This window comes from Scardinius erythrophthalmus (assembly GCF_964197995.2).
Source record: "Scardinius erythrophthalmus genome assembly, chromosome: 8".
Lineage (NCBI taxonomy): Eukaryota > Metazoa > Chordata > Actinopteri > Cypriniformes > Leuciscidae > Scardinius > Scardinius erythrophthalmus.
The window spans coordinates 21,743,133-21,887,311 of NC_138228.1; the positions used below are offsets into that span (position 1 = coordinate 21,743,133).

A 144,179-nucleotide genomic window follows, 5' to 3' on the forward strand; every position below is an offset into this window, starting at 1 on the left:
TAATGTGATGTGACTAGTAAACCCACTAACAGTAAGACCAAAGACAACAACATGACCAAATGACAAAAAGGTCATTTCACTTAGGTAATTTGTTAGAGCATTCATATTCTAGAAATATTTACACAAATATTGTTTTATATTTGTGAAAATAATTCACAAACTGAATTATTCATTCAGTTGAATACTGAATGAATAATTCAGTATTCAAAATACTGACTATTCAGTATTTTGAAAAGTCAAAATACTGACTTTACCAACTTTTCGTATGACAGGGAAATGCTATGTCTTGCAATATTTATGCTGAAATCCACTAAAACATAAATGCAACTTCATTGAAATTAAGTATCTACAACATTCCTCAAATGTAGAACAAGCAATCAGAGCAGACATAACGTGATATTGAAACTATAATAAGGAGATAATGCATTGAGAAAGCATATGCTTGTTTACCAGACGCATTCCAAAATCTGCAATTATTGTGCATTTATGTTTTTAAAAGACCTGCGAGGATCAACAGCATTGCTGGTAGACAGAAAATGGTAAAAATGTAATTGGAACGTCCCCATAATAAGCTACTCCAGCTGTCTCGCATCAGATAAAATGTTGGAGAAAATTACGAGGCAGATGGCAAAGCTGAATTTGAAGAATGCAGAATTTAATTTGCATAATGCTCTTTTTAGAGAAAATTACAAAAACAATTCTCTGTAGTTGACCTTGATAGGTTTTTTTTTTCTCCCCATTTTCATCTTACATAGCTCTAAACATCAGGGAATAAAAATCAGGACAGATTCAGTAACCTGTACCAGCACTTAAAAGTAAAAGTGACTACAAAGACTTTATATTGAAACTCTGAAGTCATTATAACTGTAAGTGCCATTGGCATTAGTAAAACGAATTTCTGTCAACTTGAATTTCAAGCCATACTAAAGATGCCAGATTATAGAACCATCTGAAAAGTGAAAGCTAATTACATTATTAATAAATATGCTAAAGTGGTGTGACCCTAACTTGAACTGAATGTTAGAATAAGAGGCTGATACAAAACCCAGCATCACTGGGCAAATTTAACTTCCCAGACCTTGATATGTGCTATGGTTTCTGCAGCCTGCTTTGTGTGCCTTGTACAATGCCTTTGGGCAACCAGCACACAGAACAGTCAGCTATCTGAGGGAAAGCCTGAAGATGGTTCCAAAGCAGATGTTCTGACAGTGGAAAGACATTACAGCTCTGTGCATGAGCGTGTGTGTTTGTGAGTGTGTGGCCAAGTGGTGTTGATTTGCTTGCTGTTTGGTGTCCTATGACTTTAAGCATTTTGTGTGTGTGTGTGTGTGTGTGTGTGTGTGTGTGTGTGTGTGTGTGTGTGTGTGATAACTATTAGATATTATTATAATTTTAAGTTAACCTACCATGGAAAGTAGATGGTTTCAATTTCATCAGATGAGTTTAAAACAATTAAAATGAATTGCATTGAAACCTCACTCAATTTCCCCAGTTTTTACACAGATTTATCAAGCTCAAACCATTCAACACTTTTATTCAAGTTAATTTAAGAAATAAATCCTTAAAAGGTTAGTTCACCCAAAAATGAAAATTCTGTCAGTAATTACTCACCCTCGTGTTGTTCCAACCGCGTAAGACCTTCGTTCATCTTCGGAACACAAATTAAGATATTTTTGATGAAATCAGAGCTATGTCTCACTCCTCCATAGGCTGCTATGTGACCGAAACTTGCTGGCCCAGAAAAGTTATTAAAGAGATCATTAATATAGTCCAAGTGACTCCAGTGGCTCAATCTTAAGTATATCAAGCGACGAGAATACTTTTTGTGCGCAAAAACAAACAAAAATAACGACTTTATTCCACTTTTCATTTCCTTCTCTCTGGGCCTCGTAGTGTTTTTGCGCTGCGCGTCTGTGTTGCACGTCATCACGCATCACACACATGACCGGCGTCGACCAATAGTGAGCCTACGTGGTGACGTGTAACACAGACGCGCTGCGCAAAAAGACTACGCAAACCAACTAGAGGCCCAGAGAGAAGGAAATGAAAAGTGGAATAAAGTCGTTATTTTTGTTTGTTTTTGCGCACAAAAAGTATTCTCGTCGCTTGATATACTTAAGATTGAGCCACTGGAGTCACTTGGACTATATTAACGATCTCTTTAATGACTTTTCTGGGCCAGCAAGTTTCGGTCACATAGCAGCCTATGGAGGAGTGAGACATAGCTCAGATTTCATCAAAAATATCTTAATTTGTGTTCCGAAGATGAACGAAGGTCTTACGCGGTTGGAACAACATGAGAGTGAGTAATTACTGACAGAATTTTCATTTTTGGGTGAACTAACCCTTTAACACAAATTATTCATTCGATTCACATGACGTCACTGTAGCTTTGCGCCGCCATCTTTGCGACCACGGCGGTCTCAGTAATGCAATATGTTGTGCAGTTGGCTACAACAACAGCCGAAAGAGGAACCCTGAACTGGTATTTTATTCTATATCAAAAGAAGAGAGAAGAGAGAATCATTTATTTAAAAGACTTGAAGTCTCATGTTGGTTTGTGGTTAATTATATTTCCATCCTATACAGCAGTGGCCAACATTATAGACAGATATCGACAGATAATGTTTTGTCTTCATTTTATTGTTGGATCTGTTTAAATGCACTTTATCGTGGTAAGTTAGTAAGATTTGGGGTTGTTTTGGATATAACTGTCTGTCTGTCTGTTAGTTAATACCTACCTAAATCTAATAAATATTTTTCTGAAGTTCATAAAGATATTATCTTCGTCACATGCACTTTATATGTTATTTTGTGTAAGTAACGTATAGCTCTGCAGACGATGCATAATCTCAGCCTTGAAATGCATATTAAAGGACTAGTTCTTCCAAAAATGATAATCATTTACTCACCTTCATGTGCAAATCCTTAAGTTTACTTTCCGTGGAAGACAAAGGGAAATGTTAGAATATGTAGCCTAATGGAGACTCTTCTTGTCGATGTAATGGAAGTGAATGAGTAGCATTAGCCTACTGGGGGCTGTCACGCAAAAAATAATAATAATAAAAGACAAAAAAAAGAAAAAAAAAAAAAACATCACAAAAGTATCATAAAAGTGATCTAATACGACTCGTCCGTTATATTAATATCGTTATTTATTCATATGATAGCATTATGTGACGAACAAACTGCAATTTAAGTCGTTATATTATAATCACTGAGCTTACCTCTTGATAGCTTTTAATCGCAGCCGAATCATTCAAAAAGATTCGACTCGAAAGATTCTTTCATTTCGATATTTGTGTATTAAACCTTCTCTCTGTAATTGAACATCTGTTCTTTCGGACAGATATGGCAGTCTTTTATGATATTCGGCTGATGTCTCTGGCTGTGCTGATGGACGGATTAGATAGATTCATTCATGCCAGCCGAACAGCTGCAGATTCATAGATTCATTCATGACATCGCCTCGACGCTCATGAACGCGCGCCATGAAGCTCTATGACTTAAGTATTTCTATATCATGAAAGACCAATTGGGGCAAGCCTGGGGCAGATAATAATGGACTAAAGAAAACTGGGGGTAAAAAATAAGGATCGGAGCCTAAAATAGAAATTTTCTCCAGGTATCTCTGTTTCTCTCTCTCATTCAAATGGGCAGTTTGGGCGGCCATACCGGGCGAGTCGGTCGCAAATATGGAGGCGTTTCTACTGTAGTGACGTAGGTGGCATCTATGAATACTGCAAAAAAAGATTTTCTTCCTTATTATTTCTGTCTTGTTTTCCAGTACAAATATAACATTCCTAAATCAAGATACAGAGGCAAAATGTTTTTTTGCTTAAAACAAGAAAAACAAATATCTACCAAAGGGGTAAGAAAAATCATTTTCCTTTTGAGTTGTTATTTTTTCATTAATAATGATAACATTATTTTTTGAGCCAATGTTCATGGAAAATGCCTTGCAGCTAATGTGGTGGATGGTGTCAATACATCTTTAACATGTTTTTATCATTTTTGCTACCATGAATTAGCACATTGCTAGCATGATTTAACACATACGCATGTTGTTAGCATGATTAGCATGTTTCTCACATTATTTAGCATTTTGTTAGCATGTTTTAACATGTTGCTAGCATTTGTTAACATGATAAGCATGTTTCTTATATTATTTATCATTTGCTAACATTGTTTAACATGTTGCTATCATGATTTAGCATATTGCTAGCATGTTTTAACACATTGCTAGCATGATTTACCAGATTGCTAGCATGTTTCTTGCATGCTTAACATGTTGCTATCATGATTAACACATTGATAGCATGAATTGGCATTTTGTTAGCATGATTAGCATGTTGTTAACATGCTTTGTCATGTTTGTCCTAGTGCTTTGCTAGTGCGAAACCAAAACCGCTCCCTATCCGATATAAATAATTAATAATAATAAAAATAATTTGAATTTTACACCAATTATTAGGAAAATTAAACAAAAATGTAATTCATGGTTAATGAGAGATCTATCATTGAAAGGAAGAATATCATTATCAAAAACTTAAGGGTTGTATACAGCTCTTGCATTAGATTGGGGGGTTTAGAATTTAGAGAGGTGTAATTTTGATGTGAACAATGTTCCGATAAAACTTTCTCCTTTTCATAAACAGTTTTTTTTTATTTTTTTTTATTTTTTTTATGGATGCTCATTTTTAAGCATATCTTTTCTCCACACAAATCTGTGATTTGGAAAAACAAATATATTACCTTTAAAAATAAATCTTTGTTTTACAGAAACTGGTACAATAACGGTATAATTTTGGTCAGACAGTTATGTAAGGGATAATGTAGAGCGAGATGGTTATTATAGCGAATACAACCCCGACAGGCTGATCGGGACCCCAATGTGAAGCGGAGGCATTACATGGCTACCCACCAAATAAATCAATAATTTGACACAAAATATTGATTTAAAAAGGAGTTTATTGATTTAAAAACGATTGTATTGCTTCCGCTAAAGAAAATAGCAGTCCGTCTCTATGGTTAGAATCCTGCGTCCATAGCAACGCTCTGTTTTTCATGGCAACTGTGTGTTATACTTCGCAGCGGTCTGTTATCAAGAAATAACAGACTGCATTCTACATTGGAATTAAACCAAGCCATGTAATATTTAAAGGGGGGGTGAAATGCTCATTTTCACTCAATCTCCTGTTAATCTTGAGTACCTATAGAGTAATATTGCATCCTTCATATCTCCAAAAAGTCTTTTGTTGTATTATATTTTTAATTGAAAGATTGGCTGTACCGAGTCTTTCCGGAAAAAAACGAGCGGCTGGGGGCGGGCCGTGTGGGCGAAGCTAAAGCTGTGCTAACGCGCCGAGCTAACAACACACAGAGACATTTGTTCAACAGTTTTACTCACCGTTCCAACGCACGACCGCGAACCTTTATCATTGTGACTGCTCGATCCTTAAGCATTAGACGATCTGGGCTTTGTTTATAAAACAATCATCGTCGAAATGCAGGGAACAATTGTCTTACACAACTCTGTTTATGCTCAGGAAAACAAACTCCATCCACGGGTGCCTTAACGCCGGGTTCTTTGGGAATCTGTGCAGGGTTGTCTTGCCCTGGCAACCAAAAACACACTTCTTTGGTGACACTGACTTCCCAAAAGCCGGGCAGGGCGCTTTGATGGCGAACTGCTTTCACTCTCTTGCTCTGTTTTACGAGTGTGCGCGCGCCCGCGATCTTACCGGAGAAGTGCCCTTAGGACCCATATAAGGAAATTCCGCCCTCTCTTACGTAAGACAGAGCCATACTCGAAAAAAACTTTCCGAAACTTGTGACAAACCGGAAGGACAATTTTTGGAACAAAAATACTCCTTCAAACGTACAACTTAACTTTTGAAACTTTGACCATGTTTAGCATGGGAATCCAACTCTTTAACAGTGTAAAAAACTCAGTATGCATGAAACAGTAATTCACCCCCCCTTTAAGAATAATGGACATCTCTTTAAGTACTGTGAATTCCTTAGTCATTTTAAGATCCCTGTAACTACTAAAGAGTTTGCAGTAGTATTTGATGTCATTCCTCGTGGCCTTATTCAACTTTTATCAGGCAATATATCTTCTGAGTCTATCCCATTATATAATCATTTAAGTATTAATGGTGTGTGAAAATTAAAGATAGAAAATTTGATCACTTTTATATAAAAAAATTATGTGGAACTACATTATTGCCAAAATGCAAACCTTTTTGGAACTCGATATATAACAAGATTGATTGGAAAGAGGTCACCCAGTAAATACTGTCTAACCAATAAAGTTAAAGAAGTTACATATAAAGTTATTCATTTGATTTAACAAAAGCCGCGTTTCCACCGCAATTACCAGGAACTATTTGTCCCAGGAACTTTTTTCATAGGAACTTTTTTTGCCCCAGACCGGTTGCTTACTGCGTTTACACCGCGGTCTAAAGTACAGGGAAGATTATGTAAATTAGTCTGGTGACGTTGAACTGCGTGCGACTGCTCCTCCCAGTCTGCGACGGACAGGAAGCGCGTTTGTTTTGAGTTTTGAGCGCGTTTTAAGTATGGAGGAGATTCAAGCTGTGCTGCTTTTGTGTGTGATCTATTGGTTTACTAACGAGGTAATGAACAAAACGGCAGAAAAGAGACGAGCACTAATACTAAAGCGTATTCAGAAAGCTCGTAATGCTAGATATAAAAGTAGACAACGTTTGTTATCAGCTATAGCGGACATTGACCGTGAGATGGATGGGACGAACGCGCGCCATCGGGCAGAAAGAACAAGATTGGTAAGAAATTAATCCATCAAAATGAACAAGAGTTGTGAATAATGTTATTATCGATTACATCAACTTATATTTTATCAACTTATATAAAGTCAGAATTCTGAGATATAAAGTCAGAATGCTGAGATATAAAGTCAGAATGCTGAGATATAAAGTCAGAATTGCGTGATATAAAGTCGCAATTGCGAGAAAAAAAGTCAGAATTCTGACTTTATAACACGCAATTCTGACTTTATATCTCAGAATTCTGACTTTATAACACGCAATTGCGACTTTAAAACACGCAATTCTGACTTTATATCTCGCAATTCTGAGAAATAAAGTCAGAATTGCGAGATGTAAACTCGCAATTGTGAGATAAAAAGTCGCAATTATCTTTTAAAATGTTTTATTCAGTGGCGGAAACAAGCTTCCATAGGAAACTCCTACAAATGCATCCAGCTGCAAAAATAACCCTGTCCACACCCTAATCTTTAGTAAAGTAGTTTTTTCAATGCCAAAAGGCCCAGGGGGTGTGTCCCCTGCTATAGTGAAATATTATTTTTATATTATATATTATTCACTATTTTTTTTATATACTGAAATAGTGAATCATTTGTATTATATACCCATATATTGTGGAAAATAGGAATTATGTTGTTACAATGCTATCCTTTATGTGAATTTAATCATATGCATGTATTATATATAATACATGCAGTCATACAAACACAAAGTAAATATTAAATATTTGAAATTACACAAAATTTAGTAAATATGCTACATAAATAGTAAATTTGCTCTAAGCGACCTGGATCCGACTGTTGGTCCTTGACTTTGATTGACATATCGTGAGCTTAGAATTATAAGGTTCTATCTCCACTTTTGGTCGAAATTGAGTTTTTGACATAATCTGATCCATTAGGTGTTTATTAATGCCTGTGTGGTGTTATTTTTGTAAAAAAAAAAAAATTGTTAGTAGTTATTAATAAAATAAAAAGGTTCCATCTCACAAAACATAAACCGAGTTGGGATTATAAGGTTCTATCTCCAGTAGATTCAATATCCAATCAAAACCCTGAATGAACACGGACGGACCAATCAAAACCCACCTCTTAGCTCTGTAGCCTGGACACAGAGCTAAGGGCTGGACATTAGCCTGGACATTTGAAGCCGGCGAAAGATGGCATTTCCATCTTTCTATCTTTTTTTTATAACGAATCAATCGTTCTTTCTCTCTCTCTTACTAATCTATCTATCTATCTATCTATCTATCTATCTATCTATCTTCAAACTGTTTCTATCTGTCTTCAAACTTTATCTATCTATATCTATCCTTAATAACTAATCAATCTTTCTTTCTTTTTTACTAATCTTTCTTTCTTTCTTTCTTATCTTTATTTCTAACTAATCCATCTTTCTTTCTGTCTTTCTAACTAATCTATTTTTCTTTCTACTAATCTATATTTCTTTCTTTCTTTCTTTCTTTCTTTCTTTCTAACTAATCCTTCTTTCTTTCTAACTAATCTATCTTTCTTTCTAACTAATCCATCTTTCTTTCTTTCTTTCTTTCTTTCTTTCTTTCTTACTAATCCATCTTTCTATCTTTCTAACTAATCTATCTTTCTTTCTTTCTAATATATCTTTCTTTCTAACTAATCCATCTTTCTTTCTTTCTTTCTTTCTTTCTTTCTTTCTAACTAATCCATCTTTCTTTCTTTCTAATCTATCTTTCTTTCTTTCTTTCTTTCTAACTAATCCATCTTTCTTTCTTTCTAATCTATCTATCTTTCTTTCTTTCTTTCTTTCTAACTAATCCATCTTTCTTTCTTTCTAATCTTTCTTTCTTTCTTTCTAACTAATCCATCTTTCTTTCTTTCTAACTAATCCATCTTTCTTTCTTTCTTTCTTTCTTTCTTTCGTTCTTTCTTTCTTTCTTTCTTTCTTTCTTTCTTTCTAACTAATCCATCTTTCTATCTTTCTAACTAATCTATCTTTCTTTCTTTCTAATATATCTTTCTTTCTAACTAATCCATCTTTCTTTCTTTCTTTCTTTCTTTCTAACTAATCCATCTTTCTTTCTTTCTAATCTATCTTTCTTTCTTTCTTTCTTTCTAACTAATCCATCTTTCTTTCTTTCTAATCTATCTTTCTTTCTTTCTTTCTTTCTTTCTTTCTAACTAATCCATCTTTCTTTCTTTCTAATCTTTCTTTCTTTCTTTCTTTCTTTCTTTCTTTCTAACTAATCCATCTTTCTTTCTTTCTTTCTAACTAATCCATCTTTCTTTCTTTCGTTCTTTCTTTCTTTCTTTCTTTCTTTCTTTCTTTCTTTCTTTCTTTCTTTCTAACTAATCCATCTTTCTTTCTTTCTAATCTATCTTTCTTTCTTTCTTTCTAACTAATCCATCTTTCTTTCTTTCTAATCTATCTTTCTTTCTTTCTTTCTTTCTTTCTTTCTAACTAATCCTTCTTTCTTTCTAATCTTTCTTTCTTTCTTTCTTTCTTTCTAACTAATCCATCTTTCTTTCTTTCTTTCTAACTAATCCATCTTTCTTTCTTTCGTTCTTTCGTTCTTTCGTTCGTTCGTTCGTTCGTTCTTTCTTTCTTTCTTTCTTTCTTTCTTTCTTTCTTACTAATCCATCTTTCTATCTTTCTAAATAATCTCTTTCTTTCTTTCTAATATATCTTTCTTTCTAACTAATCCATCTTTCTTTCTTTCTTTCTTTCTTTCTTTCTAACTAATCCATCTTTCTTTCTTTCTAATCTATCTTTCTTTCTTTCTTTCTTTCTAACTAATCCATCTTTCTTTCTTTCTAATCTATCTTTCTTTCTTTCTTTCTTTCTAACTAATCCATCTTTCTTTCTTTCTAATCTTTCTTTCTTTCTTTCTTTCTAACTAATCCATCTTTCTTTCTTTTATTTCTTTCGTTCTTTCGTTCTTTCTAACTAATCCATCTTTCTTTCTTTCTTTCTAAATAATCCATCTTTCTTTCTTTCGTTCTTTCGTTCTTTCTTTCTTTCTTTCTTTCTTTCTTTCTAACTAATCCATCTTTCTTTCTTTCTTTCTAATCTATCTATCTTTCTTTCTTTCTTTTTCTTTCTAACTAATCCATCTTTCTTTCTTTCTAACTAATCCATCTTTCTTTCTTTCTAATCTATCTTTCTTTCTTTCTTTCTTTCTTTCTTTCTAACTAATCCATCTTTCTTTCTTTCTTTCTAACTAATCCATCTTTCTTTCTTTCTTTCTTTCTTTCTTTCTTTCTTTCTAACTTAACCATCTTTCTTTCTTTCTAATATGTCTTTCTTTCTAACTAATCCATCTTTCTTTCTTTCTTTCTAATCTATCTATCTTTCTTTCTTTCTTTCTTTCTTTCTTTCTTTCTAACTAATCCATCTTTCTTTCTAACTAATCCATCTTTCTTTCTTTCTTATCTATCTTTCTTTCTTTCTTTCTTTCTTTCTTTCTTACTAATCCATCTTTCTATCTTTCTAACTAATCCATCTGTCTTTCTTTCTAATCTATCTTTCTTTCTTTCTTTCTTTTTCTTTCTTTCTAACTAATCCATCTTTTTTTCTTTCTAACTAATCCATCTTTCTTTCTTTCTAATCTATCTTTCTTTCTTTCTTTCTAACTAATCCATCTTTCTTTCTTTCTTTCTAACTAATCCATCTTTCTTTCTTTCTTTCTAACTTAACCATCTTTCTTTCTTTCTAATATGTCTTTCTTTCTAACTAATCCATCTTTCTTTCTTTCTTTCTTTCTAATCTATCTATCTTTCTTTCTTTCTTTCTTTCTAACTAATCCATCTTTCTTTCTAACTAATCCATCTTTCTTTCTTTCTAATCTTTCTTTCTTTCTTTCTTTCTTTCTTACTAATCCATCTTTCTTTCTTTCTTTCTTTCTTTCTTTCTTTCTTTCTACCTAATCTATCTTTCTTTCTTTCTTTCTTTCTTTCTTTCTTTCTTTCTAACTAATCCATCTTTCTTTCTTTCTTTCTAACTAATCCCTCTTTTTATCTTTCTAACTAATCTATCTTTCTTTCTAAATAATCCATCTTTCATTTTTTTAAATGTTTCAGAGCACAGAGGGGGTGGGGTGGAAAGGGATGAAAACATAATTTTCATGATGTTACACAATATTTTGTATGTTTTAATCTACTAAATGAACCGTTTTTAATGTATGTAAGATGCTTCCTCAATGTTTTTACAGTACAGAGGAGTGGGGTGTAGTATGTGAAGAAAACATTTTTTGTTTAGCTGTAATTTTTCCATGTCCATGTTCTTTGAAAATGAAAATATTTTTTTTTCTTACAAACTTGCTTGGCTTTGATGTATACTATACTATTATATATTATATTATATACTACAAGCTGTGTGCTTGTATTATAAATATATAAATTGATTAAAATCAATGGTTATATACATTTATTCTTTGAAATGTGGGGGTTTATTTGTAAAAGTGGAGATAGAACCTTATAATTCCAAACAGAATCAGAGTTCTCAGAATTATAAGGTTCTATCTCCATTTGGGCCATCTTAAAAAATCCCATTTCCAAATGTGCCAGGATTTTGATATTCTATCCTCAAAGTACCTGTAGGGTGATGGTCTTGTTGAGCTATAATAGTAGATTATACTACATAACAGTTTTGCCAGCTGGGATGTAAAAACTTTGATGCTCAATATCTCAGAACTACCCTAAACGGAGATAGAACCTTATAATTCTAAGCTCACGATATGCTGCTTATTTTGTGGGGGTGACTTGTCCACACCTGCATTGTCCTGTGGAAGGAACAGACATAATCATGTAATGCTGACCAGATTTAATGAGTGATTCTTAAAGAAAATCTAAAGCCAAACTTCTTTGACCATTTCAATATGAGGGGTCCAAATTGAAAATGATATGATTATTGTCCCAGATTAAATTATTAAAGTGTTTAATCATTTCTAAATCTAAATAAAATTGAGAGATAGGAGGGTCTAACCAATGCTCTTTTCCGGGTCAAACCTGGGCTGAAGGCTGCTCTGAGTTCTCTGGTTCAGCTGTGAAGTGGTTATCCGAGGGGCTTGATGGCTGTAGCTCCTCAGTTTAAGATTCTGCTGCATCTTGTTGTCAATTTCCACACATAGTTTTTGTGGAGGCGTCTGACATAAACCTACATTGTCCTGTTGAGGGAACAGATACATGTATAATCGTACAATGCAGGGCAGGTTTAATGAGTGCCTCTTAGACTAAATCTAAAGGTGTATTTTTTATCATTTTGAAATATAAAACGATTTTAAATAAAGGACCTTGAAGCATAGTAGCATAGTTAAAGGCAATGTTTTCTTTTTTGAATAAATCTTAAAATGAGTAAAAACAAAAGATAGAAGGGACTTACAGAAGCTTCAGTGCTCCTTAGGCACACCCTCTCACTCCAACTGGGCATGGGTGCTCCCTGGGGAGACCCGGGAGGTTGCTGTGGGGAACGCGGTGGAACAAGTGTTCTGGAGGGCAAACGTGCATCCTGTGTGGATCTGGAGAACACATGTGCACCCTGTGTGGATCTGGAGAACACATGTGCACCCTGTGTGGATCTGGAGAACACATGTGCACCCTGTGTGGATCTGGAGAACACATGTGCATCCTGTGTGGATCTGGAGGTATTTTATTTACCGGACTTTTACACTATTGCTGAATAGGCTAATAATAAAATGTGTTTTTTACAACGATGTGACCCGCGCGTGTGTTTCTCTCTCACAGAGGTCGACAGTAACAAAGTACATTTACTTGAGTACTGTACTTGAGTATTATTTTTTCTGGAAACTTTTTACTTTAAATTCTCTACATTTGAAAGACAAATATCATACTTTTTTACTCCACTACATTTCTGTCAAGGTCCTTGAGTAGAAAGTAGTAACGTCAGTCAGGGGATGAAAGTCGTATTGACGTAAGAAGTCGGGTTCTGTTGTCAAGCCGAGGTCAAACCGATTTTCATTTTCAACAACAATACGTCTGTCCGACATTGGAGATTAACCTCAATCTGACGTTGGATTATGACATCAACCTGATTTTTATTTTCAACGTTGGGTTTGGTCTTCTAAATGAGAATTTCGTCATTGTTTTTGAGCACACTAGCTTATAGATAACAGTAAGGCTAACATATTCATTCTAAAAGCCAAAAAACTTTAAATGGGGCACTATTTGAGGGAACCATTGTGGACATTATTGAGTGCACTTATTCAATCTCACATTCAATCCCACTACTGGAACTGTGTTCTAGAAATAAATGTGATATTAATATGAGGGTAGGCAGGCATAGATTCAGAGACATAAGGTACTGTAGTATTACATTACTAAGTATTACATACAACAACAATAATAAAACAATGCATTGACATTTACTTTTTACTTTAGATACTAAAGTACTTTTAAAAATTAATACTTCTGTACTTTTACTTAAGTAAAAATCGGTTCTTACAACTTATTAATATTTTACAAAAATATTTGACCAGTAGTATCTGTACTTTCACTCAAGTAAGAAAGTTGTGTACTTTGTCCACCTCTGCCTCATCATGACCCAGTGTGACTTATACACTCAGGTGCATGCGATATTATTCTCAATATTAATGAAATAAATACATTTAATGTCAGAGAATGCACAAACGCAGTATTTTAATATCCCTGATAGTCAGTCTGATGACAGTTCATGCGTGAACGTTAGGCCTATTATATAGCCTATACCCAACCGAGTCAATGCATTATTCTTTCCTTTTTGTAGCCCATTGTTTAAAATATTTAATTTACTACTAATTATATTGATTTATATCTTATTTATTATTATTTTTTAACTTAATTATCATTTCATAATTCATGGTCATTTAGGCTACCCTGCAGACCCTACCCTGCAACCCCCACAAAATGAATGTGAATTTATTTCAATCGATGAAACTACAAAGCTGGCATGGAGGTATAAATAATTACAAAAAAAAAAAAAAAGTCATTCTGATTGTTATTGTTGTTAATATTATTTTATAAAGTAAGTAACATGTAAGATAAAAGGAGTTTTATCACTATGTGTGACTAAGCCGTTTCTGCGACAGCTCCAGCTCTCCGACGCACAGTGTATACATCAGCGTCCGAATTCCCTCACTCCATTTCGTTCACTCCTTGCAGATATAGTGCACTCAAATGCCATAGCCTACACTTTATAGGGATTAGTGAACGAGTAAACGGAACGAGTTTCGGACACAGCTTATAAGTCTTATTGAACAAGAGTTTTGACCCCTTCATTGAAAGTCTGAGACTTTGATTAGTTTTGATTGTAGCCTATGTTTAACGAAAATCGTAAATCGGATCAGTTAGAAAGCTATAGCACACCGCAGAGTCAGAACAGGTCTGAGGTCTGACTTGAGTTTGGTGGTTGTAGATAGAAAGCCTTAGAAGGAGATACTGTTTAAACTGTTGTTTTTTTTTTTTGTTGTTGTTTTTATAATAATAATCAAGCCAACGTAAGCAAACGGAAGAGTGAGGTGAACATCAGCATTTAATTTTGAGCTGACATTGTTGTGACATTTCAGCTGGGCTGTGAATCACAAAATCATCCACTAAGCTTTATGAATTTATTGAATCAGTTCCATGTTTGACAGTACGAGATGCTAAATTTGACCTTGAAGGAATATTCTGGTTTTGACATTCTGACTTGATTCATGCAATTGATTTTTCCACAGAATATTTCAACATGTCATTCGACTTGAAGTTTGTGGAACTCAACTCCATGTAAATAGTGCTTTAAGGATAGTTACATCATGCCTCTTACTGGTATTCTTGCACGATACCAGTCAATGATACCCTGGCTAAGCATTTTGCTTCGTGTGGGATCAAGTGAACCACACTTCTCTCTCTGAAGATGATGTTATTCACTAGCTGGCAAATAATAGAATACCTCCCCTGAGTATTGGGCAAGTTAATACTAGACTTCAAACAGCCAAAACACATAAAAAGTTTTCTGTTTTTAGTTGTAAACGGTGACGTGTGTACAGCCCCTCAGAAATGTTGTTGTTATGTATTCCCTGGTTTTGGGTTTCTTGTGTTTTTCGTATGTGGTCTCTAGTTTGCATTTTGCCCTAGTTCTGTTCCTGTTCCTGGCCTTGTGTGCCAGTTTTGTAGTACTTTGTAGTTTTATTATTTGATTACAGATGGTGGACAACCAGAATGCCTATTACCGCCGCGCCAGCCGCCGCGGCGAAATTACCGCGGCGAAAATAAACCAGCCGCATTTCAAAGTCGTTCCCGAAATGACCGCCAGGTGGCGCAAAGGGACATTGTGCAAAACAGCAGCATTTGCCGTATTTTAAAATGTAAGTGGGTTAAATATAAAACCCTAAGCCTAATAGGCATATTTTTCATATATATAAATAGGCCTATTAGGCTACAACAGAATAGAACCAAAGATAGAATCAATTTTACAGCTGAAAAAATAGAATCAAAAGTTAAAAATAGAGACGATATTAGGAGCAATGACGCTGAATGTTTTTACTATTCTATTGAGGAATTAGATAAACGAAGAGCTCTCGTGAGCGATACAATTGCATAGTAATTTATAGTGATTTCAAAAGCAGTCCTTAAAAAAAAATACATGGAGTAGTGTGGCATAATTTGAGAGATTACGCGGAACACGTTTTAGTTAAGATCCTGGTTTCAATGCCCTTATTTGTATATAGGCTAGACTACTGCTTTAAAAACGCGTTTTGAGATTGTTTTAAATTAAACATTGAAGTTTAAAATGTAGTGTTTTGGCACACCAGGCCGAGTGGCGTTACGCATTGTTCAAAAATCAGGTTTTATTCTGGCATGTTGAATTGGCATTAATATTATTATTATTTTTTATTAGATTTAGATTTTAGGTTTCGTTAGATTTATTTTTCTCATAACAGCTAAAATAACTTAATATCCTTGTCTTCATATGATTTTTATCAATAAAGTGTTTTCTGACAGTGTCGACTGCAAAGATGAAGTTGACGATCGCCATATTTGTAGTGAACGCACCTAGAGAGAAATGCACAAAGACATAAGAGTAGCCTTTTTCTTTTTCGTTTTGAATTATTTCGTTTGAAGACATTTCAAGCTTTGTGTATTTGATGTATTTATCATGTCTGTGTGAGGCATACGCTGAGTTTCGTTAAGTTAGGAGGATGAGATGCGCTCCAGCTGACGTGCAATGCAAGTGACCTCGCGGGCGCCTCTATGATTAGTGTCTGTTTGCTTCTCTTACTTATTGAATCCAGACAATTGGGTGATGAAAAAATAATTAAAATTAAGATACAATTTATAGAAAACGAAATTCACTTTAAAAAAAGGTTTTCTACTAAACAAAACTTAATGAAGTGGTCAAAATCATGTCTGACCCACTCCATATCCATCTCTCGATATAATGCATCTTATCTTACTCGTGCTGTTCACTTTTCATATTCAACATAGATTGAAAAAACAACATTATAATATTTTAACAAATATGATACTAAATGAGATTATTTAATGGCTACAACAGTATAGTAGGCCTATAGACTCTATTTGTACAAATTGCTGCACGTTAATGTAATTAAATGAAACCTTGTAACGAATTCACACTGTTATAGACTGTGTAAAGTTGAGACACCTTAAATAACTTGCGTTCGCAGCAAGCACAAGTTGTGATTTTTGCTGTGCACTTGCATATTAGTGTCAGCTGGGAAGGAAATATAGAGACCAGACCTCTTGGAACTTTAATTGAATACATAGCGTTGGTAAAGCATACTGAAATTACATCCCTACAAATGTATTGGGCCCTACTGAAAATAAATGTATCGAATTTAAGCAAAGTAGCCTAAATGTTAAGACTGTAAGCCCTTTGCTTTTTACGTAGCCTAAAGGACTATTATAGCCGACTTTGGGTTAATTTAATTTGTAGAGGATTTTTTTAACTCAAACATTAACACTGAAATAAATTAAACTAAATTATTGTAATCTTTTGGCACACCACGACGAGTGGCGCTATGCATTGTTCTAAAGCAGGTTTTATTCTGGCATGTTGAATTAGTGTTCGACAAACGCGTGTGTTTTTGTTATGTGGTCTCTTAGTTTGCATTTTGCCCTAGTCCTGTTCCTGTTCCTGGCCTTGTGTGCCAGTTTTGTAGTACTTTGTAGTTTTATTATTTGATTAGTTCCCTGGTCTTGTTAGTCTGTTACCCTGTGTGTATATAAGCTCTTGTGTTCCTGTGTTCATTGTCTGGTCTTTTCCTCTGGTGGATGTTATTATTATTATTTTATTTTTTTGCCTTTTATTTAAAAACTTTAAATAAAACTATAAAACTTTCTGAGATTAAAAAATCTCTTTTACAGAAGTGACATGGCCAAGACGAGCAGCACAACTGTAACGCAGGAGTTTCCTACATCACCTCCATTACATCCACGCAGGGAACCGTCTCCTGAGTATTAACAACTACAATTCCCATCATGCAGCCTATCTGGATTAAACACACACACCTGTTAACCACTGATTGCCCTCACACCTGTATCCCATTTGCTCTTGTATATAACCAGCTCTCTACCCTCATTCAGTGCGAAGTATTGTCTTGCCCTGGCGTTCTTACTGAGCATTATCAACGTGTTTTCTCTTGCTGGTTTAGATCTCGGACTGTTTGTGGATATCCCGATCACTCTCTGGCTACCTTGACCTTGGACTGTCTCCCGGCTTTCGATTATACTCTGGCTCCCTCGATCCTGGACTGTTTACCGTGTTTGATGAATCTCTGCCTGGCCTGGACTTCTACGCCTGTGTATTTGAGTACTCTTTGCCTAGCCCCTTTTACTATTGTCTACTTAAATCAAATAAAAGCTGCAAATGGATCTTACCGACTCTGAGCAATCCTTACAGAATACTTCGCCTGACCCAGGTCCAGCAGCCGTCTCACAGCTGACCACTGAAGTAACTGCGCAGGCTGCCGCGCTAGTACAGCACAAGCGTCAGTTGGAGCACCTTACAACGCTCACCGATGAGCTCGTGCACGCCATACGAGGTCTGCAAGTATCAGCGAGCAGCGCCACCACCGATCAGCCCTCAGGGGCTTCCCCGTCAACTGCGAGCGCCACTGTCAATCCTCGTCTCGCTCTTCCAGAGAAGTTTGACGGTGCGTCGGCGAGATGTAAGGGTTTCCTACTCCAATGCCATCTCTACTTTGATCAACAACCAACACTACATCCCACAGACTCCGGGAAAATAGCGTTTGTGTGTTCGCTCCTCACCGGGAAGGCACTGGAATGGGTGACTGCCATCTGGAGGACGGAGGGATTCCCCTTTACCACGTTTGCGTCATTCACCCGGGAATTCCGCAGCGTTTTTGAACACCCCGCAGAACAGGGTGATCCCGGGGAACGTCTCCTCAGTCACACACAGGGGAGAAGAACCACCGCTGATTATGCCCTCACGTTTCGTACCCTCGCTGCACAGACCAATTGGGTTGAGGACACTCTAAAGACTCTGTTCAGGAAGGGCCTTACCAATGAACTACAATCTGAGCTGGCATGTCGCGACGAGGGGAGGTCGTTGAACGAATACATCAATCTGGCCATCGAAATCGACAACCTGATTCGCTCTCGACGCACTCCTCGAGCCTCCTACCGTGCACGTTCTGACGACACGCTCGGATCAGAGCCCATGCAGCTGGGATTCACTAGTCTCACTCCCGAGGAACGTGAGCGACGCATGCAGCAGCACCTTTGTCTCTACTGTGGTCAGTCTGGTCATCGTAGACTCACCTGCCCAGTTCGTCCGCCTTCTCAGGTTCAACCGGTGAGTGCATCGGGTATTTCAAACCATCGGTGGCCCGGTTTCATTCTACCTGTTCGTCTCTCCCTTCGTGGCAGGGAGATTGACACTACAGCATTGCTAGATTCAGGAGCTGCAGGAAATTTTATGTCTCATGAATTCATTGTTCAGCACAAACTCCGAACTAATCCTTGTGACTTTCCCCTCACAGTGGAGGCGCTAGACGGTCGGCCCTTAGGAGAGGGGAGGATTCACCGTCTCACAGAAGAGGTAATTCTACACATCGGAACACTTCACTCCGAGTCTATCAGGTTTTATGTTATCCAGGGCTCCAAACACCACATAGTCCTGGGTCTTACATGGCTGCGCACACACAATCCTCAAATCTCCTGGCGCGAGAACCAGATTGTCCAATGGGATCTTTCATGTCACAGAACATGCCTGACCAAGGTCAACCGCACTCTTAACCACACCCTCCAGGTTTCCACGCTCGGGTTCAGTGATCCTAATCTGCCTGCCGAATACTCCGATCTGGCCGACGCCTTCAGCAAACACAGGGCTGCACAGCTTCCGGAGCACCGTTCAAGTGATTGTGCCATCGAGCTGTTACCCGGTGCCACACCGCCTAAGGGCATAGTCTTTCCCCTGTCACAGCCTGAGTCCGAAGCCATGAGGAAGTACATCGAGGAGGAATTAGCCAAGGGGTTCATTCGACCTTCGACTTCACCCGCCTCTGCCGGTTTCTTCTTTGTTAAGAAGGATGGCACTCTGCCCCCTTGCATCGACTACCGTGGGTTGAATGAAGTTACAGTCAAGTTCAGGTATCCACTGCCGTTGGTACCAGCCGCCCTCGAACAGCTTCGTCAGGCCAAGTATTATACCAAGTTGGATCTCCGTAATGCCTACAACCTGGTTCGAATACGCAAAGGAGACGAGTGGAAGACGGCCTTCTCCACCACAAGTGGCCACTATGAGTATCTCGTCATGCCGTTCGGTTTGTCCAACAGTCCTTCGGTCTTCCAAGCGTTCATGAACGACGTCTTTCGGGATATGCTGGAGAAGTGGGTGATCGTCTACATCGACGACATTTTGATCTATTCCTCAACCATGGAGGAGCACGTAAAGCACGTCAGATCCGTTCTCCAACGACTTCTCCACTACCAGCTCTTTGCCAAAGCCGAGAAATGCGAATTCCATCGCACAAGCACGTCTTTCCTGGGATACGTCATCAGTTCAGAGGGTGTGGCAATGGACGAGAAGAAGGTTCAGGCAGTCCTGAATTGGCCAGTTCCTCAAACTGTCAAGCAATTGCAGCGGTTCCTGGGATTTGCAAACTTCTATCGTCGATTTATCAGGAATTACAGCACAGTTGCCACTCCATTGACTGCCATGACGAAACGCCACAACCATCGCCTGAGCTGGTCACCCGAGTCCTCCAAAGCCTTTGATGATCTCCGAGCTCGCTTCACCTCTGCTCCCATCCTGCGGCACCCTGACCCCACGCGCCAGTTCATCGTCGAAGTGGATGCTTCCAACACTGGAGTAGGAGCAGTTCTGTCCCAGCGCCAGGGCTTGCCTGAGAAAATGTATCCTTGTGCCTTTTTCTCCCGTAAGCTCACCTCCGCGGAGCGCAACTATGATGTGGGGAACCGTGAGTTATTGGCCATGAAATTGGCTTTAGAGGAGTGGCGGCACTGGCTAGAAGGAGCGCAGGAACCATTCATCATCCTCACAGACCATAGAAACCTTGAGTTCCTCCGTTCGGCCAAACGCTTGAATCCTCGTCAGGCTCGGTGGGCTCTATTCTTTACCAGGTTCCAGTTCACCATCACATATCGACCAGGTTCCAAGAACACTAAGGCCGACGCTCTTTCTCGACAGACCGAGGAGGCAACCCAAACAACGAGTACCGAGAACATCCTTCCCGAGAGTCTACTAATCGCCCCGGTGCAATGGGACATCACCACAGAAATCGAACTATTTAATCAGCAGGAACCTTCACCTACAAATTGCCCCCCGAATCGCCTGTTCGTGCCTGCTTCCCTACGCACTCGCCTCATAGACCAGGTTCACACGGCGCCCAGTTCCGGTCATCCTGGTATCACCGCAACCGTTCACCTGCACCGCAACCGGTTCTGGTGGCCCACTTTACTCGCAGACACCACCAATCATATCCAAAGCTGTATCAGTTGCAACACTTCCAAGACACCTCGTCAACTACCCGCTGGCCTCCTGACTCCATTGCCCATTCCCCAATGACCATGGTCCCATATCGCCATAGATTTCATCACCGACCTCCCGGAATCCCAGGGTAACGCCACCATGCTGACCATCGTCGATCGCTTCTCCAAGGCATGCAGACTGGTGGCACTACCCAAACTGCCCACAGCACTCGCCACGGCCGAGATCCTGTGCAACCAGGTATTCCGATTCTACGGTCTGCCTGATGACATCGTGTCAGACCGAGGGCCGCAATTCACCTCTAGAGTTTGGGGAGCTTTTTTCAAACACCTCAATGTAAACGTCAGCCTGTCCTCCGGATATCATCCTCAATCCAATGGGCAGACAGAACGTCTGAACCAGGATATCATTCGGTTCCTACGCACATACTGCCAGCGACAACAAACCGAGTGGAGTCGATATCTGTTCTGGGCAGAGTATGCGCAGAACTCCCTGGTGAAACCCGCCACTGGTTTAACTCCATTTCGGTGCATTCTGGGCTTCCAGCCACCGCTTTTCCCTTGGTCTGGGGAACCCACTGAACTCCCCTCCGTAACCGAATGGCTCCAAAGGAGTGAAGAGGTCTGGGATCAGGCGCATACCCACCTGTTACATGTGGTTCGGCGTCAGGAACGCCACGCCAACCGGCATCGTCGACCAGCCCCTCAGTACCGTCCAGGCCAATGAGTATGGTTGTCCACGAAGGATCTCAAGCTTCGGCTCCCCTGCCGCAAGCTCAGCCCCAGATATGTCGGTCCATTCCAGATCCTGAAACAAGTTACTCCAGTTTCGTTTCGCCTGAAACTTCCCGCTAACTATCGCATCGCTTCCACATTCCATGTTTCCCTGCTGAAACCTGCTGTCCATCCCGAGAGAGAGTCAAGAAATGAACCCACAACACAAAACCCTCCTCCAGTCCTGGTAGACGGCGAGGAAGCGTATCGGGTAAAGGAACTGCTTGATTCCAGGCGCAGAGGTAACGTCCTACAGTACCTAGTCGACTGGGAGGGGTTCGGTCCAGAGGAGCAGTACTGGATCAAGGCTAAGGACATCTTGGACCCCACGCTCACCGAGGAATTCCACCAAGCACACCCCAGCAAACCTGCTCCCCGACCTCGTGGAAGACCCCGTCGCCGATTACCTTCTCGCGCCAGGAGTCGCTCGCAGGGAGGGGGCTCTGTAACGCAGGAGTTTCCTACATCACCTCCATTACATCCACGCAGGGAACCGTCTCCTGAGTATTAACAACTACAATTCCCATCATGCAGCCTATCTGGATTAAACACACACACCTGTTAACCACTGATTGCCCTCACACCTGTATCCCATTTGCTCTTGTATATAACCAGCTCTCTACCCTCATTCAGTGCGAAGTATTGTATTGCCCTGGCGTTCTTACTGAGCATTATCAACGTGTTTTCTCTTGCTGGTTTAGATCTCGGACTGTTTGTGGATATCCCGATCACTCTCTGGCTACCTTGACCTTGGACTGTCTCCCGGCTTTCGATTATACTCTGGCTCCCTCGATCCTGGACTGTTTACCGTGTTTGATGAATCTCTGCCTGGCCTGGACTTCTACGCCTGTGTATTTGAGTACTCTTTGCCTAGCCCCTTTTACTATTGTCTACTTAAATCAAATAAAAGCTGCAAATGGATCTTACCGACTCTGAGCAATCCTTACAACAACATTATCAAAAAAAAGAAAAGAAAAAAGAAATAAAAGAAAATCACCATGACATTAAAACATATCATCAAAACAATTAAAAACATTTACACATTTTTTCTTCCTTTAACAGCTCACTAAGCAATTTTTAAAAAATATTCATTGACACCAGGCAGGGTCTGCAATTTCAGGTCATTTTGTAAAAAGTTCCAATCACTGTGCCCGCATACCGAAAAGCTTGTTTTCCAAATTCAGTTTGGATGAGTCGAACTGAGAGGGTATACAAATCCTGTGAGCGCAAAGAATAAATTCCAACAGGTTTGTGTTGGGTAAGAGAGCAAAGATATGGAGGCAATAGATCCAAAATTGATTTATAAATAAACAGGTACCAACGTTTACATATGCATATTGATAATGACGACCAACTTTCTCAGTCCTGCTCCCTGGTTTTCCTGATTTTCTTGTGTTTGGTTTATTTTGTTTGTTTGTTAATATCCTAATAAATTCCTCTGCACGTGGATCCTGCCTTTACTCGTCTCTGAGAGCTCATTGTAACAATCGTGCTGGAATTGCTTCTGTTAACAGCAAGTCCCACTGCCGTTGATTTTTTTGACCATTTCATTCACTTTGACATTGAGCACTGAAGCAGATAATCCAAAAAAAAAAAAAAAAAAGACTTTTAAAACTTTTTGTCATACTAACAACAAATTTTACAATTTTTATCAATTTAGCCACCAACTTCGTAAAGCTGGGTCAGTCTCACTTATCGTTAATGATTTAAATGTGGACTTTCAAACAAAATTAAAGAATTTGGGGGTGATTTTTGATGCAAATCTAACATTTGAGCCTCATGTCCAAAATTCTGTTAAAATACTGTCTTTCTTCCATCTTATAAATATTGCCAGATTACGCCCAATGCTGCCTTTCCTTGTTGCTGAGAGGTTGATTAACTTTTTTGTATTTTCCCGTATTTATTATTGTAATGCCTTGTTAGCTGGAGTGTCAAAAGCTACCAAAAACAAATTGCAGGTATAGTGCAAAACTCGGCTGCTGGAATCCTTACTAGAACTAGGATAAGAGATCACATTACTCCCATTTTAGAGTCTAACTCATTTTTAGGGTAGCTTTTAGTTGAAAATTTGTATAAATCTTTAATTGTGCATTATTTTCTAAGGTTATTTTGTTGCTTTAATTTTACATTGTGGATTATTTTATATGGTGTATTCTTGTTGTTTTATTTGTTTCTGTAAAGTGCTTTGAGAGGTGCTATAGAAAATAAAAAAAAAATAAAGGTATTATCTTATTATTGGGCTCTGTGCAGTAAACAGTAGCTAGCCTCTGCTAGTGTTGTGTTCTAAATGCAGAAAACAGCTGACTGCTGAGTGTCAAAATCAGACAGATAGATTTACTCTTTGGATATGATAAAGACTACATACTAGTGCAATGAAGAAATTTGCTTGTGTAGCATCATTTTCCCAGGTGGTGAGTGCATGAAACTGCTGTTTTCTGAACTCTGTTGGTCTCTCGCTCTCTCACCCACCGGCTCCATTCATCCTCACTCCAGCAGAGAAGTGCAGACTTAGCAGGACACTCCATCTGAAAGTTCTCTCCTTAATAAACAGAAAGCTGAGACTCGGTTTACCCAATTCCCCATTTGTAACAGAAATGGCAGTGCACACTGAGAGGAACAATACTTTGATATCATGACTAGAACATCAGCTGAAAGGTCCTTCTCATCAATCTCCAAAAAAAGAGCAACTAAAGTTGCAGTGTTTTCTTCCAGGTACTCATGAGACCACCACCTCCATGTTTTCTCTCTGTGTAATGACTTCTCTCAGGACAATGAAGATACTGCGGCTAAATTTGGCTTCTCTTATGAGAGCTTAATCTCATTCTATACACACAGCGTTCAGTCATTTACGGGAGTGACCTTTATTGTACAACACAGTTCATTCCCCAAAAATGTTGGTAGTGTTTATTCACTGAAAAACCCTCTGCTGTAGCTCTCAAATCAAACATGGAAATTTAATTCAAAGTGTAAACATTGTTATTGAAAGAATGTAAATGCAGACTGAAAGCAGAGGGGGAAGTCTGCATATTAAAAATGCAAAACATTAAGATACATTGAAAGTTGAGGAAAGTAAAATGAATCTACAGGAAGTTCTCTGTATTATAGCTGTGACTGTGGTTGCAGTCTTCTATGAATACAAATGGAAACAGTTGGAAAGCTCAGGGGAAGACATATCCACCGAGCTTTGCTTCAAAGTCACATCAAACTAAGTGTGTGTGTGAGTGTGTGTGTGGCCTGGTAAACCTTGCATTATGAGGACAAGATGTTCCCACAACGATGGCAATATCCGAATTCCTTGTCCTTGTGGGGACATTTTTGGTTCCCATGAGAAAAACAGCTTATAATCATAAAATTATATCTATCTATCTATCTATCTATCTATCTATCTATCTATCTATCTATCTATCTATCTGTCTGTCTGTCTGTCTGTCTGTCTGTCTGTCTGTCTGTCTGTCTGTCTGTCTGTCTATTAACCATCAAACTTCAAAGGCTTTTTGAGCTTTTTTTTTTCAAATCTGTCAAACATGTTTGTCAAGCCGTCATTCTAATGTGCCTTTAGTTAAAAATGAGTTATATATGAATGCATTAAATTCATTTTCAACTATTTCAAATCCAATTTGCAATTGTACATTCTGTTTGCTGCCTAAAATGAAACTCAGCAACGGTAGGCTATTTTCAGTTCAATTCTGAACAGTGCAGAACCCATGCGTATTTTAGACACCCCAACCGTAAATCTTCCTGTGAGATAAACAGCAGGTTTCAGTGTTATTTTTTTGACTTAGTCAAGAACTTTTGCTCTGAAATTATTATTTTTTCCTCTTTGATTTCCTCCATTCTTCTCTTCTCTGTGGCCCTTTGATGAGAGGTCAGTGGCGAGGTGTTCGTAGAGATGTGCTTAAGAGCTCTGGTGCTGAACATAATAGGCTGTTAATGGATAGACAGACGCAAGTCCAAGACACGGCGGCTTTATGCAAAACCCCTTGTATCAATCAGCGGATGTTTGTGTTTTCTGTTTTATCTTTAATGAAGCCAAACTGGAAGCCCTCATCGCTGCCGCCTCTTTAGCGCCGGTGCTTTTGTGAGACCCCAGAGGTCACCGTGGCGGTATAATGAGAGAGCGTCTGCATTTAGAAGTCAGAGTAAAAGTACCTTATTCACTTTAATTTAACTGATCTGTCTTCACCAGACAATACACTTTGACTGACGTCTGGAGGTTCAGCGGCGGTACTGCAGGGGATCTGCTGATGTTTTTTTGAAAAAATTAGTTATGGTAAGTTAAGATAAGAAGCTAAAGTTCAGCTAAGTTTTATTGTCACTCTCACATTAAAATGCATTAAGTAAAATTAAAATGTAATGCCCAGGTATATGAATCTATACACATTATTAACATTTGGAAGGGTATAACATCAGAGAAAATCACTAGTTAACCATTTGTCAGGCAAAAACGCCCCAACAAACCAATTAAGTTAATAAAACAAAGATTAGTGGAGTACTTTTTACAAGAAGATACTATTTCAGTTTTTCTACTTAAAAATGTCCTATGTAATTTAATGTGTTACTTGCCATTTCTTTGTATTTGCAAAATTGACTAGTAGACGAGACAAACGAAGTAAAACATTCTAACAAATTGTTTAGGAAATTTTGAAATAATCATGAAAATTAATAAAATATTAAAATAATAGACTTTTGTTGTGTTATTTTAATTTATTTTTTTCTATTTCAATTTTATTACTTAAACTTATTTCAGATTCAAGTTCTAGTACAATTTTAAGTTTTTTTTTTTATCTAGTAGCTATTTATTTCAGCTTTATTTCAAAACTATTTTTAATATATTTAGTTTTAGTTTACTAACAATGCTGGTTCTAATACCTGTATCAGTTAATAGATATTGCTCTTGTTTAGAGTAAAACTTGCTCACAAGCCATAATGATGCCGAACTTGTAAGTGAATTGTTTTTTGTTTTTTTTCAGTGAATTGTTCTCCTACACATGCATCTGCAATAAGGTCAGCAAAAATAACAGTGCCTGCGCCTTTTCAGTGCTAATATTTCACTGCCTTTAGTCAATTTAATGCCAAAAGAGGGTTTGTGCCGGTGAAAGCTTTAAGTAAATCTGGCCCTTAGTTGGTAAGGATGGTTGAACAAAGACATCTTGCTGGTTTATGTCTTGCTCAACATTCGCTGGTCACCTTCTTTTTGGAGGGTAACAGCAGGTCTCATCGAGTTAAAACACTCACCACTATCAGTAATGATGCAGTAATAATACAACATTCACTTTTCAGCTGTTTGAATTTTTTGCCTCAAGGCATTTGTATACTTTATTTGATGTAAAACACTCAGATGGTAAATGTTTGCTTGTCCTTGGCAAAACAATCGATGACCGGAGTTACCTCTCCATGGTGCAATTTGGAACCACGAACACGGCTCTGACAACAAACAGACAACTCAACTATTTTCTGACAAGAGTCTCTCTGAAATATGTTCTTGTCTTCTTGATGGCTGTCATGTGTTGTCCTTGTTCCTGCCAAACGTACATCTCAAGACTGTTGCTCTCTCTCTCTGTCTGTCTCGCTCTCTGTCCCGTTTTAACTCGGCGGTATTCGACTGCTACAGAATCAAGGCTCTCCGGGCTTGTTGTAGGACTTTTTAGAAGTCATACGAGATTGTAGCGTCTCTTGAGGCCTACCAACATCAACGCTAAGCCCTCAGGTTCTTCATTCAAAGTCACATCAGTATCTCTGTGGGACCTGGAAGGGAAAAAAAGCACAAGTCAGTCCCTGATTTTTTTTTTCTCACTCTATGCAGAATTACAAACAAAATAAGATCAAACACTCTGCAATATCTGAGGGTTTGAAACCAGACGTGTAGAGATGCAACAATGAGCTGGACTACACATATCAGGATGCCTTCATGATGTTTATGAGAATAGAAGTTGATCTATGCATGAAGTTTTACTCACTTTGTTGACTTCAGGTTACCTCAAAAGACTAGTGTGTATGAATGAGTATGTGATGTCTAAGATAGAAAGATGTAACTGCTCTAGAATAGAGTGCTGCTGGATTGAGTCCTAAAACTTGGAAATTGCACTTCCGGGTCCGTTGTCCTGAGGTCAATTGGCTTTTGGTTATACAAGCATCCTAATGGCTTTTTGTCAAGGCTGATGCTGGCTTACAAAAATACAATATCCCTGCAGCTCTCTATTATATCTCTCATATAGTTTCCACAAGGTGGAAGGTCCAAGATCCACAAGGTCGCCTTCGGAATGACTAGATGGAATATGCACTGATTCTCTGGTGGAAAATCTGTGTAATGGTGATATGACAAGTTGAAAGAAATATACTGCAAAAAATGTATTTCTCCCTTAGCATTTTTGTCTTGTTTTCCAATGATCAAAATATCCATAGCAGATTGTTCTTGTTTTAAGCATAAACTCCCTTTTTCTTTTTCTTTTTTCTTTTTAGAAGAGTTAAATACAAAGTTCTGTCATGAAACTCTAGATGGTGCAGGCTTCAAGGTTCTTAACTCAATATGTTTACCAATCACACTATTCTCTATAGGACACACCTGATTGTTTCCTGCTGCATCAGTAACCAATGAGCTCGCTGCTCAACTTTCAAATACCTGGTCAGCATTTGCTGTACAATCTGCTATGAACAATCTGCTATGGATATTTTGATCATTGGAAAACAAGACAAAAATGCTAAGGGAGAAATACATTTTTTGCAGTATATTTCTTTCAACTTGTCATATCACCATTACACAGATTTTCCACCAGAGAATCAGTGCATATTCCATCTAGTTCCAGTGTGCTTTCATAATTCTATGAAGGTTTTAGCGTTTCAGTTAGCGTTTCAGAGCGTCCCCGAGGATGCGGGTTTCGTGACATCATCGCATATAATAGAAGTCCCATTTCATTGGCTAGGCACCAACCAATAAAATGGCTCCTTTGAACACCCCCGCTCCCGCCCCCCTTTTTCTCCCGCCGCCACTGAGTTTCAAGTGCAAGTTAGTTTTGCACCTAATATATCGCGAAAAGAGTAGCAAAAGTCAAGGCGCGAAATTTTAATTTGCAGTGACAGATTTGAGAAGTGCCTAATTGAGGCTGTACTGCGAATGTGAATGTCAGATTAAATGCAAATATATATTACAAGTTTGTGTCTGTCATTGTATTTCTGTGAATGGCATTTGACACATTTGTGACTACTTGTCTGCAGCTTCAAATTCAGAATACAGGTTTGTGAATATTGTCTGCAAGTGCAAATTTCAACATTCAACTTCAGATTTTTATTTTATAGGTTTTCACAATGGAGCTGTGAGTGTAAATGTTCACATACAAGTACGAATATTTATTGTACAAGTTCTCAAATTCACATCTACGTGCTCTCGAGGTTTGCTACTCTTTTACCTTCATACAAATCCTCCACGTTCCCCAGCTCCGCCTGTATAGATCTGCTACGGGTAATTTGTGTATGCTATTTCCATTAACATTTACATTTAGTCATTTAGCAGACGCTTTTGTCCAAAGCGACTTACAAATTAGGACTAAATTAAGCGAGTCATCGTAAAGAGGCAAGAAACAACGCAAGAAGTGCTCAAAATACGAAGTTCAGGCATTGTTCAGAGTAGCATAAGCCCGATAAGCGAGGGTTTAAAGGAAAAAGGAATTGTTTTTTTGTTTTTTTAGATTAAGTGCTCACGGAAAAGATGGGTTTTCAGCTGTCTTTTGAATGTTGCCAGGGATTCTGCATTCCGGATGAGGGTGGAGAGAGCATTCCACCAGCATGGAACTGTGAATGAGAATGTTCTGGAAAGTGATTTTGTGACTTTCTGTGATGGAACCACGAGACGTCGCTCGTTGACCGATCGTAGACTTCTGGTAGGGATGTAGACTCGTAGGAGTGAGTGAAAGTAGGAGGGAGCTGAGCCTGTGATAGATCTGTAAGCAAGCGTCAATGCCTTGAACTTGATGCGAGCAGCGAGTGGCAGCCAGTGCAGAGAGATGAACAGAGGAGTGACGTGGGCCATTTTGGGCTCGTTGAAGACAAGACAAGCTGCAGCGTTCTGAATCATTTGTAGAGGTTTAGTTGCACATGATGGAAGTCCAGCCAGAAAAGCATTGCAGTAGTCAAGCCTAGAAATGACCAGGGTCTGGACGAGAAGTTGTGTTGCATGCTCAGTTAGGAAAGGCCTGATCTTCCTGATGTTGTGCAGTGCAAACCTGTATGATCGGGCTGTCTTTGAAATGTGATTTGTGAAGGTCAGCTGGTCATCAAATGTTACTCCAAGATTTCTGACCGACCTTGATGGGGTGATTGATTATGATTCTAGCTGGATAGTGAAGTCGAGCTGTAGAGACGGATTGGCAGGGAGGACGAGAAGCTCAGTCTTTGCCAGGTTGAGCTGCAGGTGATGTTCCTTCATTCATGCCGAGATGTCCGCCAGACAGCTTGAGATCCGTGGAGCTACTGTGGAATCATCTGGTTGAAATGAGAGGAAGAGCTGTGTGTCATCAGCATAGCAGTGGTAAGAGAAATCATGTGCCTGTATGATGTGTCCTAGTGATGTGGTGTAGATGGAGAAGAGCAAGGGTCCAAGAACTGAACCCTGAGGAACCCCTGTGGTCAGTTGATGAGCTTTGGATACCTCGCCTCTCCATGCGACCCTGAAGGACCTACCTGTGAGATAGGACTCGAACCAGTGGAGGGAAGTTCCTGTGATGCCCAGTGCTATATTGTACAGCAGCAGCATGTCTTACTTGCTCACAGCAGTGTGTTGTGTATGTATTGGCAGTAGCAAGTCCCGTATTTGCTCTGCTGCAGCAGCAGCAGCAATAAAAGCAGCAGCAGCAGCGTAGCAGATCTATTCCGCCAAGACCAAACATATCAACATTGTCATATCCATTACCGTGCCAAACACAGGTTTGTCATGACAGAAATATCTTAATTCATTTTCCTTCTGCAAGTAAATGCATGCTGATTTAAGAATTTGTAAATATTTGCAATCGAAAACAGGGCAAAAATTCTAAGTAAGAAAATCTTTACATTTTTTAAGCCAAATCAGTCTTGTGGATCCATGAGCCGGCCTGAAACAAACCGATCTGATTATAACTTGCAAAATGAAAGTGCAGACAGTCAGTTGTAAAGATTGTGTCAAACTAATTTCTGGACACTTTTGTGAGGAGCATGTCATCTTAGTAGGAATGAAAATGATATTGTTCACCGGCTGCTTCAACTAGTTCTTTTGATGAGGTTTGATGCATTAACACTTTTGATTAGCATACTGCAGTGTCCTCTGCACTCCACACCTGTTTTGCATTCATTCACCTGTTACACACGGTTCTGCTCAGTGTTGTTTGTGTAGGATGATGAGTGAGGAGGGTTTTGGCACCTTGTCATGTCTGACTTCACCAGACCTTGTTATGAAAACATCAGAAAACTTCAGGGGTGCACACTTCTGCAAGAGAATCGTGTTCTTTCTGTTTTCAGGGAGAGAAGAGGTGGACCACTTGAACATAATAACTTATATCGTTATTAGTGCTTATCTTAAAGGCATAGTTCACCCAAAAATGGAAATTCTGTCATCATTTATTCACCCTCAAGTTGTTCCAAACCTGTAGGAATTTCTTTCTTCTGCTGAACACAAGATATTTTAAAGAAAATGGGTAACCAAACTGCTGATGGGCCACATTGATTTGTATGGAAAAAATTGCTATGGAATTCAATGGGGCCCATCAACTGTTTGGTTACCGACATTTTTCAGAATATATTATTTTGTCACATAATTTTAATTTTTGGCTTAACTATCTCTTTAATTACAGGTTGAACAGGTCATACCAGCTTACCATTTTCAGTACCATGGTTTTGGATCAGGGACATGCACAGGGGGGTTGCTCAGGTTGCCCAGGCAACTGCCCATATGCCCTTCTCGACTCACGTTGCCCTTCCGAGGGGGAAAATAAATAAATAAATAAATCGTACAATGGATGCAGAATCTCACGTAGGCCTAGAAAAAAAAAAAAAAAAAAAAAAAAAAAAATCGCAAAGCCTCATTCTCTTCCATTCGGGCACCGAAAGTGAAAGTCAGTAGGGGAAGGGCAAACTCTGTTTACGTGGCTGCAGCGCTGCACGCGACCGGTGTAGCAGTCGATTCTGTTCCCTACCGGAATTCCTGTTCCCTTTACGCAATCATACTACAAATCATGTGTAGTTGCCCAGTTACCATACGTACCATCTACTACTAGATTATTTATAAATCAATTTTGGATCTATTGCCTCCATATCTTTGCTCTCTTACCCAACACAAACCTGTTGGAATTTATTCTTTGCGCTCACAGGATTTGTATACCCTCTCAGTTCCACTCATCCAAACTGAATTTGGTAAAACAAGCTTTTCGATATGCGGGCCCAGTGATTGGAACTTTTTACAAAATGACCTGAAATTGCAGACCCTGCCTGGTGTCAATGAATATTTTAAAAATAATTGCTTAGTGAGCTGTTAAAGGAAGAAAAAATTTGTAAATGTTTTTAATTGTTTTGATGATATGTTTTAATGTCATGGGGATTTTCTTTCTTTACTTTTTTTTTTTTTTTTTTTTGTTTCATCTGGTTAAATAAAGGGATATATATATATATATATATATATATATATATATATATATATATATATATATATATATATATATATATATATATATATATATATATAATAACATCCAACAACGGAAAAGACCAGACAATGAACCCAGGAACACAAGAGCTTATATACACACAGGGTAATAGACTAACAAGACCAGGAAACTAATCAAATAATAAAACTACAAAGTACTACAAAACTGGCACACAAGGCCAGGAACAGGAACAGAACTAGGGCAAAATGCAAACTAAGAGACCACATAACAAAAACACAAGAAACACAAAACCAGGGAAAACATAACAACAACATTTCTGAGGGGCTGTACACACGTCACCGTTTACAACTAAAAACAGAAAACTTTTTATGCGTTTTGGCCGTTTGAAGTCTAGCATTAACTTGCCCAATACTCAGGGGAGGTATTCTATTATTTGCCAGCTAGTGAATAACATCTTCAGAGAGAAAAGTGTGGTTCACTTGATCCCACACGGAAGCAAAATGCTTAGCCAGGGTATCATTGACTGCAAGGGCGTAGATTTGGTTTGAACATTGGGGGGGTTGAAAAATTATTCTGCATATTTTTCATGTGATCATGGTATAAATATTGGGGGGGTTGTAATACAAAGATTTAAATATTGGGGGGGTTATCTCCCCCCTAACCCCCCCACAAACTACGCCCCTGATTGACTGGTATCCGTGCAAGAATACCAGTAAGAGGCATGATGTAACTATCCTTAAAGCACTATTTACATGGAGTTGAGTTCCACAAACTTCAAGTCGAAGGACATGCTGAAATATTCTGTGGAAAAATCAATTGCATGATCAAGTCAGAATGTCAAAACCAGAATATTCCTTCAAGGTCAAATTTAAGGGGTACATTTTTAATGTCAGTTTTAGCATCTCGTACTGTCAAACATGGAACTGATTAAAAAAATCCATGAAGCTTAGTGGATGATTTTGTGATTCACAGCCCAGCTGAAATTTCACAACAATGTCAGCTCAAACTGAAATGCTGATGTTCACCTCACTCTTCCGTTGGCTTGATTATTATTATTCTAAGAAAAAATTTAAACAGTATCTCCTCCTTAAGGCCTTCTATCTACAACCACCAAACTCAAGTCAGACCTCAGACCTGTTCTGACTCTGCGGTGTGCTATAGCTTTTCTAACTGATCCGATTTATGATTTTCGTTAAACATACAATCAAAACTATACGCAAAGTCTCAGACTTTCAATGAAGGGGTCAAAACTCTTGTACAATAAGACTTATAAGCTGTGTTTGAAACTCGTTCCATTCACTAATCCCTATATAGTGTAGGCTATGGCATTTGAGTGCACTATATCTGCAAGGAGTGAACGAAATGAAGTGAGTGAATTAGGACTCTGATGTATACACTGTGCGTCGGAGAGCTGGAGCTGTCGCAGAAACAGCTTAGTCACACGTAGTGATAAAACTCCTTTTATCTTACATGTTACTTACTTTATAAAATAATATTAACAACAACAATAACAATCATAATGACTTTTTTTTGTAATTATATATACCTCCGTTTCATTGATTGAAATAAATTCACATTCACTTTCATCAGCTGTAGGGTAGCCTAAATGACTATGAATTATGAAATGATAATTAAGTTAAAGGAACACGCCGACTTTTTGGGACTTTAGGTTATTCACCACATCCCCCAGATTTAGATAAGTCCATACCCTTTTCATCTCATCATTCAATTCATTATGCTAAGCTATGCTAAAAATGGTACCGCCAGACCCGGAGATCGGCTGAATGGATTCCAAAATGATAAAACTCAACTGTTTAACTCTGGGGGAGTTGTAAAATGAGCCTATTTCCAAAAAAAGTGGAGTATCCCTTTAAAGGATAATGACGCCCTCTTCTAGCTCTCTCTTCAAGTTCTCTCTTCAAGCTTTTCATTTTTCTTCAAGTTTGTCCTCTCTAAGTTCGTTTTGTGTTTTTGTTTTCTTAGCTTTTTGTTTTAGCCGTATCTGTGTCTTCTCTTGTCTTAGTCTCGTGCTCATTCATTTCTACCTACAAGTGAAATGGACTTAGCCTAAATCTCGGACAAATCTGCATACAAGTAAACTGTTTGAACTTCCCGTGAACGACACACTGTCACGGTTCATGAGTGCGCTGCTTCCTGCTTGTCTCGTGCATTTGTTATTGTTGTCTGTGTGCCATGTGCGTGTGTGTGTGGGTGTCACCGTATCAATTATCAGTCAATCATCTCATCTGTAATCAGCTCGGCGCCAGCTGCCACTCATCTCCAGTTCCTTTAAAGACTCACTGAATTCTTCTCTCATTGTCAGATCGTTGGTCGATGTTTGTGCTGTGTTTCCTGTTTCCCGTGAGTTGGTTTCTTCCTGGAGTCCTGTGCTGTGTGTTCTTCGTGTCTGGATCCTGTCTTCACCTTCACGCCGTTTCACCGCCGGATTCATCGCGACCATCTAGTCCCTGCGCCACCCTGCTTCAGCCGTCTGACCCTCACCATCTGCCTGCGTCTGAACTTCTGTGTTTAAGTGTTTAATAAACATACATTCTTGAGATCGCCTGCATTTGCTTCCTTTTTCCAGTGCGTCATGACAGAACGATCTGACCAATCGATGGGAGCAGCAGGCGAGACCCAGATATCGATGGAAGCTTTCATCGGCACGAGCATTCAACGAATGGACGCTCAAGAGGAGGGGCTTAACAACAACGGACGTGCCATACAGGCACTGGTGGCGCAGGTGTCCGAGCTAACCCAGCAAATTCAACATCTGCGCATGCCCACTGCGCCACCCACGCCGTTCGTGCCCCCCGTTCCTGCTGATCCGCTCTCCCAGTCCGAGCCTCGTATGCCAGTTCCTGAGAGGTATGCTGGAGAACCTGATTATTGTCGTGCTTTCATTACCCGTTGTGAGATGCATTTCGCCCTACAGCCACGCACGTTTGCCACGGAAACTTCTAAGGTGGCATTTTTCCTCACTCTCCTGACTGGGAGGGCGGCCCTTTGGGGCACGGCGGTGTGGGCGAATAGAGACCCTTGCTGCACGTCGTTCCAGGCACTCGCGGAAGCCATGAAGAGCGTCTTCGACCGCGCGGCAGCCGGGAAGGAGGCTGCTAGGAGGCTGGCGGAACTCAGACAGGGTAATCGCTCTGTATCAGACTACGCCATTGAGTTCCGCACCCTGGCCGCCGAGTGCCAATCGAACGACACGGCGCAGTGGGACATGTTCCTGCATGGGCTGGCTGACCGCGTACATCAGGAGATCTACGCCCTGGACCTCCCGACGACCCTCCATGGTCTGATAGAGCTGGCGTTGCGGGTGGACTCCAGGCTCCTGCCGAACGTCCAGTCCACTTCCTCGACTTCCCGAGGTCCAGCGGCACCGACGCGGTCAGCCCCATCCACGACACCGAACCCATGCAGGTGGGAAGAGCTCGGCTTTCCCGGGAGGAGAAGGAGAGGCGGAGATCCCTGGGCCTTTGTTTGTACTGTGGAGGATCTGGACATTTTCTGAACACGTGTCCGTTAAAAGGCCCAGCCCGGCAGTAACTATGAGGCTACTGTCGGGTGGGATCTCCGCTGCTAAGACCTCAGGAATGCCATCAGCGACATCTACTCTCCTCCCGGTTAGACTTAGATGGTCGCGTCACCAACACCACTGTCATGCACTCTTGGACTCAGGGGCCGAAGGTAATTTTCTGGATCATCACTTCGCCATCAAACACCACATTCCTCTACAACCACTCACACAACGCATCTCTGTCCACGCACTCAACAGCCAAGACCTCCCTGTTATCACCCTGTCCACTGCTCCTCTCACACTCACCACCTCCGGAAACCACACTGAAACCATCACCTTCTACATCATGGACTCCCCCCTGGCCCCCATAGTACTTGGACACCCCTGGCTCACTCAACACAATCCCAAAATAGACTGGCAACACAGAACTATCAATGAGTGGAGCACTGAATGTCATAAGTCTTGTCTTTTGTCTGCCTGTTCGTCTGTTTCCTTGTCTGTCTTACAGGAGAAAGCAGCGGACTTGTCAACCGTGCCCGAGGAGTACCACGACCTGAAGGAGGTGTTTAGTAAGTCTCGAGCTGCTTCTCTTCCTCCTCATCGTCCCTACGACTGTGCTATAGATCTACTGCCAGGTAAATCTCCGCCTAAGGGCAAGTTGTATTCACTTTCTGCTCCAGAAAGGGAGGCCATGGAGAAATATATTTCTGATTCTCTGGCAACCAAGTTCATTCGCCCTTCCTCTTCTCCTGCAGGGGCGGGGTTCTTTTTCGTGGGGAAGAAGGACGGATCCCTGCGACCTTGCATTGATTACCGGGGACTGAACAACATCACGGTAAAGAATACTTATCCTTTGCCGTTGATGTCTTCAGCCTTCGAGAGGTTGCAGGGAGCGACTCTCTTCACGAAACTGGATTTACGCAATGCTTATCATTTGGTCCGCATCAGGGAGGGTGATGAATGGAAGACCGCCTTTAATACCCCCCGGGGACACTTTGAATATTTGGCTATGCCCTTCGGGCTTTCCAACAGTCCAGCGGTCTTCCAGGCACTCGTCAACGACGTGCTGCGAGATATGGTAGATCAGTTCATATATGTTTACCTGGATGACATATTGATTTTTTCTTCATCTCTCCAGGAACACGTGCAGCACGTCCGACAAGTGCTTCAGCGGTTGCTAGAGAATGGGCTTTTTGTCAAGGCGGAGAAATGCGAATTCCACGCACAGTCGGTTCAATTTTTGGGGTACGTTATCTCGTCCGAGGGGATTCGCATGGACCCTGACAAGGTTAAGGCTGTGGTAGAGTGGCCAATTCCAGATTCCCGCAAGGCCCTGCAGAGGTTTCTGGGATTTGCCAACTTCTACAGACGTTTCATCCGTAATTTCAGCCAACTAGCCGCACCTCTGACCGCCTTGACCTCCTCCCGAACTACGTTCAGGTGGACAGACGCGGCTGGCTCCGCGTTTGCCAAACTCAAGGACCGCTTTGTTTCGGCCCCAATTCTCATCGCCCCTGATTCCTCACGTCAGTTCGTGGTGGAGGTCGACGCGTCAGAGGTGGGGGTAGGAGCAGTGTTGTCCCAGCGTTCCCCCACGGACGAGAGGATGCATCCTTGCGCGTATTTTTCACACCGTCTGTCTCCTACCGAACGTAATTATGACATTGGTAACAGAGAGTTGTTGGCCGTCAAACTAGCGTTGGAGGAGTGGCGCCACTGGTTGGAAGGGTCGGGGGTACCTTTTATTGTCTGGACCGATCATAAGAATCTGGAATACATTCGTACTGCTAAAAGGTTAAACTCCAGGCAGGCTCGGTGGGCACTTTTTTTCGGTCGTTTTGATTTTACTCTCTCGTACCGCCCGGGTTCCAAGAATATTAAACCCGATTCTTTATCGCGTCTTTTTGATCATTCCGAACGCCTGGTTACTCCCGAGTGCATTTTACCGGAGAGTCTATTTGTCTCCACACTCGTATGGGAGGTCGAATCGAAGGTCAAGAATACCTTAGAAGGGGTAACGTAGGAGGGGGGGTACTGTCACGGTTCATGAGTGCGCTGCTTCCTGCTTGTCTCGTGCATTTGTTATTGTTGTCTGTGTGCCATGTGCGTGTGTGTGTGGGTGTCACCGTATCAATTATCAGTCAATCATCTCATCTGTAATCAGCTCGGCGCCAGCTGCCACTCATCTCCAGTTCCTTTAAAGACTCACTGAATTCTTCTCTCATTGTCAGATCGTTGGTCGATGTTTGTGCTGTGTTTCCTGTTTCCCGTGAGTTGGTTTCTTCCTGGAGTCCTGTGCTGTGTGTTCTTCGTGTCTGGATCCTGTCTTCACCTTCACGCCGTTTCACCGCCGGATTCATCGCGACCATCTAGTCCCTGCGCCACCCTGCTTCAGCCGTCTGACCCTCACCATCTGCCTGCGTCTGAACTTCTGTGTTTAAGTGTTTAATAAACATACATTCTTGAGATCGCCTGCATTTGCTTCCTTTTTCCTGTGCGTCATGACACAAGCGCTCGGAAGAACCGAAAGAACGCTTCAAACTAACAGACACACCAAGGACTGACACTCACACACACACATTCTTGCTCAGCAACAAAGATCCATGCAAGTATTATTTTTATCGAGATTTAAATGCATTTAAGGTTGTCTGCCCCTGCTTTCAGGTGATTTGATTCTTTGCTGGCTCTCATTGGTTAACTGTTTGTGATATTTTGCCATTCTGTGATCTTCTCTTTCTTCCTTTATTTACTTTCGTTTTCTGTTTTTATATTCTTTGTTAAATGTAGTTGTATGTTTTATAGTTTTCATTTATTAAAAACCCATTATACGATGGATTGTCTCTGTCTGCTGCTCATCGAGCAAAGCCTCTTAAATGTGTGATCTTAAGCTACAAGCTTTATATTGTTGATTTGCCTACATGTTAGTAATCTTATGGAACAGGAAAGTTATTCTTCATGACCAGAAGAATAGCCTTTCTTGAGAGTTGATAAGCAGTGGACGAAGGATTATTTGATGTGAAATTAGCCTAATTCTGTAGGTTATTCTGAAATTTGATCTATAGTCTATCTGTATATTTATAATTGATTATAATGGTTAATTGTCTATATATAGAGACACAAATATACAGGCTATGTATTCCCTTTTGGTGCGATTTAAAATGTGTAGGTAATAATTGTACCAGTATGATTAATTATTAATTACTAATTATTAATTATATTCCCCTCATTTGAGTTGATTAGCTACAACTGAGATACGTTTTTCGGTGGGCGCGCATCGGATGATTGTAATGAGTAGGCTACTTAATTTCAGTAGCCTAGGCTACAGAGCGCTAAAAGAGTAGGTACTGGGTGCTTCTCAATATCCCTCCTCGTCTCCTCGCTCCTCCGTCCTCCATCCTGTGACCCGGAAACCAATCGAGCTCAGCCATCTTGAAGAACATCTCAGTTCTCTAATTGCACCGCGAGGAGTCGAGGATCGAGGAGTGAGAAGACTTGCTGAGGAGTCATGAGCGAGGGTACACCATAGACAGTATAAGAAGTGGACAGAGCCATCTCATTGGAACTCAATTGAGACAAGTGAAGCCCATTTTTAGCGATTTTTTAGGACTTCCGTTCCTGACGCGCAGACTCAAACCGACTCAAACTGAGCTTGACGACGTAGATGTGACGTGAGCAACCCGTCTGTCTTCTAGTGGCTGTGGCATGTGAAATCTGAATCATTCCCTTCCGAATCTTGCAGAGACGGAGAGCGTGAGTAGGAGCTTTCCATGAGCTAGGAGCAGGAGAAACTTTTGCTAGGTATTCTGATTAATTATTTTGGCATTTTGCCTCCACGTCTCCCCGACTGCCGCGAGTTTCTCCTCCCGTCCATATGGTAATCTCTCTACTGTGCGACAGAGAGTCGCGTGGTTATGACGCAATCGTTAGCCTACTTTTACAAAAACTGCTTCTACGGGGCCATAACATGAGCTACAAGGTAATGGAGCATTTTATACATTGTCGTGTTTCTTTAGAAATAAATAATGGACAAATGGAGTCTTCAAACGCCTCCGATGTAAAGTTATTCGCTGTCAAAGTGACGCCAAAATGAATGGGAGTCAATGGGATGCTAACAGCAGGTGAATTTCTGCTACAAGATGGTGGCACACGGCCGGCTTTTCAATTTCCAGTCGACTTCCTTCCCGCTTGGGGTACACAGGTGTATCCTATGCGGAAGAGTTTTATCGACCAACTAAATACACTAAGTACTAAGTACTAAGTACGTAATGACGCACGTAAATTCTCCTCCCCCTTCACATCGGTCACAATAATTTGAATTTATACTTTACCTTTGCAGTTATATAAACCACACATCTCACATATTTCAACAGGGTATCTTGCTTTATTATTTATTATTATGAATTTCTTAAATAAACAAACATCAACAACATAAGGGCAGATCCTTTGAGCGCTGCTGATGACGTGGTGAAGTGATGCGATTGAAGTATTCCAATGTATGAAAAAAGCTTTCATTCGATTCCTCCGTCCTCATTTTCTTTCCTTGCAGCCTTCCCTCACATCCTACAGGGGTAGGGTGAGTCCCGAAATTTGCAGTGTCCCGCATTTTAATTTTGTCTGCATCATTTTATTTCATCGTCCTTTAAATTTCAATTCTACAATAAAAAATGTTAATAAGAAAAAACTGAACATCCGCAGCGCAGCCGTTATTATTGGTTCTAGCCAGAGCGGGAAAACAAACACTGAGAAACACACACACAAAAAAAAAAAAAAAAAAAAAAAAAAAAACCTGCAATAGAAAAATTGATCTATCCGGAGCTCCCGAGAAGAAAAAGCACCTTTGTTCGTAAGCTATAAGGCACATAATGAATGAGAAGGCCCTACTCGAAGCTGCCAGATCAGACAAAAAATATAAATTCAAGATGCACTGAATCCGATAAAAACGCATTTAATCTTTCTAGTTTTTTCTAATGGAATTTATGTGCTTATTTGAAAATGTGCTTTTTAGCGATTGGATTATTATTTTCACTTAATTATTTAGATTGAATAGACACGTGCTGTTAAAATGAGTTTTATTTTATTAGTGATGTTCACAAAGCCGGTCAGCGCCGTCATTAACATTTTTATAAAGCATATTACAGTAGCAATTTAAAAAATGTTGACATCACTGCAAAAAGACATCTAATATAAAATCAATATTTATTCACCTAGTATAATAATAGTAAGTTCTCTCCCTCGGACAGCATTGTCCCGCAAAATCAGGTCTGCTGACCTGCAACAGAGCAATATCCATGTGGTCACCCACAGGGGGTGGAGCTGAGACGCGAGGAAAAGAAAACGAGGATAAGAAATGAGAAGCACCCACTATCTCGTTCAGTATGAATGTGATCCGACATCAGCCATGTTGACGTTATCATCTGACCTACGACGCGTTATCACAAGCGCAACAAGATATGAACGACACGTTTAATTCATCTATCTGTAAATATCTTGATATTGATGAAACTTTCTCATTTTGTGGTCTTGTTGAAGAAACAGCTGCCCATTTATTTTGTGAATACATTTAGGGTTATATTTGAAACCCTACTAATGTGACCCACAGTTTTATCCTTATAACGATATAATTTTTAAGAAACCCCAAAATCAACATAGCCTATCTTGAATATGTTGTTAATTTCTTTATTTTATATCCAAAAAATTTCACCCACAAGCAAAAGTGGCTTAAATCTCTTTTGTTTTCCTTTTTCTTGTTGAATTTACCTCTCGTTTCATCAAATAACAAAAAATGACATTTTGAATGTATTATGAAGAACTATTTAAAGATATTTAGCCTTGTCATTGTTTTTCCTGTGTATAAAATCTCATATTATGATGTAGCCTAGTACACAAACCAATGATCTTTATGTTTTCTCTTTTTGCCATTATGATTGTTCATTGTTAAAGATACAACTATGGTATATTTCCCTGATCTTGTAACTATAAGTTCTGCAATAAAAATTTACATGAGCGACAAGTGCACTAACACTTCATGGGCCCTATCTTGCACCCAGCGCAATTGACTTTGTACACCGACGCATTTATCATTCCTATTTTGCACCCGCGCAAAGCGGACTTTTCCCTCCACAGACGCACGTTGGTTAACTAAGAAATACACTTGCGGCGGTTCAGCGCAAAGAGGAGGCGTGTTCCGGCGCAAACATCCCCTCATGCTATTTTGCAGGTTTAGAAAACAATTCCGCCACTGGCCGAAAAAAAAAAAACAGTTTAAAGTCAGTGGCGCGTTGCGCATGTTATTCATATGCTATCACACACATACTCATGGAACCACGAATGTATTCATTCGTACTTATGTGCTAAACCTTTATTGAAGCTTTATGGGATTGTTGTGGAGAAAATAAAGCTACAAAGAACCTTTATGCTGCTTCTTCATGTCTCTAATCGGACATCTGTGGTGAACTAGTCCCCCACTGGCAACCCCAAACTGATTGAAAGTCAACAGTTTTCTTTATGGTCCTTCGAGCCAGAGCCAGAGTTTTCCACAGTTAATGGAGAAGCAGCTATCAGCTGAAGTCCCTGTTGTGTGGCCCAGGAGACTATTATCTTTTCCAGCACATTTGCAGGATTATGATTTGACTGGTTATAACCTACATAGATCCTTATCACCACCCAACTATTCTCACAAATCTTCTTGTGCTGCATCTGTCGACGAGGATGTCAGGATGGACACCCCACAGGCAGCAGCACATCATAGTGATTATCACAGTCCACAACGGTGGTATATAACGGATCAGTGGGACCAGCAAATGGAAGCCCTGCGGGATGAGAATGCTGATTTAAGGAAACTCCACCGAGACCTGATTGTCACGGTTCAGCAGCTGAATGAGGAAAGAGATGATCTTAAGCAGGCCAACCCTAAGTCCACGTCACAGATGTCTCAATTGGAAGAAGAGGTGAAAGAATTGCTAAATTGGCGAAATTTCCTCAGATATTATCTCCACTTCCTGTATCTGGTCCGTCAAAGACCCAAGACCGCTCTAGACCAGTACCAGCCCCACGAAGGCCCAGAGTAATTGAACCAGTATCAAATGCAAAAAAAATGCCCAGGCATCTCATGAAGCATTACAAGATCATAGAATAGCGGAAAGTTCGGAAAGCTCAGAGGATTCAAGCAGTCAAGAAAGTCATTCCTCTTCTGTTGATGATAGCATGAGAAACCTATGCCTGCGCTCATCCAGGCACCAAAAGGTTAACACCAGTCCACCGATTGACAGACAGATCAATAGGAGTCAAGATGGAAGACCTGAGGTCAACATGGTTCCAAGAAGTCATATCCGATCACCATCTCCACAATCTTCCATCAGGCCACGGCACAAGTTATCATCTAGGAGTAGAAGGCACCACCACTCTGCAAGTTTATCGGTTGAACAAGAAAGAGTATATCGTGGACCTACTCCTACGATTCCTGACCTGATTCACCCAAACCCCAGAGAGTTTGCACGACTTAAGATTGCTTTGGAAAACATTCTGCCAGTTGATTCCACAGAGCACTTCAAATTCCATATTCTGCTAGAACATCTCAAGCTTGAAGAAGCTCAGCTAATTGCTGAATCTTACAGCAGTTCACGTCATCCTTATACCAAAACCATGAGTGCCCTCAATAAGCAGTATGGCCAGCTACATCAGTTGGCGTTGCAGTGCATAGTGGAATTGATTGAGGGACCAAGCATCAACACTGCATATATCAGAACCTTCCGAATGTATGCTCGGAGGGTGAGATCCTTGGTGGGAAAGTTGCGACAACTAGGTAAGCCTGGTAAAATAGAATTAAAATGTGGATCTCATGTGTCCAGACTTCTGGGTAAATTGCCACATGATCTGCAAAGCAGTTTCAGAAGATTCATCTATCCATTAGATGTAAAGATTCCTACCCTCCTTGACTTCTCAGATTGGTTAGAATATGAAATCCAAGTGCAAGAAGATTCCACAAGATATGCAAGCCACTCTGGTAGAGGGTACTTGACCAGGTCATCTTGGGACGACCCACCAAGGAAGGTAAAATCATTCCACAAAGGGACAGAAGTTCTACTTGGCACTGAGAAATACCCAGCATCTCCATCACCTGTCACAGTTAAGACCGCCATGGCAACTGCCCTTACTGTGATAAAAACAAACACTCTGAATAACTGCGCCAATTTCTCTCAACTCTCCAAATTTCAGAGGCAAAATTGGATTAAGGGCCACAACAGATGCTGGCGCTGTGGACAGGGCCATAGATCAGCAGAGTGTAATCTTAAGATGCGCTGCAAGGCATGTAATGGGCGTCACTTATTTGTTCTTCATGAAGTTAATGCACAGAGCAGGGAGAGAACAGTAGAAAGAGAGGACCCATCTGCTAGCCTATCAGGGGGGAGGCCACCAATGATGTATTATTCAGTGACAAGCCCCCAGGGAGTCGGAAGGTACTGTTGAAAATATGTAAAGTCATTCTGAGAAATGGAGATCGATCCATGAAAGCTTACGTCATTCTTGATGATGGCTCTGAAAGGAGCATTTTACTACACACTGCGGCTAGCCAGCTGAAATTGAAAGGTAAGCCGGAGGACCTGCCCCTGCGCACAGTCAGACAAGAGTTAAAGGTCCTGCATGGGGCGGCTGTATCCTTCAACCTTTCACCAGCCTGTCAGCCAGACAAGGTATATCCAATCAGCGGAGCTTTCACTGCGCCAGAGCTGGGGCTTGGAGTGCACTGTCATCCTGTTAAGGCTTTACGGAAAAGGTACCGTCACCTTAAAGGACTTCCCCTCCAAGAGATTAAAACTGCTCATCCAGTTTTGCTCATTGGATCAGACTACCCTCATTTAATAACTCCAGTCAAACCAGTTCACTTGGGCCCACCAGGAGGTCCTGCAGCGATTAGAACTCCCCTTGTGTGGACTTTGCAAGGACCAGTTCAGGCTCTGCAACACAGCCTCACAGAGCAACAATGTCTGTTCACAAGTTTGACACCTTCTGCTACTCTGCACGAACAAGTTGAATGACTCTGGCAAATGGATGTCCTTCCTTGGAGGGATGAGAAGACAAGTACTAGATCAGTACATGCCCAGCAGTCATTAAAACTACTGGAACAAAAAACTGTCAGAGTTCAAGTCGATGGGATTCAGCGATATGCTACCCCACTGCTCAGAGTTCAAAATATGCCCTCTCTTCATGCACCCAAAGCAGCAGTTATGCCTTATCTAAGAAGCCTAGAGCGTCGCCTCAGTAAGTCTCCTGATCAAGCAGCTATCTACCCGGCTGAGATTTAACGACTGAAGATCGAACCCTTCTCCGTTTCTTATAGAGAGACCAAGAAAGAGAAGTTCAGCCCAGAGTTTGAATGGCAAGTTCTCCCCTTTGGGACCACTAGTAGCCCATGTTGCGACGTCTTTACCTTGCAGAAGCATAACCTGGAAAATAGTCAGCCTGGTGAAAAGGTACATGATGCTGTACTGAAGGCATTTTATGTAGACAATTACCTGCAAAGTCTGCCCTCTGTAGATGAAGCAAAGCTCATGGTAGGCCAGTTGCAGAGTAACTTGGCAGACGGAGGATTCAAACTCAGGCAATGGGCCAGTAATGCGCCTTCCACCATCAGTCACTTACCAGCAGCATCCAGATCGGACAGTGCTGAGCAATTGATTGTCAAGGGTAATGCCTCAAACCATGAATCAGTGCTTGGATTGCAGTGGAACTGTCAAACTGATACTTTGTCCTATAAGCTCCGTGCTGTAAAGTGCCAAGTTACTATGCGCAATATATATAAGGTGCTTGCCAGTCAATATGATCCTCTTGGCTACATCATCCCATACACCAGTGGTTCCCAACCTTTTATTGTCTGAGACCCCCTTTTTCCCAAGAAAATATTTTAGGGCCCCCCCCTTCATATTAATGATATTATCGCTCTTGTTGGCTACAGCAAGGATGACAAAATATGTTGTTTTCAAGCAAACGGTAGGCTATGTTTATTATAACCAGATATGTTTATGCACAAATAATAGCCTATAGCCTAATATTGAAAATACAATAACAAAAACATCAGTGGGCCATTTGTAATTTAAAAACGTAAGCCTAAGAGTAGCCTATAAATTGGCCCTATTTGAATCGCAATAAAAAAATATCAGTATTCACTCTGGTGTGTAGGTAAAAAAAAAAAGAATGAATAGCCTATATATAGGCTATTACAAAATTACTGCTGTCTGGGACCCCAATACTTGCATGTTATTTGTGAGGCTTTATCAATAAGTGTGAGGATCTGCTGGTCGTGAGTAATTTGGTCAATGGTGGAGAGATCTTTAACAGGGTAAGACATCTTTATCATCCTCAAGGGTCAGTCTGGCCCATTTGTATTTGTTTTTTAAGGCTGTCATGGTTAAAATCCCATTTTTGGTCAGCCAGGCCAGGGAATGGATCAAATTAGCTAATGTAATATGATCGTTCTCCTTAAAGCATGCATTCCTTTTTTTTTTGCGCTATAGCGATCGTTAATAAACATGCGTTTGTTAACAGAATAATGCGTCTTTTAGAGCCGGAATTACTTCTCTGTGTTTGGCTATGACGAGTCACGCAGGTCAAGTACCACTACTCCGCAGCGGCGGCGATCCGAACCAGTGTTAAATAGTCCCAATATAAACACTTATTATAGGTGTACCATAGTGATTCAGAATAAGACAAAAACACGGTTTGGAAGATGGATTCATAATGAACTCGCTCATTATATACATTTTGTAAATTTTTAACATAGAAGAAGTTACGGACGACTTGAATGCTCATTACTCAAAACTTTTCAAAATATGACGACCCCCCAGAGAGCTCGCCGAGACCCCCTTGTGGGCCGCGACCCCCCTGTTGGGAACCACTGCCATACACCATACATGCCAAGGTGATTGTGCAGCGACTATAGGACAAAAGGAGAGATTGGGATGATCCCAGGTTACCAGAAGATTTGATGAATGCTTGGAACAGATGGGCAGAGGAGCTTAATGACTTACAAAAGATAGTCTTAACCAGATGCTATTGTACTGCACCGAAGGATGATCTTTTCAGCTAGCGAGATATCCATATCTTCTGTGACGCGTCTGAGTCAGCTTATGGGTCGGTCGCCTATCATCGAACAGAAGACCAGCAGGGAGAAGTGGAGATCACATTCATAGTGACCTGGGGCCGTATTCACAAAGCATTTTATCTTACCACTAGGAGTACTCCTAAATCACACTAAAAGATTTTAGCTAGGAGTTTTCTCTTAAAAGTTATTCATAACGCCTTTCAGACCTACTCTTAGTAAAGAAAAATGACAACTCCTAAACTAAGAGTGAGTCTTCGTTGCTATGGATGACATCATTACTCATGCACGAGCTTGACTGAAGTGACCACCTTGATTGGCTGATGATTGTAACGCGGGAATGATTCCAAACTCCTCCCCTATGATGAGTGACAGGTGACAGGTCTGAGAATGCGTGCGCTACACAAGTAGTGTGAAGGACGGAAGATGATGAATAACTGAATAAATAGCCTAAATGAATAAAGAGTAAGGCAAAACAAATAGCCTAATGAAACATATGGATTGATGCAATATCTTTGCAACATTATTGAATTAATCTGTCACTATATGCCTCTGCCTACGTTTGCAAAGAGAAGAACATTTTAATTTGATTCACAATGATACGTTACAATTAATTTACATGCAATGAGTAGCCTAGTTTTGGTTGTTGTTGGTGGCGTTATTGCATACCTAGTTATGCCTACAATGCAAAATTGTTCCCTCGCGATGGGAAGCTCCTGTAGCCGCTGCATACGTGTTTCAAAACATCGCAACGTGAAATGCCACAAAAAGCGGTTTGTGAATAGGTCTTAGTGAGTTAGGAGTCCTCTCGACTTCTTTTAAGCTGTCCCAGACTTAAGTGCTACTTTTAGGGCTAAAATGCTTCGTGAATTACTCTTAGTGAAAAAAATTAGGAGTCCTAAAGTTAGGAGAGACACGCCCATTATTTTTAGGAGTTGCTCCTAAATTCGCCAGTTAGGAGCTACTTTTAGCCTTAAAATTCTTTGTGAATACGGCCCCAGATCAAGAGTGGCTCCTAAGAAACGGCTGTCAATACCTCGTCTAGAACTATGTGCAGCCCTGACAGGTGCGCAGTTGGCTAAGACCCTTCAGAAGGAATTGACTTTGCCTATTCGATAAGTTTTCATTTGGACTGATGCCACCACTGTTTTGACCTGGATTAGATCCGAATCCTGTCGATTCAAGGTTTTCGTTGGTACAAGGGTGACAGAGATTCAGGACTTTACCAGCCAGCTTTTCCTCCGATATGGCACAACTTACAGCGGGGAAACAGTTTAATAGCAACAGTCGGCTCTTTAGCCTCGCTCCCGAACTTGACTGTGTAAGTCACCTCCTTAGGGTAGGAGGTCGTCTTCGCTGCTATGAAGAGATTGAGCCTGAGTTGATGCATTCTATTGTGCTGGATTCCCATCATCCTGTCACTAACCTTCTCATTAAGGACTATGATACAAAGCTGCTTCACCCAGGACCTGAGAGAGTACTGGCAGAAATGCGTAGAAAATACTGGATCCTTCGTGGTTGGGAACGTTTCTCAGATTGGTTAGAATAATCATCCGACGTTATCAGCGCAAAGATTGTTTAGTGTGTCAGAAGCTTCGTAAAACCCCACAGATACCCAGAATGGCAGATCTGCCTCCAGCCAGACTATGTCTCTTCAAACCCGCATTTTATTCTACTTGGATTGACTGTTTCGGGCCATACATAGTAAAAATTGGACGGAGAAATGAGAAGCGCTGGGGTATTTTGTTCAAGTGCATGATTACTCGTGCGGTGTACATTGCCCTCCTTCCAAGACTTGATACAGACTCCTTCCTTATGGCCCTCAGGCGTTTTATAGCCCAACGTGGGAAGCCTTTGGAAGTTTTATGTGATTAAGGTACGAATTTTAAAGGAGGGGAAAGGGAGCTGCGACAGAATTTTTAGCAAACTAGTTCCCGAGCTTCAGGAGCAGCTTGCCAGTCAGCAGATCATCTTCCGTTTTAACCCACCTCATGCTCCACACTTTGGTGGGTGTTGGGAAAGGGAGATACGTTCCCTGAAACAAGCACTACAGGTCACTCTGGGAACTCAGCCTATACCCAAAGAAACTCTTCTCACTACACTCATTGAGATTGAAGGGATCTTAAATTCTAAACCCCTGGGGTATACCTCCTCGAATGCCTCTGATCCAATTCCTTTCACTCCTAATTCATTCCTTATGGGGCGGCCTGATTCGTCCCTTCCTCAAGTGATATACCCTCAAAGTGAACTATTGAGTCGACGTCGTTGGCATCATAGCCAAGTCCTAGCAGATCACTTTTGGAAGCGGTTTATCAAGTTCTGTTTGCCTGGTCTTCAGACTCGTGGCAAGTGGCAACGAGAGTCACCAGATATCAAGGTTGGAACTACAGTTATGATTGTGGACCCTCAATTTCCCAGGGCCCTGTGGCCCACTGGTCAGATCTCGCAAGTATTCCCTGGGGTGAATAATAAAGTCAGGACTGTTGAAGTGAGAATTAAGGACAAGTTTTATGTGCGACCTGTGGCTAAAGTTATACAGCTGCCTGAGATTCCAGACTAAAATTGACTTTTTTATAATGGGCAGATTTCCTCATTCTTTAGAAATCTGGGGGCGGCTGTTAAAAAGGCCCATTGTAAATGTATTTTGTATTTGAGTCTGCGAGACTTGCTCTGGCAATCAGCCAATGTCAGAGCACGCTGTCAAAGCAGCAGCGTGAAGACACTAGGCTCCGCCCATCTCCAGCAGGTTGATTTGCATTGATAGTAAACAGCTCTGCATGGGACCACCCACATACTCGTGGAACTACAAATGTACTCATTCGCACATATGTGCTAAACCTTTATTGAAGCTTTATGGGATTGTTGTGGAGAAAATAAATATTCTTTAACAGAAATATGCCACTTAAATTTCAGACATAGTTCAGTAATACTCAAAAACTGATCAGAATTCAACAACTGACTAACTAATAATATATCAGACTCAAACCAATGTCTTAAAAATAATGTTTTTCTTCGGTGTGTAATATACTTATTATTCCAAATAAAAAGGAGTGAGGAGAGAAGTTATGTTTAAAAGCCAAACACCATGTCAAAAAAGACTTGCTTGTGAAAATTAGATAAACAAAGAGGTATTTTGTACCACTTTCAAACTTTCTTTTTGTACTGTTGATAATCAGATTAAAGTTAAGAGAAGCACAATATGATTCATCTTTGCAAAGTTTTACACCAAGATATGTGACAACCATCAAGAGATTCCATCAATTTCTTAGAGGTTAACACCCCTAAGTGAAAAAAAAATCTCACATTTGCTTATATTAAGGTTGAGACCAGATACTTTAGAAAAATGAATTATGGTACGAATTGCTTTGCTAACCTCTGCAGCATTTTTTAAAAATAGTGTTGTGTCATCAGCTAGCTGACATATTTTTAATTCATTCCCAAAAACGTTAATACCTTGAAAGAAATTCATATTTACACAGCAAGAAAGAACCTGTGTGGATTTACTTTATTTTAACAAGCCTCTTGTCGAACTGCAATCAATTTTTAAAAAAGTGCACTCAATGAGAGTGCATTCTGCGAGAGTGAGGGCGGAGCGTTGATTTGGCTTTACTTCCTGCTTACTACTGCGCAGGTCTGGTCCCAAGATCGCTACTGCGCAGACTCAAGTTCCAAGATTTCAGCGCCATATTGGGACACTGGCGGCTTCAGTTCTCACCAATGGAAGAGAGCGAAGGGGTGTCGTCCATCTTTTTTTACAGTCTATGATTCGAACGCACTATAAGTATATAAACGTCCAAATCTTGCAAGAATTAGTACGACACCCAGGTAATTCTCGCCTACTCTTTTATGAATACTAAGGATTCATATTATTCGCTTGCCTTTTCCCCTACTAGGGAAGTATGCAGTTTCGAACGCAGCCCACTAGCCTACTCTACAGGTTTATGGAAGTTTAAGTCCATATACTACTTAAATAAGCCTATAGCCTTTGTTACATGATCATATATTCTGCCATATAAACCATAAAATAATTAGGGACCATTTACTTGCATTAAGCAACTCTGCTGTTGGTATTTTAATAATTAGGATACTATTAATATAATTGTTACATTTAATTTATTGCTACACTTTAATATGCGAATTATATTATCAGAAAACTGAACATTTAGCTTTGTCAGGCTTGTATTTGTGCTTAAAGGAGAACTCCGGTCAATTTTAACATTGAGCTCATTTTATTGTACATTTGGAGTGCTGTCAATACAGAGAACAACGACAAAAATCGGTGTTGCCTACACCGAGTTATTCTATTTTTAAAATGTGCACCCTGTTGACTTCAATGGGGCAAGTACTAAACCTGCTTTTAGGCTCTTAACATCCTTGATGTGTCATTACAAGTGCACAGACAATGTGAGTGATTCCTTCTGAGTGAACACGAGTGGATCTGACTGCAGTAGATGTAAAAGATATGTATAAAAATGATGTTATTTAAGCCAGCGCCAGAGCCATAAAGAGAAAGAGTTGCGACACTCCCATAGACCTCCGTTGTAAATAATGGCGGCGCTTTTAACCGCCCACTTCCGGGATTTGAAGAGCGGAATAGTTCTAAACACTGTCATTTTGGCGTTGGACCCCATTCACTTACATTACTGCGTGTCGAGTTGTTCTAGAGTTAAGATGTTGAAATATCGACCTCTTTTGAATTGTCAACTGTCTATTTTGTTTCAGAGGCCCTTTGCGATGCTTATACTGGTCTTCATTTGTACATGCACAGCGTAATTATTTATATTTTATGTTAGTTGTTTCAACCAATTTTCAAGCACTGCCTGCTAACTTAGCTAGTTAGCTAGCGCGACTTCGTCAGTTAAGAGTTCGGTAATGCATCGCTGCCACCTTTATAGCAACTTTTATTCAATTTAATTTTTTGGGATATACTAACTTTTCATTATGTTTTATTGTCTTGAGTGAAGCGGCTTGTGAGAACAATGCTGGACCTCTAGGATTGTTATGGCCATCACCAGTCCTGTCTGTTTCATGGATCACCTGCCCCTGGTTTTTGCTTTTCTTGTTCACACAAGCACACATTTTTGTTGTCTGTCATTGTTTAATAAAAATAGTTTATTTGAAAACCTTCATTTGTATCAGCAATGCTTAAATTCGTTTTTAATCTGTTATAGTTTTGATAATGTGTATGGCTTAATATTAAAATAATATTCTTAGTCTTAACATGATAATGTTTCACGTTGTGGTCCTGGGGTGGCCACTTTCATCAGAAGAAGTGAGCTAGCTTGAGCGAACTCTGAACGGACCGCCACGGCAGACCTCTTTGCGTGATCACGAAGGTAGGCTAATGGCTGAATCAAAATTTATACGCAAAATCACGTGAATCAATAGCCTAATACAGCCCAGTTGTGCTAAAATAAATATCACGAGAGACGTCCATCATCAGATGAATGATATGGAAAAGTTAAGTTACAGCCGCTAAAGCCAGTGCTACTACCCATGCGAACATGAACAAGCTTTTCCCTCCAAAAATATAGCCTAAAACTTGTCTCCAAATGCAAAACTGACATTAACAAAATGCAATAACAGCTGAAAAAGTACTTGGGGTGTGTTTTATTTTATATTTACCGTTCAATAATGCAATCGCTGCTGTCTGTCCCATAGAAGAACATGACAGCCAGCGTATGTTTTAGAACTATTGGGGCTTACATGAACCACGTGACAGCCATAGCGGCGACATCAAAGAGTGTCGCAACTCTTTCTCTCTATGGCTCTGGCCAGCGCAAATACCTGTTTACATCCTGCTTTTCGGTTGAAGTCCAAAGTAGTCGATTGCCGAGTTCACGCGCGTGATAAACCTATGCGCGTGAACTCGGCAATCGACTACTTTGGACTTCAACCGAAAAACAGGATGTAAACACAGATATTTGCGCTGGCTTAAATAACATCGTTTTTATACATATCTTTCACATCTACTGCAGTCAGATCCACTCGTGTTCACTCAGAAGGAATCACTCACATTTACTGTGCACATGTAATGACACATCAAGGATGTTAAGAGGCTAAAAGCAGGTTTAGTACTTGCCCCATTGAAGTCAACAGGGTGCAAATTTTAAAAATAGAATAACACGGTGTAGGCAACACCAATTTTTGTCGTTGTTCTCTGTATTGACAGCACTCCAAATGTACAAAAAAATGAGCTCAATGTTAAAAATGAACAGAGTTCTCCTTTAATGAATAAAACAACGGCGCTGCGCACTCAGGTTTATGGCTGCTATAAATTTTACCTGCCACAAGATGGCGTTGTTTTTGACTCTCTTGATGTTTCGAATCTTTTCCCGGAACAATCAGGGGAAAGCCTCAGTGCTTCAGGAGGCTTTCATTTGCCCATCCTTGCTGGACACAAACACTGTGCACACGCTGCATGGTATCAGTTGTTGGTATCAGAAAATTTTTACGAGCACGGAATGACAACTGACAGAGAACAAGTGAAACGCAAGGGGCTATTTATACACAGGGGCAAACAAGATGACAAGTAACAAGACACACCTGGGAAAGACTAATCAACATGGAAAACTACAAACATGGCCACAGGAACAAGACACAGGAATGAACTGAAACAAAAGGAACATAAAATCTATTCAACATACAATTCCAAAACAAGCACAACACCGGGATTGTGATTAAAGATGATAAATAATAAACAAACAGCTGTCTAAAAGATAAGAGACACTTTAATAGAAAATACTTTTTGTAATAGAACATACAAATATAATTCTTACTTATATAATATATTAGTAAGTATAATTTGCAGAATTACAGTACCCTTAACCTTAAAAGGTGATACTGTAGTTTGTGTTCTTTAGTTTGAACCTTTCTGGTTTGATAGGCCTACAATGTGTTTGGTTTCCTGTCCTGATAGCTTTAACAACTTTGCCTATATCCTGTATTATGATATACAAATTAGGGTATTATGGACCATAGCTTGTTTTTTTTTTTACATTTCTATAGTACCATGGAAATACCATGGTACGGCAAAACTCAATAATGAGACTGATTTATGTGCCATGGTATGTACACAATGGGGCTCCAAGGTACTTTCAAGAAGCATGGGAACTACCATGATATTTTAGGAAGTGGTGAAACAGTTTGCCTCGATCTGCTTTGAAAACATTGTTGTAAGTAAGAGACTCTAATCCAAATGTCATGTATTTGTAAGAGCTCTCTCACTGTAAATTCATAAGACTGTCTGTCAGTCTATTCATTGTCAGAGGAGGGCGCTGTTGATTTTTTTTTCTCATAACTCGAGCTCTGCTGACACTCTTTGCTCTGACGTTCGTCTTTATACTGTAAAAAAAAAAAAAAAAAAATCCTAAAATAACATGTATTACGGTGATATCATGTTTAAACCATGATGGAAATAACATTGTGCTCTTTGCAGTGGCCTACTGTGTAAATATGTTATGTAGGCTATACATAATTAGGCATGCCATAGGACAAACCTAGACCATGTTACATAATAGGCTATTATTCAGTATTTAAGTTCCTTTTTGTAAGGGAATTTATGTAATATACATTGGATATACGTTTCAAATAATCTCTCAAGAACACAAAAGAAAAAGCGATCCAGATGACACGTGATCTTAGCTATATCATGTTCGAAACACAAGGTGGCATTGTTGTTCTTTCCCAGCTAACCGAGCTGAATTATCCGATTCACTGGGAAATCATGGCCATTCAGAATGATCCTAAGATTTATTCATTACCCCACTTGTTGAAATATGAGACTAGTTTACATATTTCCCGTTTCAATTAGGCGAGTAGCCTGTAAAACCACTTTCTTCCCTTTCTCTAGTACCTCATGTAGAGGTTCATTACAGACACTAGAGGGCGCGCGAACTAAAAAAATGCTATATTATATTATATTATATTATATTATATTATATTATATTATATTATATTATATTATATTATATTATATTATATTATATTATATTATATGTTTTTTGTTGTTTTTATTATTATTAATTTATAATTATCTTTATAAATAATTTATATTTAAATGTTTATAATTTTATATTATGCATGATTTAAGGGAAAAATAACAACTGTAAGATCAATTGTAAAAGTATAGAATTGGGTTTTATGCATTATTCGTTTAATAGGCTGCATGAGAAAAATACGTTACAAATACATTTTCGTCACTATCAACTCGCGTTTATTTTATTTTATATATATATATATGATATATTTCTATATATGATCAATAAAAATATGTATTTGTATTATTATCATTGTTGATGTTTTTGTTAATGATAAAATAAATATTTAAATAATATTGATGTTTGTGCAATAAAAGCCCTACATTTCCTGCTTAAAATACACACACACAGACACAAAAAAGTGCGTACATTCCCATCGAATGTGCGTACATACATTGGCGCATTTTTCTGACTTTCGCTTAGGCTGTTTTCACATAGACTACACATACATGAATGTTTATGCATATGGATTGTTAGAGCATAATTTAGTATGGTTTATTTCCATGCACACGCATGCATTCGTATTTGGCCATGTTGGATGATTTTTGCTCGTGCATGTGGTGAATGGATGGTGCACTGAGTGACTGGTGCGTTCAGTCGTGCGTCAGACACAGAGGTCCTCCCCTTGTGTTTCCATGTAGCTGCCCCCCTCTCTCTCTGGCTCTCTTTCTATCCCCCTCCCTTCTTCTCTTCTCTTCTGGCATCCCCCATCCCCCATCGCTTTATGTGCTTCCATACAGCCTGAAAAATCAACCGGAGGAGGAAACCTTCACACTCGCGGAGAATAGACTGACCCTCAGCAACCCAGAAGATCGCTCTAAACCGGGATCACTGACTGGATCAGGGAGACCTATTTAAACCCTCGCATACCGGTAAGTAACATTTGATGTAGTTTGATTTCCAAAGTAGTGTAGTGATTTTCAAAGTCCAGAAACACCATCCAACCACCATTAGAGCTTCACCACCATCAAACAGCAGCAATGCTTTTCTCCTGCCAATGTGTGTTAGTGATGGTGAAGCTCTTTCTAAAACTGTCTGATGGCGATTGAAGAGAAAACAAATGCACTCGCTTCACCTATTCGAGTTTAGAATATCGGTTAAAGCCGTTTTCCGGACGGATCCATGAATGAGATGGATTTTTTCATGCTGACTTTGTTCATTCCCTTGTCATGCATTTGGACATTCCATAGAGCTGAGACACAGAGACACTCAAAATGGTGTCTGGAGGAGTTTGGGGCCTTTAAACACACAAGAGATCAAATCATAAACGCTGTTATGAGGAAACACGAAGCGCGATCAAAAAATCAGACGTATCAATGTAACAGCGATTATGACGCAATAAAGATCTTTTGTTGTTCAGCGTTATATTGTAACGCGCATTCAAGCGCCTGTGCTACTTTCTCTCTTTTTTGTTGTTGCATTGATTCACGATGCTTTCTGTTTTATGCCATTATCATTTTTTTTTTTTTTTTGGCGTATTTTTATCATTGCATTCCTGGTTGATTGATACAAAGGAAAACAGCACATTGGTCCGTATTGAATACAAGTCAGTGTGTTTTTGGACATAATTCATGACCATTTCTGTGCATGTTTATGAAATTAATTTCATATTTATAGTCATTCATAGCCAGTATGTGGGTACTTTGTGTTTTAGCAAGGGAATGCAAAACAATACTAACTCCATCAGTTGATATAACAATGGATGACATTTTACATTGCAGTCCATGTTACATATTGATAATTAATAAACATGCAAATGTTTATTATTGTGCCAAAATCAAGAAGGAAAACATAATTGGAGCCTTAAATGTAAAAATAATCACTATTGGCTGTTCTTATTATTATTGATTACAATAATAATAATGGTATTGTTCTAGCTCTAACCAAAATGAACACAGACGATGTAATGTGAGGTTACCCAACAAAAATGTTAAGTGTTAAGAATCCAAAGGCCAGAAAGCTGATGTTTATTCAAATCTGTGACGATGCTCTGAATCGGTGATGCTTGGATCATTGCAGACGGCTTCCTCGTCATGTGCTCTCCAATCCACCATTCAAGCAATAAAAGTGTCAATTGCTTTTCTGATAGATGGTCTTAACGTTACAGTGGCTGAACAGACACAGAAAACGCTCCGTTTGTTTTCATTGATAGTTTTATTATCAGCTCGAAATTCAATTTGTATAGAAAAGCTTGCCATCGACTGAGAGTTATAAAAGGTTTATGCATTGTGCTGCAAGTATGCTGAAGCATGTGGGGTTTTGTCATTATTAAAGGATTTCTTGTAGTCGTTTGTTGGAGTGACAGGTGCTGGAATGCAAGAATTGGGAGGGGGTGGGGGGTAAACAAAGGCAATTTAATCAAAAATTACTTGCATTAATAAGATCATTTACTAATATATATATAATAATATTTATATATAAAAATAGTACATGTTTATGTCTAGGAAATGCACAGTTGACAAAAAGCACTGAGCTTGAGTTCAGATGCCGATAAAATGATCTTTTATTAACAATAGTAACATGCAAAAACCCTATTTTTTATTAAAAATAAATAAATATTTTACTCCTATTAAATGTAGGCTAAAATTGTTCTTCTATATACTCATACTGAACTGACCAACAGTCAGTTATATAAAAATATATAATTGTATATATATATATATATATATATAAATGTATGTGCTCCTCTGCCGCCATCTACTGGTTATAGTAGTAATTTCATGTATTTTTTTTATTTTTAAATAAAAGTGGTTGTTTGCCACCAAGTGTTAGTTTTCCTGCAAATGTTGACAATGTTGGAAGGTTGAACAAATCATGTTTTTGGTCATCACATTAAAAAAAATAACATTCAAATTGGATAATATTTAGAGCACTCTGAAGTGCTGGAAAAAGTGTAAAGCACTTGAAAGTCATTGAAAAGTGCTTGAATTTGACTCTTAAAAGGTTGTACGAACACTGAAATGAATAATGGAAAAACTTTCTTTCTGCCACAATATCATGATTACAGTAATATCGTCACTACATTAAATCCATGGTAACTGTTGTTGATCTGTGGACTTAAAAGCTTTCTATAACTTGTTTAAGCACAACTCTTCCTGGTTTCCATGTCTCCTGGTTTCCATGTCGCTGTTTGATCTGATATCTGGTTTATAACACAGATTTTTGCGTAGAATTTGAACACTTCTCACTTGATGCGATTGATTCTACTGCAAATTCAAGTGCTCTCTCACTGGATCTCCTGGCGCTGTGTAGTAACTCACAGTTGCGTGATCGAGATCGGCCCTCAAGTAAAGCCTGAACTGTGTTCGAAATCGCCCCCTAACCCTCATTCACTATTCCCTGTATTACTCCACTAATAGTCCACTTAAAGAAGTGAGTGAAAACTAGAGAGTGAATTTAGAAACTGAATGTGCCGGAAGGGCTGCCGCTTTTGCGTCGTTTTTGCTTGCTGTTTAATAATAATTTTACGCTCAGCAATACTCTAGCATATATAAACCTAAATTTAACTATTTAATAATCAATTAAAAAGAAATTTATATGATATTATTCTGTAATCACATTGGACCAGCGGTTTAGAAAATAAATGAATGGGTGATTCAGCTGCAGGCACCATCTTCTGGCGAGACGTGGGAATTAATTTGTTGTGACCCTCACGGTGCATTATGGGTATTCTTTAGCCATTGAGTGTGCATTGGTTGCACACTCGTTATTCTGGTGCATTGTGGGATTGAATGAGTATGGTTTTGGAAAGAACTACAAATGGCTGACCCCTTAAATAGTGCCCTAAAGGTATAGAGGGTTATTTCAGACAAAGCTCTGGTGTAAACTCGCTGCGTCCGCAGGAGCGCGAAGGTGTGCATGGCCAAAATGACATCACCGCGGTGTGGGCAGTCGTGTGTTTTGAGTGCGCGAGACCCCATTTTACGTGGTGGTGTGCACTGCACAGCATTTTTTTGTAACTTGTCCGCGCAGCTCCACTTCTAAAGATGTAAGACTTCAAGGTGATTATGGCCGAGCAGGAAATATGCCTTTTTTAATAAAAATAAAGGGCAATGTTTAATAAAAATGTTTATTGTTTATGTTTTAGACTACACATATATCCATATAATTGGTTCTAATGTCACAATTTCTCTCAAGTAATCATTTCAAAGTTTACTGAGTTTTACACGATTCTTTGGTTCTTTTGTAGCATGGGTTTGGTGAAGTGTAATAAAAATAAACATCATCACATGTGTACCTTACTTCTCACTGCTGCTACCTGATGGTTTTAGAGGACATTTACTCTGAGTAAGAATAGAATAGAGCAACGGTGAGCACGTCAAGTATAAACGCCTCGTCCGTTTGCGGTCCACTTTCGTTTCATTCGCCGTTTGATGTTTTACATGTAACAGATATGGCAGCTCTTATCAGCTCTTACCGGCAGGAAAAAATGTTGCAAAATGTGACCATTAGGTCGCAGTCTGGAGCCCTCTAATTTTGATAGGGATGCACCTATATCAGTATCGGTATATTGCCCGATACTGTGCTCATGTACTTGTACTCATTAAAATGCTCCGGTACCAAAAACCAACACAATGCAGCGTGTACAGTGTTTGTGTGCAGACAAAGAAACACTGACACCAGAGCAAACAGAGAGCTTAATGGATATATCAGAGAAAGATGTCTATGAACTTATGAAGTAATTGTATCAAATTATAATATTGCACACATATTTATGCCTATAAGCTGCTGTGTGCGAACTGATAAGCGATACACACGGATTGGTTTGAGCGCACAATAGCACAGATGTTTGAGCTTGTCGAGCACATCCCTTTTTCAGACATCGCTGGAAAGTTTGCAGCTCGGTCGGATATGTCAATAGCAAAGAAATTAAAATGGAACCTAATTACTAACTTAAACTGACGGTAAAAAGAGAGCACTTTGTTGCATGCTCATGATTCCTGATCACTTACTCTGCACATGCGTCATTTTATGGATTAAATCTAAATCGTATATATAAGTGAAAACATTGAATGTTACGTGATTTATGCGTAAGAAGTAGTTCCCAACATTATTGCAGGAAACCGTCATATGATTACTGTGCCGGTGCAGTGAAGCACATTTTGAATATCCGCTTTGCTATCAAATTAAAGATAAATATGATAGCAATAGAATGAACAGTAAAAGTAACAGAAGCTTATACAATGCATTTTAACAGGCATAATTAAGCATGAAAATAACTGAAGGAAATTTCTGTTTGCTAAACTAATTAAGCCAACTAATATAATTCATATTCTTTTGGTTTCTCTACCCAATATTTTAAAAAATTACAAATGTTATGAAAATAGAGGTATCGGAAATGGTATCGGCGAGTATCAAAAATGAAAGTATTGGGCTCATCCTGAAAAAAGTGGTATCAGTGGATCCCTACTTGTTAATGTTTTTTTACAATTTACTATGAAAAATTACCACTTAGCAACCCAGCAAGATTATTTACTTTTAAAAAAAGTTAATTTTAACTTTTAAAAAAAGTAAATAACCACCTAGCAACGTGCTAAAACACACTCAGAACACCGTAGCAACTGGCAACTACCGATAACGTATTGTGCGCTACACATTTTCTTCAGAATAGTTAACGTAAAATTACCAGTTGAGGTTTAATGGTTTGGATTTAGCAATCCTGACTATTTTATTTAAAGAATCATGGCTGTAAAAGGAAAGTATACGCATTGACAAGTAGAGATGCTTCTGTGTATAGTGTATATATAGAGTGTAGCACATTTTGGTGTTCATTAGTGTCAATTAGTGTTTGTCTTTAATTATGGCCTGGAGAACTGTAGTGTTGATGGCACTCAAGGTGTACGATTTAGGGCTGCACGATACGTTGTTTTTGTATCGAAATTGCAATCGAGTTGTTCTGTTATCCATACAGACCATGCCCCACGGTTCGAAACGCGCATGGTTCTCTGATTAATTGTTTAATAAAGATCATCATAGAGTGAATGCTTATCATTTGCACATATTTTAAGTCTTGTCAATTTAAACATTCAAGTGATTTTAAACCATTCAAGCACAAGAAGACGCGAAAGAGAAGTCAATTCGGACCGCACGCGCTGTTTACCGTGCACACACATTCTTTTCCGTGTCTATTTGTGCTTGAACGGGACACATAAAAGCAAAATTATGTTAAAAGGTTAGTTCACCCAAAAATGAAAATGATGTCATTAATTACTCGCCCTCATGTCGTTCCAAAACCGTAAGACCTTCATTCATCTTCAGAACACAATTTAATATATTTTTGATGAAATCGGAGAGCTCTCTGACCCCTCCGTAGACAGCAATATAATAACCATTTTCAAGGACCAGGGGTGCGTTTCCTGAAAGCATCGTTGGCCAACTATGGTCGCAAGTTCATCGCAATGTCCATTGAACTCTATTGGTAACGACGGAACTTGCGACCATAGTTGGCCAACGATGCTTTCGGGAAACGCACCCCAGAATGGTAGTAAAGACATAATTAAAATAGTCCATGTGACTACTGTGGTTCAACCTTAATTTTATGAAGCAACGAGAATATTTTTTGTGTGCAAAAAAGAGACATGAATGCCGGATCACCATTGGCCAGCTCCTGCGTCAGCATCACACGCATGCATCATGGTTCTCTCGTGAACAGCGTCGGCCAATGGTGAGATTCGTAAAAGTAAGGTTGACCCACTGTAGTCACATGGACTATTTTAATGATGTCTTTACCAACTTTTTGGGCCTTGAAAGTGGTCATTTAATTGCTGTCTGTGGAGGGGTCAGAGAGCTCTCTCTGATTTCATCAAAAATATCTTAATTTGTGTTCAAAAAATGAACGAAGGTCTTTCGGGTTTGGAACGACATGTGGGTGAGTAATTCATTTTTGGGTGAACTGATCCTCGTAAACAAAGTCGCTTATGGCTTACATGAATAAAATTGAGAAAGAAACCAGATGTGTATCATCATATTGGATCTGTGCAAGAGGTCTAAGGCAGCAGCAGATATTTTAAGCTGCTGTCATTTTGTGTCATTAATGCTAATCAAACAACAAAATGCAAAGAGAAAATCACTTTTTAAAGATTTAACAAAGATTAATTAAATTTAATTTATACAGCGATGACCATGCGTTTTTGCATTTGATTATTCAATTTCTGTACCTAAAACTGTTAAGACTTAACTGGAAAACATAAAGCAGTTTATTTCATGTATATCTTTTTTCTATTGTATTTATCTGATTAATTCTTCCAAATAGAGATATTCAGGTTGTTTCCATTTCGCAATATTTCGTGAGCTTAGAATTATAAGGTTCTATCTCCGTTTAGGGTAGTTCCGAGATATTGAGCATCAAAGTTTTTACATCCCAGCTGGCACAACTGAGATGGAACCTTTTTATTTTATTAATAACTACTAACAAAATATTTTTTTTACAAAAATAACACCACACAGGCATTAATAAACACCTAATGGATCAGATTATGTCAAAAACTCAATTTCGACCAAAAGTGGAGATAGAACCTTATAATTCTAAGCTCACGATTTATTGCAGAAAAACAAAATGTCGCTGCTACTGCTGTTTCCCTTGAACAACTTCTAGACTTTTCGAGAACCTCTTATTTATCTGCACTCTCAATGCTCAGTAATTGGGCTGCTGATATTTCCCACGAGTGCTGAAAAATCTGCAGTTTGCCACAAACGTTACAGTGCAAGTCTGCGGCAACGTGTTAATTGTCACAGTACTTGTCTGTGCACTTCTGCATTAATGCGTCTTTTATGAGACTCCTTTTTCATCTGAGGTGGTTTTATTTTTGAGTGGAAAAATTGATGGATGTTTTTTGATGAACTGTCTGTGTATGAGCCAAATCCACAGTGAAATGAGAGGATTATGATCGACGGCACCTCTCAGCTGTGTGTTAGCTTATACATTCACTGCAGTAGTGTTTATAGGCCTCAGATTAACCACACACACACACACCCTGAGGGGATGTTGGTTTCCCTTGATAAACAAGAGCAGAAAATGTTCAGAGATTGTGCCTTGTGGCTACAAGGAAATCCCATTAGATATGCGATTCCGTTTCAAGGTATCAGTGTCTCCTCATGAGATCATCTAACAGTAACATCAAATATAATATTATAATGTATAATATAATGACATATAATTGAACATGTATCTTGTGATTTGGAAAACAAACCTTCAATGGTTAATGAAGTTTTTTGTGCAGAGTTTGTGAATACGGAATTGATTGCAAATTACATTGCGAACATTGTAGTTAGTAATGTAACCTATTACATTAAACATTTCAGGTAATATAATCTGACTACTTTTTGATTACTTTTAGATTACTTTTTATTTATCCTGTAAAATCTTGTACAATATTGAGGTCATTGTACTATAAACAGTCCGAAAACAGCTTTTAACATTAATGTTAACCAAAACATTATTATGAGACCTTATTCTAAAGTGTTACCATATGTTTTTCAGCCATCAACCTCGACTCAGAGATTAGAATCAGAGCAAAAGGTGTTTAAGAGGATAATAACCAGCTAGTGAAAGCAGGACTTTACTAGAGTTAGTGAGATTATCCTTACAAAGTCCATATAATTCTACTTTCTTTGTTGCTAATTTTCATGCTCTTTGGTTAAAGATTTAGAAGAGGTGGCTGAATGTATCTTTGACTTTTAAAGGTTTAAAAGCCTAATTAATGTTCCTTTTTAGGAATTAGTAAGAAATTAGACAAAAATTTGATCACAAAGTGGCATTAATATGTATTATGTTGATGTTAGTGAGTGTGTGCTTGGTATGATGCTGATGCTAATTGTTAGCATTGTGGAGAACTTATGCATGCTGTGTGAGACGTGGTGAACAAACGTCTTCTAAACATCATCCGAGTGGCGTGTAGGCTGAGACGGTTCTGGATGGGCATATTTTTGGACTTTCTGTGGGCAGACACTGAAATCACTGCCTTGCTGAATTTCTCTGTGGGAAAAATGAAACTCCTACTGGTTTTGTCACACCAAACACATTCAAATGAAAAAAGATTAGTCTCCTTTTCAAGGGAGTAAACAAAGGAGTCTCTTGCTGTGCGGCTCTTTTGAAAAGCTACTGTAATTGAGCTACTATAAACTACAGATCATAAACACATATGTACACATATGCTCACAGCCACCCAAATACTCATTCAAGTCTATTTCAAGACATTTCACAGCTGTGACGTGTAACACGTGGTTTAGGAGCGTTTAAAGTAAGAATAATGAAGGTTATGTAGTAGTTATTTACAGCACCGCAGGTTGAGTAAGGAACCAGGGATAGTTCGCCCAAAAATGTACATTTTGTCATCTTTTACACACCTTCATGTTGTTCCAAACCTGTATGAGTTTCTCTCTTCTGTTGAACACAAAAGACGATATTTTAAAGAATGTGTTGACTCTGTGGAAGTCAATGGGTGCCGTCACCTGTCTGGCCGTACAGAGAGTTTTTCAAGGGCAGGGGCTCATATGTAAAAAAGAGACATCTATCATTAAAGGTGCATCTCAATCAGCTCCCTATAGCTTCCTAGGTCGTGAATCAGTATTTTAATTCCGGCACTAGTAAGGAAAGTAAGGACCCTGGCTCACTACATATTGGGACGCTGATGACTCTATTTCCAGCGACATAACGTCCTCATTGTACATCATCACTAATGGTATTTATGAACAACAGCTGAACTGATATCTTTCTGACATTGTTTTAATGCTATTTAAAGTACATTTTAATAAATACTTTGCTTGTTACATATATGTGCTACATTTTAGTGGTAAATGAATTATAAATGTTAGCTAGATTGTTCATTATCTGTCTAGCTATGTATGTTTATGTTGAAATAGAACAGGGACCTTTTTGGGAGCGAATGTTTCAGTGTACTGGAAGGATTTTTCGATTGAGACATCCCTTGAATTGGCCAACTCCCTGAGCAGTGCCCTGACTACTCAACTAGGGAGCTGATTGAGATGCACCCTATATGGAGTACTGTTTTGTTACTACTGTAATTATATTAATAGGCAAGATACTCTCTTTGTAAACAGACTGTGTAATCACAATTATGAATATGGGACTTCTGATATAAACTTATTGTATTTTATATGTACAATAAGCAGAATAATTGCAATAATTAAGGTCAGAAAACATGAAGCTTGCAGTGATAAGAATGCCAGTCTGTCAGTCAAGTCTGAAACAAGAAACAACGTGTTATGTCAACGACTTCTAATAGTCTGATGGCAGATAAAAACAGTCAAACCAACATGCAGATTGTCGCTGTTTATAGATTAGATTGTATTCAGGGGAGTGATAATATGTCTCCCCTCCCCCCTCCATCACTCATATCTGCTCACTATCGCCCTCTCAGCAGGACTGTAGACCCTCGGGCAGTGCGCACACATACACACAGTCTCGCCTTCAGGTCTGACCAGATGGCAGACAGTTTTCATGTCCAACAGCTGCCCGTCAGATCATCTGAATGTGTGATTGTTTCTGATATCCATTGATAAGATGAAGGAAATTATAGCTGCGTTTATCCTGTGTGTGTGTGGTCGGTCCTGGTAAACCCTATGTTGTGGGGACCGAATTCTTCCACAAAGATAGCAAGTTTTTGACCTTGTGGGGACATTTGTTTAGTCCCCATGAGGAAAACCACTTATAAATTATACAGAATAATGTTTTTGAAAATGTAAAAATGCTGAAAATGTTCTGTGATGGGTAGGGGATAGAATATTGTTTGTACAGTATACAAATCATTATGTCTATGGACAGTCCCTATGAAATATGGAAACCCAACGTGTGGGTGTGTGTGTGTGTGGTTGGGGGGGTATGGTCTCCGCCAGCTGCTGGTTTCTGTCCATTGTCACAATTTGCACAGAAATCTTGCTGAACCAACACATTTAGCTAAATGTGGACTTTGAGTAGAGAGTGACTCGTGTGTGTTTGGATGCTGTATAGGCTGCCAAACATAATTTGATGTCACACAAGTACTGAGCATGTTCAGCACGAACTCCCTCACACATAACCTCTAAAGAATGCAGCGGCATGACGAAAGACTGTATGACCGACAAAGGACAGAGAACGTGAATGAATACATACGTTTGCAATGGAATAATTAGCAACCTATGTAGTATATACTGGGTTCTGCTCGTTTTATTTTTAAAAAAAAAGAATCTTGAAAAATTTTGCATTTTGAATCCTTTATTTTGTGATCTGAACTAATTGCAGTTGTCTAGAATGGAATACTACTACTAAATTTTGCCTATTATTTTGTTGAAAAATAGTATGTAATAGTATACATAGTATAAATAGTACTAAATTTACTTCCTGAATCCTATGTAAAAATGTATTAGCAGTCTTTGAATTTAAGAAAATGTCTACATGGTATGAGTAGTTTGTTAAAATTCTGTTTCAAAGCCAATGAGTTGATGTTAAAAATCAGTTGATATTGCTTCCTGTTTGTGTCACACCGGAAATGTATGGTATAGTACATTGCATTATGGGATGCAGCAGATGTAGTGGGTCATTTAGGTAAACTGCCATTCAAAAGTCTGGATTAAGCAAGAAATTAATACTTTTATTTAGCAAGGATGCATTTAGGATGCCCCTGATCAGTCCGGACACTCTTAAATATTACTGTTTTACTGTATTTTTAAGAGAATATAAGAGAATTCTTTCAAAAACATTTTAAAAAATCTTACTACTCCCATACTTGTACGTCTGCATCATTTTCATACAAAAAGAAAATTCACGTAACGTGCGCAAAAATAGTATGCTGTGAGTAGTAGTTCCAGTCAAGCCCATTGATAAGAAAACAATTCTCTCCTTTTTTTCCATGGAGGAAGAAAATGTCAAGGTGAAGAAAGGAAAGAGGCTGGAAAATGCACCTCTTGTGGTGCCGTCGTTTGTGGCGCTGTGTGTGTATGTCGGGGGGTAAATGGATGGAGAAAGAGGCAACAGAAGAACCCGGGGTTTGAATACTGATGGGGCATCTCAGCACACCATGTTGGTTTTGAGGCAATTGTTTGCTGGATAATGTCCTATACAAAATGGAGGTTGTGCCTCGGTGAAAGGCAGGATTTGAGGCAGAATAGACCTTTTTAGAATCAGAGAGGACAAGCTCTTGCAGGGCAGTTAAAACAATGGCGTTTTTTGGGAGAGGGGCATTCCCCTTCAAGCCCTGTTCTCATTCAGGTCCCATTAGGGAGCTGCTGGGAGGGGAAGGGCCTATTGTGTGACTGTTGTTTTTGAATAGCTAATTAAGCTTCTAATAAGTGTTTTTTATGAAGTCAGTGTGAGATTAAGGCTCGAAGGGCTTCCCTTGGGTTTCCAGATGGCTCAGGTGAAATATTTTCTCTGCTCCTGCACCTGTAAGCCTGTAACAAATTACTAGCATTAACTGCAGCTGTGTCAGAAGTTTTCTCTTGTGCAAATCAAAAAAGTTAGTGCTTGACCCAGTTAGAGAAACATTCAGTATCACTTAAAGGGATAGTTGACAAAATGCACTCCCCCTCATATCATTCCAAAGTTGTATGGCTTATTTTCTATTTTCTATTCTATTAAAACAAAAGTATGCTAAAGTTTGGGGTCAGGTTTTGTTTACCGTAGTTAAACAAACCGTAGTTTGTATACCGTAATATATATATATATATATATATATATATATATATACATTAGGAATGCAACGGTACACGGTAAAATCCCGGACCGTTCGGTCTGCCCTGCACGGGACAATCTACCCTCGTGTCCCGCGGTACTTCGGTTTTGCCATTGAGTTCGCGCTGATCCTTTTAGTTTTTGCTTTAGGCGCCGTTCACATATCGCGCCTAAAAACGCGTAGAAAACGCTAGGCGCACCGCGTTCTCCTTTTTCCAAAGCGCTAGGGCGGTTGCGCTCCGGAGGCGTCTGTCGTTGCTAAAGCAACCATCAGCTGCGCTCTGGTTGGTTCTTGTCACGTGACCTACGGTGCGCTTGCGGCATTTCGAAAAGTTGAGAATTTTCTCCACTGATGGGGACATCGTTAGTGCCAACCGGTCTGCCTTGCACCAGACAGTGTTGATAGACTCATCTTTTTGCACAAGAATCTCTCAATAGTGGATGAGTAAATAACATTGCACTTTGTATCCTGAATGCAGTATTTTTTTATTATATTATTTTGTTCTGCTTTTTTTTATTCAAAGCACAAGCTAATTTATGTTTGTTTAAGGTAAAAGTGCACTTTTTCTTTCACATTGATCACTTCATATACCAGTTATCAAGGTTTGGAATTGGGATCCACTTGAATATTTTGAGTGTTAATTTATTCCATACATTGATGTTCTTCCTACTGTGACATTCTGTTTATGCTCATAAGAAAAATAAAACATATTTTTGGGATGAAATGGCAGTCTCTTTCTACACAAAACATGTACCGAAACCGAACCGAGACCGTGGCCCAAAAACCGAGGTACGGACCGTACCGTGGGCTATCTGTACCGTTGCACCCCTAATATACATATATACAGTGCAATGCGTAAGTGAATACACCCATGCTAAAGTTGACTAAAAAGAGGAATAAAAAATCATATTTTGGAAATTGAACTTAATGCCTTAATTTAAAAAAATAGGAAAAATCCAACCTTTAAGGACACCAATTTTCTTTGTGAATGAATAATGTATCGTAAATAAATAAATGTTCTTCCTTAAAATACATGGTGCATAAGTGAGTACACCCCTATGTTAAATTCCCATAGAGGCAGGCAGATTTTTATTTTTAAGTTAAGCAATATTTTATATTTAAGTTAAGCAGTAAATTAAGCAGCACAACATTTTCATCATTGATAGTAATAGGAAATGTTTCTTGAGCAGCAAATCCGCATATTAGAAATATTTCATTAGAAATATTTATCATGGGACGCTGAAGACTGAAATAATGATGCTGAAAATTCAGCTTTGCATCACAGGAATAAAATATATTTCAAAATATACTCAAATATAAAACTGTTGTAATAATACTTCACAATATTACTGATTTTACTGTATTTTGATAAATAATGCAGCCTTGGTGAGCATAAGAGGCTTCTTTCAAAAACATAAAAAAAAATTTTTTACCAATCTCAAACTTTTGAGGTAGTCTCAATACCAAAAATGTGTATATGGAGCTTACGTTGTATTTTAAACCTAAATATTCCTTTTAATGCGGATGCACTGCAATTTCATCTACCGAAAATTCGGCCGAAACACTTATTTTAAATATGCACTGTATTATTCATTATGTTTTTGCTTAACCTGTTAGTGATGTCTTTTGTTACTTAACGTATGTTTGAATAAATCTGTCATGAAAACAAGTTATTACAGTTTATTGCAATATAAATGTTCATATTTCACCAACAAATTAGAGTATTTCTGTTATTAAAAGGTTGATATAAAAACTGCCTTTTGTGCAATTTAAATGTTTGTACAACTCAGTTTTAGCTATTTGGGTGTTGATTTATAAATTATTTTGAATTATTCATTTATTATTTATTTTTGTTTTCGTTTTTTTAGCCAAGTGCATCCTGAAGCTTCGGTTTCGGCACAGAATGTTAATTTCGGTACATCCCTCCCTTTTAATTTTGTGACAACAAGGTATTTTTGGAATAACAACACCAAAATTATGTGGGTGTAAAATCACTGAAATTTATACTGTTAAGTGATACACAACATGTTCGTTGTGTTAGTGTCCTGCTATAAATATGAGAAACAGATATAAAAAAATCCCACTTATAGTCTGTATTAGAGCTGACATGTAGATGAATCGTAGTAAATCTTCTGAAACCAGAAAGCATGTGTAGGAATGCAGTATTTATAGACTGTGTGTGGATAGTACGCATGTGTCCTTCGCTTTCTATGAACGTTTTTATGTGTGTGAAGCCCAATTACGTTCTCAGCTGTTGACGTGCTGCTTCTACTACCAAATTATATGACAGAAACTCGCATGTGATTGGGCACCGGCGAATGAGTAGCTTTCTCTTTGTCTGTCCTACTGTTTCTCTCATTATTACTCTTGGGAATAGAGAACCTGTTCTTGTTCAAAACTTGGAATTGGAATCGGAATTATTAACGATTCCTGTCCCTCTTTGTCCATCTCTCAGCGTCCTGCAGTTTGAAACTGTAATGTTACTGTAAATCACAGTAATTCCTCTCGCACTGATATTATAGACCTTGGCAAGTGCAAAAAAAGGAAGAGAGGGTGAGCGAGATGACGTGAGGGGGATGGGGAGGAGAGATGCTCTGGGTTACTGCTATGAATTTATGGTGGTTCAACAGCAGGCAGCTCGGGAAATGAGATGGGCTTTGTTAAACACAAGACTGTCTGGGAGGACTTTGATACATTCAGGTCGTGGTTGAATATCAGGTAGTTCATTCCTTCATTCAATGCTGCAGTCGACGAGATGTACCACAAATGAATGGGTTTCATTGAATAACGTTTAGGTGGTCCGACTGTAAAATCAGTTTAAGTGTCTAGAGGGGATTACTTTATGCACTGAAAAGCATTTGAAAACATAGCCTAATTTGTGAGCTCTGTTGCTTTGGCCAAGCAGTCAATTAGTGATAGACTAATAAATTGGCCAGATTAATCGGTTTAAACCGTTTTGAGATGATCTGACACACCCTGCTATATTATGTAAGGGATAATGTGCATCCAGACGGTTGTTATCGCAAAATAAACCCTGACATTCGCGTTGGGGTCTTGCGTCACTCTAAAGGGGTTTATTCTGCGATAACAACCGGCTGGATGTACATTATCCCGCTTGATTACATGGCTATTTGCCACATAAGTAAATAATTAGAAATTAAATATTGATCTGAGTCGAAATATTTTATTAGCTCTTTAAATGCAAAGCTTCCGCAGAGAAAGCAGTTGCAAGGGGAAAGTTAGACGGATAGACTAGACGGATATTTAAGGGATACGGTTTACAGTCATACCACTTATTACACAGCATTTCACCACATAAATAATTATGGGGATATTGAGATAAATATATTTGAGATGAAACTGTTTTAAAATCATATTTGTTTGTTATCACACAATCCATTACAGTGTACAAAACAATCGTCGCAAAATGGCAGCAGCTGCGTTTAAATGAAACAAGAGTGCGAGTCTGCGTTACTGGATGACATAATTAAATAACTTTTCACAAGATTTTGATTTGAGTTTTTAATTTTTATAAGCTCTCAAAACTTCCACGGGAATCTATTGTTTCAATCTCTCTTGTGACTCATAGTATTGGTCTGATTATTGTTTTTTACAAATAATATAAATTTATGAAGGATATATAAATAAAAAAACTTATACACACACATAATTAGATTTACATTAAATAATATATTATATTATATAGCATAATAAATAATTATTAATTGTAATTCATACAAGAATCTGAAGGACAGAAAGTACAGTATATAGATATACTGGTATTTGCACAGTCCTACTGCATGTCAGTTCCCAAATTTATTGAGTGTATTGTTAGCGGATTTTTTAACTGTTTTGGAACAGATATGAGCAGCAGGCTAAACCGGGCACAGTTATAGACTAATAAAAAAGGTCAAATATATCAGCTGATATGTTCTAAGGTGCATGATGGTGTTTGTGTGAATGTGTCTGTCTTTGACAGTAGCCCATGACACCAGGGTATGTGTGTGTGTGTGCGCACTGCGGTACAGGTTAGCTTGTCTTTCTCCAACTGTTTGCACAGCTCACACAGCTGGACCTCACAGCAGAGACTGTTTTGTCCCCACAGCATGCCCACTGGCATACACACTCGCACAGAAACACAGCAGCTCTTTGAGCTCTTATTATCTAAATAATTCAGATGCCCCTGTGCTTTACGGGTTCCTCTCACACCCTGTGTGTGTCTTTGTGCATAGAAAACCCTCTTTTCTGTCGCCCTTCTCTCATCCCACTATGGAAGCGTGTTTCTGCAACAGAATAAAACAATTTAAAAGATGATTGCAACTTTTTATCTTACAATTCTCTAGACTCGCATTTGCAGGTTTATATCACGCAATTCGGAAACAAAGCTACCATACAATGAGGAATGAATGGGAGGAAAAGACACTGTGATGTACTCTTTTTATCACTTTGTCTGTGTTTTGTTGGTCTACATGCGCTCATGCCAGCCGTCAGATCATTCACATTATGTCTGAACAAAGAATTATAGGAATGAAATAGATTTTCACTTTTTATTTTTCTAAAGTGGAGTGGTGTTTGTACATGCATCCATTGTATGTGGTTGCTAGGGTGTTGTTAGGTGGTCACTAGGATGTTTTAGGTGGTTGCCACGGTATTCCTTGGTAGATAAACAGACATTAGATGCATTCATTTTGCAGGCTCTTTACTAAAATTTGACTGTTTTTCTGAGTATGTGTGGGTCTTTTAGTCCTGTGTCCTCACACACCACACCACTTGATAACAGTAAAACCGGTCAAATCATTGTGTTAGGTTCAGGAATCAATCAGGGATATTTCATCCCTCTGGTCTGGCCCTTGGGCTGTTCTGTGCTGCTTGCAGCAGCCATCATTAATTCAGTGTGTTTTTGCTGTTGAGCAGAAGAGAAGAAAGATGTGTTCGCCTCAGGGCCAATCCACATAACCTGGAGGAACCGTTTTACCTTGATATTAACTCGCAGGTTCAGATGCTCGAGTCTGTTAGATTGACTAGTCCTGCATGATGAGATCGGTTCATCGGTTGTGTATGCAGTAGGAATGCAGCAATGTTGTCATTTTGGCAAGTGCAGAAAAAAATTGGCTTATGTTTTTGTGATGGCCAGTGTGTTAAATGGTATTTTTGAGGATTTGTCATGGAAATAAGAATGCTCACAACAGGTATTGGATGTGTTCGTATGTGGCTTGAGTGGTTTTTATCACCAAAATACCTGCCAGAGAACCATGTGTTCCTGTAATCCTTAAATATGGCATTTAGTTTGAAAATTCATTGATATTATCCATACATGAACTGTAAAAATATGTCCGGTTTAGCTTACTGTGTACACTGTACTGGTGTAATTGTGAATTATAGTCATGATATGGTGTTCAGTATATACAATGTTAATCGACCTTCTGCATTTAAAGGGGGGGGGGGGGGGTGAAAAACTCAGTTTCAGTCAATCTCATGTTAATCTTGAGTACCTATAGAGTAGTATTGCATCCTTCATATCTCCAAAAAGTCTTTAGTTTTATTATATTTATAAAAGAAAGATAAGCTGTACCGAGTCTTTCCGGAAAAAAACGAGCGGCTGGAGGCGTGCCGTGTGGGCGGAGCTAAAGCTGTGCTTACGCGCCGATAGCTAACAACACTCAGACATTTGAAGCAGTTTTACTCACCGCCTACGGTTCCAACGCACGACTGTGAACCTTTATCGTTGGGACTGCTCCATCCTTAAGCATTAGACGATTTGCAAGTCCGGCGTCAAACTGGGCTTTGTTTATAAAACAATCATCGTCGAAATGCAGGGAACAAACAAGAACACTAGCACAACTCCATTGATGCTCTAGAAAAACAAACTCCACCCACTGGTCCCTTAACGCCGGGTTCTTTAGGAATATGTGCAGGGTTGTCTTGCCCTGGCAACCAAAAACCCACTTCTTTGGTGACATTGACTTCCCTAAAGCCGAGCACAGTGCTTTGATGGGCGTACTGCTTTCGCTCGCTCGCTCTGGTCTACGGGTGCGCGCGCGCCCTTCCGGGAGAAGTGCCCTTAGGACCCGTATAAGGAAATTCTGCCCCATCTGACGTCACACAGGCCCATACTCAAAAATTTTTTTACGAAACTTGTGACAAACCGGAAGTATTTTTGGCACAGAAATACTCCTTCAAACGTACAATTTAATTTTTGAAACTTTGCCCATGTTTAGCATGGGAATCCAACTCTTTAACAGTGTAAAAAACTCAGTATGCATGAAATAGCATTTCACCCCCCCTTTAAAGCCACTTTGTCAGGCCGTTTGTGTTTAATAAAAGAGTTAAAGGAATAGTTCACTTAAAGCAGCACTATGCAGTTTTTTTTTAGCCTAATTTGAAAAGCTTCGGAGTCATTGGAATGGTTATATGACATTTTTCGGGTTCAATGGTGGTCGTCTCGCACCCCCCGAGCGCCTGTGAGCCGAAAAACCACACTTGCAACTTTTTCACCGGGTTCTTTGAAAACAAATGCACATGACCAGCGGGAGAAGATGGGAGGGGGGGAGAGTCGCCAACGAGTTTTGATGACAGTGTTGTTAAATATCTATTCCGAAGCTGCAGGGGGAGCTCTATAGAGAAACCCGCAAGCAAAAAGCGAGAAAACAGCGAAGAAATCGGCAAAGCTGCATAGTGCTGCTTTAAAAATGAAAATTCTGTCATCATTTACTCACCCTCAAGTTGTTTCAAACCTGTATGAATTTCTTTCTTCTGCTTGAACACAAAAGAAGATATTTTGAAGAATTTTGGTAACCAGACAGTTGATGGACCCCATTGACTATTCCTTTGAGTTCAGCAGAAGAAAGAAATTCATTCAGGTTTGAAACAACTTGAGGGTGAGTAAATGATGACATAATTTTCATTTTTAAGTGAACTGTTCCCTTAAACTTTGACTAGATTTAATTTGACCTGAATGAAAATGAGCCAAGAGGCATACATACGTTCATTATGTTGTGCCATCGTGAAAGACATTTTTGAAAGAAATGAATATTTTTATTTAGCATTTTAATTGATCTATTCATCAACGGATACTGAAAAAAGCTGTCTTCAACATTGATAATAATAATAAATGTTCCTTGAGCAGCAAAGAAGCATTTTTTACAATGATTTCTGAAGGATCATCCAACACTGAAGACGCGAGTATTGATGCTGAAAATTCAGCTTTGACATCACAGGAATAAATTACATTTTAACACATCAAACCAGAAAATAGTTATTTTAAATTGTAATATCACAATTTTACTTTTACTGTTTATGATCAAATAAATGCTGCTTTGGTGAACATAAGGGTCTTCTTTCAAAAACATTGTAATAAAATTGCCGAATACCAACTCCAAACTTAACATTAACATGTGTTTTTTTTTTTTTTTAGTATAAAAATCTTTGGGTTGTGGAAATTCTGGTAATTAGACATGATGTAGGACCTTACCATATTACAATCTATTGAATGGAGAAATTAAATATGGCATATACTCGGACTGAACATTTTTTAATTAATGAAAGTCATGACTTAGCAGCAGAAGACGGTCAAATTGCTTTTGTTTGAGCTTTGATCAGCAAAATCTTTGCTGCTTTGTTGTTGCAGTCGTACCTTTCAGTACAAAGAATTGCAGTCTGGATTGTGAATGAAGCAGCATTACTGAGATAGCCACAGGAAAACACTTCCTTGCTGCAGGAAGCTGTTTAGTGGTGTGTCCCTATGTCACTGACATCATGGTCATCGTAGGGTCACTGCGGGGTCAAAGTGCTGAGTGTGTGTGTAGTATGCGTGTCCTTAGATTTACCCTAACTGCCCAGTCAGCAGGGAAAACCTCCACCGGACTAAACTGCTGTCTAATGCGTTTTGAAAGACACAAGCACCAGAGTGAATCTCACAAAATGTTCATGGCATATTTTACCCCAAAATCAAAAGGAAAAATAGTCAATTATATTTTGCATTAAGAAAATTAAGCCTATTTTTAAGAGCATTAAGATTTATGAATTGTGGCATTTTTTTTTCATGAATTGAGCACATTTTGTTCATTACTGTGATGTGCACTGATGCTTTTCTTTTAAATTTGTTTTTAATTCGTAATATTTTTAATGGTCCCAATAATTGTGTGATTTTATCGAAAAACTAATTATTTATTTTATTTTATTATTAATTTAATTATTATTTGTTTAATGAGAATTTGATGATGTTCATGGTCCTAAAAATAGATCTACTTTAAAATAGAAAAAAATAGACATCATCATTATTATTATTATTATTATTATTATTATTATTATTATTATTACCACCATTTGTGGTTAAATATGACTTAGGCATTCTTGACAGGATTTGTTACATTTGAAATAAAAATAAATAAGTGAATAAAAAAATGCACCTGCCAATTGGGAAGATTTACTAACCATAAGTATTTCTTACCGACCATTAAACTGTTTTTACATTGTTATTAAAAACTATTTTTGCCATAATGAAATTCTTTCATAATAAATTATTTAGGTAATATTTAGCTCTTTTTAGACCCTGAAATATACAGTAGAATGTATTTTAAAGATATGATTTACTTTCTTTCGATTCAGGCTGTGATCGCACGGTTTGTTAATGGGGAATCATAAAATCAAATCCAGATTCACATCATCCTGAATGTTGTATCAAGAGCCAAATGAGGTGAATGTAATGGCGCTCAGCTTAATTTTGCGTCTGGATTTCCCCTCATTTTGTTTCCTGTCTCCTGATGCTGCAGGGCAAATATAATGAGCACTAAGCAATGCACCTTTCAACAACGTGTTATAAAGAGCAGCGTGTTACATAACTGCAACATAACTGCCAAACTCTGTGTTCTGCATGAGAGAGAAGGAGAGGAGTGAGAGCTCAAGGGCACTGCAGTGTGTTCAGATTCACCCTGATAAAAAAAAGGAGGGAGAAAAAAAAAAAGTTATTCATAGAGATTGAGGAAAAAGGGGGGGAGGGTCGGAAAGGAGGAGGAAAGACACTGGAATGGAGGAGGTATTGATTTGGTTGGAGAGAGGACGGGGGAGATCATGAAAATCAGTCGCAAGGAGAAGGCAAGCGAGGAGAGATGGCAATCATAAGGATTTGGATTTAGAGTCCACGTAACAATTCTGCTTTCTTAAAGCACCCCTGTAGTCAATAATTGTATCCATTAAAACTCATCTTTGATCACCAAAATTACATAATTAAAAGTTTTTTCCTTTCTAAAAAATGCCTTAAAATAGCTTGAATGTAACTCTACACCCATGTCTCATTTAGTACATGCGGTTCTATGAGTATGCAAATTAGCCCCGCCTCCACTCACTCGCACCAGCTCAGAGATTCACTCATTGACATTCACACACTGACGTGCTTGATTAGTTTGTGACGTCAGAAACACCAGCGACGACGTAAAGGAACATTTTCCTTTAAAGGATTTTAAGGATTTTGTTCTCTTCGACTCACTGGATGGAAACAGTGCTTCATTCGCAAATGTTCTATGCGATATTCCAATTCCAAAGGTAAATTCATAACTTTGGATGGAAACATAGCTTGTGTTGTTGCCTCGCATCAGCTGCGTCTGGGCCAAAAAGCTGCACTTGAACACACCGCAAAGACTACAGCTGACTGCCATCTAGCAGGAAATGACTGCATAAATCAGCAGGTATCAATAGTCTATTTTCGTCATTCAAAAAAGAAAACCAAAACTAGGACTGCATATATACAACCCGTATAGCGCTTGCTTACCATTTTGAATCATGCTGATCACTTTCTTCATTCCAGCCGGCTCATGTTGTTATGAAAATATTGGAATGCTCAGGTAAGATGACGTCAAATTAGAACCAGCCTTCTCACTGTGCCATCATGACTACTTTGCTCGCTTTTATCTCTTTCGCTTTTATTCTCATGCACTGGCTGACGCCGATTCAACACGCTGAATCGGGCGAACTCCCGCCGACATGAGGCCGACCAAACCTGTATCCTGTAGCCTGAGTTTCTTTTTTGTGTGGAAAATAAAATAAGATCTTTTAAAGAATGTTGGTAACCAAATAGTTTTTGGTCCCCATAGACTTCTTACTATGGGGACCAGCAACTGTTTGGTTACCAACATTCTTCAAAAGATCTTCTTTTATGTTCCACACAAGAAAGAAACTCATACAGGTTTGGAACCTCATAAAGGTGAGTAAATGATGGAAAAATGTTTTTTTGTTTGTTTGGTTTTTTTGGGTGAACTATCCCTTTAAACCAGCCCTGTATTAGAAGTCAGCCATTTTCCTGCACATATCTTCCCTCGTGAACGACTCTTCGGGGATGGGCAGTCTGGTGCGTTTAATGCTGGTTAGTTACCCGAGTGTGCACTAAGAACCCCATTCTCCACCCTTGATGAGCCACTGTGCGTGTTTGGCTTGTAGAAGAGCACATAAAGCAGTGAATAATACTTGTTCGGGATAATGAGTGCTCTTCAATGTGTTCTGCCTTGTATTTTGCTCTGCATTTTGGTCATTGAGACATAAAAAAGGTTCTTTTGTGTCTGTGTGTGCGTTCCAGTTAATTATTTCAAAAAGAGTTGCTGCTATTGAGGGTTGTGTGTTGTATTTATTCTGTTTTTTACATTCCAGAAGAGATGGGCGAAATATTAATATCTTACAAATAAATAAAAAAACATCCTTGAATATTTATATAATAATTTTTATGTGGTAAAAAGCATATCTTTGTTATATGATCACATGTAAATGTTTGTCAGCGTTACAATCATTGAAGAGCTGGAAATATCAAGGAATCTGAAAGTGTGTATTTCAGTATCATTATAGTATTTATTAATATTTTGAATTAGTTTTTATTTTATATTTTCCATTGCATTGTGATTTTAGTTTTAGTATTTTTTATAATAGTTTTTATTAGTCTTTGTTTTTTATGTCTACTTAGTTTTTGTTAATTTTATCACAGTTTTAGTATATTTTTATTTATTTCAGTTATTTTTTTATTAGTTTAGTTTTAGTTAACAATAATATGCATTTTCCTAGGTATGATCTACTATGTTATGAAAATATTGAACTGACTTGATATTATTCTTTGAGTAAAAATTAGGCAGCTTGATCACAACAACATGCCCATTAAAATAAATTTAATAATAATAATAATAAGTTATCATTAATAATTATAAGTTTGAATCATACTTGAAATACAAATGGATTTCTGCCGCAGAAATCTCCATAAAATGATTTGTAAAAATCCTTATAAATGCAAAAAGGTCGTGCAAATTCATTGGTGAAAAATTGTAGCATCCCTGATTCGTGCCTCTATGGCACAAGAATCATAGAAGATGTGTTGTCTGGTCTTTAATTTTCCATCGGTCAGTGTGATGATATTCGATAAAAAAAAGAATCAGTCTGAACATGTTCTGAATACACGCATACAATTTTAGTAGATTTCCCCGTTACATCTGTGTGGCAGTTTGATATCCTTCATTATGCCATCAATCATACTGTCCTACTGAGGAAGATATTAGTGCAGATTGAGAGAGAGAGAGAGAGAGAGAGAGGTGGTTGTGTATTGGTGTGAGGGGCACCTTCATCCACGAACAGCTCAAGGTGATCTTGTCACGGCCTGATTAATGACTCATGGTCTGCAGAACACAAGCAGCTCAGAGCCGCCTCTGCACATAAAAAAAGAACATGCACATGTGCAAAGTACAGCCAAACCTGCTTTACATCACTTTCAATTGTCCATTTAAGAGCAGTGACATTAACCTGAGGTGAGGGCAAGCATGATTGCATAATACCTTCACTAGAGGGCACTATTGGATTATTTAATGAAGTCACGTATAGGGTTAAAAAAACCTGCATGCATGATTGTGACCTGGATGCACTTCATAATTGCATTACATTTCAATAAAGAAATTACAAGCATCTACAATCCACCATATGTGAATGTGCAGCAAATGTGCCATTTTAGCGGTTTATTGATATTTTGTCGCTCCTTTACACTTTCTTATCTCTTAGCGGTAAACACTCGATGGATATAAATTAGTGAGATACGTTTACTTGCCAGGATGTAGACTTCATATGTTAAAATGGTCAATATGGCAGTTAATTAGGAAGCAAACAATGCATTTACTATGCATGCATTGACATTGATTATGTGTGCTTTCATGCGCATCCAAGAAAAGTATAGAAGTATTTCTATTCTTTTTGATGTATTTGTTTTTTGTCATCATGCTACTGACCAGATACAATTTTATTTGGGTAAGATGCAAAGTGCTACTGTGAAATGTGTGAAATGATAAAATGTTAGGCTTTAATGGCAGCGGTTTGCTTTTCAAAATGGTTGGTAAGCACATTTTTATGTATATGTCTTCTTTATTTTTTCAAAGAAATCTCTACATTGCTCAGTTAACTTGTCAGTTAGTTAAAACCATTATTGGTGATGTAGAATTAAAATACTCGTTGTTATTAACCTATTTTATCGTTTTGTCTAAACAATATCACTGGTTTTTTTTTGTTTTGTTTTTTTCTTGTTGGAGTAAACTTATTTGTACAAAATTGTTATACTGGAATCACATGAGAAAAGGTCATGCAAATTCATTGGCGAAAAAAATTAGCATCCTCTGGCCTCCATTGCACATGAATCATGTTTAATGTGTTGACATGGTATTCTTTAATTTACCATCATTATAATGATATATTACTCTATAAATGCTCATCACTTGTTATTACTTTTTTTTTTTTTTAAGATTTATTTTTGCCTTGATAGGATAGTATAGAGTGGGCAAGAAGCAAGGTGGGAGAGAGAGGGGGACAGGATCAGAAAAGGTCTGCGAGCTGGGACTCAGACTCAGGTCATCTGTCGCGTTGCCCACGAGGCTATTGGTGCCCACTTAGTTATTACATTTAAAGGGATATTGTACCCAAAAATGTAAAGATATTTTGAGCAATTTCATAAAAAAAGTCAATGGACTCAAAATATCTTCTTTCGTTTTCCGCAAAAGAAAAACATTCATACTAGTTTGGAGGGTGAGTAAATGATGATGAACGATCCCTTTTAAGCACATTTATTTAAGTAGTGAAAATGACCTATGTGCTTGTCCTTTAATATAGAATAATGTGAAATGGAGATGATATTCCTCGTTTTTCCTGCACTCTAACCCTTTTAAAGTGTGTGGGAATGAAATAAGCGTCTAATTAAAGGAAGTGATACTAAGTGGGCTTGACTGCATTTTAACTCACATCTACATGCACACGAGAACACTGCTCCAAGCCAGCGCTGTTTGTCCCTGACGCACCGTTATTCACCCCCATACTGATCTGTCCATCAGTGTGTGAAGGTGTGTGATTTTATTTCTGCTGCTTGTCAGTGTCTCTCTCTCTCTCTCTCTCTCTCTCTCTCTCTCTCTCTCTCTCTCTCTCTCTCTCTCTCTCTCTCTCTCTCTCTCTCTCTCTCTCTCTCTCTCTCTCTCTCTCTCTGTCCACTGCTTTGCTTGCTTTGTGTTGCTTTGCTGTGTTTTGCTTTGCTCTGCTGTGCTTGTGCTTGATGGTTTGCCTTTTAATCATATCCTGCTCTCGTTTTTGTTTGTTTCCTTCTTTTTTGTCATTTCCAGATTTGCATATCCATTCTTCCTACCTCCTTCATTTGCCTTTCCTTCACTGAGAATGGCAAGCGGGCATTCCACTGACAAATTCAGTTTTCTGTACCCAACAGACACCAGTCAGAACGTTAAGAGGTCAGTCTAGTGCTCAGCACCTTCCACCGTGTGTGTGTGTGTGTGTGTGTGTGTGTGTGTGTGTGTGTGTGTGTGTGTGTGTGTGTGTGTGTGTGTGTGTGTGTTTGGGTCGAAGTTGATGTACTGTTCACCCTGATGTATGTACGTTTCCAGCTGTTCTGACCTACATACTGGCCAGGCTATGTCATGTTTCTCTCCTCTAGGGTTTGTTTGACCTTGATTTGTTTAGTCTCAGAGCAGCACACAGTTTTCACCTGCTCATTTCTATTTTTGTACCTCTGATCAAGCTTATTAAAGGGGTCATCGAATGCAAAATTCACTTTTAAATGGTGTTTGCTTATAAATACGTCTTTGCAGTGTGTGGACACAACCACCATATATTGAAAAAAATCCATTCACTTCTTTATTTTTTATCCTCAAAAAGCCTAAACGCACTCTATAATCAAGCCGTTTGGATTTTCTGAGCAATATGACATCATATTGCTCATGCTCCACCCATGACCGTTGACGGACTGTCTCGTATTAGCATATTTCTGCCCTCGGCCATTTGTATACTGTCAGCCAAGGCAGCACTTTACGTGTCTTGCGTCAACACGTCCCATGGAAGAGAGGGGTGGGGTGAGCAGTTGCTCATTATCATTTAAAGAGATATGCACAGAAACGGGTCACTGTGAACAGAGCTGTTTTTGAGGAGGTAAAAAGGGTGTTGTTTTACACAACCATTGAGGGATTTTAACCAAAGCATGTTACAAACTTGGAACTTGGAAAATGGGCATCCGATGACCCCTTTAAAGACAACATGACATTTCATTCACAACACTTTTTACTTTTATATTGATGATGTGATGGATTTTAGGCACATCTTTTTGTTATTTGTTTGGTTTAAGTGATTGGATTGTGAAAAATGGCCATTCTTTTTTTATATTTATATTCCTGTGATGCAAATCTGAATTTTCAGCATAATTACAGCATAATTACTCCAGTATTATTATCCAGTGATGACACAAGGATGTCACACGGTCCTTCAAATAATTCTAATATACCGATTTACTGCTCAAGAAACATTTCTTATTATTATCAATGTTGAAAACAGTTGTGCTGTTTAATATTTCTGTGAAAACCGTGATACATTTTTTCAGGAATTTTTGATGAATAGAAAATTAAAAATATTAGCATTTATTTTTACATAAAAATCTTTTGTAACATTAAAAATGTCTTTACTATCACTTTTGGTCAACTTAATCCATCTTTGCTGAATAAAAGTATTAATTTCTTAAAAAAAAAAAAAAAAAAATTCTTCAGAATGCCCCAAAATATGCTGTCAATTTTCTAAACTTTTGAGAACCCAGCCAGTATAATCACAATGAAAGAATCCAAACTACAATATTTAACATATACATACATACATACATACATACAAACATATATATATGGATTGAATGGATTGAAATGCTTGCTCTGCGCTAGTGTGCAATCACCTAGTCAACCAAATTTTAATTATTCAGTTAGTTGCAGAGGAATAAAACTTCCACAGGAAGTGGCGAAGTCACGCATTCCGCGACAGACAGATCTTTAACACTTCTGGTCCATTTGGTAATTATAGTATGTCGGCCAGGAATTCCATATGTTCACCTATCATTCACCGATCTCAAATATGGCTTATCATTTGAAACACGCAAGTAGTAGCCTAACGTTTGCAACTTAACGTGGTCCCTCGCTCTAATGTTGACTTAGATAAATGTGCGATATTATTTGGTGCAAATCCAAGAACTCAAAGAATTTAAAATGCTCCATCATTTTTGTTCATACAGATAGGAATAATTCATCATTCTAAACTAGTCTACTTTTATATGTGTACGCTCACAACAACAACAACAACAACAACAACAAAACTTGTGCTTCTGTAAAATAAAGAAAACAAACAGGATGCACTTTTTACTGTCTTGGTCTCCGTGTGAACTTCTGGAGCGCGTCACAAAAATTAAACAAAACTCATGCTCATACGAGTGCATACTTGCCTCACATATTCTATATGTCTGAAGATTGAAATGTCTACTTTTAAAATGAACCGATCTAAATTCGATACGTGCATTTCTCATGCATTTCTATGCGTGCCCGTCCACTATGCTGTGGAGATTCACAACTTCACCTTTGCAGCCAACACTGACTCAGAAAACACTAGTTTACCAATAAATTATTAAAATGTTTGGTAAGTCTCTGTGCTGTTTTTATGGCATAGTCAAATAACGGTCAAACAATCCCAGTGTGCTGTGGCAAGTGTCATTTGTGTGCTTGACCAACACTATTTATATTTTAATGGCAGCATATTATGGTTTAATATGCTATTTATCTATGTAGAACGATGTTAGCAATGTTACAATGTTCCGGCGCAAACAATCCCTGGTGCTATTTTGCTGTTCCATAAAACAATTGCGCCACTGACCAGAAAAAACCTAGTCTAAAGTCAGTGGCGTGTTGCACGTTGTTCATTATGCTATTTTAAGGGCGCATGCTTGGCCATAATCTATGTAGCATGTGCACAACATGCATATTGATTCTCTCATCTACACAGAAGCAGCAGTTTTCATTTTTGCAAATTATACATTATTACGATAGATAGATAGATAGATAGATAGATAGATAGATAGATAGATAGATAGATAGATAGATAGATAGATAGATAGATAGATAGATAGATAGATAGATAGATAGATAGATAGATAGATAGATTATTATAAAAGCATACATCTAGCTTACACATTAACCCAAATTATCAAATTACCAAAAGAGCGTCTGCTCTTAAAGGGAATGTGAGATGACGCTCTGATTGGTTTATTTCACGTTACGCTCAAACCACACCTATGAATAATGAAGCTACTTCAGACCAACCCCTTTTAGATTTGCGCCAGGCGCAAGAGTCATTTATCCCGCCGGAAAAATAGCAACAGCGCCCAAGACCCGCCCACAAAGTTACTTGCGATTTGCGCTTGACACTTGCGTTTCAGATTGTTAAAATAGGGCCCCATGTGTTACAATGACTTTACAGTAGTAAAGGGATCTTGTTAAGCACAACAAGTGCACATGCATGTGCAGTGAACATAGTAAAATCACTGTAATGCGTGACCTCTCATGACTTGTTGCTTTTATAAAAGACTATTAAATTTTTTTTCTGCAGTTTGCCAAATTATTTTTACGTCTCTAATGCATTTTACATGCTGATAAAATCTTTCGGATAATTTAAATGCTGCATCAAGCTCCTTTGATCTTTCATACTTGTGTTTATGAGGGTGTCATCTTTCATACTTGTGTTTGTGAGGGTGTCATCCTCTCGCTCTGATGGGCACATTCCCCTCTGACATATCCACTCTCCCACACACACACACACATGCTCGTGACACACACAAAACCACGATACATATGAACACCTGCTAACAGCTCCATGCTCACACGGCCTTCTCCCATTTCCGTCGTGTGTGGCCGTGGTGTGAGGGGAAGTTCTGACGCATAATCCTCCCCTATTCATGTCTTTCCCCCCGACTGACTGATAATGGCATCGAGTGTTCATGTGAGATCAGACGCACACACATGCACAATGAGGGAGGGTAACACACTCATACACTCACATACTCACACCCAGTTTGCCGTAAGGATTAGATTATCCTCAATCTCGTCCCAGACAATCAGTAGTTCAGTTTTACAATGGAAACGTCCCCCTACTGCTGTTTTTCTAATTTTTCTCATTTTTAAACTTGTTTCTTGTTCTAGTTGAAGCCTTGGTGAATATCCATCACTTTAGACTTTAAGGATGCAAAAAAATTCAGACCCTGCAAGGAACTTGAGCTAAAGGATATGATGTCACAGTCAAGGGCTTCTGTTATCAATATATAATAAATTCCATGATACATAATAAATGATAACAAATGTAAATTTTCTTATTTACCATCTACTATCCTGCTTCACTTCTTAAAGTTTGTTTTCTTTTAAACGTGTTTTGATGGAAAATTAGGGCTAATGGTAGCACATTTGGTGGCACTAATGGTTTCACCAAATGTGAACTTTAGTGCACAGTGAAAGACAAAGGTTTTCAAATATACTTTTGTAAAATACAGTCTGCTGTTTTTGGATGGCTACAAGTAAACACAACACAACGTGTAGTATGACCACCACTTTATCTTTGAATGTTATTAGATATTTAAAGGACGTAGAATATGGAAATAGCTTGAACAAGAAAATATTCATATTTAATTATTGATAAAATTATATCAATCACGCTACTGTTCAAAACTTTTTTTTTTTTTTTTTTGCTTTTTATTCAAAGAATCCTGAAAAAAAATATCACAGTTTCCACAAAAATATTTAGCAGCACAACATTTAAACACTGATAAGAAATGTTTCTTGAGCAGCAAATCGCCTCGGTTCCCTGAAGAGGAAACGAGACGCTGCATCAGTTGACGCTATGGGAACACTCTGTGTGATTGCGTCATGAAGCATGAGTGAAATCAGTCCAATGGTGTGACGACGTCAGAAGCGGGTGACGTCATCAACCAGGAAACTATAAACCCTGCCCATACTGTGTAACGCTAGCTTCTAATAGGATGAAGCAAGTCGCTAACAGGCATTCAGAAAGTATGGCAGGGTGACGCAGCGTCTCGTTTCCTCTTCAGGGAACTGAGGTTGCAGTCGGAACAGAGGTGTTCATTTCAAGGAAACTCGCGCTGCGTCTATACCCACGCCGCCACAATGACCATTGTCTTTCTAGTGTGAATCAAGAAAGCACTAGGACGAGAGCACCTGAGCCCCAGGTGTGGAGCCCAAGTCTAGGACGTAAAACCTCATGAATGTGTGTGGTGAGGACCAGCCTGTCACATCACAAACATCTTGAAGTGAAATTCCTGACACTAGAGCCTTAGAGATAGCCATACTCTTAGTTGAATGGGCCCGCACTGCCAAAGGGGTAGGCAGTCCGGCCAATTCATAAGCACGAGAGATAGCCCCGACTATCCATTTGTTCATTCTCTGCTCTTTCTCTGGGGACCCTTTATTGGGAGGTCCAAAACACACAAACAGTTGTTCTGATCTACGCCACAGAGCAGCTCTGTGGACATAGGCATCCAATGTCCTAACTGGACAAAGCAGATAATTTATTTTCTGGTCAGAATCCTGGAATGGAGCAGGACAGAAGGCCTGCAGGACAATAGATCTGGCCACATTAGTGGGAACTTTAGGAATGTACCCCGGTCTAGGGAGAAGGAACGCCTTTACCATGTCGGAAGCAAAATCCAAGCATGAAAGGGAAACAGAGAAATCTTGTAAATCTATCATTTTAAGAGAAGTGAGAGCCAGGAGGAACGACGTCTTGAGAGTCAGAAACTTGACTGGAACCTCCTCAATAGGCTCAAAGGGAGCCAGGGATAGGCCTTGGAGCACCATGACCAAATCCCATGCCGGTACCCTAGTGTGTACTGCAGGCATCAGCCTCAAAGTGCCACGGAGGAAACGTGTTGCCAAGGGGTCTCTCCCTAAAAACATACCAAGTAAGGGATATTCAGCTATGGCCGCCACGTACACCTTTAAAGTGGACGGAGATAACTGGAGCAAATCGCTCTTGCAGGAACTCCAGCACTGTACCAACAGGGCAGTTAACTGGGTCCAGCTGACGACCACTGTACCAAGAAGTGAACACACTCCACTTCAGGGCATACAGTTTCCTTGTGGAGAGAGCTCTGGAGTGAAGAATGGTCTTAACAACCTCAGTTGAGAGACCAGCATCTATAAGCTGGGCTCCCTCAGAGGCATAGTAATCGAATCCCATACCATGGCCTAGAAAAGTGGTTCTCTGTTGCACACATCTCAGGAGGGATTTTGGTCCATTCCTCTTTACAGATCCTCTCTAAATCCTTTGCAACTCTAAGTTTCAGCTCCCTCCACAGATTTTCTATAGAATTAAGGTCTGGAGACTGGCTAGGCCACTCCAAAACCTTAATATGCTTCTTCTTGAGCCACTCCTTTGTTGCCTAGGAAGTATGTTTTGGGCCATTGTCATGCTGGAAGTCCCATCCACGACCCATCTTCAGTGTTCTGGCTGAAGGAAGGAGGTTCTCGTTTAAGATTTTACGGTACATGGCCCGTCCATCAGCCCCTCAATACGGTGAAGTCGTCCTGTACCCTTAGAAGAGTAACAGCCCCAGAGCATAATGTGTCCACCTCCATGCTTGACTGTAGGGATGGTGTTCTTGGGGTCATAGTCAGCATTTCTCTTCCTCCAAACACGACGAGTTGAGTTGATACCAAAGAACTCAATTTGGGTCTCATCTGACCACAGCACTTCCTCCCAAGCCTTCTCTAAATCATTAGATGTTCATTGGCAAACTTCAGACGGGCCTATACATGAGCCGCCTTGAGCAGGGGGACCTTGCGGGTGCTGCAGGATTTCAATCCATTGCGGCATAGTGTGTTACTAATTGTTTGCTTGGTTTACTGTGGTCCCAACTGCCTTGAGATCATTAACAAGCTCCTCCCGTGTAGTTCTGGGCTGATCCTTCACCTTTCTCATGATCATCCATACCCCATGAGGCAAGATCTTGCATGGAGCTCCAGACTGAGGGCGATTTAATGGTTATTTTGTATATCTTCCATTTCGGAATAATGGCACCAACAGTTGTCTCCTTCTCACCAAGCTTCTTGCTGATGGTCTTGTAGCCCATTCCAGCCTTGTGCAGGTCTACAATCTGGTCCCTGACGTTTGACAGCTCTTTGGTCTTGCCCATAGTGGTGGAGAGGATGGAATGGAAGATACAGATTCTGTGGACAGGTTTCTTTTATACACATGAGCTGACATTAGGAGTACTTTCTTAAAGTGGCAGGACTAATCTGTGTTCCACATGGGCACATAGCCAATCTGTGGGAGGCAGAATTCTTGCTTGTTGGTAGGGGATCAAATACTTATTTCACACGATCAAATGCTAATCAATTTACAACCTTTGTATAATATGTGTTTTCTGGATTTTTTGGTTAATCTTCTGTCTCTATCCGTTAAAATAAACCTACCATAAAAATTATAGACCCTTCATTTCTTTGTCAGTGTATATATATGTGATGCGATCTGGGAAAACCCACCACATGGTAAAATTTTACCTATTACAGGGTTTTGATATCATATGGAAGCTGGTATTAAGCCCTTTCCATCTGTTTTTATTTTTACCATAGCTTGTTGGTAGCAAAAATGTTGTGTTTATCTGAAGTCGGCCGATCGCTATGATTTTCAGGAACGGAATTTTGAGAAAAACAGGTTTAATTAACTGTCACCGTCGGGACGCTTGTCCTCCATCTCGCAATTGTTATAAAACTGTGTGACGTTATAGTTTAAACAGGATTGGCGCGAAATGCGCACCAATACACATTCACTGTACATGTTATGTGGTTTATTTTATAGGTAAACTATCTTTGTAGTGTTAAGAGACGGACAGGTGTATGGGATATATACGGCGATTGTTTTGTTTTTTTTTCACCTCTGCCAGGCGTTAGAGGAAATGGTCGCATAAAATGCATTAGAGAAAGAGAGTATTTTCAGCTTGACACTATAAATCGCTGTTTTTCTGCACTAAACAAGGGAATTTTGCCAATATATTTTCAGAGATAAGAGAAAAGATGTTAAAGAATAATAATTTAATGAAAAAAAAATTTGAAAAAAAAAAAAACTGACATTCAAACTTTTTTGGAATTTACTGAAACCTGCCCAGCGCGACATCCGACGGGTTTTCCCAGATCGCATCACATATAAAATATATATATATTCAGATGCAAGTTCAGATGCAAAAGCCTCTAAGTGCCATCTGAAATTTTCTTCTAGAATGATAATTTTTATCAAGCTCGTATATTTAAATTCAGTAATTTCACTTAAATGGCAATGAAAATTACCATTTAAGTGAAATTACTGAACTTAAATATACAAGCTTGATAAAAAAATGATCATTCTATAAGATCTTTTGCATCTGAACTCTTCATATATATCAGATCTCATATAGGATGCATTTGGTTAAAGATCCCATGGCATGAAAATTTCACTTTATTAGTTCCTTCATCCGAGCCTCTGAAAAACCAGTGAGTTATGTGAATTTCTGATGTGTAATTGTTCAAGTTCAGACAGATAATCTTTCTCTCAAAATCAGTCAATACTGTTTATGCATCAGTAAATCAAGCCAGTGACTAAAATATCAACTTCACATCGTTTCTCTTAGTAAGATGAAAATAATCTTATTTAAACTGTGATTAAAATATATACAGAAAGCGATCAAAGAACAATCCCTTTCCAATCGCCCAAGCTGTCAATCACACGGCGCGTGTTTATCTGGACACTTGCCAAAACTCGTTATGAAATCAATGACGCTGTTACACTGCACAACGAAGCTCTTACTGAATTTACATCATGTTTGCATTGGTGAAAGCATTAGTGAGAGTGCAGAAACTGCGTTGCAATGAAAAGATCTTTATTCACGCGATCAACAGACTGTCATCTGCTCAATGCTCATCACTGCAACCTTTTATGTGATGGGAATATATCTAAATGCTTAAAAAACTTCTCACAATTCGTTAATCTCGATAGCTGTAATAGTAAAAATGTATAATAGCTGTAATAAAAGTTTTCGAGAGAGTTCCACATGTAATGCTAGCTATTTCATATGCAAGCATGTCGGCCAATCTCAGCAGTGAGTGTTTACACTGAAGTCTCACAGCAGACACGCCCCTTCAAACAGAGCGTTCAAATCAGAGGCTAAAATCAGGCTAGGAAAAATGCCTTTTATTAATAATAATAATAATAAAATAATCCATGCCATGGGACCTTTAAGTTAACGCGGTAGTAAAATGATTCAGTTCACCAATGATCATTCAGTGCGCGTAGCTCAAACAGTAATGCACATCATTAATAACTACAATTGGGACTGTCATATACATAACATAAAGAGAACACTATTGTAATAAATCATTGTGAATTCTTTGGGTTTAGTTGCCGTGTTTCAGCACGTTGTTACGGGAAGAGCGCATGTGCATCCACAACAAGAGTTACACATTCTGACTAGCATGTAACTTAGTTCAAGTTCACTTGTGCATTTCCATCATTTTATGCAGATATAAGTTGAAATATGATTCTGTTGTATAAATATCTGATTAATCTCATATAGGATGCGTTTGGTTGTTAACCCGCTAACAAAATGATTCATTTTTCCATTGTTCATTCAGCTCTTCATCTTCAGTACACGTAACTCAAAAAGCAATGCTGTTATTTAAAAAAAAAAGTGATATTAATTTAAGATGTTTCTTTTTCAAAAACATTGATGCATTATTAATAATAACTAGCACTTTTTATTTTCGTATTATTTTCATCAACGATATGGTTTAATTAAAATAATTTCATTATTGTCCGTGCAGAGGCCATTTCATTTTATTTATCCATGGCACATGCATTTTGATTCTTTATACGCAAGTAATGTTGTCCAATGACTTGTTTGCATTATTTAGGCATTATTTTATTTATTTGTAAGACAATGACTACTTCATCACTTCAATTCTGGAACTAAGTAAACCCTCAGAGCTGCTTTTAACACCATTTGCAGCCATTGTTGGGGCCACGGCCGCTGGTCCCACAGGAGGACCACAACCCACTTTGGTGGAAGTACTGGGCTTTGAATGTGTAAATGAAGGCAAGGTCAACAAAGTTATTACATCACTCTCTAACTCGAGAGCAAAGGACTCATGGGGTCTTGATTCGTTGTTACTAAAAAAATATAAAGAGGACTTTGCAGAACCAATTGCGCACATTATTAATCAATCGTTTAGAGAGTGTCTATTCCCTTAGTCCTGTAAGACTGCAATTGTCACGCCCATTTTTAAATCAGGAAATAGAAAGGACATCAAGAATTATAGACCCATTAGTATACTGCCTGCAGTTTCTAAAGTTATTGAAAAAAAATTCGCCGAACAGCTGATTGAGCACCTCGACAATGGAAATATGTTACATCCCATGCAATTTGGCTTCCGACCCAAACACTCCACCGACACAGCTTCTTGTTATTTCCTCGAGGTGATCAAATCCAGTCTGGAGAAGGGAGGGGTGGTTGGGGCCGTTTTTCTGGATCTACGTAAGGCATTCGACACCGTTAACCACTCAGTGCTGCTGACAAAACTGTGGAATTTCAATCTCGCTGCAAACACTCTTAGTTGGCTTCAATCATACCTAGCAGACCATTACCAGTGCGTAAGAATAAATGATAAAACTTCACCATTCAGATCCTGTACTACAGGGGTACCCCAGGGGTCTATTCTGGGGCCATTGCTCTTCAGTTTGTACATCAATGACCTACCTTCCATCTGCGATGACGTGGAGGTCTTGATGTACGCTGATGACACGGTTTTATATACTCACGGTTCTAATGTCAATTCTGTCGCTGCTAAAATATCTGTGGCGATGAACAAGTCTTGCCTTACATTGAATACAGAGAAAACGGTCACAATGTATTTTTCGAACAAAAGAATTCAAAGTGCTCTCCCAAATATCTATGTGGATAGTTACATATGATCAAAAATGTGGAAGAAGTTAAATACCTAGGTGTGTTCTTGGATCCTGTACTAAATTTTAAAAATCATGTTAAAAGGGTTTTGTGTGTTAAAAAAAATAAAAACTGTTGCACTCCATATATTTAGCACCTTATAATATTGCAACTAGCTAATTTTGCACACAATTTCGTAATTTGCACTTTATATTTGTATATTGTGCCTTCTCTGTAAACTGCCTTTTTATATTGCATTAACTGTCTTTGTTATATGTGACCCTGGATAACAAAACCAGTCTTATGTCGCACGGGTATATTTGTGGCAATAGCCAACAAAACATTGTATGGGTCAAAATTATAGATTTTTCTTTTATGCCAAAAATCATTAGGATATTAAGTAAAGATCATGTTCCATGAAGATATTTTGTAAATTTCCCACCTTAAATATATAAAACATTTATTTTTGTGAATGGATGCAGCACTATCGCCAAAAGAAATGGACAACTTTAAAGGCGATTTTCTCAATATTTCGATTTTTCTGTACCCTCAGATTCCAGATTTTCAAATAGTTGTATCTCGGCCAAATATTGTCCTATCCTAACAAACCATACATCAATGGAAAGATTATGTATTCAGCTTTCAGATGATGTATACATCTCAATTTTAAAAAAATTACACATAAGACTGGTTTTGTGGTCCAGGGTCACATATATATATATATATATATATATATATATATATATATATATATATATATATATATATATATATATATATATATATATATATATTATTTTTTTTTTATTTTTTTTTATTTTTTTATGTTAATTGCCTTTACTATGTAATTTTAACTTTATGTAATTTTAACTGTGTAGGACTACAGATGGAAATTAGCATAGTGCTAAATCTGGTGCAGCCATCTTTTTAATGTAACTGCACATTGTCCTGATATTAATAAACTAAACTAAACTAAACAATAAATTAAAAAACTTTAATAAAGAAAGTTGGCCGTAGGAGTGTAAAATTAATTTTAAAACTTACACTGGTTCAAATTATATACTGTATAGATTTGATTAGTGCTTGGGACATGGCATTTAATGGTAAGACTTTTTTTTTTTCAGGCTCTCAAAAATTTTAAACAAATTTTGATTTATTGGCCAATATATTGTTTATTGGCATTTAAATATAAAGAATTTTCTATTAACTCTAATACCATTACAAAAGTAACCGAAACATGTAAAAAGCCACAGCCAAACATATGTGAAGATTGACTTTACAGCATCTCATGAAACGTGGTCTTAAAATAGCCAAGTCTTTTCACACTGTTTACCCCCGGTCATTCTTAACCCGTTAAGCTGCAACCCCACTTTTGAAAAATCCCCAGAAATGACATACCCAAACTGAAAAAGATACAGTTCATGAACCATTTGTACTAAAAGCACCTGCCAGTTTATTGTAAATGTAGAATTAATTATTGTCATAATGAAAAAAATTGTTATAAATAGCTTCAAAGTTTTGTAAAGTTATTAGAAATAAATTTTTATGAAACATCCTCATGAAAATAAAATTGAAGTTGGCACTGTGGCAATCTAGAAATGCACTATAGCTAAAGCCACATGTCTAAACATTTTATGTTTAAAATCTAAAGATAATAAGTCCAAAACTCTGTATTTAGTTAAATGTTTTTCAAGACCATGTCAAACTACTTTATTTTGATTTGACGCTAAAATGCTACTGATGTTTATTGTCATCTTCTAACCATCTATCCAGTATATTGTCTCTATTGTTTTGTGGTGCAAACGATCCCCATTCAGTCTCAGTCTCCCCCTGAACACATTCACACCTCTCCAGCCTGGTTATGGCTCTAAATATGTATTTCTTTTGTCTGCATTATAGTTACTAACGACTGGCTATTCACAGGCTATTCATAGGGTTTCAGTTCCTAATTTCTTTTCTCAAAGTTCACCTCACATTTTAAACTGTATCAAATGCATTTCTTGAATAAAGAAACATTTCAGTAAGCATTCAAAAAATCTTCTAGGTGGCAGGTGCACCTGGGCTAGCTAGCATGTTAGCTTAGCACACCATCAATACATGACAATTTATGAGATTAAAACCATGTTTGTGCTCCAAACTTACTTTATAACGCAAGTCGAGTATTTTAAATAATCTTCTGTGATCTAATTTGGCTTCAGATAAAAAAATCTGACAGAAAATATACTATTGGTATAGTATTCTGCACAATGATAGTCTATATAGATTAGCATTACATTATAAATATAATATATTATTATGGAAATACCTGGCATGGCTTGAAAAACACAGCTAACTCAAATATCATTGCAAACATGTTTATTGTCTTCAAAACGTCTGTATCTGCATGTTACAGCGATCTCTTGTTAGTTTTGTGTGTATCAGTGACGTCCTGGAATGTCACATGATCATGGCTCTTCTTCATGTTCTATAGATGGACTAATACTGTGCACAGGGCGGCGAGGGCGCCCTCAGGCTATTGGTATGAATTGAAAACACAGAGTATCCAAGCGCTCATAATGATTACATCGACGCATTTGGGTATAAATTCAATAAATATTATTCCTGTCTATAGAAATCTGATGTAAACCTATGAGAATATATCAATATTTCTCCAAATCTGCACATTTTTGAGCTAAAGCCCTGTTGTTTTGTGTATCGCTAAAGCTCTGATACGTTGTTTTGTGTATCGCTGTCATGACGACAGCACGGGAGTTTTTTTATGAATGAAAGCGGCTGACGCGCATAGTTCATATCAAAGGTATCAACTCATTTTTTCATTTCATAACTCCTGACACAAATTTTTAAATAACTGTCGCTATAGGTTTCTCAGAATACAATAGTGGTCAAATACTGAAACTTGAGTCTTTTATCTTTTTAATGATGTATAGTTTGTCAAGGTATAACATTAAATCTGATAGTAACTTTGAACTATATATAAAAAAAAACGCTTCATTGCGCCCGCGCACTGGCAACGGTTAACAGGTTAATCCCACTTTTAAAGGAACATAAAGGAACGTTTCACACTTGTAATTTAGAAGCAGGGTTAGCACCGCTTTTTACCCAGGGTTAGGAAACCCTCCTCCTTATATCCACGTGCTTTCATATGTACTACTGTACACCCAAAACACTTTACAATCATGTTGGGGTTTCCTCAACCACCACCAGTGTGCAGCATCCACTTGGAAGATGCGACGGCAGCCACAGTACATTGGCGCCAGTGCACTCACCACACACCAGCTATAGGTGGAGAGGAGAGAGAGTAATAGAGCCAATTCAATGGATGGGGATTGGCAAGGGTCATTGGATGGAATATGGCCAGGACACCAGGGTTACACACCTACTCTTTACGAGAAGTGCCATGAGACCGCAGAGAGTCAGGACCTCGGTTTAACATCTCATCCGAAGGACTGGGCTCTTTGACAGTTTAGTGTCCCCATCCCCACACAGACCACAGGGTGAGCACTCCTTTCTGGCCTCACTAACACCTCTTCAAGCAGCAACCTAGTTTTTCCAGGAGTCTCCCATCTAGGTACTGACCAGGCTCAACCCTGCTTAGCTTCAGCTGGGCAACCAGTCTTGGGCTACAGGGTGATATGGATGCTGGTTTGAATATGAAAAATGTCAAATGACGATAGAACACACGGAAATTGGTGTGAAGAAGAGACCATTTCATTCTTACAGTCGGCAATGCTATAGCCTTTATGTAAACAGGTTACATGCTGCGTTCATCCAGTCAGTGAGACTTGCAAAGCAAATATGCAAATATGTATGTTAACCCTAGGTATAGGAATTTAAAGTGTGAAACTTCATCTTATGAATACCCACGATTAATTGTCAACTCCGGGTATATTATTAACAGTGTGAAACGTGAAGCAAGATAACCCAGGATTCCTTTTACCCAGGGTTTAGAATGACCCAGGGTTAAAAGTGTGAAAAGCCCTTTTATGTAATTCTTCAAAAAAGGTAAAAAAAAGACCACTGAAAAATGATGTATGGTGAGACTGTAGTGCCTAGAGAATTTGAGACTTGTGCTTGTGTGTGTGTGTGTGTGTGTGTGTGTGTGTGTGTGTTATGTTTTATCATTATTTTGGTTTGTTTAGGCAGATAATAGTATTGCAGAAGTTCATACCCGTCAAAACAACACTGGCGTAACTCATATGCTGTCTCTGTCTATCTGTTTTTCAGTAAGAACAGGCTGTCTTCCACCATGAACCCGGTGTACAGCCCAGTGCAACCGGGAACCCCGTACGGAAACCCGAAGAATATGGCATACACGGGTATGTAACGAGACAATCACACGTATTTAAAATTACAACATGCTTTATTAATAAATGTCTGTGATCTTACTCTATAGAACTAAAAAAATATATCAATAGTTAAAGGTGCAATAAGTGATTTCTGGGAAATGCTGTTGAAAGTGGATCGGACAGAGCACAATGAAACACTTGTAGCAAATCAGCAACAGGGGACGTGTCCACTCATGATGGGGGAGGAGACAGAGTGAGCAAGAGAGAGATTTAAAGAAAGACTGTAGAAAGAGAAGTGGCTGAGAGACATTACAAAAGAGAAGAGGTTAGAAGAAAAAGAAGGGTTATGATCAGCCAAGGGCTTTAGGACCTCTAGCTTTCTAGCGCTGGAGAGGCCTAAGCGGGAAGGTCTGAAAATGACAAGGTTGCCTTGTTTTCTGCTCCATACATTGGCTTTGCTATGTTTCACAGAACCAAGATATGCTATTGTTGTAAGGTTAGCTGTAGTTACAGGGTGGTTTTGAGTGTCATTGTTTGTCTGGAGCTGGTGTGCTTCACTTCAGCTATGATAAAGAGATATCCACTCTTTTATTGCATGTTCATGCATTTTGGAGGTGGACAATTTCAATTATCAACAGCGTTTCTTCAAAACCACTTACTGCACCTTTAAGGTCCAAATTCTGTTTCTTGTTGTCTGTAGAGTACGGAACCCCTGAGGGGACTTATGCAAAAAAAAAAAATAGGACTTTCGCGTGCGCACGAGAAACTTTCATTTTGCGTTATAGTGTCATTAATACAAATGTGGAAATATGGATGATGTATGTCATTTATGTATGTATTACATTGCAACATGTATGTCATTTATGTATGTACAACATTGCCAACATGGGGGAAACAAAATATTAACATAAAAAAGTACAAAATATTAAAGGGATAGTTAACAAGAAAGTGAAAATATTCACACTTGTTCCAAACCCGAGGACCTTATTCTGAGGAACACAAAAGATGTTACGCAGAATATTAGGCATTGGCTGCCTCAGTATCCATTTGCAACCATTGTATGAAAAATATGAAAGCAAATGATTACAAAGAAAGCTGATGACTGTTCAATGAACATTCTGCAAAACATTTTTGTGTTCACAGAAGAAAGTCTGAAAGACAGAATGTTTTAAATTTATATAAAATATAAAAATATAAATTTTAGATAAAGGTTTGAATTATTTTATTCAAACTGCAATTAGTAGTGTAATTGAATCAGTGTATCTTTCGTTCAGTATAGTTTTTTGATATAATATTTAAAGTAGAAAATTAGAAAAGAGTTCCTTTTTCATTTTATAAACAATATTTCTAAAACGTTTTTCGTTCTGAGGTAGAAAATTGAATAAACAGCTTGAATATTCGATTTCTAGTCAAGTCAAGTCGCCTTCATTTAGCTATACAGCGCTTTTAACAATATGGTTGCAAAGCAGCTTTTGCATAGATAATAGGAAATTACTGTAACAGATTGTTTATAGGCTATAGGCTTTACAACAGCTCTTGGATAAAGTTCTACACGTCCGCATCATGTTGTTTTCTTTCTTTTTCAAAGGCAAGGCTGTTTCGAATGACAGCGTATGAAACGATAAAGTATTAAGTTATTTCCCCAACTGAGGAACAAATCCAAGTGATGGCGCCGGTAAATCGCACTATTAACTACATCGGTTCACTTCTGGCATTAACTTGACATCACAGCCGGTTCATTATTACATTATTATTAATTCCTGTTCAGTATTAAACTTTGGACCGAACGAAAGATGCGCGAACCCAACTTTGCAGTATAGTTTTAGTTTCGATTCAAATAAATTTGTTTAGGCTTGGCGTTTAAAATAGGCTAAATGTTGTTTGTAATAAAGGGCACAATGGGCTATTTTTATAGGCTACTATGTATTTTATTTTTTTTTTTATTATAAGTGGTTATTTATTTTTCATTTCTTGTTGTTTTCTGATACCATTCATTTAAGGATTTGGCTAGTAAGGGGAAGTAAAATACGCATAGCCTATATGTTATTAATAGTGTTTATAATGTTAATGTTGTATTTTATTTACAGGTCTTTTACACTATTTCTGAATAGACTAGCCTAATAATATAATGCATGTTTCACTCTCAACATGACCGAGTGCGCCACACACAAGCGCACATCCTTGAGATATAAATTATAGGCTAATACATTTTAATAAAAAAGGCCTACATCATAAAACTCAGAAGAGTATGTATTTTAATATCTCTGATGTTCTCTGTTCTCTGGTTGTTAGATAGTCAGTCTGAATGACAGTTCATGCATGAACATTAGGACTATACAGTCAATTATTACCTTTTTGTATTAGTGTTTAAAATATTTAATTTACAACGAATTATATTGATTTATATCTAAATTTATTATTATTATTTTAAACTTACTGGACGAGGGCGACCATGGTAGGCCAACAGTCTTCATTTACCCTGTATTTACAGTATATCTACAGAAGAAAGCCCTGTCTAGGCTCTTCGGTACGGGTTGTGTCGAACCATTCGTTAGTCTGGTTGTTTGATGAGAAAAAGATGAAATGTAGTTGCAATAAACGCGTTAATAAACCGTACAACTGCAGCAGAGGATGACTATTTTATTCTGCAGTGTGGAACTGAGGAAGAGCTGATGACGGAACAGTTTGATCAAGATAAATAGCAATCTTGTGAACTTTACTTTTAAAAAAAAAAAGTTTCCTTCATCTCAGTAGCAGAAGATTATTACTTGTTTATTTTTTTTTTATCAATACACATACAAATACAAAGTTTATTAAAAGTCTATTCAAAGTTAATAAAATTATTTGAATTGTGACTAAAATATGTCTCTAAGTCGTGTCTTTAATAGCACCTTGCTTGTGATTTTTTTTCTAAAATAGATACTTCAAAACATGTCAAACAACAACATAAATGATATAGCCTATACATCATCCATATTTCCACATTTGTATTAATGACGCTATTACGCAAACCGAAAGTTTCTCGTGCGCACGCGAAAGTCCTATTTTTATTTATTTTTTGCATGGGTCCCCTCAGGAGCTCCGTAGTAGAGGGATTGATCACCCAAAAATAAAAATGTTGTCATCATCAAGATGCAGACCTGACTACAACGTCTGTCTGTGATGTGCAGGAATGGGTGTGCATTAATGCATACTTCACCTCTCACTTCTGTTCTGTGTTGGCGTGTGTTTATGCATGTAGAGCCATGAGCGCCGTGTCACCATAGACGCGTGTCACTCATGGCAGGTGTTTGTCTGCTGCCATGGCAACCGTAGGCTCATATTTGATGTGCTCTTATTGAAGGGATTCTCTGGGTCAATAGAGACTGTTTACACACCAACATCTACTTATAGCAACTAATAGCATAGCATATAATTTGATGACAAATTAGTTCATATTGAGATGTCTGACTTTGGTATCTAGGCTAATTTGTATGGAATGCCAAAGCTGCCAATATTAAAAATAAATAAATACATAAATAAATATACAAATAAATGTAAAAAAGAAAAAATAAATATATAAATAAATATACATAGAAAAGCAAAAAAAACGAAAATAAATAATTATTTATACATTTATTTCCTTATTTATGTATATATTTTTTTTTTTCCATATTTATTTCTTCTTTTATTTATTTATACATTTATTCATTTCTACATTTATTTATTTCTACAATTATTTATTTTTACATTTATTTATTTCTACATTTATGTATTTCTACATTTATTTATTTATTCATTTATTTCTTCCTACATTTCTTCCTGCGTAGGGTAATGAGGAGGGCGTGGTTTACCTCATTCATAGCAATCGAGCTCAGAGTAAGCGAAGGGTTGAGGCCACAGGCCACAGTGACACCCTGTGGCGAAATACAATAAGTATAGCTCACTGACGTTGATACGGTCTGTGACTGCGAGGTATATGGTCAAAATCCTAAATATTACTGAGCACAGTCTGAGACATTGTTCAAAAACTCAACAAAGAAATATGAGATATAGCATATGAGATTAGCGGGGAGAATTTTCACTGTTGGAAAATCCATCTTAAGCTGGTAGTTCTATTTTGGATCATGGTAGCAGCCTGGTCTGAGCTGGTCAGTAGCTGGCCAGAGTAGTCTTCTATCCAGGATTTAATTTCTTAATTTGAATCAAACCAGATGTATCATTTTAGAATAATGAAGTAGAATCAAAATATATTGAAATTCAGTACAATTTAAATAACTGCTGTAAGAGTAGTTTTTACTGCAAAACATAGTAGTTTCTAACTATAACTAAACCTGTAATCTCTTAAAATATGGGATAGATTCAATTTATAAGTTGTATATCAGGTTTATTTATCTTTTGAATATTAATATTATAATCCAGATTATTGGTTATATTGCATTTATAAAAATGCATAAATTAATATAATATTTTTTAAAATTGCATATTATCTTTGCAGTTATCTTTATATTTGCATACATCTAATTTCTTTATAAGTTGTTATTGTTATTATTATCATCATTTATATTACATTTATAAATGAATATTTATTATTAGTAGAAATAGTAGTTGTTGTAGTATCTCGTTGTCTAGGAGAAATCATCGATATATTAAAGAGGTCTCATTTGTGATCACTGGGAATGAGCATAGTTCCAAGACCTTATATTTACCTAATATATAAAATAAAGTGAATTCCAGTGAGAGAGATTCTCCATATAAGACAAGACACACATCACACATTTCATTGGACGCATGACTGTGACATTATTATAGTACAATCTTGTAAATGCAGGAATGAACTGAAGTGACTGAAAGATGAAATTAAATGTTAAAGTCCCATTTTAAAGAGAGTTGCCTGTCAGTGCAGATGTAAGTGGAGAGAGCGTTGTTTGTATCAGAGGCTGGAAACACTTGTAATCAGATTGTGTCTTTGTGAGCACTGCTTAACGGATGGATGACTTTTCAGGTCATTTCAGTGGAGAGATGGAGGGAGAAAATGTATAGGACGCTCTGTACTCGCAGATAAAGAGTTAAACTTCTGGTGTCTTCAGACAAATATCACCATATCTTAAGATACTGTTTGGTGTAGCTTGGAAGGGCTTAAAAAGTGAATTGTGTAATTTAAAATACTATGACTTTCAGCTAGCTGAATGATAGCACTCATATTTAAGCCATTTTCTAAGTGTGGTGCCTTCAAAATATTGTTTGGGAAACAAAGATTATTTTTCCATTTTCCTGCTGCAAGTGATGCCGAAATTAGAGGTCAACCAATAGTGGATTTTACAGATAATGATAACTAGGTTGGACCACGCTGGCCGATAACTGATTAACCGATTAAGTTTATAAAATGGATACTGAATAAAAATTTTACCTCCAAGTAATCTAGTGCTGTAAACTTTATTAATAAAATAAAAATAAATATGAATACATTAATTATAACTTGATCATTCATGTTAGTAATGATAGAACTTTAAAATGTAAAAATGTTTTAGTAAATTTCAAGGATCAATACTACTATGACATTTATTAACCTTAGTTAATGTTACAGATGGACTCTTATTGTAAAGTGTTACCATTTTATATATTTTTTCTTTTTCTTTGCTTTTTATTATTGGGATAGAAATGCTCTGGCAAGTCAATTATCAACATAGAAAAATACAGCCTGAGCATTCTTCTAAATATCTCCTTTTATGTACAAATAGACATATACTGTATGTGTGTGAGTAGATGATGACAATTCTGTCATCATCTATGGGTGAACGGTTCCTTTACCAAACACATGATCAAGCAGTCCCTCACATGCTCACTCTTTCGGCAGTATTTCTCCTGCATCCTCCAGTGTTGATATAATCCATCCATTGCAGTGAGCTGTCCAGACCTGGATACTCCCTTCCCATGATGCCCTGTACGTCTGACAGCTCGTGCTGTTCAGTATGGAGCGATGCACTGGGTTTCACACTCATCCGACTGTGTCTTATTGAGACAGACATGTCGTAATGGATGCCATCTGTGCTCATCCTGTTCAATAAAGAGCTCACCTCGCTCTCTCTCCCTCTCTTTGTCCTTTCCTATAATAGCACAGGTTACAGAGATTTGATTTGGATCTGTATATCTGGAAATAGTAACAGCCTTTTTGTTTATAAAAATTCATCTGCACTTGCTTTCGTTAATTTATGTTCTGGTGATTCTCTCTCTAAAAAAACAAACAAAAGAAAACGTTACTTTTCTAATCTATTGTATTGCTGAGTGAAACAGGATATTCAACTTGAAAAAGGTTGGACAGGACTTGATTTTATCCAATTGGAAATGGTCTGTAAAAAAAAAAAAAAAAAAAAAAAAGTGGGCATTCAATGTGAGAATATAGTCAGATTATGTTCTAAACTAAAGCCTATATACATAGCTATTTAGCTATTGGTTTATTTTATAATCTTATCCAAAGCACAAAAAGAAGAGAAGCTCACACACACAATAGAAACATATTTCTTATTAAAAAAAAAAAAAAAAAAACTTTATTTAGAGGCCAAAAGCAAAGACAACATTTTTGAATTCACATCAATCAGTGTTGAATCAATGCTACGATTTGAAATAAATGCAAAGAATCCTGAAAAAGAAATCACAGTTACCACAGAAATATTAACCAGTAGAACTTTTTTTTTTAACATTGATAATAAGAAATGTCCCTTGAGCATCAAATCATCATATTAGAATGCTTTCTAAAGGATCATGTGACACTGTAGACTGGAGTAATGATGCTGAAAATTCAGCTTTGATCACAGGAATAAATTACATTTTAAAATATATTCAAATTGAAAACGGCTCTTTTAAATTGTAGTAATATTCCACAATATTACAGTTTTTTACTGTATTATTTGATCAAATAAATGCAGCTTTTGTCTGCACAAGAGACTTTTTTTTTGCAGACTTTATACTTTGTTTACAAAATATATAATTTAATAATAAAAATTGTTTATCTTGCTTATTAGAAATTGTTGGCAAGTCTGACACATCGGCTCTGTAATGCGTGTAATTGACCAGTCCAGATCAATTCAATTAATTGCTAATGTTGATTTTATGTTTTAGTGTCATTTCTAAACTGTTGTTTCTCTGCATGTGTACAGGCTATCCCGGAGGTTATCCTACGACTGCCCCGACCTACACAGCCAACCTTTATCAGACAGGTAGCCCAGGATACCCACCAGGTATGTACACTCTCCAAACTTTCCAGTGAATATGGCATAATACACACTTACATTAGCAAAATATATGAGACGTTAGTGATCCATTAACACCAATGAAACACATGCAGTATTCACAAACACATACTGATGCCTAATACGGTCTAGCCTCATTTTGATGATGCTGGCCTTTAACTTAACCATTAAACAACATATTACTGTTATAGTGCTGGTTCCAACTAGTGACATAATGCTCTGACTCAATATATACAATAAATCTTCATAATGATTAGAAAAGTGGCTTTATTTGTGTTCATATAACAGTGCACCTCGAAAGCTTCTGATGTATGAGGTCACTAATTGTGTTTTGTTCAGTAATGAGCTGCTCCCTGAAATGATTTTGGTCAATAAATCTGTTTCCATCTTGATCTGGCAAGTTGTTTTTGAATAATGATATTTAGAAAAAAAAAATTAAACTGTTTTTAGTTGTTCATCTGCATGATTTGAGTGTGAAATTCAGTCTCGAGAAAAACCAGACACAGTGAGGATGAGTCATGTGAAGTAGGTTGGCTTAGTGCAGATAATTTCCCACTAGTCTTTTGTTAACATGCTTGTTTGAGTCAGCTATGTGTGACTCAACTTGTATCATGATGAAAAAAAAAATGGATTTGTGCTGTAAGCAGACATTTTTGGATCACATTTTAGATCAGGATGTAAATGGTCCACTATAGGAGTTGGTTTGTGAGGTCTGTGATAGGATCAATATGATCAGTGCCGCCCTGAACTGATATCATTTTTGTACTTATTTTTGCACTCTTATACATTCTTACATGTTTAAACAGGCTGTTTCTTAGATCAGAGATCAAGTTGACATTTTGCTGTTATATATTCATATTTTTATGTTTGATCTATTAATTTACTGGCTTGCCTGTTTATGATATCAGAAAATGGTAGTTTTGGTTGACCAGCACTACTTTCACACAATATGTCACACTTTCTCCACAAGTTTCTGTGGTTTTCACCCAATATCTTCATGAAAAGCATGTGGACCTCAAAGATTTCTGCAGTATCCTTTTGTCTTTAAAAATATATGCTACAAAAATAGTCTGTGCGTGTACTAGACGTGCATTTAGACCAGTGGTTATTAAATGCTAAATGAAAAGAATAAAAATATAACTAAATGGTATCTGAGCAAGTTGGGATAGAAAATGATCTGCTTTTAAAATTCCTGTAAATTTTGGGTTACACTTTATTTTAAGGTGTTCGTGTTAGTGTAATTATACATTTAAGTATTGAGTAATAATAATTAACTACCTGTTCTTACTACGGGGTTAGGAATAAGGGGTTAGCTGTATGTAATTATGCATAATTTACAGTTATTACTACAGTAACTACATGTGTAACAAGTACACTGTCAAATATAGTGTCTTGTTGCAAATTCATCATTTGGTAAAGGTATTTAAATTAGACAGATGCTAAATGGACAGATCAAAAATGAGGTCATGGTTTGTGCCGACTACAGTGTTTTATAGAGCTGCACGATTAATCATTAAAAGATTGCGATCTCATTCCTAAATGACAACAATTCATCTATGTCTATTAAACTTTTGACGATCACACCAGAACATTCAAATCTGCGCTGCCGCTGAGCCAGAGAGAGCAGTTGTCATGTAGGCCTATAGGTATAAACAGCTTCTTTTCATCCACACAGTATTGATATTTCTGTTACAAATATTCAGAAGTTCTGGGATAAAAGTTTATAGTTCGTATATAAACACTGATGTCTGCGGAAGCGATCAAAATAGAGCAAATCCTTTTGAAAGCAACTTGTCCCTTCAAATATTATTCAAAAATCCTTACACCAGTAGGTGGCGACAAGTGACTTATAAATGTATGTCATTTTAAAGGAGAACTTGGTAACTTTTTTAACTTAATAAAACTGTCTAGAAATCATTTGGATGGTTAAACAACCTGTTCTGGTGATATTGGTGACTTTCCCCGCTCCCTCCAGAGTTCCCAGGCGGATAACCAACCTTGCAACTTGGGGACTACCGTCCCGGCAAGATAGAAATTGGAAGTCTCGTGAGAAGCGAGAACGAGCGCGAAACACGAATTGCTTTACGGCAATTCGACATAAACACACACGCATGTACGATGTATTACCAGATTACCCGCTTCGGTAAACATAGCTCCACACGATACAGTTGGCTTGCTCCGATCAAAACAAACGCACATGAGCAGCGGTAGAGAGGGGGAGGAGGCCGCCGCAAGTGAGTTTTTTGCGACCGTGTTGTGAAATATACGCCCCCCCACAGCTGTAGGGGGAGCTCGTGGGGAAAACATGCGACAACAAAAGGTTCTCCTTTAAATAACGTGTATAATGTATATCATTCACTCAAGAGATTCGTTCAAAAACGCTGATTCATTCAAGTTAGTTGACTGCAGTAATTAACATTTCGTCAGAACCTCTAGTAAATTAGACTACATGTTATTTTGTTTAGATGTCTCTTGTCTGTTCAGAATCAGGGAGAATTGTCGTTTCTATACGAAACAACAACAACAACAACAACAACAAAAAAACAATCATGCAGCTCTAGTATTTTATGCAATGAATACTTGGCATCAAACTTTTTCAAGCTCGCCACCTTGATGTCTAATGTAAAATCTGGGTCCTGAAGCAAAACCAGTTGCGAACCACTGATTTAAACAACTACAGCTAATGTCTTTCAGTTCAAAATGCACCAAACAGTGAAAAAATACCTCTTGATTGAATAAATGTTGGCTGTGGTACTTTCCCTTTAGTTCATATCTTATTCTTTACAATACAATGCAATTTTTATTTCTGTCCCTTTTTTTTCTTGAACTTTATTTTTATATATTTCATATGACAAAAGTAAAAATAATAAAAGTGTCAGTGTTTCAGTAGTCAAGACTAGCTTAGCAATATTTTATGTATTTTAATTTATTCTAATAATTACAAAATATTCTCATTTTCAAGTTGTTTTTCAAGTCGTTAAATTTCTAATAAAGGTTAGCACTATTTTACATTGATTGGAAAGTTCATGTTATTGATTTAAGCTTTTTCTTATTATACATTTATATTATTGATTTTAACTATCATCGATTGATCGGTTACCGGACATATTTTCCAATTTTAGTTTATAAAATCGACAAAATCGGTCAACCTATTAACAATGCCATTTGAAAGTTGATTCCTGTCACTTTTTTCTTTCTCCATTTCCTGTACATTATTTATATATTTCGCATGACAATAAAATAAAAAATAAGAAAAGTCTCAGTGGTGATAAAGCTTGTATTTTAATAGTTGTAAAATATTCTCATAGTTAAGTCATTCTTAATTTTTTAATAAGGTTCAAAACTATTTTACATTTAAGTGGAATGTTTTTGTTCAAATTATTGCGATTTATTTGCGGTTTTCAGCCATATTTTCCAACCGATATCGCCCTAATCCACTATTTGTAAACCTCTACATTTATATTAAATGTGTGGATATCTCACACTATTCTTCCTACAGTATCATAATTTCATCATTAAGTATCATAGTTATCATAAGAATTATCTGAATCACATAAAGCCCTCATGCATGCATAAAACGCAGCACTGAACCGCTGCAGTGATGTCATGTGTGAGGCGTCTATGCGGCACTGATGCCATTGTGTGATTCCAGCAGTCTCTCTTTCTCTTTGTCCCTCTGTGCTCTGGTGTTTAGTAACATTTCATGGCTTTGCACCATCGCCCCCTTGTGGCTCTGAAAGGATTGCTCCATTTGGAAGGAAGACATGCAATTAAATACTTTTTAATCATTTGGTTGATGCGTTTATCTGACGTAACTTGCAGTAATATTATTACAGGGACAATCCTTCTGGAGTAATCCAGGAATTTGTGGCTTTCTTAAAGGCAATAGTTCATCAGACATGCTTAGATATTTAACCTCTATGCCATGTCATTATGGATTAGCATCCTGCTATATTACTAATGCTTTTGTTTGCTTTATAAATAGCATGAACGGTATGCAGTTTTTTGTATGCACAGAATCCACACTTGACCTACTGCATTTGCCAAAATGTACAGCATACAGTACATGTGTAGCACACTGCATAATATCTGACAATGCAATGTGCTTAATCTTCCATTTATAGCATAATGAATGAGTTACCAACCATGATTTTATTTTAATATGTCCCTCTAGATTAATTTTTTGAAGAGGCATTTTACTCAAAACTAGATTGCACTTTTTTACACAAAAAGGGTAAAATAACCATTCTGACACATCTGCACTGTATGCGAGTTTTCCAATCTATTCTATTATGCGATTTGTTACTTAAAGCAATAGTTAACTTAACAATGAAAACAATGATCTGTCATCATTTACTCACCCTCAAGTTGTTTCAAACCTGAATGAATTTCTTTCTTCTGCTGAACACAAAGGAATATATTTTGAAGAATGTCGGTAACCAGACAGTTGGTGGATCCCATTGACTTCCATAGAAGGACAAAAAAATACTATGAGAGTCAATGGAGTCCACCAACTGTCTGGTTACCGACATTCTTCAAAGTATCTTCCTTTGTGTTCAGCAGAAGAAAGAAATTCATTCAGGTTTGAAACAACTTGAGGGTGAGTAAATGATGACAGATTTTTCATTTTTAAAGTGAACTATTCCTTTAAGGTTTTACTGCCAAATACATAAAATGGAAGTAATTATGGAAAATAATCATTAATATCTAAGCTGAAAATATGATACCACTCACGTGAAACAACACGTTTATCATTGAATAATGTCTATTGTTTTATAGGCCTACTATTTTTTAACAAATATTAGGCAGTGTATATGCATACTCCATATTATTCTGTAAGCAGTAACCTAGTATTTTAATTTTGAATATATCCATTGAGTGGGATGCATTGATTTCCCCTGCTGTTCAGTTTAATGGGAATTGAACCATCCAGCTTTCAATTGCAAGCCCAGAGTGTTTGTTTACAATACATTTGCATTTTACATTTATTTTAGCAAACGCTTTTTTCCTAAATGACTCATAAATTAGGAACTGTGCAAGCAATTTCACAGGCAGCTGGCTGCGTAAAGACATTTTAGTAGTTAATGGTTTTCAATTTTGTAGTTTCGATCTTGAATAGAAAATCTTTAACCAATTTTAATTTTTCAAAAAAAAAATTGTTTCTGTTTTGAATTTTGACTTTTTTAATTCTACTTAGACGTGCATGTGTTACTGCTTGAACTTTCTTTATTGCTGTTAGAGAGGCATTTAAATCCCTAATAGAGCGCATTAATGTATTTTATTCAACGCCACATCCCTTATTAGGTAACTAGATACCTAGGTTGGTAATGTTAGCTTCACTTACCATGATAAATTCAGCATCTTCTTGCGTCAGAATTTTGGAAAGTGAAAGCAATTAAATCATTTTGAAATCAATGGTTTCTATGGTAGATCTGTATATCTTTTGGGGGCTTTTTTTGTAGTATTTTTATTTCTGGAAGCCTACCTTTGCGGTCTGTTAATACAAGGATCCATAGGGACAGTGCGAGGAGGAGAGGCCAGTCAGGGTACAGATGTGGCGACAGTCGTGACGCATGTGTAACCCTTCTTGTGTTGTGTTTGTTTGGGACAGTGCTGCTGGTGAAGCAGGCCTGGCCCCAGACGGCATCTGCTCCGGGGCCCGGAGAAGGCTCCTATGACCTGGCCGTGGACGCTGGCTCAGAGAGCAGGCAGTACCAGGCCTCATCTACAGCATTCAGTAAATATGATTACTATACTCTACTGTAACTGCTGTGTGTTCCCCTGTTACTCTATAACACACAAACACGCACCCTTTCACATAAGCCTCGTTCAGACAGTCAGTCTAAATCTGATTTTTGTGCACATCCGATTGGAATCTGATATTTAGAAAGTGCGAACGACGAAAAAAAAAAAACATCAAATTAAATGCTTTTTTACGAATCCGTTTTGAGCTACATTCATACATATGTGGTTTGAATTTTCTGGAAATCGGTCTGACCACCCTAATCGGATTTTGCGTGGTTTGTCACTTTCTCACGCCACGGAAAACAGAAACAACTTTGTTATAGGAAACATGCTGAAAGTTGCTGCTGAAACAAGGTTGTGTTGTTGCAAAGTGTCGGTCAAGCAGAAAATTACAATACAATGGTGACATGTTTTGAGATCGGTGGAGATGACAGCACAGAATGAAGCCGCTCATACCAGCCTCCTACTTTTCTGCCTCGGCCGTACTGGACTCCACATTGCTGCTGCCGCTGTTGTTGTTGTTGTTTTTGGCGCTCGCTCACCAATGCAACGTCATTGCCAAAGAAACCAATGCAGATATTCCGGAAAACATAAGAGTGCCACTGGACACACAAATTGGATCTGAACAGTTATGATATACAGTGTAGGCAGTCAATAATTTAGATCAGATTCCAATCAGATACACAAATAATCGGATTTGGACTGACAGTGTGAACATAGCTATATAGAGTCCCATACTGCCTATAAAGAACACTTGCTCTCATTGTTCTGTTTCCCCAGAGCACACACATGTATTGATCGGATGATGCGTAAACAAACTTTACGATGAGCTCTGTTCTAAAACCTAGTGAGCTGCACTGCTGCATACTGCCTACATAGGCAACTACCTACTAAAGCCGGGGACACACTTAACGACTATAAGTAAGGCCGATTATGAATGTAATTTGATACTTACGAGTCACGACTGATCATGCCCAAACGCACAGTGTCAGTCGGTGTTCACAGTTGGTGTTTAAAATCTGCTGCAGTCGTTGGAAACAGTCTATAAGTGTGTTCAGTTCAGTCTTAGAATGTTTCAGCTAGTCGTTAAGTGTCACCGGCTTAAGGCAGTATCCTAAGTGAAATGGAACCTTTTTTTATCACTTTTTTTTTCTATTTATTTTATCAGGACATTTATTTCTTCCACATTTTGTTTTCTGATCCACATAAATTCTGTAAATCCAGTATTTTGATTATTTTGATTATTATTATTCAAAATAATTATTGTAATTCTTTATTTATTCAATTTTACAGTACAATAGAATTATTGTACTAGTATTATACTTCTGTATTGACTGAATTAATTGTTATAATTTAAATAATAATGAAATATTCCAAGGTTTTCTTTTTTGTCCTTTGTTGATCACATGGCAATTTTATATCTATTTTGATTTGGATTTATAACGCTCTACATAGGCGGCAACTGACATAAAGTGCTCTGGAGACTCGATTTCAGTCAAATTTGACAGTAGCATATAAAATTAGTTTTAAATGATTTCTCTCTTCGCTTGGATTATATTTCACAATGCATTCTGGGATTATCCTCAATGCAGAGGATATATTAATTTGGTCAAAAATGTGTTCTTTTAGTGTTGTTGTGATACTATTATAGTTTTTATGAATATTTTGATAATTTTAAAGATTGTTATATTGTTTTTTATCATTTGTATTAGTTGTTTTGTTTTTTGTCCATATGGTTTCTATAAATATAAAAACTGTCTATATATTTTATGTTTGTGTGTGTGTAATGTCAATTAAAGTTTATAGTTTTAGTTAACTATAATAACCCTGATATGCAACATATTTTGTTTGTTTAAGCCTTTGTGTCAGAATGTGCCTATGATTTCTTAAAATGCTGTCTTGGTGAAATCTCACATTGCATACTGGAGACACACTGTCTGAGATCTAAGGTTTCATTCTCACCGTAGACAGCTGAGCTTTTTGGAGTTGAGATTGCATAAAATTGTGTTGTGGGATTGAATTAGACAGGATTGGCTAAGCTAGACTGGTGTGTTGCATCAATGTGTGTACTTCAAATGTGAAGTAATGACTGATAGCATGTCTTTGGTATGTAGGGAATCTTTTGGTGTGTTGTGTAACTAATAACGCCTAAAGCAATGTATTTTTTCTTTAAAAGACTTCCGTTTCGGGCAGCTGAATTCACATTCTTGTGCTTTTTATTACTACTTTGTTGTCTACAATCCTCCAATAAATCGCTAGCAATTGAAAAGCCTAACAGATGGTGTGTGTGTGTGTGTGTGTGTGTGTGTGTGTGTGTGTGTGTGTGTGTGTGTGTGTGTGTGTGTGTGTGTGTGTGTGTGTGTGTGTGTGTGTGTGTGTGTGTGTGTGTGTGTGTGTGTGTGTGTGTGTGTGTGTGTGTGTGTGTGTGTGTGTGTGTGTGTGTGTGTGTGTGTGTGTGTGTGTGTGTGTGTGTGTGTGTGTGTGTGTGTGTGGAAAAAGAGAAAGTGTCGGTGTGTGTGCTTGGTTGTTTAATGTGTGATATCTCTGACTTGAAAGGGTGTGTGAGTGTTTGCACTTCATATGTGCTTTAGTTTAGTTTGGCGCACAAGATTTTGGAAATCCAACCAGAGCACATGGATGTGTGTGAAGGAATATTTTTTATTATATTCGATTGTTGTGTGCTTAATGCTTACTGGACCTAACAATCACTTTCCGTCTCTGTTTCAGGATACACTGCAGGAACGCCTTATAAGGTCCCCCCTAATCAGACCAATGGAGCCCCTCCTCCCTATTCCCCGTCCCCTAACCCCTACCAGACGGCCATGTACCCTATTAGAAGTGCCTATCCCCAGCAGAACCTCTATGCTCAGGTAAGACCTTATTCTATACTGTGAATATTGTGAAGCTGCTTTGAAACAATTGAGTAAGCACTAAAAAAATAAAGATGATGACTAACCAAGCTGGAATAACACCATAATCCATGATAAGTATGATGTTTTGTGGTGTTTTGAATAATTAGTTGTCTATAGAGAAATCAAACTTGGCCCTTCTTATCTTAGTCTGCATTGTTTATCATGGAAAAAAAGGTTTTGTATTTTAATATAATAACTTGCTTGACCTGAAATGAATTTTTCATCACCTATGTTAGCCCATAGCTATTCAAGTATTGTTAAAGGTTACTTTTTTCAGTAATGCTGCATTTTAACATCTTTCCAATAGTTAATGCATTGGTTAAATTAGTGCAACAAAGATTACAGCACTAATAGCTAATATGATAGATGCAAATAACAGTGAGATCGATTCTTTGTTAATAAAATCATTATTTTCCCCCCGGTTTACCTCAAATACTTCTCATTACTAAAGTAAAATGGACTATGGTGGAACCATATTGTTACATTTTATGAATATGGTTATCATTCAGTACAGTTAGTATTTCAGTATTATTTATATTCTGTTATAGTATTTATTAATATTTTGAATTAGCTTTTATTTTTATGTTTTTAGTTTAATTTTAGTTCATTTTGTTAGGTGCTTTTGTAATTTAATATTTCTGTCGTAGTTCTTGTTTTTTAATATTTCAATTTAGCTTTAATTTATTTTAGTTTTAGTCATTTTATTACTTGAACTTAAGTTATCTATTTCAGTTAGTTGCCAAGGTAACTTTTCTCTAATATTTATATTTTATTTTATTTCAGCTTTATTTCATTTTTTCATAATCATTTTTTATGTAGATAACAATAACAACACGGATTCATAAATTAGGGATGCACTGGTACCGCTCTCAGTATTCAAGATGCTCGTACTCATTAAAATGCTCAGATACCAAAAACCGATAACACAGTGTACAGTGTTTGTGTCAAGACTAAGAAACAATGACAACAGAGCAAACAGAGCAGAATGGAGATATCAGAGAAGGATGTCTATAAAGTAGGCTAAATGTATAATTAATTTGAGAAAGAGAACGCGTGTGTAACAGAATGTTGGATAAGTGCAGCTCTTAAAGTGACAGCATCCTAATAATCACACTGCTGTCTTTGTTCATCTAACAACAAAAGACAAAGAGAAAACCACTCACTGCTCTTGACTGAATAACTTTTGTAACTTTGATAAGGATTATTCTATATTTAAATTATACAGTGAAAACTAGGGATGCACCGATACGATACTTTTTATTTTTAGTACTTGCCGATACCAATTTACAACGTTTTTGAATTTGTTATATTATTGGGCAGAGAAAACCAAAGAATATGAATCGAATTATTTGGCTTAGCCAATAGATATTTCCTTCAGTTATTTTCATGCCTAAGCGTAATTTATCCAACATACTGTTTTCTTTTCAACTGTTTACGTTCACTTAAGACATAACCGACTATGTTTCACAAGTATACTTGACTATACAGACATTTTGACATAATTTTGTGTGAATTTCTCCGTTAAAGCACAAGAAGACATGAAAGAGAACTCGTTTTAATAGACTATTCCTACGCTGTCTGAGAGGCAACAATCTGGCCGCAAGCTTTGGATGTTTGCGCACAGAAAACCTTTTGAAAAAGTCCTGTGATTTACTGTACCACTCGCATACACAAATCACTTAGCTGTTCATGTTTTTACGTGCACATACGATTAAGTTAATTCAAATCATGTGTGCAAAGTATCGGAATCGGTGCATCCCTACTGAAGACTATGCAGTGTTATTTCATTACTTTGATCAATTTCTGTAACTGAAAATTGTGATGTTTCACTGGTATCTAAGAATTTGAACCACTGGCCTGTGAAAAAAAAATCCTTATTATTGAGCCCTGCTGGCGCAGCTCTAAATATTCACTTTGCTATCAAATGAAAGATAAGGAAGGAGTAAATGAAAGCATCAACAATCAACATCACAAAGGTCTTGAACTTAAATTAGGGGTGCATGATAAATCAAGATGAAACTGCAATTGATTTGGCAAAGGCTGCGATTTATTTTATGCGCAGCTTGTCAGTGCAGCATGGCTCTGAGATCAGTAGAAAATGCCAGAAAGCCAGAGGGCGCTCTCACGCAGACACTCCAAATATGCCTCTCCACAGAAGTAGACAACACGCGTCATTCCAGGAAATCCCTATGGACATCATACTATCGCTGTATCTGAATAAACAGAAGATTAAAACGCTTTGATGGATTTTTTTTTAAATGTTGTCTTTTGTTGGACAAGAGGTTCATAAATGCTTCTCATGTTTGGAAAGATGTTTTGCGTGTGTTGCTTTTTCAAATTCACGTTATAAGCGACTCGGCAGTGCTTTCGGATGGAGCTGCATTTACTACTGCCGTCCGTCACTGACAAGCTGCGCATAAAAAATAATCGCAGCCTTGGCGATTTCATAATCGCAATAAACCAAATCGCTTTAAGCACGATTTCATGTTAATTGCGATTAATCGCGCAGCCCTAGTAAGGAATAATTGGCGACGGGCCTTTGAATTATTAGAAAAATACACACCCGAGGTGGTAATGCGGCCATGACGTGAAGTGGAAAAATAATGCACACCTCGGGTGAAATACTGCCCTGTAGGAATATCTATTTGCTAAATGAATTAAGCCAACTAAAATGATTCATATTATTTTGGTTTCTCTACCTAATATTTTAAAAATTACCAATGCAATGAATATACAGGTATCAGTACACGGTCTTGGCAAGTACCAAAAATGTAGGTATCAGACTCGTTCTGAAAAAAGTGGTATCGGTGCATCCCTATAATAAAGTAACGTGGTATTAGGATCTGATACCATCACTATACCACTGCACCACCACAGTATTAGAATTTGATCCCGTAACACCCACTATGCAATACAATGGATCACCCCTTACACGTTTTGAACGTACAACCTTTTAGCTACTTGTAACTAATGCATTATAATCATCTTCTCAGGGTGCTTATTACACGCAGCCAGTGTACGCCGCCCAGCCTCATGTAATTCACCACACCACCGTGGTTCAGCCCAACAGCATCCCCTCCGCCATCTACCCCGCTCCTGTACCTGCGCCCCGCTCCAACGGCATGGCCATGGGCATGGTGGCCGGAACAACGATGGCCATGTCTGCCGGTAAAAAGCTCAAAATTGATAATATTGTTGATGCTAAGAAATTATTCTGTATGCTTCAACTGTATGAAATGTAAGAAGATGACCTACCTAGATCTGGGGCGAGTGTGTTAAATAATTTTATTCACATTATTTTTCCATAACAAAAAGAGAGAGAGAATGCGGTTCTATGAATATGCAAATTAGCCTCGCCTCCACTCACTCGCACCAGCTCAGAGATCCAGTCATTGACATTCACACATTGACGTGATTGGTTAGTTTGTGTTGTCAGAAACACCAGCGATTTCAGTTCACCATCTTCTGTTCACTGCAGTTTTAAGGAGAAAATACTCAACAATGGTGTTGACTTATGCATTTGTACATGGTTCATCTTAAATCATATTAAAAACACCACATAGACATATGAACAACATTAAAAGCTTGATCACCACAGGGGGACTTTAGTCTTTTATTAATTACAGATACAATATATGCAGTCCCCTTTTACAACAGCCGGTGTGCCCCACACAGAGATCTGATCTCGAGTCCTTCTAGGATTACATGAAGAAACAGAAAAAACTGAGACAGACTAAATCCAGAAGAACTGCGGCAAGATCTCTAAGATCCTTGAAGAAACCTTCCTGCAAAGCTAGCTGAAAAACTATGTGCAAGTGTACTTATGACAAAAGCTGTTTTAAACACAAGAGTGCTCAACCAAATATTGATTTGATTTAGAAAATAGAAGTTAATTGATAAATAAAATCTATTATGAGGTTATTTTTGAAAGCATCCTCACTTTACAGCATTTTTACACAAAACTTTTCGTAGTACTGTAGCTTTGCAGGAAGATTTCTTCAAGCGTCTTGGAGATGTTGCCGCAGTTCTTTTGGATTTAGTCTGTCTCAGTTTCTTCATGTAATCACAGACGGACTCGGTGATGGTGAGATCAGATATCCGTGTGGAGCACCGGCTGTTGTCAGACAAAAATCTCACTGGATTATTACAGTTAATGACGAAAGGAATGTTTGGAAATGTTACCTGATATTTCCTACTGACATACTGTGGGAAAAGGTATAAATAACTGGCTTAAAACCATTTTTAGGGGGTGAAAACACTAACATGCCTAAGACTTTTCCACAGTATATATAATGACTGTTATATTACAGGAACCTTGCTGACCACCCCTCAGCACACTCAGATCGGAGGACACCCCGTCACCGTGCCAACGTACCGACCCCAAGGAACTCCTGGGTACAGCTATGTGCCACCTCACTGGTAGAGCCCACCTGCCAATCATGTGAGTTCCCGCCCACACGACACATTCAGCGTGGCTCCACCCAACCAGTGAAACGCAATCGCTGACTTCTCGTTTTTTCTCTCTCTCTCTCTCTCTCTCTCTTCATTGCAGATCTGGAGTCAAACATTGTATGCAACTACTCAAGTCTTACATCGGCACTCTGTGCTCAACAAGGAGGTGCCACGTCTGTTTGCAAGAACAAAAGAGAAAAAAGTGCAAGGGTCACTTTATGCATTCTTACGTGTTTTTGTAAAAGCTGCTTTTTTTATCTTTTTTATTTAATTTTAAATTTTTTTTTTCTTCTCATTTTTTGGGATGACGTTCTTGCATTAGGTTATTTTAATTCTTCATTGTTCCATAGTTACTTCTGTCAGAACTCCAGAATGATTTCGACCAATCACGCCTCTTCAAACGATTTGTCTTTGTGTTCAGTATAAACGCTGGTGTGTAGGAATGTACCGACGCAATATCAGCAACTCTTCGGATCATAATCATTCAATTATGCTGCCAAATTTTATAACCTTTAGATATTAGCACAGGGTTCTTTTTTTTTTTTTTTTTTTTTTTTTATTTACAGCAGTGTTTCATTTCAGCTTTCGCCGTTCTCTCACAGAACGCTCTGGAATCATACTTTTTTTTTTAAAGGAAATTTAATTTCATCTGATTCAATTCTCCCTCATTTCATTCTATCATCGATAACAAGGGTGTCTTCCAGCTTGTAGCCGTTCATGTAGATTTGTAAGGAATATATCATTAGTAGGGCAGTGCAAACGTGGTTTAACCTTCATTAGGATAATGAGTACATACAGTAATCTTAGTTATTCACTAAATAGAGAACGTTTGAGTGAGCTGGTTACTTTATTAGCTTATGTGTCAGGATAGCGTAAGCTTCTAAACTATAACATGTGTATTCGATTTATATAAACGTGCGCGCATGGGTGCTCTCGCAGGGAATGCAGCGGCACGCGAGCATGCGCTCACGTGCGAACCCATTCGCGGAGAATATTGAGGAAAAAAAAACTATCAGTGGCACTTAGCTGGAGCCTCTGGGTGCGATGTCATCCCAGTGGCATTGTACTTGATCAAAGCGTGTGCCAACTTTGAGGCCAGACAGGACGGACGCTACTCTGACAGAACAATTAGAACCGCATCCAGGATTCAAAGGGACTTTGAACACATCGAAAATAGCACTGAAATAAAAATAAAAAAAAGGAAAAAAGGAAGAGTTAGGCGTTCCGGCATTAATCTCCAATCAGCTCCGGGTTAAGAGTGGGTCTAACCCCTGGTCCTCTGTGAATTCTTGGGCCTTTAGGCCTATAGTTGCACAGATTTTAGGCATAGAAACGGAGTTGTTCAATGCAATAATAAGAACGGCCTGCTTGAATGGCTTTTAATTGTAATTTACAGCATTTTTAGACAGAGAGAGAATTTTGATTTCCTATCCCATGGCCTCGTCTGTATCCATGAATAGTGTACTCAGAAGTGACATATCAAGTATTCTATGAAATGTTATCATACTGAAGCATTGCACATTGACAAATAGACATAACGTAATAACCAATTATACGGTACACTCTCATATTTAATGATGTAGTTAAGGAAATCAAGCATTTACTCTGCAAATCGTTAGTCTTGGTAATGTCTCTGGAAGTGATATTATTGTCAGTACAGAACAGTATCACTCTCTTTTTTGTTATTTGTTTGGCTGATCAACCACTATTTCGATATATAGTACACTCAAAGTGGGAAGAACCGATTCTCTGATCTTATGTGAAAGTAATAACGTCTAGTAATGCATGTGTCATGCGGGTGAATGCAGTATAGTGTAATCAGATGGAAACTATGCCTTTGCAAAGCATGGTTGCATCATGTTGAATCACAGCTTATGGATTGCTTTTAATAATACATTTACTTTACAGCACATTCCCTTCGGTGTTTTAAGTAAAGGGAGAGAGTGAGGGCGCAGAGTGTCTGAATCCCATTAAAAACATAGGGAAAAAATATTTCACATAAATAAAAATGAAGCCAATTTTTTGCATTTTTATATTTTGCTTTATTTTCAAAACAATTATCCTGTACTTTTATTATTATTATTATTATTATTATTATTGTTTGATTCTCATTAGAATCTCTGCAATATTGTAATTTTACTTCATGAAAATTTTAAATCAACCAAGACGGCTAAATAAATATTATCATGATTCATAAATAATATATCAGAATTTCAAGAGGAAATTGTAATGAAAAGAATAATAAAAATAGGCTTCATTTTCTTAACGCAAAATACCTTCATCTGAAAATTACTATAACTTCATTGCATTATATACTACAGTACAATAATTTGCCTTTAATGAGAGCAAATCTTATTTGGCTAAAGTAAGTCAAGAGACCTTTGGTATATGTAATATTTCTGTAATGTGATGCATTTTTTTTATTGCCATGATGTCATCAATAAGTAATGCAAATTATTCAAACCGGGCTCATTGGTTGATTATTGGATGAATTCACAGCACATTCACATACTGTGTTTCTCTGTAGCTGTTTTGATGACATATGATGTCATTTTCATGCCCTCTCTGCCCCACTCTTTCCTTTTTTTCCAGCTGATCTTATACAGTATTATATCAAGCAGTGAACTATATTTCCTTTGTCTTTTCATAAGTTTGCATCACAAGACTTGATCGATGCAACTAATCGCTGTAGTCGACATATTAAACATTGACTGATCCGTCAGACCTCTGAACTCTAGGACTAGAGTGACCTTTTACACTGCAAATGGTTCAATCGATTCAGAATGAGAGGACGTTACCATCCACTCTGACATGTAATTTAGGCGCTTTTTACGTAAGTGTTATTTAAAGTTTTAATTAATGATTGATGTTCATTTTTCTTAAATAGAAGATCTTTATAGTTGATCTGGAGTGGAGTGATGCAGTCCATGTGGTTGAGAGGCATTTCAGAGCACAAGTCTTTAAAGGGTTTCCTCTTCATCTACATGCCTTTCCCTAATCTGTCTTCTTCTTCTTCTTCTTCTTCTTCTTCTTCTTCTTCTTCTTCTTCTTCTTCTTCTTCTTCTTCTTCTTCTTCTTCTTCTTCTTCTTCTTCTTCTTCTTCTTCTTCTTCTTCTTCTTCTTCTTCTTCTTCTTCTTCTTCTTCTTCTTCTTCTTCTTCTTCTTCTTCTTCTTCTTCTTCTTCTTCTTCTTCTTCTTCTTCTTCTTCTTCTTCTTCTTCTTCTTCTTCTTCTTCTTCTTCTTCTTCTTCTTCTTCTTGTAATGACGGGAGGGACAGAGTTCAGCAATCTGCTGCTACACGCTTAAAAATCAAGGTTCTTTATTGGCATATAGTTTCATGAAGAACCTTTAACATCCATGGAACCTTTCTATTGTACAAAAGGTTCTTTACAGTGAAAAAAAAAAAAGATTCAAACCTCATTTTGGCACCTTTATTTTTGAGTGTGTATAATTAAAATGGTGGCAATTTTTTACTGAACTATTTGTGAAAATTGGATAAGAGCAAAGCTGTCTTAGTTACTGGGATGTACAACATTTTAACACTGGGCCATGGTGAATTTAAAGGGCTAGATCATCCAAAAAGGAAAGCAGTGTGAACATTCTGCAAAAAAAAAACAAAACAAAAAAAACATAATAGCAAAAAATAATAACAGAACTTTTATTTTTGGGTGATTTATTCCTTTAATCCTGAACAGAAAGTTTTTTTGTTTTGTTTTTTTTGTTTTTTTTGTTTTTCAATATCAGTACTCCAATATTTTCCCACTCACCACACATTATACATTTTGATGTATTTCTCCCATTTTAAAATCCGTTTTCTGTGTGAAAGCAGGTGTTTTTTTTTTTTTTTTTTTCAGTCGTAAACGGAGTCATTTTCACTCGGCGTAATGTGGACTAGGCTTCAATTTTCTTTCTCTTTTTTTTTTTTTTCTTTTCATGTTTCGAGCGTATTGAGAACATGTGATGTCGATATTGCAAACCCATGCACTCTTCTGTTCTTTGGTTTCAGGGCATCGATCAAAGGATTGTTAACTAGCGCCCGTGATGCATGCAACGGGTTATTAGCTCTAGTGAAGTCAGTGTCACGTCACCAGTATGTAAAGGTATTTCTAAAGTAATTGTGGCACTGGTTTCACACTCTTGCTGAAAACCTGTGATATGTACCATAGGCTTTGACGCAAACATACAAGAGGTTGCTATTTCACGCTACTGTTTAGGAAATTGGCTATTAATGTTTGACCCATATGGAGAATAAGACTTTGTTGTTTGCATTCTAAATGTAAAGCAAAAAGGGGAAAGTCTTCCAGAATTGATCTCCCTTCAGTGAGTGTTAAAGAGTCCTTGCCCCCATAGTATGCATTACGCATTACAGCACGGTTCTGGCACCATCGAGGTTCTGGCAGGTCCGAGCGCGTTTTCGCCAGTGCCGTCCAGGCCGTGCTGTATACCGTTTGAGCAAGGAGACCCGCATCAGGCTTGTGAAATGAAGTGTAAAACTGTTTTTATTATTTTGGGTTTTTTTTATTGTTTTGTTTTTGTTTTTGAAGATCAGTTAGTGATCTCTGTGACATAATTAAGCCAAGTTTGTAATTGTATAATATTTACTGTAAGATGTAGAACATTCAATAACTATTAAAATCTTTCCAAAAATCTTTCCATTGTTTTTTCAACACACATTTACACATAATATCATGATAATGGATTGATAGGTTCTTTTTTGGTCCAGTCAATACATGTAACCCTTAAACGCACACTTTGGGTCTTTAGTGACCCGGGACGTCATTCACTACCCTCCTCCTCATTCAGTTTTTAAAGTTAGACATCAACCTATTATTCCTCAATCAATTGATTATAAACAATATACCATATATATTTGTTTAATTGTTTAATAAAATATAGGTTTAATTATAAACAATATAATATAAAAGAATGCCTGTTTTCCCATTCATTTAAAAAAAAAATTGTATAGGGTCGCTAATGACCCAAGGTGTGTAACAGTGTACATGGGCTTAATGGGTACACTTATCCTCCACTTTTTAATGCCGATGTTTATGTTTTATTTTCAAGGGATAGTTCACTTTTAGTACAAGTAGTACTAAAATAGATAGTACAAATTTTGGTATGTTTTAGCTTACCTCAAGGGCATCCAAGATGTAGGTGTCTTTGTTTCCGCAGTAGTTTCAATTTTGATATTTTTAGGTCAAACCGTTCTTGTCTGTCAGTCATATAATGCAGGTCTATGGCCACCACCTCAAAGAGCATGCACAGAGAAGTCCAAATTAAACAATTCCCCATCGTAAGTACACATTGAGGGCCTAAGACACGAAACGAGCGTGTGAGAAAACGAACAGTATTTATAGCATTTTTAGTTACCTCTTGTACACAACCACATCCAAGTGATCTGAGGGCGCGTGCGCTTCCACCTTTGACCAGGCATAACTCGGGAGCCAAGCCGGCTTAAGGCTCCAGACTCCCGATGTGGGGGGTCCACTTGGAGATCCCCCTAAGCCCAGAGTATGGAGCCCCAACTCGGCTTGGCTCCCCAGATACACCCGGTCAAACTTCCAGCTTGACTCCAGCTACAACTCCAGTCAAGCCGACTTAAGGCTCCAGACCACCGGCCACTAACACCTACCCCTCCCACCCTGTGCGGTAATCAAACATTAGCAAAATTACATTTTTGTAATACTTCCCTGTCACTAAATAAATATATTGATGTTTTACTTCTTTAAAATCAATACATTTTTTATATTTTGTGAATTAATGATGATGTGGGCTTATTTGGAACACATGTGGGCTTAAATGGTGCCAAAGTACCAATTAAGCCCATGCCAGACTTCTGACTTTATTCCTAAATAATCTTAATTTTATATTCTAAAATGTACATCAACTAATTAATACAATTTCAAATGAGAGATTAATCTTGCATTTTAATAAATGATTTTTCTTATAAACTTTGTCAATATCTATGAAAAAAAACTAAACTTAGATTTTGGTGGGCTTAATGGGTACACTTATACCCGATATATAATGTAATATTTACTGCGAAGTCGGGAAATCGTGTAACAAAACTGATATAAGTCACAACATACTGCCGTTATTTGTAGACTTCAGTTTGTTTGTCCTTTTACACATTCATATGTGTGTATTATTAGTGGCTTGTACGATTTTAGATACAAATATGATCTCACATAATTATCAGGACATAAATAAGCCTAGAGGTTGTAAATAGTGTAAACGAGCACAATTTGCAAACTATTATGATAAATTGCAATAATCATGTCTAATGAGATCATAACGGCCAATGTTATGAAATAATGCGACGTACATTTAACTTTACTGATGTCATCTGGCATTTTGTAATGTTTACATTACAATCAAAAAACACATGAAATTATACAGTGCCTAGACTATATAGACTATTTACTTGTGATTTAGCTGCAATCATGTAAAAACGTTATAAGCCAGCAAATGCGGTAGGCTACTTTATTATTATAAAGTAAGGTTAGTCTAACATTTGACATAAACTTATTATCATATTACAATCATCATTAGTTCAGTACACTATGCAGTATGCAGTAGCCTAATATTTGTATGAAATCGTGAAACATTACCTGGTCAATATCTTCGGAGTCTAGCTGTGCCTCTTCCATGCCCGACGCGTCTATCCTACCGAACAGGTACCGGTGTACAAGTATTTACGACAGTGCAAGTATTCAACAGCGACTCTAGGGGTCGCTGTTTGACAAAAACACAATTTCTACACAGTGTGCCTTTAATTTTATAAACAAAATTCACTTAATTGCCTATTTTAATGAAATTTTATGAATTAAACAGCTCACAGACATATAACTAGAAGCCAAATGAAATAACCAATTAAACACAAAAGTATTATGAAATCCTTTAAGACATTTCTTCTTACATAGAAGCTTTTTTTGCATAAAGTATTCTTTAAAACTGAGTTAAAGGGATAGTTCACCCAAAAATGAATCTGTCATTATTTACTCACCCTCACTTTGTTCCAAACCCATTGAGGGTGAGTAAATAACAAAATTTACATTTTTGGACGAACTATTAGGGTCAAAGAACGCCTGGGAACCCTTAAAAGGTTATATCTGACAGAACCCTTTAAGATTCTATATAGAACATTTTCTTCTAAAACTTAACATTTTATCACTGCACAGGCAAAACCAGTCTGATATGATGATTAGTAGGCTGATTTTTAGAGGAGGTTTTCCAGCTGGTCAGGTGGAGACACGTTCACGTTCAAGCTCAAACCGGCGAGCAAAATTTTGCTACGGTTTCCAGGTTGAACGACATGTTTCCTGGAAACGGTGTCCAACGGGGTTTGAGATACGTTTTCTCTTGTTTGGTAGCCATTAAAAGATTAATCTAAAAGATTAATGGTCTGGCATCGACTAATGAAAATCGTCCAGCTCGAGGTGCGGCACCAAGCATGCATTTGAAAATCTCACTGCACGCTATTGGATAAAGCCTGTTTTATGCTTCTGCGTCGAATTGACGGCGTACCCCCGCAGACCCCTCTGCGTCGCCGCGAACCCCTCTCCGACCCCCCTGCCGTAGCTCAACGTGCACCTCCAAAAAATTGTAACTACGCGTCGAGGCAACGCAGACCGCAAGGGCTGTGATTGGTCAGATTATACATCATTTCCTGAGTGTAGCTTTTCCGGTTTCCCCCTTCGTACAGACCACCTTCGCTGATGTCTTCTTTTTCTTCTGCGATTAAACATTTGCAATAAAATCATTTGTTGTTCAACGTCGATTAGCTCCAGCTGCAACAACATTCTCTCTCTTTCGCTCGCCATTGTCGGAAATTAAAAAGCGGAACTGGCGCATGGAACCAAAACAAACTAGCAAAGAGATTCGCGAACCACACACCCCCCTAGCGTTCTGCCGGTGAAATGCACCGCGGTGCAACGCAACCCGACGCAGAACCATAAAACGGCCACGACGCCGTAGGAGTGACGGCGTAGCTGCGCCGTGGAGTTGACGCAGAAGCATAATGAGGCCTTAACACTATGACCAATCAATCAAGCCCCATACGCTTAGCTACCAGCAGAGCTAACTGGTAGATTAGACTCTTGCCATATCCGGTTGGCAAAACAGCAAAAACGCCCTTCTTGCAAAGGAACGATTTGAGTGCCGTCTTCGTTCCTCTTTTAGATAAAAAGCCAAGTCTAAAGGGGGTCGACCACCGGACGAGAAGCTCAGCGCTGCGTTGCGTCTAGGACAACTCAAGGTATCGCACACCGGACACGCACTTTCTCAGTTTATGGCCAGCAGTATTATGTTTAAGGACATTATGGAATTAAGATAATGTCTGTACTATGTTATGATTGTACTGTACAATTAAATACAATTGTTGCTAAGTCTGCAGTCTGAACACTTTACCTCAGAGCGTCCGTTAACTGAATGAATTGAGAATATCACCTGAAAATCCAATAACATCAGCAATTTTCGTTCAAGCAGCTGATTTCTTTAAATGAATGTAAAACTAAATGTATATTGCAGCATACGGTGAAGTCAGTATACATAACTATGATTTGAGACAAATAAATGTAAATGTAATATAAAACTATGTAAATGGTGCTCTGTGGCGCGGCAGGATTTTGAACAAGGTCCTGAGCCGTTGCTGGGCGCTGCAGATAGACGCTGAATGACACCGCTGGTGTGCTCTATGAACACTCATAGAGAATAATGTGTTCGAATTTTAAAGACGTGGCGCGGCTCGGCGCTGCGCTTCTCGTGTTATTAAATAGGATCAGTTATATTACATCTAAAGTGAATTAGAAAATCATAACCATGCCAAGGTCTCTGGAAAGAGGTTTGGTTAAGTGATATTTACGTGGTGGAGTGAGCAGTACGATGGTGGTGACGTCTTCAACTGGTTGTGCTGGGTGACAATTACAGTGGGGAAAGGAGCTGGAATCTGTATCAACAGGCTTGACATGAAGCTTCGTGGGATGTCGATCTCCTGGAGCACCAAAAGGGTCCTAAAATCTGGAATATGCAGATGAGGCCCTGAAATAGGTCCAGAAGGTCCTAACAATCTGGATCTGGAACACACATACAAAGGTACCTTTGAGTGACGGTTCGCTTTCCTGTGCTTAACCATGTTGCAAATGTCTCTGTATATCTTATGCCTCTCTGGGCCAGACATTCAGAACTTGGTTAATCCGCTTTTGTCTCTCTGGCATGAGACTCGGGACATGTTGTAGTTGTTTCCTCACAGACTGGGGGCTCAGAATGTGGTCATATCTGGTGTTGACTCACAAGCAATTGACTACAGTCTCTTCCTTCAAACACTGGTGACTCAAAACTTTGTTGATCTGTTTTTATCTCCCTTACAGGACAAACTCAGAACGAGAATTTATATGTTAATGTCTCTCTGGATGAACCAGAGTCCCAGAACAAGGAGTGTCTGTTGAAAGTGTACTTTTATCCCTTTGCGATGAGGAGGAGATTGCAATTTGCCGCTTCTCCATTCCAGTGTTGTGATTGCCTGCTGGCATCAGAGGACACACACACACACACACACACACACACACACTCACATACACACAGTGTGGCCCTCCCTTCTTTCCCCTGTGGAACTCATTTGCATTTAGCAAATAGTTAGAAGTCTTTAAAGTGTCTTTTAAGTTTTACCAATGCATTTCTCACTTTCCAACCTACCACCAGAAATCTTTGGCAATATTCTAAACAAGTCCAAACAAGATGGAAAAAGATTGAACTGTCATCCATTCGTTCATTTGTACATTAACAGCTTAATTTGTGCAAGATGTTGCACAACAAATAGCTGTTACAGAGAAGACTTATTCCTCGGTTTCCAAACATGGATCATAGTGGCCACTGATGCTACATCCGGAGGTCCTGAGGAATTTTTATGGCGGTCACAGGCCAAAACCTTAGGAATTAGTCTCTAGATGGGTTAAAGGCAGAATGTGGACCAATGAGAAGTCCTGTCCTTCCTGGGATTGGTTTCAGAGGTGGTCGTCTTGTCCTCTAAGAGGTTTCTGGCTGTTTTCCTAGCATCTTTATCTGATGGTGTTGGACAGTTTGTTTCTGTTAGTCCACCAAGATCCAATCAAAATGTAGCAAACCTTTTTCCACTGTTACGGATAGAGAGATGGATAGATAAACTTGGCCCTGGAAACTTTGCCAGTTCAAACAAGAGGGATTATTAGGAGACCATGATTGACAAGGACCAATGGAGGGAATTTGCCCAGGACACCAGGGTTATACCCCTACTCTTTATAAGGAATGCCATGGAGTCAGGACCTCGGTTTAACTTCTCATCCGAAGGACGGTGCTTGTTAAAGTATAGCATCCACATTACTACACTAGGACATTAGGACTCACACAGACCACAGAGTGAGCACTCCCTTCTGGCCTAACTAACACCTCTTCCTAGTTTTTCCAGGAGTCTCCCATCCAGGTACTGACCAGGCTCAACCCTGCTTAGCTTCAGTGGGCAACCAGTCTTGGGCTGCAGGGTAAAATAGCTGCGGTGTGCTCACAGTCTACTAAAATATGTAATGGTGGTTGGGAACAACTGATTCCAACTAATACGGTCACACCTTAAAGTAATAACATAGCTTTTTTTCACCTTTATAAATGATTTTCAAATAGAATATTTATTGTATCTGTCAGGAATGGATACTGACTTTAACAGTTTAATGTAATAATCTTCATTGCATATTTTAAGGACTCAAAAGTCACATTTTGATGTAACAAGTGTCACAGTTGATCTCGACTTTACAGCCATGATGAAATAATATAGTGTTTTGTTTAGCTACCAGCGATGGGCTTAACATCTGTCATTCTTGTTAACTTGTAACTAGAGATTAAATGAGATGTAAAGACAGCATAAGGAAAATACGATTTCCTTGAAAATTTCACACCGGCAGAAAGATAACTTTATTAAGTATGTACTGAATCGTCACTATAACTTGTTTGTGTTTGAACAAATGCATTATAATTGCCCTGTTGACCTCTCATCTAAATCAACCCATGATTCTACAGAGAGAAGAGTGAGTTCTTTAAAAAATGCTGTGTTTCTTTTCATCAGTAGTTCTTTTCCTGGAAAGTTGTATTAGGTACTATTGAATCTGTCCCAAACACACCATTAGAGGTCATTACATTTAGAAAGGAGGTAATGTTCATTTGTGTTGTGTGTGTCCATTTCCTCCCCTAATTTCCCCAGTGCTGCCAGCTGCATGTTCCCCACAATCCAATTTACTACATTAATTAGTATTAGTACATGTGTGCAGAATTGAACAGGCGTTCTGCTGGGGTCTGTCATCAGCGGGGGTTTATAAAGTCAAACCTGACACCGGATATTAGATAGAGATGATGGGGAGATGGACGAGGATGGTTTCAACCTATTTCACAATTATGTACCAACTTCCATTGAGTCTCGGGCCGTACAGCTTGAGGTTTCAGAGGCTCCTGGCAATTTAAGACCCCGAGGCACTGGCCCGGTCTGTAATCCAGCCCTTTTGTGGATGGAAATGTCTGGTAGATTTTTACTGAAACTCAATTAGGTCTGATGCCATGAAGAACCTGAACTTCTGCATCCCACTCAACATGAGCAGTTACTGCACATGCTCCAACAAGTTCCATGGTGAGCATGATGCATTCTCTAGTTTCCATTCTTGTCTTTTCTCGCTGCTATGACAAAAGTGGCAAAAAAAAGAAAGAAAATGAGCCCAGGTGTGGATTCAGCTATACAAAATAAAGGAAATGAATGTCTACTAAACAGAACAAAAAGATTCAGTGGGGTTCTATGTAGAAGGGTTCTTGACTCGTTTTTAAAGAACCTTTTTTAAAGCCAAAAAGATTCTATGGTATATAAGAAGAAATAGAATTTTTAATTTAATTAGTTAATTAAAACTAAACCCATAAAATGATGGGAACCCCTAAAAGCTTAAGAAGCGCCTGGCAGAACCCTCAGAACCCTCTATATAGAACCTTTTCTTTTAAGTGTAATGTAGGCAGATCAGTCTATTACTAATATCAGTTCTACTAATATTTTATGCATATCAAATGCTAGCACAGATCTGCAACTTGCATCAAATAGTCAGTCAAAGCTTCTCGCTGAAGACCAGCAGACTGATGTTGTACTTGTAAGGCTGGAGCCAAGCTGTCTGGGCCCAGAAAGGGCTTCTGTCTGAGAACATGAAGGACTATAGGTTAATTAAATGCATTAAACTCTTCTGTGTTACACACTCAACATATGGCTTTTTGCCCAGGGTAAAGCAAGGGAAACAACACCTTACCTCAACAAGGCAACATAATGGATGGCACCCATCTCTTCATGGTGGAAAAACAAGTTCTTTATGACCCGCGGGATTTCTTTTATAAAGATTCAAATGCAAAAGAAAAGGCACGAGAGTCAGCTGTTTTTGTCAATTGTTAGTTTTAATTTGAAATGTTTGTGAACATAAGAAAAGTACATGTCTGCTGACATCATTAAAGGTTATTTTGATGCTATTGGTTTTAGCATTCAAGTATTAATAAATTCCTGCTTAGTCTCTGGCACGGTCCCTGCGTTTTTAAAGCATGCAGTTGTCTAGCCGTTGCTTAAAAAGCCCAATGCTGATGTGAAGTGATTGAATAATTATCGTCCTATTTCAAAATTGGCATTTCTTTCAAAAGTGATGGAAAAGGTTGTCCTATCACGGTTACTTGCTTGTTTAAATTCAACTCAGGTATTTGAACCATTTCAATCCGGTTTTACAACAATTTCCCGGTTTTACAAAAAAAAAAAGAAATGTTGTGTTTGTGTTAGGCTATAGCCTACAGCTACGGTTCAGTTGCGCAGAAGTGCGGCATATGTGAAAGCACAATAAACTGCTCCTGCATCGCATATACTGCAACACACACCGCATACGTACTGCAAATGGAGTATGTGTGAACCTGGCTTAAGCTAAATGCACAATAGTCCATGGCCCGGTTTCACAGCCAGGGCTTAGATTAAGCCTGGATTATTAGGCCTTAGATCAATTAAAAAAAATAAAGAAAAAACATTACTGGTGTGCATTTTGAGACAAAACAGTGGCACTGGCATATTTTAGGATAGTTAATTTCAGTTTAAACAGCTCAAACATGCATTTTAGTCTAAGAGTAGGCTTGAGACTTGTCTGTGAAACCAGAGGCATGTCTCCCAAAATGCTAAACAGCAATGAAAGGTATGAAAAGAACTAAACAGTATTTTCTTCTAGATAAAGAGAGCTCTAATGAATCTGAAACGTTGTGTTCAGATGCCACTGCTCAAGAAAGCATGCTAATTCAGTTTGTTCGGCCAAAAATGAAAAGTATCCTATAATTTGCTTACCCTCAAGCCATCCCAGGTGTATATGACTTTCTTCTTTCAGCCAACCACAATCTGACTTATTTTAAAAAATAACATCCTGGCTCTTCCAAGCTTTATAATGAGACTGAATGGTACCTTAGATATTGAAGCCCAAAAAAGCGCATCCATCCATCATAAAAGTAATCCATACGGCTCCAGGGCCTTCTGAAGCGAAGCGATGTGTTTTTGTAAGAAAAATATCCATATTTATAACTTTATTATATATAATCACTGGCTTCCGGTAATGGCCGTACGCAAGTCGAGTTCCGGCTGAATAGTGACCTCTAACCCGACACATGACGTATTGACCAACGCGGAACCGCAGAGGATGGAGCAAAACAAAACACTGGTTATGAATTAGAAGTCTAAAACTAGAATTTTTAAAGAGAAATCTCGGAGGATGTCGATATAAGAGAAAAGGAGCTTGAGTTTGTTGCCTAGCATCAGCCCAGGTAGATGTAAGAGGTGTCTACTCTCACCTAAGCTTACGCTCATGCATCGGCTCTCACTGTTCCGGTCTCACAGTGGTCTCCTTTAAAGTTTCAGAAGAGACTTCAACAACATCACACACTGTGCTCAGATTTTTCTCCTTAGCTAGGTACTCTGGAGCTCTCATATTTTAGTCTCCTCTAAAGTTTAGAGAGATCTCAACAACTTTCCAGGCAGGCACTAAATGAAGTTTTTTGTTTGTTTTTTTCTATATTAAATACATATATACAATATATACAAAACTGACTAACAGAAGTCTTATTACAGGAACAGTAACCCTGGAGCATTCCTTGTTGAAAGACACGTTGAATGCCTTATGACTCAATCCTTTAGTTAAGGAGACAAATATGAGCACAGTGTGTGATGTTGTTGAGATCTCTTCTGAAACTTTAGAGGAGACAAATGTGAGACCACCAGAGTCTTTAGTGTAAGAGAACAATTTCAGCACAGTGTGTGATGTTGTTGAGATCTTTTCTGAAACTTTAAAGGAGACCATTGTGAGAGTTTTAGAGTTTTGTCTAAGGCCCCGTCCACACTACTGCGTTTTAGTTTAGAAACGGAGACCTTTTGCTACGTTTGCACCTCCCGTCCACACTAAAACGGCAAAAACGGAGACCCAAAACGGAGAAGTTTAGAAACGCTGCCGACCCGTTTTTCGTTTTGAATCTCCGGAGGGCGTTTTAGTGTGGACGGGTCAAAACGGAGGACTTTAGAAACGATGACGCAGAGGCTCACGCTCGGCTCTATGATTGGGTGTCATCAGTCATGGAGTACACAGGTAATATTCAGTAAACTTCACCCGCTGGAACAGTTTCTTACAGTAATAAACTGCCGCGTCTCAGGCGCGGCTCGCGCGGTAAACGCGTGCATATGTTATAAATAGAACCGACGCCTATTTTTCATGCGATACGTGTTGGAAGCGTTTCCAGGCAAAATAGAATAGGAAAATATGTAATTTTGACACAAATACATATTAATAAATGACATTTTGATGTTTGAAAGCATTTTTTTACAGTCTATGTCTGAAAGTCTCTATGTTTACACCGGCACGCGCATGCCCAGTGTTGGTGAATAGTCACGTGATCCGCGTTTTCAGTCGTTTTAATGTGGACGGAGATCAATTCTAATACGCAGCTAAAACGCTGGTGTGGACGGAGATCGTATTCGTTTTAATTCTCCGTTTCTAAACGAAAACGCAGTAGCGTGGACGGGGCCTAAGGAGACAAGTGTAAGAAGCAGGAGACTGAAGCAAATGTTTCCATTTAATGTTAAAGTAACCTCATTTCTGTCTAGGAGAAACATTTGAGATGTTAAAGAGATTTCTTTTTTCTTTTTTTCTCTGGGTATGGTCAAGGAAGGAATAAAGAAGATTTTAACTGTTGCTCTTGTCTCTTTTTCTTGGGCACTCTTTTCTTTGGCTCTTATTTTCCTCTGGGTCCCTTCCTTGCCTCCTCGTGTCTTTGTTTCTTCTTATTGGGGACTTTGTTCTTCCTCTCTACCTGAGCTCTCCCTTCCATCTCTCTTTCTCTCTGCTCACTTTATCCATTTAACTATCTCTCGGGTAACAATTTGGGTACAATTAACTGTATGTTTTATCATCTCATACATTTTGTAACTATTTCAAGTGTAACCATAACCAAATACTGTTATTAAAACATTTCAATTTTGATTTTGATTCAGTATTAACTTTGAAGTGCCACCAGGAAAGTGTTTCTCTCCCAGCTTCTTTAAAATTGTTCATGGAATGTCATGTCTGATACTAAAAATCAAGGAAATACAAGCACACCATTTTACTTTTACTTTAAAATTTATTTTTAAGACATCTTTTTTACCATATAGTTTTATAAAACAATATAAAAACAATATCATTCCTAATGAAACATTCTGTTTAATATGTTCATTCGAATCTGCACGTATCCAAAACCTCTTCCGGCTAAACCGAGCATTGACCCACTATGACCCAGCTTCTGATTAATATTTGCTCCAGTTCACTGGAAATTATAGAAGGACATTTTCATAAACACTAGAGACTCTTGCAGTCTTCTTTTGCCAAGTATTTTCTACACTTGCCAAGTTTTTTTTTTTCTTTCTTTTTTTTCCATACTTTCGGAGCAACATAATTTGTGTGAAAAGAAATGATCAGTTTGTTTTGATTAAAAAATGAAGTATAAAATATAGAGGTGGATATTTATATACACTTGTTATGCAGTAAGAAATAGTGTATAATTGATGCCATTTATTGACTCTATAGTGTTGATTTAAGGACATCTCTGAGTATTGTATTAGATTTTACCCAAGTATTGTCATGCCTGTGGTTATGCCTTAACTTGTTCACTGGTTCACATAAAATCATAAAATCAGTAAACCTGCAATGCAATGTAATATTAATCAGCAGCTTAGTCAGAACAGCTCTGAAACTTTGGTTAAACCTTTTGTGTGTGTGTCTGTGTGTGTGCGTGTGCGTGTGTGTGTGTGTGTGTGTGTGTGTGTGTGTGTGTGTGTGTGTGTGTGTGTGTGTGTGTGTGTGTGTGTGTGTGTGTGTGTGTGTAAACAGAAAACAGAAGCCACCTGCCTGCAGGGCCAAATCGCAACAAAAGAATAATTTGTTGACTGATAGTTTGTTTGTTGATATCAGTGGTTGATTATGCCAACCAAACCGTTTTAACTTAGGGGCAACTTGAGCTATAGCCTATAAAATGTCTATGTTTGTTCCCCTGCTTTCCCCAGATATTGATACCTAAGCCTTATGTGCCATACTATATAGACATACATACATTTAGCTACAAACATTTTCAGAAATTCTTTCAAATTCTGTTTTCAGTTTCCAAAACATTTAATTTGGTGTTTTACACACAATTACATAAAAAGTTAAGCTCTATAGACAGCATTTGTGACGTCCATTACCATGAATGAATGAATTATGTAGCGCTCAACGTCTTTCAGCCAATCAGATAAGCCTAATGGGCTGGACGTAACGTTACGTGATTAATATTAATGAGACGGGGGCGTTAACGATGACGCGCAAGTCCAAAAAGCAGAAGAGAGCAGTGCAGAATGTTTAGCTTCTTCACTTTTCTTCGTCTGCCTGACTCTGAGCATATTCATTTTTGCTTCGCATACAGAGTTTTTATTTACCGATGATCAAGACGGAAATAACTGAAGAGTGGATGCAAAGGTAAGTTTAGGAAGCAATTAAAATTCGTTTACACTTTGTTTTTAACGATATTTGTAATCCATTGGCATGAAATGAGCATTTTAATTGCATACATCAGCTTCTTATTCTGGGCATGCATGGTGATATTTAGCTATGTATGCATGGAGATACCAATTAATGTTAGTTCCTAATCCAGGTTTTATTATAGATATAAAAACATGTGTCTGTTCTAGTGTTACAAAATTAACTTGGAAATTCCATATGGACACAAATAAGTATAAAACAGTGACGCATAAAAAAACAGGTTCTAATTAAAATAACAAACAATTACGATAGGTCTACCCATAACTAGTTATAATTACCAGCGACTGTTACCTATTCAGATTTTATATTCATAGTTCGGATTTTATATAATCTTAAAATGAAAAACTAATTCCATGTAAAAAAAAAAAAAAAAATCTTGATAAAAATTTTTAGCTTTTTTTGTCATAGATTTTAGGTTAAATCCTTTTATATTCAATTTTTAACTATTGGCTGTGAAATCCATCTATTGATCTATTGATTTAGTAAATAATTTATTGATTGGTTTACAGTTTCAGCTTCACACCATCTGTCACATTTATTTATTTTCTCCAGTTAGTACAGTAATGCAGTGTCATATCACTGTTTGTAAGCATTATCATTCTGATAGATATTAACATCTGTATATATTAACAGCTCTGTGAAAGTATGATGCAGGATTCCACTGTAAGCCATTGTTTGCAGTGTGGATTCCAGTAAATTAGTGATGCTTCAGTGAATGGATTCTGTGTTTCTTTTATGCACATGGACAGACACTGATGTCTCATTAGGGGAAATAACATCATGGTGTGGGTAGAATTGTGTGTGTGTAGAAAAGAAAACATCGTAAGAGATTGTTGGTCCAGATCAGAATCTTCAATAGCCTCCTTTTTATATATATTTTGACCTTCTTAAATTCATAGCAACGACAGCCAGTGGTGCCAAGGGCAGTTTGTATCCTCAACAGAGAGAAAATACAAGCCAATCTCTAGGAAAAGATAAAAGAGAACCATGTCCCACTCAGAAACATGACTTTCCTTGTCAAAAGTGTTCCACGGATATTTGTTTGTTGCAGTTTTGCTGTGGGGAAATGTCACCGCTTAATGTTGCTTGCAAGCAAACCCATAGTGTGCTATTTTTGCACCTGACTGAGTATGATAAATGCTTGCAAGGTGAACAACCCTCTTACCAGTTGGCTATATCTGCTTCTATTTTAATGGCCACACATGGACACTATGTCACTTGTTTATGTTGTATAACCAGGGATCACAGTGTTTGAGATGATTTAGTTATTGTCATTGCAAGGAATTGCAAAATGAATGGGTCAAATACATTTTCAAGACTTGACAGGATATTTTTCCATTTTTCATTGCAACGGTTGTTTTGTTTGTTTAGCAAGTCTACTTAAGTAACAAAAGCTTTTTGACAAGTTTCACAGAAAAAAAGGTGTGGAAGAGGGTGTTCGGATTCTTCGGAAAATAATAAATGCCTTGAACATGAAAATGAAACTCTTTTTTTAATACTATAAGTCAGATATCTGTCTGAAATTTGCATAAGAGTTTGTGATATAAAGTAACAGCTAAATTGAGACTTGTTGTCTCAGGTTGCTGCTCTCAGGTTCTCAAACGTTCTGTTACCACCCCTGGAGATATTTGCACAAGTGTCACAAGAATACATGTACTCACAGTTAAACAGAACCTCATATACAACGCTCTTAACACAAATGAGTCCTGATTGGGGTCTCTCACAGAGAGTACATGGATCTAGCCACCAAACAGCTGTCAGCTTCATGTGTTTGCCAAAATCAACAGCCATAACTACCACTCCCTCTCCGTTCTGCGCCTTGAAGCTGCACCGTCTCAGTCAACATTGTTACGTTAATGCAGTTTAGATTCATGTCATAATCTACCATAATTATGACAAACTCCAGCTGCGTTCTTGGACTTGCTTTCTATTTTTGACCATGAAGGCTTCATGCAAGGACTCAAATGACACTGTGACACGTTTTATGTAAACATCTTTTTTTTTTTCTTTTTTTTTTGCTAATTAAAATGCAGCCACATTATCTTTGGGGTAGAGATTTGCTAAATTATGATCTTTTAATCTACAATTTTTGCATGGCAGACAAAAGAAGTCATTCAGACTTGGTATCGGTGCTTTTGACTTATGTCCCGTCGTGACTTATCAGTCGTTACGTGTGTTGTGTAGTGGACTGACTCAGTGGTTAGGTTTGTGCTCCTCTCTGACTGTCAAAGACTAGAATCTGCTCTCCAGTCGATGGAAACAATCTTTATGTGTTAAGTCTTAAAGGAGGTGATTTTTTGTTATGCTGGTTGAAAGTCATCAGCGCGTTCACGTACGCTGTGCAGACAGGGTAAGAATGGCAGGCAGGCAAGCAGCAACAACCTCACTTTCCTTCTGAACTGACAAGTGGCACTGGCAAAGGATCGTTGTCTCTGGTGTTCTTGGCTGTGCGCATCCATGCTATTTGCAGGGAGGGTGGGACATACGCTTTTACTGCTATCAGGCTAAAGTTAGGATTTCCCCAGATGTCCAACAGAACCTTTAAGTCCTAAGTCTTAGAACGTTTCAGCTAGTTGTTAAGTGTGTCCCCAGCTTTAGCTCAGTAAGAAACAACCTGACAACACCCTGGCAACCACATAAAACATTGTGACAGCACCCTGCAATAACCCACAACACCTCTGGATATCACATAACAACACCCTAGCAACCACTTAGAACACTCTGGAAATTGCATAGCAACACCCTGGCAACTACCCACACTACTACAGAAACTGAATAGCAACACTCTGGCAACACCCTCAGCACCGTGGCAACCGTATAACAACACCCTATCAACCGCCTAGAATACTCTGAGAGCAGCATAGCAATGGCCTGGCAACCACCCACAACACCCTAGCAATTGCATAGCCATACTCCCAAGCAACCACCTAGACTATAGTGATTTTTTCCCCCTAACCAGTTCAGCGGAAATCCCGCCGTGCAGCCAAATCTAAAGATTTCATTCGTCATGTCAATCACTGTACTGATTGCCTACACCAAACACTGATCACTAAACCTACCCGTCACTGTAACCTTAACCAATGAAATTGGTAACCGCTGAACTGGTTTGGGAGGGGAGAAATCACACACACTATATCAGCCGCATAGCGGTGCCCTGGCAATCACTCACAACATCCTGGTAACCTCATAGAACACTCTGGTAGCTTTATAGCAACAGCCTAGCAAGCAACACTGTGGCAGCATCCTGCAAAAACCCACAACACCTCTGGGAATCACATAGCAACACCACAGCAAACACCTGAAACACTCTGGTAACAGCATAGCAATGCCCTGGCAACTACCCACACTACTCCAGAAACTGCATAGCAACTTTCTGGCAACACCCACAACACCCTGGCAACCGTATAGGGACACCCTGTCAACCACCTAGAACACTCTGACAGCTGCATAGCAACGCCCTGGCAACCACCCACAACACCCTAGCAATTGCATAGCCACACTATGGCAACACCCTGGCAACTGCATAAAGACACCCAAGCAACCACCTAGAACACAATGGGCCCTATTTTAACGATCTGAAACGCAAGTATGAAATGTGAAACGCAAGTAACTTTGTGGGCGGATCTCGGGCGCTGTTGCTATTATACTGGCAGGATGAATAACTCTTGTGCCCGACGTAAATCTAAAATGGGTTGGTCTGAAGTAGCTACATTACTCATAGGTGTGGTTTGGGCGTAACGTGAAATAAACCAATCAGAGCATCATCTCACATTCCCTTTAAGAGCAGGCGCGCTTGTTCCATGGCGGATTGCTATTATATACAGCGGATTTGCCAGACGCACGCCAGGAGCGGTTCACAGCCGAGGAGACCGATGTTCTCGTCAGGGCAGTAAAAGACAGAAAAGTGACATTGTATGGGGATGGAGGAAACCCACCCAAATTAGCTTTGGTTAAACAGGCGTATATTAATTTTGGTAATGTGTAAGCCTATTTTTTCACATCTTCATGGACACCACAATGATTTCTCTCATGTGGAATATTTTTCCTTATGAATGGTTTGCAAAAATGGCAACTGCTGCGTCTGTGTGTAGATGAGAGAAGCAAAGTGTATGCGCGTTGTGCACATTCTACATTATGGCCAAGCATGCGCCCTTAAAATAGCATCTGAATGTGCCACTGAAAACGCGTCACTGACTTTAGACTAGGTTTTTCCTGGTCTGTGGCGGAATTGGTTTCTGGAACTGCAAAATAGCACCAGGGAACGTTTGCGCCGGAACACGCCTCCTCTTTTCGCTGAACCGCCCCCGGGAGCGCAAGTTCATTCCCTAATTTATGCGTCTGTCGAGGGAAAAGTCTGCTGTGCGTTGGGTGCAAAATAGGAATGATACATGCGTCAGTGTGCAAAGTCAATTGCGCTGGGTGCAAGATAGGGCCGTATATCAGCCGCATAGCGGTGCCCTGGCAATCACTCACAACTTCCTGCCAACCGCATAGCAACACCCCAGCAACCACCTAGTACATATCTGCAACCGCAAAGCAACACCATGGAAACAATCCACAACCAATCCACATTTTCCTAATAAGGTCTGATTATTATTGGAATCATTTTTGAAGAAACTGCAGTATTTATTTATTTATTTATTATTTTTTAAGTTTTGTTGAGTGTTCATGGGTAAAATAAACACAATAAGAAACAAAAAGAAACAAAACTTATACAATATTAATATAATATATCACATAAATATGAGAAAACTTAAACTAAAATTGTGTTGCCTAAAAAAAACAATGTGCTTGTATTTGAAACATTCCTCTTTTCGAGAACTCAGTGTTTTAGCTCAATCCCACCTGAGGCCGGTTTTCTAAATAGTCGGATGTGTGTTGCTGAACTTGTCTAGACAAATCCAGCACGCTGCTTTCATTCCATCTGCCTATGAGATGAATGAATAAGACCTGATGAGGATCAGTGAGATGACCTGGGGTGCAGGGCTCGACTGAAGATTATGAGGTCAGTCAGGCACTTTAGCAACGGTTACTCAAGATGGACTATCTATGCAATCACTCACACTACTGCAAAGATCTCTGGATTAAAGGCATCTGCTAAATACCTTTCAGGTGTTACTACTGGGCAGACATATGCGCGCACGCACACACACCCACACACACACACACACGTGGACTTAGACAAAGAGACATTCTTGTGAAACAGAATGTCTCATGTCTGTTGCACAACACTTCTTCATAAGGTTGTCAGACTCAGTGATGAAATAGAAGAACTTTAAGTGTTCACTGCAGTGATGCTTTTGCTAATCATAGTTTAGATCAGCTTGTGAAAATGAGGTATTATGTAAAAATTCACATTTACTGATGCCATTTCCTGCAGTAATGTGCATTGTTGATATAACTGGAAATTAAAGCTTTTACTTGAATGTGCATGAACTGGAAATCAGTGAATGCAGTGAGATTTTGTGAAAGTTTCTGCTTGTGTACCACTACATAAAATCACTGTACAGTTAAAGTGCAGATGTTCAGATGAAACATAAGAACACGTTCGTTGTGAATGGCCCCTAAAACTACGTTAGACAGACTGATAAAATCGTATGTAAAACTGCTATAATGCTATATGCCAGTGATATAGACTTGTTTGATGATATGAAAATAACATAATATTTTGTCTTCTAAAGTCAGTTATCTTTTCATTGCTTTTATCTGCCTTCATTTGGGGACTTTTCTCAGGAAATATTGAAAATAATTAATTTAAGTATTCAATTATTGTAGCATCTAATTCAATTCAAATTTGTAACCGATTGAAGTGTAACATCATGACATTAATCTATTTTTTTTGCATTTGTTATAGCATTTATTTACCAAGGATTCAGATTAATATTGTAATGTTAATCTCTATTAATTTTTGTTTTGATTTAGATTAGAATCTGATGAGAGAACTTTGATAGGATCAAATTTAATTAAACTTTTAAACATTTGCAACATGGGTTTCAGTAGTTTCAGAAGCGTATGTGAATGGCTTTTCAGCATGGACAAGTTTCCCCTTAAATAACAAATACAATTATAATTTGGACATAAAAGCCCACAAAACCTTGTGAATGGAGACTTTGAGGAGTCTTTTATCACAGTTCTAGTGAAATCTTTGCATTCTTTGATACGGCACCTCATTTGAATATGAATCAACTCATTCAAAATGGGAACTGAAAGGAGTAAAAGAGGAATGTGAACACTTTCTTTTCCTGTCTTTAGCAAGCGTGTCACTTGATCAGCAGGACTCTACTAATAGTAATTGTGCAATGAAATCTTTTTATTGTTTTTTGTAACTCAATGTAAACTACATTTTCCATTAATATAACAGTGTGACTAAGAAATTGATGTATGAACGGTTCAAGAGTTCTACATTTAGCATGTATTTTAACATACTAAGTAAAAACAGGTTTTTGCCCCTGATAATAAGTGTACAGTAAAATAGATTATCAGAAATAAAATGAAATGTCATCAGGATGGGGACAACCAGCGGCTTATTGGGTCTAAATAATGGCTCATTTAAGTTGTTTCTGTGAATTATTATTGTTTAGAAGGCTTCATTTTTGATTTTATGGACATTTTGGTACAATATGGCCTGGTTTCACAGACAGGGCTTAGATTAAGCCAAGATTAGGCCTTAGTTGAATTAGGACATTTAAGTAGCTTTTATAAACGTGCATTACTGGTGTGCATCTTGAGACAAAACAATGGCACTGATATATTTTAAGATATTTCAGTTCAAACAAACCACCATCAAACAAACCAAATGTGGGCTGATTAGAAGTTTGTGTGGGACAATGTGGGACATGTTACCAGCACTAAAACATAACCTGAAACTGTTATATAATGTCTATCTAACTTAATAAATACATTTGTATTCTGCCTTTCAGCTGATAAAAATACTTGTTCTTTAGTCCCTTCCAGAAAACACCATTACATCACAATGTAACATAACATGTCTTTATTTAACATGTCATTTAAATTCAACATCACTGAGCCTAAAGGCAGCAGGCATCATGCAGATAACTATTTTTGAAACAGTTCAGACCAAGTCCAACTAAAATCCAACAAAATCAACAATGAACAAATAAAATATAAAACAACATGAAATTAGATCATTGACAGTCTTATATATTAAGAATATATTAAACCCAAAACTCATATTTTTAGAAAGGATGTGAATTAAAACAACCACAGCAGGAAATTCATAGTAAAAAATAGGAATTTTCTAAAGATTTTTATAAAGGAACTAAAAGCAAGTTTCAGCAAAGTCAAAGACAGATTCTTAAGTGCTGACTTAGATCACACCTAACTGTTGTGGAATAAGAACTACTGTGATGTAGACAAAATGGCCGCCCTTAACCACTGAATCAGCCAATCGTGAGTCTGTAAGGAAATTACGTAATAACATCATATTCACATTTATTTGTTCATGATTTATTACAACACACAAAATGGTATTTTATTAACAGTTACTTTAATGTTGAATAATTATTTGACTGTATTCTATGCATCATGTGCAAGAAATGTGCAAAATATGCATTTTCAGTTCACTTTATCAAAATAAAATAACATACATGAATACTCTGCCTAAAACAGACCTATTATAAGCAACATAATTCTAATTATAATTTATTTTGAATTATTCTAAGCACTCAGAACTTGCTATAAAAGTTGTTTTTGTTCTTTTTTTGCTAAATTAAAATGGCAACTCACATGACTACATTTTAATTTACAGACAAGCGTATACTAAATAAAAGATTAGTTATGAGTTGTGGTTAAATATCTCTTCGGCACATCAAAGTAATCTCTCAAAGCACTACACATGAAACTGTGGATGTATATAAAGTGTTTTATACAAAGTACTTGGCCAAGCTCTGTGCAGATGCTTCTCTCTATAATATCTGAAATGTATTTATTTAAAGAACTTTATTACACGGCTGTCTCAAATGCTTGAATCTGCTGTTGCCTGATAATGACCGTCGTAGCAATGCTCCAATAACTGACTGCTCATCATGAGACTAAACAACGTTCGCTCCTGATCACCCTGCCTGGTTTATTCAGCGATAACAATCCATATTCCATATGTACATTCTGTATGTATAGTCATACTTGACTACTGTAAAGTGACTTTACTGAAAAGTTCTCTGTGCAGAAGCACATATCCAAGTAATATTAATGAAATTCATTGTTGAGTATGTTCATCATTGATTTTTAAATTTTGTTTACATTTAGATTTTATTAATAAGTTGTTGTAACCCCGCGATTAACCCAACTTATGATGTTGTACACTATATTCACAATAATCAGTTTAAATAAATTCATTAATTGCAATAAATCAATATATAAATGGATTTCACTTGTTTGTTCAACTATGGATCACATTTATACAAATTCCACTATTATGCAAGTCTAAAACACATTTTCATGTTGGAGAGTGTGTGGTTTCCTTTTTTTCTTTTTCTTTTTTATTGCTAAGGGATACAATTCAAAGCTGTTCACATTTGTCACTTTTACAGCTTTACCAGTTTACAAAAATATTCCTTAATCAGGAATAGCAAAACTCTCCAGTGACAAGTTCTTCATAATACAAAACACCTCAACGCATCTCTTTAAGTTATTCTCAGTTTCAAACACAGAAACTATTTACAAAAGAAGGAGGAGGTAGTCTTATCACTCATAATTAAAAAAAGACAAAACAAACAAAAAAATATTCAATCTATTTCAAAAAGGTATTTGGTTCAATAGGAGTTATATACTCTCCATTTGGACCAGAAATCAACAGACAAATCCTTCTGAAAATTCACATAAAATTGAATTTTCTACATATTGAAAATACTTTTTAAGACATCAATCTGATCCTTTATTTGTGGAGGATTAGGTTTATACCTGCATCTAATTATGGCTTTTTTGCTAGAAGCAAGAATTATTCTATACGTATATTTGTCCCTCCTTTCCCAGGAAACCAACGGCATAATAAAGTCCCTCAAAACTGCAAACAATAGAAGTGCCTAGAATCTTGTATATCTTTCCAAAAACATCTTAGGGTATTCCCATATGTGAAAGTGATTGACATCCTGAGAGCCACACTGTCTCCAAAAATTTGTGCTACCTAAAATTGTTTTCTGTTTAGGAGTAATTCAAAAACGAATAATATATATCCAGCAAAATTCTTTCCAGTATAAGGAGCGGGAAGTTGCCCATTGTAGTTTACATATTTTTTCCAAATCCTCAGTTGTTATTACCAAACTGCTTTTCTTCTCCGACCTCTCCTTAATATATCTCCTTGAAAATCTGTCAATGCTTTATAGAATTTAGTTATAGTCTTCTCCATTGGTTGAGCATTACACGCTGAGGTGATTATTTTAACTAAAGCAATCTTGTTTGGATCTTCGTCAGGCATTTTTTTAATTTTCTGATAGGACAAAGGACATGAGTGTTATAAAAAGGACATAATTCTATCAGAAAATTAAAAAAATGCCTGACGAAGATCCAAACAAGATTGCTTTAGTTAAAATAATCACCTCAGTGTGTAATGCTCAACCAATGGAGAAGACTATAACTAAATTCTATAAAGCGTTGTCGCAATTGTAGATATCTGAAGAAGTCCTTAGATTCTACAATGAATCTTTCTTTCAAAGACTGAACGTCTAATAATTGTCTTTTATCCATTATTGAACAATGCAGTAATTCCTTTCCTATACCATATTTTGAAACGCATATCTAGCGTATTTGGTTTAAAGTCAAATGTACTCCATTTCAGTATTTTCACAAACTCTTTTATTTTATACTCCTTAATAATCTCATACCAATTTTTTTGAGTTACCCTAATACATTGGTTTTATTATTTATTCTGCAATTGTAGCTTAGGAATCTCCCCAAACCAACCAATCTCAATATCTTTCCATCTTGCTTGGTATACTGGGTTGCACCGACAGATAATTGGTCTCAATTGTGCAGCACGGAAATATTTTTTGTAGACAACGAAGGGCCGCCCCTCTCTTATCATTACTCAACTGCAGCGTTTTAAATTTCACTCTTGGTCTCTTACCCTGCCATATGAATCTGGAAATCAATTTGTCCCATTCTGTAAATAGTTTTTTGGGCAAGGCAATATGTAAAGACTGAAATAGATAAAGTAATCTTGGAAGTATTGTTTTGCTTGAGTGAGTCAATTCTAGATCTCATATTTAAAAACAAGTAATAAAAACTCAGTGAGTGTTTTAGCGCAATTTTCTGACGTCATGGGATCACAACACTAAGAGATAGTAAATCTTTTTATGTTTTTTTTTTTTGTGTGTGCGTTCCCGAGATTAGATCTCTAGGTGGTCTGGTTGAGGAGGAGATAGAAGTGCAAGATTGGTGCGCACAGACAGAACAGAAATCATGAGTTAACAATCGCAATTTTGTCCGTTGGAAAATTGCGCTAAAAAAAAAAGGTAATAGATACCATCTTGCAATGTTTATTTTATTTTATTTTTATTAATGGGACCATAAGTAATTTATAAGTATAAAATAAGATTAAGATTATAATATAAGATTAAGTATTTTATAACACTTATGTCCTTTATATCTTTGGAGATATGTACTCCAAAATATTTCATAAATTTAAGATCCCATTTTAAAGCAGCACTAGGTAACTTTTCAACCTTCATAATATATTTCCA

The 144,179-nt window shown here is 38.1% G+C and overlaps 2 protein-coding genes across 4 annotated transcripts in view; both read left to right on the forward strand.

Annotated features, from left to right (window-relative positions):
• Positions 1 to 55,400: 55,400 nt before the first annotated feature.
• Positions 55,401 to 117,562, forward strand: fam168a (family with sequence similarity 168 member A). 3 transcript variants are annotated; one of them, XM_081373257.1, is made up of 9 exons: positions 55,412 to 55,677; positions 81,090 to 81,212; positions 95,981 to 96,072; positions 103,179 to 103,259; positions 108,883 to 109,008; positions 111,744 to 111,886; positions 114,922 to 115,096; positions 116,239 to 116,369; positions 116,481 to 117,562. In XM_081373257.1, the coding sequence occupies exons 2-8, from the start codon at positions 81,142 to 81,144 to the stop codon at positions 116,349 to 116,351; spliced, it is 801 nt and encodes a 266-aa protein (XP_081229383.1). In that variant the 5' UTR covers positions 55,412 to 55,677; positions 81,090 to 81,141; the 3' UTR covers positions 116,352 to 116,369; positions 116,481 to 117,562. The 3 variants fall into 3 exon arrangements, with proteins under 3 accessions (XP_081229384.1, XP_081229383.1, XP_081229385.1); XM_081373258.1 differs by lacking the exon at positions 81,090 to 81,212 and having other exon boundaries at positions 55,401 to 55,677; XM_081373259.1 differs by lacking the exon at positions 108,883 to 109,008 and having other exon boundaries at positions 55,522 to 55,677.
• A 15,719-nt stretch (positions 117,563 to 133,281) lies between these two features.
• Positions 133,282 to 144,179, forward strand: part of p2ry6 (pyrimidinergic receptor P2Y6) — a 19,976-nt gene continuing 9,078 nt past the window's right edge. The window contains exon 1 of the mRNA XM_081373320.1: positions 133,282 to 133,419. The gene's annotated coding sequence lies outside the window, so the exon portion shown is untranslated. The remainder of the gene's footprint in view (positions 133,420 to 144,179) is intronic.

Coding starts and splice junctions, on each gene's coding strand:
- fam168a (XM_081373257.1), top strand. CDS start 81,142: ATGGCAAGCGGGCATTCCACTGACAAATTCAGTTTTCTGTACCCAACA. Junction 109,009..111,743: donor GGCCTCATCTACAGCATTCA/GTAAATATGATT, acceptor TCTCTGTTTCAG/GATACACTGCAGGAACGCCT. Junction 111,887..114,921: donor AGCAGAACCTCTATGCTCAG/GTAAGACCTTAT, acceptor TCATCTTCTCAG/GGTGCTTATTACACGCAGCC.